This window comes from Gobius niger, assembly GCF_951799975.1.
Source record: "Gobius niger genome assembly, chromosome: 18".
NCBI classification, from domain to species: domain Eukaryota; kingdom Metazoa; phylum Chordata; class Actinopteri; order Gobiiformes; family Gobiidae; genus Gobius; species Gobius niger.
Window position 1 is genome coordinate 26,163,534 of NC_136869.1, and position 121,896 is coordinate 26,285,429.

The 121,896-nt window shown below is 44.3% G+C and overlaps 1 protein-coding gene across 1 annotated transcript; it reads right to left on the reverse strand.

The window, feature by feature from the left end:
* Positions 1 to 57,804: 57,804 nt before the first annotated feature.
* Positions 57,805 to 119,201, reverse strand: tgfbr1b (transforming growth factor, beta receptor 1 b). The gene is made up of 9 exons (XM_079575950.1): positions 119,105 to 119,201; positions 91,996 to 92,247; positions 91,007 to 91,255; positions 85,712 to 85,942; positions 83,254 to 83,421; positions 81,854 to 82,010; positions 65,556 to 65,680; positions 65,164 to 65,294; positions 57,805 to 58,368 (listed from the first exon to the last, which is right to left on the reverse strand). Exons 1-9 carry the CDS (start codon positions 119,166 to 119,168, stop codon positions 58,243 to 58,245), a joined length of 1,503 nt encoding a protein of 500 aa, XP_079432076.1. The 5' UTR covers positions 119,169 to 119,201; the 3' UTR covers positions 57,805 to 58,242.
* Between the last annotated feature and the right edge of the window lie 2,695 nt (positions 119,202 to 121,896).

Consider the following 121,896-nt stretch of genomic DNA (forward strand, 5'->3'; position numbering starts at 1 on the left):
GGCTGAATGTTATCGTGGCTTTGAGGCAGGAAGACCACAAGATATTTACTCAAGCTGTAAGTGATGCCAAATTTAACCTCGTCTGAACCTCAATTAGAACTTTACTTTCTTTTCACAGTTATCACGTACTTGAACTATAGTTTCCACAGACCTATATTCTATCAATTTGATCGTGCATCAAGTTTAAGATGGATTCACACACAATCAAACGCCGTTGAAGCGACCCAAACCCCAGCCTGAGCACGACAGCTGCACAGTGCGCATGACTTTATGGCTCTCTGTGAAATGTTCAACGTGTGTCTTGCTGATTGTTAACAAAATGTCTGGGTCCCCGTTCACACACCATGTGCAGTCTCTGGGGGCGTCTGCTCTCCGATGGTTCACATCCGACCTCACCGACAGAAAAACATCAAATCTTCCCCATCACCATTGCATCATGGGGTTCCCCAAGGCTCAGTTTTAGGTCCACTCTTGTTTTTAATTGATACTCTTCCCCTTGGATATATTTTTCGTTACTTTCAGTTTAATTGTTAACCAACTGTTTACAGGTCATTACTGCTTGGATGTCAGCAAGATAAGATAAGATGGTACTTTATTGATCTCACAGATGGAGAAATTGCATTCGATGAGAGAGCATCCGGCAGCAGCACCCATTCAGTGCGCACCACTCTTTTTCCACTCTTTTTTTTTCTTTGGTGAAAGATCGTTGTGTCTCTCTCATCTTCACTGTTTTGGTCACAGGAGGAGCACTGGTTGATGGGAAATCCGTAGACGATGACCACGGCGGTGGAGCTCTTGCGCTTGGCCACGATGTTCTTGGCCACACAGGTGTAGTTGGCCGTGTGGGACAGACGCGCCTGCTTGATGATCAGGTTGTGTCCACGGTGATGTAGAAGTTCCTGTCCTCGGCCGGGTCGATGATGTCGTTGTCCTTCAGCCACTCCACCCGCATGACCTTGGAGGATGGAGAAACTGTAGCTGCCCTCTGTCTCCTCTGATCATCTGAAACGGTGCACCGCCTCCTGGGCTTGTCCCCGTCTCAGAGCGTGGTGTCCTGCACTGGTCAGCTCCACCTCGTCCTTCCTCTTCCTCCTGCACAGACAAACAAACTCAACGGCAATAAAAGAGAATAATATTCATTGGTTCAAAACCCACTTCATCCAAATCCCCACCCTTTGCATTGACGGCTGCCTGGTTCCCATCTCTCCCCGACTTAAAAGCTTGGGTGTCATACTGGACTCCACGCTTTCATTATCCTCCCCACATAAACAATGCTATCCACACCGCCTTCTTCCACCTACGCAACATCTCCAGACTCCGCCTGTCTCTCTGGCACAACACTCCCCCCACATGCCCTTGTCACTTCACGCCAGGATTACTGCAACGCTCTCCTCTCCGGTCTCCCCCAAAAACTCATCCAACGACTTCAGAATGTCCAGAACGCTGCGGCGAGAATAATCACACGAAGCAAATCCATAGAGCACATCACACCGGTCCTCAGCCAACTCCACTGGCTCCCCGTGACCCACAGAATCCAGTACAAACTCCTCCTGCTCACGTTTAAGGCCCGCCATAATCTCGCTCCTCCATGCTTGTCTGACCTGCATCACCCTCACACTCCGTCCCGTTCCCTCTGCTGGTCTCCTCTCCATCCCCACAATGGTCACTATGGAGGCCAGAGACTTCAGCTACTCTGCCCCAAAGCCCTGGAACGCTTTACCTCGGCCCCTCCGTCAACTGGACTCTTTAGTTACTTTTAAATCCCAACTCAAGACCTTCCTTTTCAAATCTGCTCATGCACTGTGACTTTATTACTGATTTTATATTTGTATTTTTGTGTTCTTAATTGTGACATGAAAGGCAGCTTCAAATGATTATTATTATTGATTGTGTTCTCAGAGTCCCAATGATTGATTTTTTTTCTGTCACAAAGGAGTTTGTACGTTTTGGAAGGGACCGTGCATGTTAATGAACACTTTCCATCTGTCGTCCCCATGCGCACTCTCACACACTCTCTCATTCATCCTGGCCTATTGTACATGTTTTTAGTGGACACAGGGAGGGAATTTGCATGTTTCCCTCCCTGTGTCCGAATGGGTTTCCTCTCGGCACTTCGGTTTCCCCCATCAAACACAAACATGTACAACAGGTGATGCTGACCGTCAGCCTGGCGGGTCCCAGAGCGCGTTACTGCCGTCGCTCACTGCTCCTTACGGGTTGTCCCAGCAGCATTACAGGATGGGTCAAATGCAGAGGACAAACTTCCCTACACGGTGACAATAAAGTAAACCTTATCCTTAAAGGGGGGGTATTATGCAAAATCGACTTTTTCAAGCTTTCCATCATGTTATTATGTCATTCCCTCATTAAAAACATGCCTGAAGTGTTGCCTTGGCACATTCACGTATTTTTGAGTAATCTGTAAAAACTCTGATGATCCATTTTAGGGATAGGTTTGCCTGAGTCCTCCTAGGAACGCCCCCACCTCCTGGAGACGCCTCCGAGCTTTCGTCACCAGCCGAGTAACCAACCACTGCTCCTCAGCAGAACCCCCTCCCCACTGATGCCACAGACAGCGTGTGGAGGGGGCGTGTCGGAAAGGGTCAGAGGTTCTTAAAGAGACAGAGGCCTATTTCAAGACATTCACTACAGCCATTTTGAGAGAGACATTTTATACAAGGCAGTTATTCTAATTGACTGCATTTACAGACCAACAGAAGGTTTGGTCATCATTGTAGTGTGCTATAGACGGGTGCTATGTGATTGAAAAAAACATAATACCCCCTCTTTAATACAGCTGATTCGCAATCACAGCGCTCCTTGTGCAGCGACAGAGAGACACCGACTCATCGAAAACGATTGCCCAAACTAGCTTCCCTGACCTCCACAGACTGCCATCTACACCCCCCGCGGTGATGTTCACACCAAACTCTTGTGTCCCACCATTCACGAAAACCTGCTCAACCACTCACAGGATATGAGCCGTTAACCCCTTATGTTTGAAACAGAGCTGTGGGCTTTGACAAATACTCGTCTCCAGCTACAACACACAACAAACACAAAACAAATGTTGTTTCTTTCTTTTCCACCTCCAATGTCTAGTGAGAACTGTCTTCCTAAATCCTGTATTCGCTGCACACGCTTCTCTAAAGGGGATAAACTGGGTTCTTGAAGCACTACTTGGATCTTGGCAAATCGATGTGTTCATTACTATCGGATCAAAGCCTTAAGTTGAGTTGTCGAGAGCTGTTACTTCTGACAATTAAGATCCAATCCAGCTGCTTCGCTCAGCTTGACAAAGACAACTTTTCTCCTAAATTAGATCTGCCTTCTAAACTCGTTTCGACTTGAGTGCTCAGAAAATTGGTATCAAGGAGCAAAGCAAAATCCCAATTAGGCAAATTGCATACTATGTCTGAACTTAGGTATATTTGTTTGAGGATTACGTTACACTATTGTCAGGGCCTACATGTGCTACAAGTACAATCGGTCTGGGGCCTCATTACGTTGCCATTAAAATACACAACTGTCAGAGACTAAAGTTTTACTGATCTTCATGGCGACTGCCGTCTCGCATAGCTCGGGTAAGTCCACCTACGCACCTACATTTTTAAGTGTTTAATACATTGGATATTTCAAAAATCAATTAGTATAATCACTTCCACCTCTCCAAAGGCAGCTCTGATGAAGAACACACCAAAATAGCGTCCGTGTGAAATGTGGGAAACATTAGTTCCGCTGCATATAAACTTGAGCTGCTGAATAAACAGACCAAATCTGGTTCACAAGTGGACCAAACCGAACATGCTGAACCAAAATGGTTCAAAACATTACAAAACATTACGTACCGAGGTTCACCTGGACTTTTTTTGTGGGACACGTTGGCCAGCTGGGTCGTAAAATGTCAGCTATTCACAAGAATTACCGGCCATTAAAAAATACATAGTTAATGTGGCTTATCATGAATAACAATGCACCTACATTTAGACAGAGCTCCACGAGTGCTTTAGTGAGTCCAAAACACGGCTATTTCTAATAAAAGGATCATGTGAGAAAAATGCAACAACAGTGTGCGTGGAGACAAGTGCGAGCGGCAGGTGTCACACGGACGTACCCCACTCATCTGCACTTTCACTCTGACAGAGGGACTGTCCTTATGCAGATGTGACCATATCAGCTGCACAGCGAGGGCTGGGCTGTAGGATGCCCTTCCATGCTTTAACGTGGCTTCAGTGACGTCTCTCACTGCTGACATATTACAGAGGGACAAATCGACAATGCTGAAGTCATCAAAAGTCAGTCTCGAGCGATTCAACACAGATCCAGCTCTGCCGCACTCAGGAGCAGATCTGAACACCGCTAACTAAGCCGAGGCGGTCAGCACAGACAGGCTGAGAGAAGTAAATATTGTATTTAAAGCAGTACTAAGTAACTCTTCCCCCTAGAGGCCATAAGCGCAACTGCAGGTGTCGTTGCAAGTTACGATTTTTTAACTTATTAATTGTCTTGGAGAGTAAATACTACGCTGACAGGAAAGGTGAAGGGAGAGAGGGTTACTGTGCATCCAATTATACAATGGAAATATTTGTTTTCACACAAACCTGGCTGTAAATACTGTTTAAAGTGACGTTAGCCGCAGTTAGCTTTGCCCGTTAGCACGTTAGCTTCTTCTTCACGATTCTATTAGTGTGTATTGGTGGCTCCGGACCGGTGGCAGTCAAGTTGCAAACATGGTTTTCTGGTCAGAGACACCAGGGGGAGATGAAAGACCCTCCAATCCTCCCATAAATACTTGTATTACCCCCACAGGGACTACGGGAAGGATTTATTAAGGTAAACCCGTTACTTAGTACTGCTTTAATGTATTCTTCTTTCTTTCCATACTTTGGCCATACTGGCCATTTGCTTTTCAAACCGACCATAAGCCAGCTACAGCTGATAGTATGTACCAGTACCAGTACCCTAATCTTTCATAAAAAGTTTTAGTTTATGAGATAATATTTCATTGAACAACAAGATTCCCATAACTTTCTAAAAAAAAAAAGTCTAACTTCAAATGTGAAATGGTCTCAACTGAGACTACCTTCTACCTTCATCAGACCCAAAGCGCTTTGCAGCAAGGACCCACTCACATTCACCCACTGATGTACGCAGACACTGGAAGCACCAGGGGTGAAGTATCTTGCCCAAGGACACAACAACAGAGTGCATCTTCAGCAGCTGGGATTCGAACCCCCGACCTTCTGATCACGAGACGACCAGCTCTACAAACTGTGCCACCATTGCCCCTTCAAAATGCTTTTTGTAAAAATATATTCACATTGAAACATTGTCGTAATTTCGGTATAAACACATTCCCAAAAAGCCGCTAGAACTGCTGACCCTTCCCCGCGGCCCTGGTCCATGACCCTTCCCCGCAGCCCTGGTCCATGACCCTTCCCCGCGGCCCTGGTCCATGTCCAGACTGATGCACTACAGTATCTTCACTCGCCAAGTCAATGCAAACTTTACTACATTGAACCTTTCATGACCTTTCACTGCCTTTTGCAAACAAACTCAAATGAATCCACGCTGACCGTCTGACTGGGCCAAACTAAATATAGATACGGTTTTGTTACTTAAAAATTCTGTTTGTCTAATGTCACTGCACGGCTACATGGAAACATTGATTTTCTGCCAGCATTAAAGATAGAGATGAACTCCTCAGCTGAATCCAACCCAAGTAAACAAGTCCAAATGAAGCGGTCAACTCTGGGTCGACAAAAGATAGACATGCATTTTTTACCAGGCGAGAGTCTGAGAGGTCACACTAGTTTTTACCTTCAACTGGAGCTGGATTTGGATCTGGAAACTTTGCTGTTAGTCTCAGTGGGAATCTGAACAAAAGTGTAGGATGGGTTCTAGGAGGAGCATCAGGGGAACCTAGAAAACCTCGAAGACACTGTACATTATACAGTATTATGACAAGGTCGATCAGCTGGATTAGGGCGAACCTGATTTCAAATACAGGAAGCTGAACAAGGTTTAGAAATGACAATAACTGAGGCATCAGCTGGGGTAATAGATTGTTATGTATATACTGTATATGTATAATATACTGTGACACTGACACATACTGTGCATTGAAATATCACGATATTTTAGCGACATCATTCAAAGTACTGTGGACATATCCTGTATGGACAAAAACAGGCTTAACAACATGCTTTTGGGTGAGCATTAATTCTCTGCTTTAAAATCTGAAGGGATAAGCCAAAATACAGGTCCAGCTCCCCCTGTGGGCCGCAGAGGGAATGACAAACTTTCTCTTTCTGTGGCGCCGCAGTTAACACAGAACCGCTCAGATCAGGTCCAATGTTGGATTATGGGCTTGGAAAATGTTTTGTGTTCTTCCTCAAATAAAACAGGAAGTACTAAGTGTGACAGCAGTTAAAACAATCAAGGTGAACAGGAGTACTTAAAAAATATTACTACAAGTAGCATTACATCATGGTTTAAAGCAAAAGTGGGCGATACTAGGCCTACACCTAAGCTCTTTTCAAAATATTTCACTAAATCTTAGCTGAACAATATGACGTGTCCACCATGGCCTCATCAAACATGGCATGTGATGATCTTGCTATGACGGTAAAAACTTTGCTCCACAGTTTGAAAGATAAACATGCATAAAATTCACACAGGTGAGGAGTCAGGTTATGCAAATGAGAGTTTGTGAGAGCTAGAAAGGAGTTTGGGGCTGCGGCTTTAGTTTAAATCCATTCTGCCTGTCTCCGTCAGTAGCTTTAATATAAAACGTATGAAGATGTTAGCGATGCGCCGTTCCATTTTCTCATTCATATCGCTATATGAAAACTTAATAGCCTTTTAAATCTCCCCAATATAAATCAATTTCTTCTATTACATCCCATATCAAATCTGGAGATTATCTGCGGCAGGATATATATATGTATATATATATATATATATATATATATACACATCGACACTGCATTGCGCGCACGCGGGTGTGTGCGAGTATTAACGGCGTCGCAAAAAAATGTTCCAAATTGAAAATGGAACACAGATGGGTTTTTGCACAGTTCATTACTTGGCTGGCCTTTAGAGACACAAATACAACGTGCCGCGTACATTACTGCACGTCGGCCATAACAATTGCGGTGGGAGGAACTGTGGAGGGGCGTCTTGTGCCTAAAGTTAAAAACGGAAATAAATGCAAATTAAAGCCGCAAGCGGCATCGAACGGCCCTCGCGGGCCGTGCCTCCTTTAGCGCCTCTATTGCCATAACCGTACCAAGGGCGCCACACTGCATTTTTTTGCCCTGATGTGCCATTAATCTTTGTCAGTAAACGTCAAAACTAAATTTTTAGCCTCTCCATGTGAATAATGGCTCCAGCCTGCAGAGGGCGCTAGCGCGCCCTTAATCTTTTTAATTTCACAGTTAGCATCAGACGGCCCTAACGGGCCGTACTTCCATGTCCACTGTCCACAAGCTCCTGACAGGGGGCGCTAACGCGCTGCAATGTTGCATAATGTGAGATTCATGTGTCAGCCCCATTAGAATTACATGGGGGGCCCCGGGCTTCACCATGGCAATACCGTACAAAGTACGATATGGGTCTCATTGGCTTTTTGGATCGGGACGCCATCAACTATTTTCGTACCGAATTTCATCCATTTCCGACAAACTAATTTATTTCCCATAATGCATTTTTTCTTCTGCACCTGGAGGGGGCGCTATCGCGCCCAATGTTACTAATTAGCATTTGCTGCGTCCAGGGGTGAAAGGTCAATAAAATGTATATTTCCGATTTTTAATCGGAGTTTGTTTGTGCGAATGGGAGCGATTTTTAGTTTACGATGAATCGCAAATTTCTTCGGAAAGATTGCGGCTTCGCCGCAAACAAACCGTAAAACATAGGCAAAAAAATTGGATAACTTTTGATGCCCCGCATCTCGACATGAGCTGGAGCGATTTTGAGCTCATTTGGTGAAACGCCCAAGGAGGAGTTCGTTAAAATGCGATGTCAGCGAAAACCATGACTCAGCATTCTCCGGGCTTCCAGTCAAAATGGCGGACTTCCTGTTTGTCAGGGGGCGTGGCCACGATAATATTTTTTGTTTGTCTTCACATGACGAATATCTGTACCGAATCTCGTCACTCTGCGACAAAGTTGACGTTGGCCCCGCCTCCAGAGACGCAATGTATTTTGATTCACCATGGCAACACCGTACAAAATACGATATGGGTCTCATTGGCTTTTTGGATCGGGACGCCATCAACTATTTTTGTGCCGAATTTCATCCATTTCCGACAAACTAATTTTTTTCCCACAATGCATTTTTTCTTCTGTACCTGGAGGGGGCGCTATCGCGCCCAGTGTAATTTTTTCACATTTGTTGTGTCCAGGGGTGAAAGGTCAAAAAAATGTATATTTCCGATTTTTAATCGGAGTTTGTTTGTGCGAATGGGAGCAATTTTTAGTTTTTGATGAATCGCAAAATACTTCGTAAAGATTGCGGCTTCGCCGCAAACAAACCGTAAAACTTAGCCAAAAAATTTGGATAACTTTTGATGCCCCACATCTCGAGATGAACTGGAGCGATTTTGAGCTCATTTGGTGAAACGCCCTAGGAGGAGTTCGTTAAAATGCGACGTCAGCGAAAACGCTGACTCAGCAATCTCCGGGCTTCCTGTCAATATGGCGGACTTCCGGTTTGTCAGGGGGCGTGGCCACAATAATTTTTTTTTTTTTTCGTCACATGACGAATATCTGTACCGAATCTCGTCGCTCTACGACAAAGTTTACTTCGGCCCCTCCCCCATTGGCGCAATGTATTTTGATTTTTGTAGGTGGCGCTGTCGCGCCATTTTTTTTTTCCCCAATATGAAACACACATTTAAATTAATTTTTCGCCGGACCTGAATTTTGGGCAAAGTTTGGTGAGTTTTCGACAATGTTCAGGGGGTCAAATTCCTGCTCAAAGAGCAGAAGAAAGAAAGAAGAAGAAGAAAGAATAATAATATTTCCGAGAAAAACAATATAGTCGCTTTCGCGACAATGTTATATTATACATTTTTGGAAAGCTTTCAACGATCCGCACGCACCCGTGTGGTTCCTGGGTGGATGACGAGCGCTTCGCGCTCGTCATCCACTATATACCCCCATTCACACTATATACCCCCATTCATTTTAATGCAATAATAAGTATAAAGGGCCCACACCTCCGGTGTGGGCTTCACTGTTTTACACGGTGAGTTTACGGTTGACATGGGGACAGCGCTTCGCGCTGTTTTTGTGCGCTCCGCGCACTTAGGTTCAGTGCGCTGCGCGCACTGCGCTGTGATTGCGATTACAATAGGCCCTTGCGACGGCAGGCCGCTCGGGCCTAATAAGTAAAAGCCGATGCCGCTGTAAACGCGGGTTCCTCCTGACTATTACGACACCAGCTGTCTGTGAAGCTGCGCCGCTGATGGAAACAGATGGACACGGCCCAGGATAACTTAATTGGTGGACATAAAAATAACATAAAAATAAGTTTATATTTGTCCGGAAATCCAACAGACTGACACTAGTCGCTGTGAGCAGTTACTTTTGCACAAACAAAGCACATTTGTGACTCCAAAATGAGACCTCATGAGCGTCACTATGACCTGAGTGAAGTGTTTAGAACTTTAGTGGATTTCATCACACGTTCGGAGAGGTCCCAACACTCTGTCTGTGGTTGGTGTCTGTTTGTCAGGGCTCTTCCGTCTCCTCGCCCGGGTCTCCCTAAGATGGGCTGTACCATCTTCTTAAACGGGGGAAACACAGCACAGCTGCCCTTCTGTGATCAGGAGCGTCAGCGCTGCCGCTCGAGAGGCGGAGGAGGAATGAAGCGTGATTTGAAGTTGCTGAACATTAAAACTATATTTTCAGCACATGTTGGCTCAGTAGGGCAAATATCTATGAACAACACAAGAAACAATACTTAATATTGGGGAGAAAAAGAATCAGGTCTTGAGAAGGGCACTTAAAGGCACAGGGCAAAGGGGCAGGTGCTTGAGCACCACCTGGGCTCTACCTGTGCACGTGCCTGGCTAAAGTGGTGCTAGCCCGCAGCTAGCTTTGCCCGTTAGCCTGTTAGCTTCTTCTTCGTGTTTCTATTAGTGTGTATTGCGCTTCCGATCCGGTGCAGGGAAAGTTGCAAGGGTGGTTTTCTGAACAGATACACCAGGGGTAGATGAAAAAACCTCAATCATACCATTAACACTTGTGTTACCCCCAGAGGGACTACGGGAAATGATTTATTAAGGTAAATCTTTGTACTGCTTAAAGCAGAACTAAGTAACTCATGCCCCTAGAGGTCATAAGCAACACTGCAGGTGTTGTACCATGTTGCGTTTTTTTTTTCACTCATTAATTGTCCGTGAAAGTAAATACTATCCTGACAGAAACAAGTTCCTTAGTTCTGCTTGAACAGATTTGGTGATGGAGTTTGGAGCTTTGAAAAGATATTAACACAATACAAGAGGAACAGATCGGTGTTCTTCAATAGTAGAAGAAAGAACTAAAATAAATGTGACGGCTCAAACCTGAACGAATGAACTCCACATGTACGGGCGCTCAAAAGTTTGGAAACACTTTTTTATTTTATTTTGATATAGATTCTTTGAATCAGCCACCTTTTGCTTTGATTACTGCTTTGTACTTTTGACATTTTCTTCATGAGCTTCACAATGTCGTCACAGAAATGGTTTTGACTTCACACTGTTAAACCATTTCAGGTGACGACCTCATGAAACTCATTGAGAAAATGCCGACCATTTTGAAAGAATTTAAAATATAAAGCATGATTTGAATGACTTCACCCTGTCTTGTTTCCTGCACAGTTCTGTGTGCTCCTTCATAGGTTCATGTCTTCACTGAGAATCACAGGAAATAAAGAAAAGCCAATACATAAAAAGTGTTTCCAAACTTTTGACCAGTGCTGTATGTTGCTGCTGGGGAAATAACTTTGTGATTGGGCTGACAGCTATGTCCCAACATACAGTACATTATTATATGTCTATGAGGCTTCATCAACAGACAAATCAACAATCATTTACTTCATCAGACTCTACGGGCGTCCTCTCAAATCCCTTCTCGTGTCATTTCAAAGCAGGTCAACACAACCCCAGCTCTTGCTCGCACATTTTTCCCTGCGCCATTTCGTCTCACTGAAAATCCTTCCACTTAACACTTAATTCCGGCGGTGATCCGAGTCCTGCCGATAGTTTTCGGTCGCTAGCAGGTGGGATGAGTTGAATTTCACCTCCCATTTCACCTTCCCCTCTCCCTGTGTGGAACGCTTTAGCCCCACTCGCTCGCCGGCATCTCCCCTCGCCCTCGTTCCTCCCACGAACACGAACCCGCGCACGTATTTAACAACCCACCCACGTCCGCCCCTCGCCTTCGCCTCCACAGAACGGGTCTCGCCGCCCAAACCTCGCCTGCTCAGAAATGTGCTCACCTTGTCACTGCTCAGGCAGACATGCTGCCATCACAGCCTCAGGGGGACGGAAGACGAGCTATTTTTATTTGGAGGATTCAGGAATTGGTTGGAAAAGAGTCATATTGTCATTGAATATTAAGGTTGTACTTTATCGTCCCGTAGGGACATTTGTCCTCTGCATTTGACCCATCCTTCGATGCCGCTGGGGCGACGCACAGACCCATCTCCAGATGTGGAGCCAGACTCATGGTCAGGTTCACCTGCCTGTAGGATTCACCTATTATTAATGTTTTCTTGACAGTGGTTTAGAGGGGGCAGTCAGTCGAGCATTTATCCATCTACCACATGGTGACCGGTTAAAACCACGTCCAAGCCCAAACCAAAACTAGCCTGGACAGCCAGACCAGACGCTTTTCCTACTCTATGCAAAGTCATCCAGTTTAGGACTGATTATTAAACAGAGAGTCCGTCTGTATCAAAACAAACATGAAGTTATGAAGTTTGCTCTGAATGATATGTGAGTATTAAAGTATCTCACCTCTAAGCTTGTGGGAGAAATGACTGACCGAGCTAATCCAGTACTGTAGTTCCATAAGGGCAATGATGCTCATTCATTCATGACAGAACATTCACACCTCAACAAGATGGATTTGAACCACCGACCCTCCGGTCACAGGACGCCCTGCTCCATCTGCACCACTGTCGCACATAACGCATTAATGGCCTGAATTAGGGCTGTGACAATACATTGATTTTGCAAAATATCACGATATTTATGTGTGATTTGATACCGATACTTTTGATGTCGTCATGCATATTAGCAGAGTGATTTGTCAAAGACAGAAGTAGTAGTAGCTCAGTGCGTGTGTTCACGCGCACATGTCGTGCACGCTTTAGCAGGACTCAGTGCGGCCCTGACCATTGGTCTTGTCTGAACCGCTCTGGGATGGATCTGCCTTGTAACCAGGACTATCTGCAGCAGAACTTTGCAAACGATCGTGGCATTGTGGATTATGATTTTGCTTACTTATGCCTGTAAGTGCGCACAGCCCAATTCAGTGCGTAATGATCCAGCCTACAGTATCCGAGGCAGATATTTATATATGAGATGCATAGGCCGAGGTTACGTGTTCCTCTGTATAGTTTTGGATTACATTCAGCGAGGAGCAGTGAGGGAGACAGATGAGAGACTTCAGATGGCCTGTGCCATCCCGGGAGCGCTTCAGCTTTCAGGCATTCATTAAAAAAAAAAAACTTATTTGCAAAGTTCTGCAAAGATCCTGTTGCTGGAGACGAGACATGCGATCCATGAGTGTCTCTGGCTCCCCAGACCTTCTCTCTGTGCAGCAGGCATCTGCAGACTGACCCTGTGCGCAGCAAAGCCTGTTAAAGCAGAGATCACCTCGCCTGGCTAACACCAGTGCTGTGTGCGCAGTCTGGAGACCATGGCCGAAATGGGTTTGGGACCAATCACGGAATGAGGAGGGACGGCAAGATGATGACGAGCTATTCAACATACGGAAGCTTGTTTGTTTATGGATTTAAAAACAGTTTATTTACAGATCCAACAAGACAGCAGCAGACGCAACGGCATTTTTCAATCAAGCTTTAGGCCGTGTTCTAAATAGTTTAGCACAAAGGTTTACAACGGGTACGTCGTAGATTATCAGATACAATGATACGATTGGCTATGGCTAGTAGGTACAGACGCATAGACATTCGTAGCGCCCAATAAACGGCTATGAACGATCGTAAACCACACCTCCTCTACGAGAAAATGAATCGCTGGACCCCAGACTAAATATCACTCGTGATTTTAGGCGTAGCCAGACTAAAGATCACCCGCGTCTCATGTAAAATGAAATCCATTGGCCAGCAGGTGCACAGACCTTGAACACACAGCCACTTGTACAATTCTATCCCCCCTGCCTTTAATACAATAATACGGCAGAAGTAGGGATAGGGATAAAAGAACCAGAACGGGGGGAAATCCTAACCTGGGGGGCCTGGGATTGCAGAGGCTCAGAACTGTGTCTGGTCAAAGGGTCATGAGTAGAAATCATTAAATCATCAAATCTGGCTGAGAAAGGAGTTCGTTAGATTTTAGCATTCATTGTTTTATACATTTGTAGTCATTTGTGGCCATAGTAGTACATCTGTGGCCATAGTTTTTGACTACAGCATGTGCAGGGAGGGCTTCAGGTAAACAAAAAGGTTGGGAACCGCTGGTCTACTGTAGTGTGGGTCTATGGCTATGGTGAGTGACGGGTTATAGGACTTGGGTGGACATTTTTTGGTAATAATCTCAGAACATCAAATGTGGAGACCCAGCCGTGGGCTAATAATGATCAAGAATTTAGTCAGACCAGCAGAGAGCAGCACTGGAATGTCAGGCCCTTGGACCAAACACTGTCACACAGATATATTACTTTTAATGATTGATAATGAGTTTTTATGTAAATGAAGTGACGCCATTGACAGATCAATAGACCCATTTTCAGTAAGTCGGGATCATTTATTGACTTATTAAAGAAAGGGGGGCATAATGCACAGGGAGACACATGTCAATCATGAATAATACCTGTATGTAAAAGGTCAACAATCGCATGTCTCTCTGAAAACTGTGATGTATCGTAGGTTTTTTTGTTCAATATATCGATTAGTATCGGCATATCATAAGGGTTAACATTATCATATCGCATATCATTATTCATTCACTCCATGGATGGGGGTCTGGTGGCACAGTGGTTAGCACTCACTCTATAAAGCAACAAAGGTCCAGGTTCGATCCCAGAGCTGGATGGGGATTGGGGAGGTAAATGTCAACTTGTCCCATGTAAAGCTCTTTGTGACCATGTCTGTGAAAGGCACAATTCTCGAACTGTCAAAATCTTATAAGTTATTATTAGGTTCTAAGACGACCCTCTACCGTCTGAGGCACTGTCACCCCTGAAGGACACAGTGACTCAGATACTGCAACTTTCAATGACGTAAGATTCATTCTGAAACTGCTTTAGTGATATATATCATGTGTTGATACAGTTAGTTTTTTGTTCATCCAGTCCTCCAGAGGGCGTTTTGGGTAACTTAGTTTCAGCCCATAGGTGGCATCACAGATCCCCAGCACACAAGAGAAAACGGTAGGTGTGTTTGAGATGAGCCAGAGAGACGCAGTTTTACAGCCGACTGCAGACGCTCGGTGCCGGTTAGATTTCTGTCCGACCTGCTCCAGACGGGCTCTGATGTCACGGGCACGTGGGGCACGGAAAGATCGTGAGACCCCAACGAGAGCAGCCGACTGGATCAGCCGCTGCATCTCTCCAGAGGAACTGCAGCGGCTCCACGGCCCCGTGCATGATGGGAAAACACCCACCTGTCCTCACCATAGACTGTAGAAAATAATGGACGTCTTATGCTCACTCCTCCCCGTTTACCAGAATGACCACGGCCGTGGGGCAATTCATGGCGGATTTACAGGCTCCCCCTCCCCAGCTCTGACGAAGCATGTTCCTAAAAAGGACATACGGGCGGGATTTTCACCGTAGACTCGGCCCTTGCGTGACGTGTAGCTCGCGCTGCTCCAATGCTAACAGTCCGAGCCTCATTAAATACGAGATTTCAAAAAATCATATTACGAAAACCAGCCTGGTTTCATATATTGTTATTAACCCAGCGTTATCTCAGGAGGAATATCTAGCCTAGTCTAGTGTTGAAACAATTGAAACCAGGCTTTAAAGTAGTTTTTAACGTGTCTAAAGTCCAATGCTTTTCAATGGGGGCCTAGCGGCGATATGGAGGTACTGCAGCAACGGCGGAGCAATGGCGGCCCCCACGTTTGTGGTCAAAAAGCAGGGCAGCCAGCGGCCATTGGTCCTCACGCTCAGGTGATTGGATACGAGTCTGCTGTGATCAGGAACGTGCTCCGCCCCCTCCCCTCTCCTCTTTACATCTGAACAAATAAACTATGACTGAAACTATTAAAGTTATGCATCGCCCACTAAAATAGAGCTCATGTTTGATGCTTTTCAGAACAAACTCATGATTTAAAAGGACGTATTTTATCTCACAAACCTGAACAAACAAACGAATGGGAAAGTTTCCTCTGATGAAGAATGATGTCTCTGGAGTAAAGGAAACAGAGCAGGAGGCGAATGACTTTTATTTAGGATAAACTTTAAATAAACGCGATATCTGAACTAGACGCTGCGTGATCTGAGGCTCTCGTTGTTCTCTGCGTGTGGAGCGGTCGGATTGGCTTCAGACTTTTTTCTCCGCCCCCGTTGCATCGGCTACTCTCGCCGATCATCCAGGCGAGCCGCAACGGCATCTTAAACACACCCAATGTCAATGCTGTTGAGTCGTGCGCCATCTGAAGCCATCTACCCATTTTTAGCCCTTTGAGTGGCAATATTAGTAATAAGTGTTGTTGATTAATGTGATGTTTAGAACTGGTATAGTTCATTATTGGTTAAGTTTGTTTAATTGTATTGACCATTCTAGGAGATGTGTCCTATAAGTTCCTAGAACTACTCAGCTAACTCATATTTTTGAATACACTTTTGTGCATTTTATCTTTGTGTTTTAGTCACTCATACATGTGTGTATTTGTGTCTTATTCAGTTTCACACTTTTTTGCAAATTAAATCCTGTCCAAAACGACACGTACCTGCTCCTCGGAGGAGAAAATGCAGGAAAGAGTTTAGCTGGCTGCAAATCCCAATATAGGGCAGGAGTCACATTGGATGCAACAGTACAAATTAGTTGAATATTTGCTTTATTAATACTGATCTCCCCTCCTGGAACCATCACCTTAACGTGGTGGAGGGGTTTGAGCACCCAAATGATCCTAGGAGCTCTGTTGTCGGGGGCTTCGTGCCCCTGGTAGGGTCTCCCATGGCACACTGGTCCTAGGTGACGGGTCAGACAAAGAGTGGTTTAGAAGCCCCTATGAGAGACCAACAGGCCCGGTTAAAATCGTGAGGCCGTCCTTCTGTGGACCCACCACCTGCAGGAGGAGCCATAAGGGGCTGGTGCAATGTGATCTGGGCAGCTCCAACAGTGGCCCACACGACCCGGCAACGGACAAGTGGAAGAAAATGGATGGATGGATGGATAATACTGATCTAAGAATGTAATAAAACATATTAAAGAAAGAACAAATAAACAGTTACCGGGTCCTAAATGAAAAGGTGACTCTCGTCCACTGATCTGACAAACCATGTGCTATTACAGTTCAGTCTAAGATCAGTTCGCTCTACAATTCCTGAAAAAATCTTTCCCAAGTTTACAACAGGCTGACTTCTCCTCTCATTACAGGCGTATTAATAAACATGAGCTGGGTGCGTGATGACGCTGGTTCGTTTTGTGGCAAATAGCTCAATATCTGTCAGAGTAAGTGCATGGCGGAATCTGACACCTCCAGATCTCTGCAATTTCCACTTGTTTGTTTCCCGTCCATACGGCGGGCGGAGCGGTGCATCCACATCCAGAGCTCTATACATGGATGAAAAGACTTCCTAATGTGCTTCTCACAAATTCAACGCTATGGAAACATAAAGAGAGGCCGGGCCGACAACATTTCCATACGCTAAACACAAACAGAGGAAGATGCATGTTGGAGAATCCGGCAGGAACACAACTTTGAAATTCAAATGAACTTTCGCTTGGCTCCGTTTTGAACTGATGTTTGAATTTAAAAAGCTTGTCTCACTTCAAAACGTTTCACAATGTGTCCAATTATTTCGATGCCGTGATCCAATCCTGCACCGGAAAATACTCAGGGCCACTTTTAATATGTATGGATGATTATCACAGCGGTGTGCGGGCTGGAAAGTAAACTGCACAGGCCAAGGACAAACACAAGAATATCAGGCTTTTGCTCGGCCCTTGATTAGGAACAGCACTCTCAGTCATTTGAGCTTCATATTTTAAATAGATAGATGAAGATGTAATAGATGTGAAGGATTTTACTCCAAGTGGGTCACAAACATCACCTCCGTATTTGTGTCCCAAGACCAGGTTTAAACTGTATCATTTCAGTGCAGTGGTTAGAGCTCGTGCTTCACAGCTGGAAGGTGCGGGTTCGATTCCCACCTGGACGGGGCCTTTCTGTGTGGAGTTTGCATGTTCTCCCCGTGTATGCGTAGGTTTCCTCCGGGTACTCCAGTTTCCCCTACCACAAAAAACATGTACAATAGGCCAGGAGGAATGCAAGTGTGTTTGAGAGAGAAACTGGGGGACAACGTATGCAAATACAGCATGGCTTGTTTACATGCATGAGACCCATGTGTGCTCATTAACATGCACTGTCCTGACCAAATAAACACATAAATAAACAGTTGTCATTTTGACTGGGGCTGCAGGATTCGACCCGCTGGGTAACACTTTAAACTGCCCTTGAAACGTTGTACCTGCCAAATTTAGTGATGACTTGTACCTATGTTATACACAATGGAATAATATGCATTTGTTGTATTACAGAATGTCATGAGGCATAAACTCTAACCTTAAGCCCAGTGGGCAAGGATCGCACTTCTCTATGACCTTATGGTGGAGCTGACATTGCTGTAATACCGCCCCCTGGTGGCCAGGGGCGACTCCAAGAGACACTTGGGAGCATGTGTGTTGGGGTGGCACGGTAGTACAGTGGTTATCGCTCGTGCTTCACATTTAGAAGGTCCGGGTTCGATTCCCACCAGGAACGGGACCTTTCTGTGTGGAGTTTGCATGTTCTCCCTGTGTCTGTGTAGGTTTCCTCTGGGTACTACAGTTTCCCCTACCACTAAAAACATGTACAATAGGTGAATCCTCCAGCCAGGTTTGTCTGACCACCAGCCTGGCTGCACAACATGAAGATGGGTCCCTGAGCGCTGGCCCATGCTGGCAACTCACTGCTCCCACAGGTCGCCCCAGCTGCATTGAGGATGGGTCAAATGCAGAGAATTAATTTCCCTACGGGGATTAATAAAGCATACTGCTGTTCACATAAGGTGACCAGCGTGGTGAAATATAGGTGAAATATTTTTAACCACGCTGGTTTTTGTTTATCAGCCCGAAATTTGGAATCAAGCTCTGGAGCTCTGTGGAGGCTCCGCCCACCCCATGAGTGCAGGGCTTCCCGCCTTTTTGCCCTTTTAAGGAGGAGGCTGCGTTGGAGGAGTCTGAGCGGCAGGACTCAGGACCTTTTCTATGAATGGGGCTGAATAGGACCCACTCATCTTTATTATATCTATGCTTAAGCCCTAACCCTAACATAAAGCTCTTCTGACATGACTTTGTTGTTGTTGTCATGGCGATGTGAAAACAGGAGGCTCCCTCTCTCCTGGTGCAGCTTCATTGTTTACCTTCTTCTGTGAATTGCATTTGTGGTTTCTGTGTTCCATTGTTTTTCTGGATACTTTTGTACATCTTTGCTGTGTTTTTGTGGACGTTTGGTGGATTTGTATTATTTTGAGCTTTTCAGAGGTAAACAAAATGCTAACTTATCAGCTAAACCCATTTGTGACCTACAAATGTCTTCTTCTGAGACACTGAAGAGGCACCGAGAGCCCTTGGGCAAGACACTTCACCCACCTTGCCTCCTGTGTACATTGGTGTATGAATAAGAGAGTGAATGGGTGACTGGGTCCTTACTGTTACGCTTTGGGCCTCATAAAGGTAGAAAAGCGATATATACGTTGAGTCCATTTACCATTTGACCATTTTTAAACTCCGTATAGTCCCTTTAAGTTTGGCTGAGTAACTTTTACTTTTATTGGAGTAACATTTGACCTGAGCTTTACTCGGTGATTAAATGTAAAAAGATCACCACTGGATATCTTTTTGTTTGCCGAGGACATGGTGCTGCCTGAATTTTAGTCCTTGAGATTTCCTAATAACAACTATTCAAACAGATTCCATTGCAATCTAATTATGCAGCCCAGATTTTTTACCCTAATTACTAAAAAGTACTCATCAGTAACAAAAAACAAATAAACTCCACACTTTTGCCTGATTCTGGAGTTAAAAAACTGTCAAAAAAGACTCACCACCAAAATCTGAGCAATCAACTTGAGATCCAGGCTTGTGTGGGCCTCCAGAGAAAAGCTGCAGAAGAAGAGGCCGAGTTTAGTGCCTTTTTACGATACGATAAAATAAATATTTCTCTGCATTTCTCTGAAGCGTTGCGGTACCGAGGCTTGCACTTGCTAAACTTCCAAAATAACCACTGACCTGTAAAAAAAAGAATCAAAGTGGAGAAGCCTGTAAACCCCCTGCGTCAACACTGTACCTGGATCTCACCCAAACATCAAAACAAACAAACAAACAAGCCACGGCGCAATTTTCCATCTGCACCGAAGCATCCGACCGACAAGCGACCGCAAGCTGTTTGGCTCTCGGGGGCTGAAATAGGCTTTACAGTCCAGGGAGCACAGGGCGCCACACACAGCCGTCGCTTTAATGGTGCGGGCGGAGAGTGGACGGCGGCGCCACGGTCCCACCTGCAGAGGCGCAGAGGAGGGATAAGACGGGCTTAGGTCCGAGAGTCTGTCACTCCCCCTCCTGCTCCGTCACATGTCGCAGTCTTTCAAAAAAAACATCACACACTCTCGTTTCTGACACATTGCTTTTCACGCACAGAAGGGAAAAAGTTCATGTGTTTAAAATGTCGAGCAGGGAAGGAAGAATCCCTTGGAAATGCCTCTCGAATGTAAACTCGGAGATAATCAGAGCGCTCCGAGTTCAGGTACAGATGAAGACAGCAATGGCGGCCCCCCAGCGCAAAAAACAAAACCACTGCATCAGTGAAGTGAACATTACTTTTGGTCACACCCTTCGGTAAAACATTATATATTTGTTTTGCTTGAGGCTCCAAAGGTTCTCAATAGGGTTGAGGTCAGGGGAGGAGGGGGTCCACATCATGAGTTTCTCTCCTTTTCTGCCCATAGCAGCCAGTGATGCAGAGGTTTTCTTTACAGCAGGACATGGTGCGTTGTCATGCATGAAGAGGATCTTGTTCGGTAAAGCACGGCTCTTCATTTTGTTGCATAGAAGACAGTGGTCAGTCAGAAACTCCACATATTTTTCAAAGGTCATTTTCACACCTTCAAGGAGCCTAATGGGGCTGACTAGTTCTCTCCTCATGATTCTGGCCCAAAATATAACTCCGCCCCCTCCTTACTGACGTCACAGCCTTGTTGGGACATAGTGGTCATTCACCAACCATCTACTACTCCATCCATCTGACCATCCAGGGTTACACGGCCTCATCAGTGAACAAGACTGTTTGAAAATGAGTCTTCATGTATTTCTGAGCCACTGCAGCCGTTTCTGCTTCAGCTTCAATGAACAGTTTAGGGGAGGCCGGATAGAAGGTTTATGCACAACTGCAGCCTCTGGAGGGTCCTACACCTTGATGTTCGGGAGACTCCAGAGGCACCAGCAGCTTCAAATAGCTGTCTGCAGCTTTGTAGCATCTGTTCTCTTAATCTGATGTGTTTGTCTGGTTGAAACCGTCCTCATTGTGCCTTTATCTGCACAAACCCATGTGTGCTCTGAATCAGCCACAAATCTCTCATCAGTACGATGATTACGCTTTCATGAAATATCAAAGGTTTTCATACCTAGACCAAGACATTCAACTATTTCACGCTTTTCATCAGCAGAAAGATCCTTTTTCTTTCCCATATTGCTTGAAAATGATGATCTGCATAATAAAGTGGAACGTTATTTTTCAGTATTTTTTCCCTTAACTGGGCTTAACCTGAAAACTAATCATCCCAGGTCTCTGAGATGAATGTCAGCGATTCAAAGAGCCCTGAGACACAACACCATCCATGAGTTTCATTGAAAAACGTTTTTTTTTTTAACCTTTTTGACACTGAAATACACTTTGCATAATAATTTGGAATGCAGTGTATATAACATTAGCATATTTTGTTTACACACAAGCTGAATTAGCTGGAACTCTCTGAGGTTGTCAGTCGGAATTTTCAAGTCGGAAAAATCCCAGTTACCAGTCACCGGGACACAACTTTCCACACGTCAACATTCAAATGTCAGCCAGTGAATGTTTGCGTTGGGTTGGCCCTATTGAAAAATACTTCTGAACACCTTGCTCTTGGTATTTCACCTTATAAATAAATAAACGCTACGAGCACGAAAGGTCACAAATAGCATCTTGATGACTAAACTTGTGCCGCTTTGATTGCACTTTTCACTGATCGAAATTTACTTTGTCAGGCCTCTGGGTTCTTAGAATGTGTTGAAAGATTTTGTTAAAGTCAAGGTCAAGGGAAAAGGTTATTTCAATCAAAAATGATTTTTGTATAATTGAAACAATATCTACAGCCACAAAATATGAACCAGATTTGGCCTTCAGATAACATTGGTTTGATGAATATGAGTAAAGCGTGTAAAGTATAAATGCAAGAAAGGCTATGTGAGCACTAACATGATCAGGAGTTTGATGATGTCAGCAGGTGGAGCGCCAGCATTACTTCTGTCCTTTCCCTAAAACCTCTCTCAATGGAAGAGTCGCCATCTCAAATGCTATGATGATCCCCTGAGATGTTGTTTGTGAGAACAAAATGAAGGCCTGCTTTTTCTCCCTCATCTCCTTCAGAAGAGGTTCAAGTACTTGTTACAGTGTCTCATTCTGTGTACACACAATTCACCAAACCAATTTACACGCTGCTGTTTGAAGGCCAAACGCGGGTCACATTTTGTGGTTGTAAAAATGGTTACACTTTTACAAATGGATTTAATCTTTGATTGAAACAACCTTTCACCCTGACCCTGATTCTGACAAATATCTGATAAAGCAAAGTCCCATCATCAACACATTCTCAGAAATCGCAGAGACGTCACGAAATCCTTTATGTCAGTGAACATGAACAGCATGCAAGACACTTCATCAAGATGTTTAACCTGGACGGCGCCGAGTGGAGGTGAAGAGTTTAATGAAAGTACAGTGAGCAGAGAAGAGACAGTCGAGACGAGCGAGGGGACACTTTTTCATTCCCCACCGCACGTTGTGGGTATTGCTTTCATTGTTTTGTTTGGATGTACTCCGCCGGTTTAATCTCAGTTTGGAAAGTCCCGGATCCTCAATCATCAAACAGAGGCATCATCGCAGGCCCGGAGTGGAAGCAAGAAATATCACTACTTCAGCAATGTAAGTTTAGGCGCTGATGTAACTGTGAAAAGGTTTGCAATCGGTGAAACAAAAACACAAGAATGAAAAATCTTGACAATACAACAATTGAAAAAAGGGCCTTTAAAGGGGGGGTATTATGCAAAATCGACTTTTTCAAGCTTTGCATCATGTTATTATGTCATTCCCTCATTAAAAACATGCCTGAAGTGTTGCCTTGGCACATTCACGTATTTTTGAGTAATCTGTAAAAACTCTGATGGCGGCCATTTTAGGGATAGGTTTGTCCTCCTAGGAACGCCCCCACCTCCTGGAGACGCCTCCGAGCTTTCGTCACCAGCCGAGTAACCAACCACTGCTCCTCAGCAGAACCCCCTCCCCACTGATGCCACAGACAGAGTGTGGAGGGGGCGTGTCGGAAAGGGTCAGAGGTTCTTAAAGAGACAGAGGCCTATTTCAAGACATTCACTACAGCCATTTTGAGAGAGCAATTTTATACAAGGCAGTTATTCTAATTTACTGCATTTACAGACCATCAGAAGGTTTGCTCATCATTGTAGTGTGATATAGACTGGTGCTAAGTGATTGAAAAAAGCAGAATACCCCCTCTTTAAACTGGATATAGCCTGCATTATTAAGTATTTGAACATACTTTTGACGTAATATCTGTGACATAACATATTACGTCTTCTGACACTGAGAGACTGAGTATGAAACTTTTACTGTATTTGAGCAAATCCACAAACTCTTTGGGAGTCATTTATCAAGACAGGTGCTAAATAGTGAGTGCAAGCTGGAAAATATGTAAGATAAGATGAGATAAGATCAACTTTATTGTCTGTCCCCGAAGGCGACGGAAATTCGTCTCTGACAGGCTCAAAACAAGCACACACACTTCCATTAAAGCACAGGCACATTTAAATACAACATAACAATAATGAACAACAGGACTGTGGTTTGTGACCGTTCAGAGTGGAGATTGCCTGATGGGAGCAGCGTGAAGGAGCTGTGGATGGGAGGGGTCTTCAGTCATCTGGGTTTCCTTCCTCAGCACTGAGTGAATGTGAAGTTCAGACAGCGGTTTGAGCTGGACCGGTGAGTTTTGAGGCCTGAGTGATGATGCGTTTGGCTTTGGATTGAACAGTCAGAAAGTTGAACCGTGATGTGATGCTGAAGGTGATTATGGATTTCATGAGTGATTTATAAACCAGTGTTTAAATAGAGATTCCGTTGCAGATGGAGGCGCTGCTGATGTCGGCGTGATGATTAAAAGATTGGCCAACATCTACAGTATTTTAGTTCCCAGGTATTTGAAGGACTGCACCTGATCCACCGGCTGACCTTGGATGCAGAGCGGCTGGTTGAGGGCAGTGAGAGCTTTCCTCTAGGCCCCAGCACAGCTCTTTAGTCTCTGTGATGTTCAGCAAACACCTAGACTAAGGTGCTCACCTCCTGCTGATACTGGGACAGAGCTTCAGCGTCCAGTCTATTATTAGTAGTAGTAGTGGAATTATTATTAGGATTATAATTATCATTATTGTTTCATGTTGTATATCTTGTACTGGTTTTACGTATTAATTGCAGTTTATAATGTTTGCTGTACAGCACTTTGGGCAGATGTAGTGTTTTATATAAATAAAGTTGACATTGACATAAAGGCTGAAGTAGTTTTTCCTAAACATGGAAACCAATATAACACACTAAGCTTATCTGAAATACTTGCTCATTATTGTTTGTCACATCCAGACACTGAAACCTGTTTGAAAATGCCATTATCAAGTATCAACTAAATTATTTTTTATCAGCGACACATTTTAACAATGTACAAACTGAAGCATCATGTTAACTTTTTCCATTGTATTTATGTGTTGTTGAACTACTTTGCCCCTCTCTATGTCTTTGGGTCTTTATTGAGTAGAAAACTATTTTCATTATTTAGCATGTGTTAAAGCTGTACTAGGCTATGTCTTTTTGAATTTTTGAATTTTTTTGTCAGTAGGTGTCATTAGAGAACCCTGCTCTAGAAAAATCAAGCCCGACCCAAACCCGAGCCCGAGCAATTCACTTGAATTGTCGGCCCGAGCCCGCAAAAAACCAAGACGTAAGTAATTATTTCTGTAATGCCCGGTCAGAGCCCTGCACAGTGCATTCAGTAGGCAGCACCCAGGAGCATGTAGCTGCACCCAGGAGCATGCAGCTGCACCCAGGAGCATGCAGCTGCAGCACCCAGGAGCATGTAGCAGCACCCAGGAGCATGCAGCTGCACCCAGGAGCATGTAGCTGCACCCAGGAGCATGTAGGCTGCAGCACCCAGGAGCATGTAGCTGCACCCAGGAGCATGTAGGCTGCAGCACCCAGGAGAATGTAGCTGCACCCAGGAGCATGTAGCTGCACCCAGGAGAATGTAGCTGCACCCAGGAGCATGTAGCAGCACCCAGGAGCATGTAGGCAGCAGCACCCAGGAGCATGTAGGCAGCTGCATCCAGGAGCATGTAGCAGCACCCAGGAGCATGTAGCAGCACCCAGGAGCATGTAGCAGCACCCAGGAGCATGTAGCTGCAGCACCCAGGAGCATGTAGCAGCACCCAGGAGCATGTAGCAGCACCCAGGAGCATGTAGCTGCAGCACCCAGGAGCATGTAGCTGCACCCAGGAGCATGCAGCTGCACCCAGGAGCATGTAGCTGCACCCAGGAGCATGTAGCTGCACCCAGGAGCATGTAGGCTGCAGCACCCAGGAGCATGTAGCAGCACCCAGGAGCATGTAGCAGCACCCAGGAGAATGTAGCTGCACCCAGGAGCATGTAGCAGCACCCAGGAGCATGTAGGCAGCAGCACCCAGGAGCATGTAGGAGCACCCAGGAGCATGTAGGCAGCACCCAGGAGCATGTAGCAGCACCCAGGAGCATGTAGCTGCACCCAGGAGCATGTAGCAGCACCCAGGAGCATGTAGGCAGCACCCAGGAGCATGTAGCAGCACCCAGGAGCATGCAGCTGCACCCAGGAGCATGCAGCAGCACCCAGGAGCATGTAGCAGCACCCAGGAGCATGTAGGAGCACCCAGGAGCATGTAGGCAGCACCCAGGAGCATGTAGCAGCACCCAGGAGCATGTAGCTGCACCCAGGAGCATGTAGCAGCACCCAGGAGCATGTAGGCAGCACCCAGGAGCATGTAGCAGCACCCAGGAGCATGTAGCAGCACCCAGGAGCATGTAGGAGTCCCCAGGAGCATGTAGCAGCACCCAGGAGCATGTAGCTGCACCCAGGAGCATGTAGGCAGCACCCAGGAGCATGTAGCTGCAGCGTTGTGCACACAGCTGACCTCGGCAGGTGTGGGCCATGTTACGCTCAAGAGCACAGGCTGTCAGTGTGCCTCCTCTTCGCCGCCTCTCTCTCCTCCTCCTCCTCGTTGTTCATAAACATTGCGCTGCACTTGCAAAGGCCGACTTTTTAAGCAGGAACCAAGCTGCTTATTCATCCACTGTAAGTCAAACACTGTCCTGAGATAAAGACTGAATGGCGATGTTCTGTGTGTAGCGCAGGCATGCTTCTGCCACGTGACAACGATTAGCATGTGTGCCCGCCCCCTCACCCCCTCCCTCTCACTCCAGCACTGCAGGAACCACAATAATCAGATTTTGTATCCAATAGTCTAAGCTGTCTTAGATTTTTATTAGAGATTATAATGACATTAATAATATGAATTCATATTATATTAATGATAATTTTAAATTCTTGAGGCTCGACTGTCCTGCGTGACATCTCAGCCCAACCCTCTAAAATCAAAAGCGCGGCGCTGCTCTTCTTCTGCGGTACAAAGTGCCTCGCTGTTTGGAACAGTGGCGCATCTAGCAATGCAATGTGGGAATGCAACCTTACCGGTCCGGCAAAACGAGATCACCTAGAATAGCTTTAGAGAAGTTTTGGAATAAGTATAGAAAGTTCCCCTCTGACTGCGTCAACCATGACCATATATGGCAGATTCCAGGGATGCCGCCTGTATCTATGTCACTTTTGCCTTGGCAACGGTTGGAATGTCCAGATTTTTAAGCTGTTCCGTCGGACCCAGAAGTAGGATGAACCCTTAAGAACCGTGTTTTCGCCATAGCAACAGGACGCTGACATCACTCAGATGACGTCACTGCAGGAGTGTGTTTCTGCATCACACACACTTCACTCATTCACCCATTGGACTCGGGAGAAAACAGCTCGTCCTGCACAGAAGTCCCATCAAACAGCAGCTCCTAAAAAGCAGGCGTTTGGTGTGGTTTTGTCTTTTCCATTTATAAAGTAACTAAGTAATCAGCTTAGATAAGCCAAGATGGAGAGGGGCAGTGGAAATATCACCATCAATGACTCCAAAACCCCAAACAGACCAGACGAGGGCTCGAAAGAGTTTCTTGATTGGAAAATTCAGAGATGGGAACAAATGCAAAAGGAACAGATCGATGAACTGTCTGCTGTTGTTCTGGAGCAAAGGAAAGAAATGGATGACCAGAGCCAAAAGATTAAAGCTCAGAATTCGCAGCTGGCCACGCTTCAGGCAGAGCTGAAAGACCGCAAAGACAAGTGTGAAACATTGGAGAAGAAGTACGAAAACGCTGAGGATCTCCACAACAAGTACAAGGACAAGTGTGCGGCTCTGAAGGACAAGCTTTACGAAGTTGAGGAAATGTCCGACAGTCAGATCGCGATGCTTAAAGAGCAGCACGACAAGGATCTGGCCGGACAGAAATGTGTTTACGTTGCTAAAATGACGAAGGCGGAGGACCAACATTCGAGAGAGGCCGCGGAATGGAAAAGCCAACTCAACAAAATGACACAGAAATGGCAGGACACACAGGAGTCCGCCAACAGGACCATACAAGAAAAAGATGACCGAATCAACGAGCTTTTGAAAGCGAACCAAGAGCGGCATACTCCAGAAGTACAGACCAGTAGGGAAGAGAACAAAGACACAAAAATAACTATGTTGAGTGCACAGCAAAACAGTCGGGCGCAAATGTTCAGGCTCCAGGACATGGTCGACGAATGCCGCGGGAAAATGAGTGAACACGTCATCGAGATCACCACCAAAACACGAGAGATCGCGAAACTCCAGAAGCAAAACGAAGCGCAGGCCAAGACCATTTCCAACAGAGACCAAGACATCGTCATCCATGTGAAAGACAAGAAGCGACTGCAGAAGCAGCTGCAGGACGAGGAGACCAAGAGCGCCATGATGGAGGTCAAACTCCGGTACGCAGACGAGGCCATCGGGGAGCTGGAGGAGGAGCTCGGCGCGTTGAAGGCGCTCCAGGGCAAGACGACGATGCAGCTGAAGATGGCAGAGGTCAAACGCGAGGAGGGGCAAGAAAAGATACAACTCCTGCAACACCAGCTGGAGGTGTTCCAGCCGATGCTCAGAGCGGAGGAGAAAAGGTACCGAGCCTTAGAGCACCAGAACCGAGACTTTCTGGCCGGCCTCGAAGGCTGTCGGAATGTCCTAGAAGACCCGGGCGCGCTCAGAAAGAAAGTCGCCGCCCTGATCTCGCACTATTTACAGGGAAACACCAAAGTGAGAGTGGACAAGGATGCAAAAAACACAAACACGCAGCTGGTGGGGCTGATAAAAGATCAGAGTGAGCGCACTGACAGGATCGTGTCTCACCACAAAAGGGAGAAGGAGCAGTTCACAGATGCCATGATCAACGCCAGAGTACGCGTGGATAATGAAAACATGATGTGTGTCGCTTATATAAACGACCAGAGGATGAAAAACGCAAAGAAAGATCAACGTTTGCACGATTCGTCTGCGTGATTCCTCTCCGCCCTGTTGGTGTGGTCAAAGCTTCAGGCTTCATTCACATCTGACATACAAGCAAATACCGAAAATGAAATAAAAATGATGCATTAGAACTTTCTTCTTTCATTATCTCTTTCTTGTTGCTTGTGTGCTACTAATCAATATTCTATTGTTGCTCGCACCACTAAAGTGGTGAAGGGCTGATCTGACGGCCGAAATGTCGCTTTAGAGGTGCAAGAAAAAAAAGATCCACACATGAGGCGGACGCAGAGGGCCAGGTCTGGGTGGGCGGTTAGGGGGGGTCATGTCCTCAGTCCTTATCAGCTCTCTCCCGTAAGTAACGAGTAATGTTGTGAAGACTAATTGGGCAGTGTGCATTAATGTTGTTATTCTCTCCAAGGACTCTCACACAGAGGTGCCTGGTGGGACGAGGCACTGGAAGGCTTAAAGGCGGCATCCACCGTTTATTCCATCCATCCATCCATTTTCTTTCACTTTTCCGTTTCCAGGTTGTGGGGGCGGCTGTTGGAGCTGCCTAAATCACACTGCACCAGCCCCTTATGGCTCCTCCTGCAGGTGGTGGGTCCACAGAAGGACGGCCTCATGGTTCTAACCGGGCCTGTTGGTCTCTCATAAGGGGCTTCTGAACCGCTCTTTGTCTGACCCGTCACCTCAGACCTGTTTGCCCTGGGAGACCCTACCAGGGGCTGCCAGGATCATTCAGGTGCTCAAACCCTCCACCATGTTAAGGTGGCGCTTCCAGGAGGGGTATTTACAATATATGTACAAGGGTAATGAAATGAGCGAAAGTCCAGCGGGGTGTTGCGTCGGAGACGGAGTGGCGCAGAGCGGACAGGCCCACACAGGTGTTTCCATTCCCACTAAACGGCCAGCCCGACGAGACACCAGTCAGAGGCGGAGCAACCAGCAACAAGTAGGTAACCTCCAGGAAGAAAGACAATGTGCTCTGTTCGAAATCTGCGCAGTAATCTTCACTTTACTGTGCGGATGCCAAACTACTCCTGGTATTATTACGCCTTACAATATAGTTCCCCCTTTTATCCGCTTAGAAAATCCACATTGTTTAATTTTGTGTAATTATACTTTGTAGTGGAACACTTCACGTAACCATATTTAAATAGGGAAAACGTGGAAGAGCTTGGTAGCTTCTATCTTGACCTGTTTTGGAGCTATAGAGGAGAGAGGGAGAGGCTAAATGCTAACGCCGTCTGCGCTGTGTTTACGTGACTGAAGGCACGGGGGAAGATCAGACAGGTCCTAAAGAACTCGTCAAAGCTAAGGTAAGAACATATCTCAGTATGTAAAAACGGTGGCCTATTCCTTTAAAGGGGCTAAATGCAAGTTTGTGATCTTATGAGCTCATTCTACACATTAGGACATGGCTGGAACATGTAGGGGGAGGAAAATACTTAATTTTAATATTTTTAAACTCCGTATTGTCCCTTTAATCAAAAAGCTCAAGCTTTTGTTATGTTAATTTAATTAAGAGCAGGTGACTTGATATTGTAATGAAAAACACTATATCAGATATAAAATAGTACCCCTGCATAATGCTTATATATTACTTAATTGGAGTATTTGATCATAATTTGAATAATTCTGACTGAAGTAAAGAAAAAAAAGACATATCTGACATTAGAACTGCCCGATGCTGAGGCTATATTTTCACACAGAGACCGGAATCAGCCTCCCGTCTCAAAATCGGATGTTTTTGTTGATATTGGGCTGACTGCTGTGATCTGGAATGACTGTGATGGCAAATCTACATATACAAACCCAAACACACACTCTTCTCCCCCCACACAGCTCCGCCCGATCCACTCGCACACTCACACCCACACGCCGTGCCTCTCCCAAAAACCCACGGCCCGTTCTTATTTGTGTCACAGCCGGGAGTGCAAGGAGCTGTAGCCTTTTCTGTCGGGAGAGAAAACACAAGCTGCGCCGGGGGAACGCACACGGCAAATTGGCCTTCCAAATCATTATGCTTGGTTTTTCAGAGAGCGTTCGGAATATGTGGTCCTGTGGTGTGTGATAGAGATAGTTAATGGTGATTTTTGGACAAATACTAGACCTCTGTGCTTTCTGGTTCAGCTTCAGTTTGGATATATATAGTCACTGCGATATACAGGTTCCGGCCTCCCTTTTGAGAGACGGGCATCAGCACGTTCTGGGAATCGGAAAACAACCGATTGGCATTCAGTCAGCCCCTCGCTCCTCTTTCCCTGTGTCCCCAGTTCGCACCATTCCACTTCCCCGTGTGCATATTGAGAAGTCTATCGGGAGTGCCATCTTGTGGACACATGGAGAGCTTAAGCTGAATTTCTAAAGTCTTCTGGAAACTAAAAAGCCTTTTGTAATTGGAGCACTGAGGGGCTTCCAAAATGTATTACCGTGCTAAGGTAAGGATGAGAATAAACATCTAGGCATGGGATTCTGTTTACTCCCATCTTAGAGGTTTTATCTTCGCAAGTACATTTTTTGGATATGTGAGCACACAGGGTTATGAGAAAATTGTCAATTGCCCAAATTATCGCTATCGTAATAATATTAGGTGACTCAATATCCACACGGCAAACAGCCACAGTATTTTCACATATCACTAGGTTATTCATTTCCAGATTTTTGTGCAAATACAGCCTCCGACAACAACAAAAGCTGTTGAGTGAGGGTTGGGAGCGCAGGGAAGGCAGGGAGTTCAGCTTCCTGATAGCCTGAAGTATGAAACTGTATGAAACTGTTCTTCAATTGACTGGAGCTGGCCTGTGGATGCTCTCTATAGTCCCTCTGTAGGAGAACCTCACAGTGATGGAGCTGGTCAGGATGCTCTCTATAGTCCCTCTGTAGAAGAACCTCACAGTGATGGAGCTGGTCAGGATGCTCTCTATAGTCCCTCTGTAGAAGAACCTCACAGTGATGGAGCTGGTCAGGATGTTCTCTATAGTCCCTCTGTAGAAGCTGCACATAACAGAGGCTGGGACGAAACTGTTCTTCAGTCGACTGGACCTGGCCCGTGGATTCCACAGTCTCCTCCCTGAAGGCATTACCTTGAAGAGACTGTGTGATGGGTGTGTAGGGTCTCTGGTGATTCTGATGGTTTTGTGGGTGAGACGGGTGGAGTTCATGTCCTAAATAGAGGGCAGAGGGGCTCTGTATGTCCTTAATAGTCCTTAATAATCAGGATGCGCTGGAGGCTCCTTCAGCAGGAGGCAGTGCTGGAGCCGTGCCACACAGTGATAGAAGTTGCACATAACAGAGGCTGGGACTCTGGCTCTTCTCAACTTGCGGAGAAAGCAGAGACGCTGATGACTTTTCTCGACTCGTGATGTAGTGTGCATATCGAGTGCATATCGAGTGTGAACCCGTGTACGAAAACAAAGGCCAATGTGCCTACTGCTGTCCCTGAAGGAGAACTCTTGATCTCGTTTTCTTTTAAATGGTCTGCACAATGCAAAATCAAATAGTTTAGGCTTTAATGCTGTTACAACCTCATCAAGAGCATACCTGGAGTGGAGTTCAGAAATCTTGCATTCTCTGTCAGTCTCCCTCTTGGGTCCTCAAAATGCCAGCCCACACTCTGATACATGTCACATGAACTTGTTCTGATCAAAGCCACTTCTTTGCACAGACAATCGAGTTAACTTGGGATATTTTTATCACTATACATATACCACGGCCATGGTGTGTAAAGTAGTTGACCAGTGACCAGTGCAGGACATCACGCTCTGAGATGGGGACAAGCCCAGGAGGCGGTGCACCGTTTCAGATGATCAGAGGAGACAGAGGGCAGCTACAGTTTCTCCATCCTCCAAGGTCATGCGGGTGGAGTGGCTGAAGGACAACGGGATCATCGACCAGGCCGAGGACAGGAACTTCTACATCACCGTGGACACAACCTGATCATCAAGCAGGCGCGTCTGTCTGACACGGCCAACTACACCTGTGTGGCCAAGAACATCGTGGCCAAGCGCAAGAGCTCCACCGCCGTGGTCATCGTCTACGGATTTCCCATCAACCAGTGCTCCTCCTGTGACCAAAACAGTGAAGATGGCGGCCGCGACACAACGATCTTTCACCAAAGAAAAAAAAGAGTGGTGCTGCTGCCAGATGCTCTCTCATCGAATGCAATTTCTCCATCTGTGAGATCAATAAAGTATCATCTTATCTTATCTTATCTTATCTTAAAGCCCAAATAAAGCCCAAATAAAGCCCTAAAACAACACATCGTTTGGATATCTGCAAAGAGTAGCTACAACTGTGAGCTGGATCCCAGTGGAAAACTTTTTCAGCAAAACTTTCTCCCCCCTCCATGAGACAGTTATTGGCTTTGACAAATGCAGGCCACGCTTGCTCCTCATTCCACCAGTGACTGCGTGTGCCTGTCTGTGCTGGCGTGGTGGTCCCTGTCTCCCCCGGGTGCTGCTGTGCCAGTGTGCACCCATCTGGATCACAGCGGGAGGCACCTGCGCTCAGCCTGACATCTTTACGCTGCATCTGCTCCGCTCGGCGTGCCAATACATCCCCACAGACAACACACACACACCACATGTACACACACACACACATGTACACACACACACACACACACACACACACACTCACGTACACAAAGGGACGTTTACAGCCCAGAGCTTTTGGACAACTGCTTTTCACAACATTTCCTATCGTATTTCAACCAGGTGCTTTAATGTTCCCTCATGTTTGAACCAGAAGACGGAAATATCTTCTGCTAAACTGCAGGACACAAGAACGGTCAAATATTACTTTAAGAGTATTATTATTTTTGCAGGTATTTGGTGATGCTTTGGTAGTATTTGGTAATTGCAACATTAAACATCTAACACGGCTCAAACCAAATATCCAGCAGTTTGGCTTTGCAATGAGAGCTGCTGCCGTGCTGCTAAAAATACCTAACGATCCAAAGATTACTGAAAGATGCGCCAGTGGGCCGAAACACCGCTCCAGGTCTGTTTGTGATGAGAGAAGGACATTGCAATATGGCAAAAAAGCTCTAAATAAGGCATTTTCCTACAATACCCCACCTCAATTTCACTCAATTAGAATAATGATAATAATACCGTATTTTCCGGTCTTTAAAGGAACTATACGTTAAAAAATGTTAAAATTATGTATTTTCCTCCCCATACATGTTCCAACAATGTCCTAGAATGAGCTCAGACCTCTGCACCACAACTGCCTCTAAAATCCTGCACTGTCACTCAAAACGGTGCTACTTCGGGTCCGAAGCGCCGTCATGCACGAGCTTAATATAGAAGGTGCAGTTACACGTATGACCTGAGGTGGCAGTAGTGAGTATAAAATGGCGAACTTGCATCTAGCCCCTTTCAGTCACTCCGGAGTATAAGTCGCACCAGCCTTGGGAACTACCTGGGCGTGGAGGCGCAACTGCACCGTTTACAAGCCTCTCCCGGCATCACGTTATTCAAGCTCTCATTTGCAAACAGGTTCCTCCAGCTGTGGCCGTCGAGCCTTTGTTGTTTTCTTCATTGCAATAAGAGTTTTCGTCAAGTTTCTCGCTCACTCCAAACTTTCTTTCGGCTGCTCGATTACCGTTTTTTCAATCTTCAGTGGTACAGCAGTAGCAGATGCTGGTACACAAGCCTGGAGCGCCCTCTATCCCTCTGTCTGTGTGAAAATAACATGTGAAATTATGTATTTTGATATATAAGTCACACCTGGGTATAAGTCGCACCCCCAGCCACACTATGACAAAAAAGTGTGATTACAGTCCGGAAAATACGGTCATGTATTTTATTTGTTTGCCGCTCTTCCAAGCACTCAAGGTCGCCTTACATCAAGGAAACATATTAAGTAAAGTAGAAGTAAAAAGTAGTGACCAAAATGGTAAAGTATTTGTGAGTACTGACTAACTGTGAGCCTGAATTCTGTTTGGGGTTCAAATAATAGGACTAAATAATGTGAATAAACATGAAATGCTATTATTTACAAAAGATACACCATTTTTTGGAGTTTAAAGCTGCCTTAAGCAATGTCTTTTTGGAATATTTTCATCAGTAGGTGGAGGGGGGCTCTGCTCCAGCCCCCCTCCCCTCACCTGGCTTCTCCCCCCCCCCCCCCCCCCCCCCCCGATTGCATTCAATGAGCTACGGAAATCTCATTAATCTTGTCTTATTAATCTCATTCAAGATATGTACAAAGTAAATATTCTGAGATTCATATTTATTTGCTAGACTGCAACTTACATGAAAGTCTGTCACTTTTTTGTTTTGGGACATTTGGAACATTCACCACCTTGGAAGCAGCGAGGTAACGCTGTCCCGCAGAAGCAAAGACAAGCTCAAGGGTTCAAGGGTTGCGGGAAATAAAGGTTCTGCGCTATAAATATAGTCCTAAATGGAACATTAATGTTCTTAATGTCAAAAAACAACGACTTACATGAAAGTAGGAATGTTGGGACGACAGTGGCGCAGGTGGCAGAGCGGGTCGCCCCATGATCGGAAGGTTCGGGGGTTTCAGTCCCAGCTCCTGCAGGTGCACACTGCGGTTGTGTGAATGGTTCAATACTGAGCATGGCCTGTGCACTTCATGTCATAAAGGGAAAATACCACGGCAAATGCATCCTGAAGTATTCCAAAAGCCTGGAAATATTCAAACAGGACCTTTGAGGAGTTCCTTCACATTGCTTTGACATTGTCGTGACAATAACTCAAGCTCCACTTCTTCATAGCCGCTTTCAAGTATTCGGCGGCCAATTTCACCCTCCTTCCCGTTGCTGGGGTTTTTTTGACCGGTTATATATTTGTGGAGACGGGCAGACAGCTGGGCACGGCTCCATCCCTGACCTCACCTGTCAAAAGAGTCTCTGCGCGGGACACAGGCGCCGCATACTGATAAGGCCATCTCCAGCCGGCAGACGCGAACCTCCCAAAATCCATACTCCATCTCCAGCCCGGCTCCTGGTATGAGCAGGTGACAGCGGTGAGCCTGGGGAGAGAGATATTTCACTTAAGTGTAGAGTGCGTTTTCTGCCGACCCCGGAATACTTCTGCAGTGCGGCTTTAAGTACGTCTACTGCTGTACACAGATTCTATTCCGTGGCAGCTTAAGGGTTCTCTTCTGTAACTATTTGCAAAGTCCCACACCTCCTGCTGTTCACGCGCGACATCAAAGGCGCCGCTGAACTAAATAAATGAATAAAGAGGAACAGCTGGCTCCTCCCGCCTCTGCGCTCACACTTCAAACTGCTGCTCTCCATAATAGGGGATCATAAAAAAACAAACTGTGCATTTGTAAATAAATGTTTACCTATAGCATAAAAGTGATGATCAAACCGTGGCGCTAACGATGCTATACCAGGATAACGACCTGACGTGTTCAAACTGAAGGACGTAGAGGTGTGGTTACTCTACCTCGCAGCAGGAGCGTATGATCTTCCTACGTGGACTTTTCATGCTCTCCTGGGCGGGGAGTGCAGGGGGGGCCCAGAGCCTTGGCTGGTCAGAGGGTCAGGTAAATACATGATATTATTTAAGCAAAATAAATGGTCTAAAATCATCAAATATGACTGAGGAAAGGATGTGCATTAAACACTCCAATGGCAGTTTATTTGAAATAAATACTTAGCTATACTATTTGCAATTATTGTCATGTTTTGACACATTTGTGCAGTAACAGTAAAAACACTCCTGTTGTTCTCCCACCACAAAAGCAGCGATTAGGAAGATTCACTGACATGTGGTCATACCGCCTATGCTCTGCCCAATCCCGTCAGACCTTGGAAGCTCAGCAGGCAAGGGCCTGGCAGGACCTGGATGGGAGACTGTTTGGGAAGACCAGGAAGCCTAGGGAATGTAGTGCGTGAGTGAGTGTGTGGTGGTGGTCGGAGGCTGGAGACTGGTTGCCTCGCTTCCGTCAGTCTACCCCAGGGCAGCTGTGGCTACAATAGTAGCTTACCACCACCGAGTATGGAGTGAATGAATAGTGCAATGTAAAGCGTCTTTGAGTGTCCAGAAAAGCGCTTTATAAAACCAATGCATTATTATATTATTATGTATATTAGTTTTGGTGATCAGACCCCGGCCGTAGACATCCATGTATGAAAGTCAGTGTGGATGAACAGAGTTAGGGATGTCTCCTCCCAGAGCCTGGACACTGGTGATGGTATGGAAGACCCGTGAAGCTGCAGCAGGGAGAAGAGGCGGAGATGGGGTCGAGGTGAGTCGCAGCACAGCTGGGAAGCGAACGAACCATGATTGCAGGGGTTTAAAAGCAGGACCGAGGGCAATGATTGGAGCTACAGAGGTGCGGCTCTTACACTGATGATGAGGTGGAGGTGTGGCCCTCACGGAGGCGGTCATTGGCTGGAGTAGGTGATGATGAAGTTAGTCTATCAGGCTGAATTAACGCCTAGGCTTCATGTTTAGGATTTGCATCAAATCTTCAGGGGGTTAGTAGAATGCTGAATGACTGGATGGGTCACATCGAGCCCCTGGGCCTGAGTTTGCCACTGCTGCCCTAGAGGTAAACATAGTCTTGATTTGACCACAAACAATTGCCATCCTCTATAATAATTAGTTTGGACCTGAGATCAGGGACCGACTCAACTCCAATAGACCAATAGACTTGGACACATTGTGGGCACAAAAAGGCTCGTATGTCTTCATTTCAATTTATATGTGATTTATTATTAGAATATTTTTCAGATAAAAGCTATGTTTGTATTCATTTTAGAACTACAGAACCTTTTTTTCTCACAATGTCCTTCTAAATTGAAATATCAGCTGTTTTTGGTTCTGATTCCAATGATGGTTCAACATTTTGGACAAAGTTGCTTTACTGGTCATTTCAATATGGAGCGGTTACTGTTTCATTTAGCCAGGAATCAAAATCAATCAATCAATCAATCAATCAATCAATCAATCAATCAATCAATCAATCAATCAATCAATCAATCAATCAATCAATCAATCAATCAATCAATCAATCAATCAATCAATCACTGGTTTTGTATAGCCCAATATCACAACAGGCATTGCCTCACAGAGCTGCACTAAACATAAGACAATAAAACAGAGCAATAAATATAAAAATGTAAAGTTCAGGCGTATGAAGTGTCCAGGCAAACATAATCAGCAGCAGGTGGTGACGAGCGGCGTGGGCGTCCCCCGTCCTTAGACTCTCCAGCACGGCGAGGAAAAACTCAAAAACCCAGGGGGAAAACGGAGAAACCTCGGGGAGAACCACAGAAGGAGAGATCCACTCCCATGGACGGACAGGCTGTAAACCCAGGGTCGATGGGAGTCCCTCAGCAGACGGGCCAAGATCGCAGACCGTCCAGTCCTCAAAATAGATCCTGTGAAGGTTAAAAAAAATCTGTTTTCATGATGTAAAAGTTGTTGAATCTTGGAATATCCAATAATAAAGCTGAGTGTCAACATTCAGTTCATTTGTGTGTCATTCTGCCGCTTCTTTGTACCTTTTTGTTTCCACCAGAAAGAGTGCAGGCAGTGACAATTTCGTCGACTAAAATATTGAGTCTTAATTTTAGTCAAAGTGATATTTTTCCCGACTAAGATTGGACTAAAACTAAATTAAATGTTTTTCATGAGACTAAAACTGTGACTAAAATGTCCAGATATTTTAGTCGACTAAAATAAGACTAAATAAAAATGAAAAGGAGAGACTAAAATCATCCAAACTTCTATTGAGCGTCTGAAAGAGCCTCAGATCATGTAAATTCTCTGCCAAAGGATCAGCTCAGAGCTTTGTTCATGTGGAGCAGCTCCATGAAGCAGAGGAACCAGATTAAATATGATTATAATGAATATTATCAATGCAAAGTCCACTAAATTCGTCTTAAATTTAGTCGACTAAATTTACTTGCAATTTTAGTTGACGAAAACCAGACTAAAATTGAAAAAAGAAATGTTTTGACTAAATCTTGACTAAAATCAAAACATCCTTCCATTGCTTGTGGGCAGCCTCCCTGGAGCAGGTGACCACAGAGCTTCTCCTGATGTGCGCAGAAGACGCCTAAGCCTCCTCTAATGCTTCACACCTCTCATCCCCCATGTTTGGGCCATAAACTTGTTTTCATCTCTGCACAAAGCTCCTCCAGAATGATGAGTTTCGCTCACTCCACAGCCCCATCATTGATCTCCCGCTCATTATGCAACTTCTCCCATAACTCTGCACATTTTTAAACCTTTCAGCCCCAGCTTCCTTTACCGGGACAGCAAATATATTCAGACGGGGGGGGGGGGGGGGGGGGGAGTCATTGTGGATTCCGCCCCTGAACGAGGCCAAACAAAGCAGGCGAGGTGTTTTATAAAGCGCGGTCCCCTCTTCATAGTCTGGCGCGCCGCCGCCAACTGCGCCGTAAACAAAACCCTTTTACTGTCGATCCCTCAGGTGATAAACTCCAGTTCTTCAAGGGCAGCGCGGAAACAAACATTAAAAACACCAAACTTCCAGCAGACGAGACGACGGCGCCGAGCTGCTCCCCGTCCTGTCGCGTTCGTGTCGGGCCCCGGGGCCTCGCGGGAGCGGGACGGGGCTGGTCTGTGTGAGGAAATGCAAAAAACGCGAAGGCTGAGCGCGGCTTCAAACGCGCCCAAATTCCACGGATTTCTGCTGACTTTTCCCATAACCTTTAAAACACTTTTTCTTTTTTTTCAACAAGTTCGGCTGCCGTTTGAAAGTGAGCCTCGCTGAGAGCGGAGCACGGCGGTGGCACAGGCTGCAGAGAGGCTTTCAAAGGAGTGAAGGGGTTGTTAGGATGGGTATTTTTGACAGAATCTCCCTGATCTCTTGTTTTGTAATTCACTAAAGTGTCAAGTCAAATTGTCACGTGTCCATCTGCAAACCAACACAGGAGCTGCTTCACTCATTGGTCCAAAAGAGGTCAGCGTTTCACAGCTTTTCACAAACATGGAGAAATATCTGTTAGTAAAATATCTGTGAGCAGAGCCGGTACTGGCCCTTCTGGGGAACCAAAGCAAAAAAACACACGGGGGGCCCTACAGTACACGTCCCACGGTTATTCGACGAAGAGCGAATCCATTTATGGTCAAAAAATGTTCCACTGTGCAGTAGTGCAGGGCAGAAGTGGAAAATAATTACCTCAATTCAGGCCCTGCCCCTCAGTGTGAGAACCACTAACCACTAAGCTACTGTGAGACTGGGATTTAGGACTACTCGTCTCTTTCCCAACTTTTTAAAATGGTAAATGGCAAATGGTCACATTCTCTCACCTCTGGGCTCTGACCCACAGTTTGGGAACCACTGACTTAAAACTAACACCTGCACCTAACAGTAATTTCTGTCTGACCACTGAGAATTAGCCTGTGAGCAGCCCAATTCTTTTTAGACTCAGAGAACCAGAGTTACTGTAAGTAACTTCGTGCATGAGAACCGTGTGGATTCAAGTCATGTTTGAGACAAAATAGGCCTTGATTAATCAGTGAAACAACAGCGTAGTTTGACTGTGATGGGGCCCTTGCGGCAGCGGGGGCCCTATGCAACTTGCATAGTTTGCCTATAGGAAAAACCGGCTCTGTCTGTGTGAGTATCTGTTATCTTTTTAATGTTCAAATACACAATGGGCAACTTCTTAGCAAACAAATGTTGCCAAAGCTTTTACTTCAGGGGTGTCCAAACCTTTTTTCATGGGGGGCCGCATACTGAAGCGCACACAGGGTGAAGGGCCGTAGATCGGTGGTTAGTGCCGCAAAACCTTTGACTAGCAGAGGTTTAAATTGCGCCCCACACCTTTATTTCTGCTCAAAACCTTCATGCCAGCTCTGATGATGTGTCCCGATTCAGCAAAAAGGCAGAGGGCCACCAAACATTGGTCTGAGGGCCACATTTGGCCCCCGGGCCTCACTTTGGACACCCCTGTTTTACTTTGATCGATTGTTCATTTTATTGAGTGAGTTTAGGCTTGTGTCGTCAAAAGCGCAAAGATTTCTGGGATTCCGGGCATAATAATAAACCAATGTCGATTTTCTGTTTTATTATTATTATTGTAAAACACTGCAGGTATTGTTCGCCTGATGAAATGTGCTAAACTAAGCAACGAAACATCTCTTCATATGTGGCTCATAAGTGTAAGTCTGAATAATAGTGTGAGCTCATAAGGGTGTTCTTTATGTTCTTTAGCAGCTAGTTCTTAGAATGAGGGCTCCATCTAGTGGACATAAAAGAGAGAAAAGCCTCATCCACACATTATGTTTGCCCAACTGCACTCCTCTTCCAATGTTTTCTTTTTTTATTTCCCCCAAAATATTTAGATTACAATGAGAAAACAAAAGAAAAACAAAAAAAAATCCTTACAATGCAAAATCACAAATAACCTCCACCGCGTTCCACATTATTATGCAAATTGTATTTCGGTGCCATAAAGGTAAAGAAAAAAAAAAAAGTTTTTCAATGAAACTCATGGATGGTATCGTGTCTCAGGGCTCTTCGAATCATTGACATCAATCTCAGAGACCTGGGATGATTAGTTTTCAGGTTTAGCCCAGTTAAAGGAAAAATTACTGAACGGCTGCAGTGGCTCAGAAATACATGAGGGCTCATTTTCAAACAGTCTTGTTCACTGATGAGGCCGTGTAACCCTGGATGGTCAGATGGATGGAGTAGTGGATGGTTGGTGAATGACCACAACGTCCCAACAAGGCTGTGACGTCAGTAAGGAGGGGGCGGAGTCATGTTTTGGGCCAAAATCATGGTGAGAGAGCTGGTCGGCCCCTTTAGGCTCCCTGAAGGTGTGAAAATGACCTTTGAAAAATATGTGGAGTTTCTGACTGACAACTGTCTTCTATGCTACAAAAAGAAGAGCTGTGCTTTCCCGAACAAAATCATCTTCATGCAGGACAACGCACCATGTCCTGCTGTAAAGAATACCTCTGCATCACTGGCTGCTATGGGCATAAAAGGAGAGAAACTCATGATGTGGACCCCCTCCTCCCCTGACTTCAACCCTATTGAGAACCTTTGGAGCCTCAACAAGAAAAAACATCTATGAGGGTGGGAGGCAGTTTTCATCCAAACAGCAGCTCTGGGAGGATATTCTAACATCCTGCAAAGAAATCCAAGAAGAAACTCTCCAAAAACTCACAAGTTGAATGGATTTAAGCTTTTTGAAGCTGCTCTCACACAAGGGCTCCTATGGTCAAATATAACTTGACCTGTTAAGATGTTTTTGATTGAAATGTCTTTTGATTTAATTACAAGCTTTAAATATAGTAAAAACAGCTCTCACTGGGAGATTTTTGGGAGATTTTTTTCAACCACATTTAAATGATCCTCTACCAGTTAAAGACTTGAAAATGATGCTGACTCTCATTTGAATTGATAATTTAGAAAATCTCAGAAAAATGTCATTTGCATAATGTTATGACAAAATTTGGTTAAAGTTAAGCCAGGTAAACTAAGTTAACGCCATGCGGGCCTGGCCCCCTGCTGGGTGACCAGACTGGTTTCTTCCTGTGCCCCAGACGAGCACCTCACACTTCTAGACAATAGGGCCCACATGGCCCATCTCCCCAACATGACAAAGATCTCCTCCTGCCTCCAAACGCCACCATGATGCATTACCATGTAAAGCACATTCTTGGTTGCCTGCAGTGACATCCCCAACTGTATTACCATTTCTATGTGCTTCTGTGCTTCCCTTTGTTGTGTATGACCCCTGTCCTGCTGCTCTGTCTTTGGTGCTCACCTTTATAAGGCGATGCCAAAGCTAACTTGGGCAGAGCTTACCAAAAACTTGCGTTATGTGTAACCCTCTCCGTATGCGTAATAAATTTCACATGTTGACTAGACAAACTTCTCTTAAGCTTTATTAAGCAAGAAAATCCACAACAATAATCATTTGGAACGTGATGTACATGTGGGCAACTTGTTTTCAACTTTTTACATTTGTGTCTTAAGAAATATTTAGCAGATCTGATGTTTTGTTAGATGAGGGTTTGTCTCTATAGTGTTTGTCTCATTGTCCTGATGGGTCACTGCTGCTTCAGTCAGTTTAATTTAAAGCAACATGATCTGAGTCAAAGTGTCATCGACACATCTGTGCAGAGCAGGTTCCTCAGGACACGTGACAAAGACGTGACAAAGACCTTCTCAGACGCTGCTGAGGAACAGCTGCACTTCTGACCATCAGAGGCCTCCTGCAGGGCGGGGCCATGGATCTCTGTCCAGGAGACGTGCTCAGCCCGACAAAGCCGTCAGTCCAGCGGTTTAAGCCGTGTGGCGATGGTACATTTACCCATGATGCAATAGAACAGATATGTATAATCATATGTCAGTGTGACCAGGCCCTGCATGAGGTCACTGTAAACTTTACTTTACTTTGGTCTCGTGATACAACCTCCATATTGAAGTAACTTGTTACTGCGTTACTGCGTTACTGCGTTGCTGCGTTACAGCGGTGCAATGTCACCATCACCATATTATTGTGATATTTACCAAACCATTTCAACGCCATAGGTTTTATTTATATACATGGCAACATTAACTTTGAGTTTCTTACAGAGTCAATATGCCCTTGGGCAAGACACTTCCTCTCTCTTGCCTCTGTGAATACACACGCAACAAAGACAGATATCTGCGAGATATTAACCATACCATGAACAAGTATTAGGTCTTTGATTTTATTTTCTGTTAGCAAACTGAAACAAACAAAAGAAAAACCTGATTTGTTTTGAAATGGATGAAAATAAATAAATAAATAAAAATGTCTTGGCCCAAAAGCGTCACAGTTATATTAGACTTCTTTAGGGATAATGACAAAGTTCAGTATTGCTGCGCTGAGATCATGGCCTGCACTAGCACTGCTTGATTGGGGACCGGGTCCCTTTATGTTTACTTCTGAGCTGATTTTAGCTCTCTGCTTTCTAACTGACTCTGTGCATCACGTTAGAATCATACCGGGAGCTCCACAGCCCACACACTGACTTGTGGTTTTGATCCAGGACGGCAGAATAAAAGCATCGTGTCATTCAGTGGGTCATGAGTTTCTTCATGAAAACTCTTATCAGACAACACACCTTTAATCTCTCAGCGGAAAGAAAACGATTTTGGCTCATCCTCTCTTTGCAGCCTGCTCTCCTCCCTCACTCTCCTCCCTCGCTCTCCTCCCTCGCTCTCCTCCCTCACTCTCCTCCCTCACTCTCCTCCCTCACTCTCCTCCCTCACTCTCCTCTCTCACTCTTCCTCCCTCACTCTCCTCCCTCACTCTCCTCTCTCACTCTTCCTCCCTCACTCTCCTCCCTCACTCTCCTCCCTCACTCTCCTCTCTCTCTCTTCCTCCCTCACTCTCCTCTCTCTCTCTTCCTCCCTCACTCTCCTCTCTCACTCTTCCTCCCTCACTCTCCTCTCTCACTCTTCCTCCCTCACTCTCCTCTCTCACTCTTCCTCCCTCACTCTTCCTCCCTCACCTTTAATCTTTTTTTAACCCCGTAAATGAGACCAGTGTTTCCCAAAGTGGGGGCGAGGCCTGAGAAAATGCTCCTGTTTTTAGAATGTTTTTTGTGTAAACCAGCCTAGAATTAGTGAAATCCATTCAGTTATTCAAATAAAACGAGACATATTAACTTGATTATAACATGTTTCTCTTCCCTACAGTAGCATAAGAGTCTATAGCTTTATACAATGGGGGTCCCGAGTTGTTTACGTGTCAATTTTGGGGGCCCAACTAAAAAAGTTTGGTAACCTCTGAGTGAGACTAAGGCCTAACGAAAACAACTCAGAGCTGCATGTTGAGGAGTCACACGTTCCACAAACAGCTTTTCAGGTTAGTTAGTACATTATGAACCTATTTACTAGCAAAACCTGGAAAAATATGCTGTTTCACTTTCAAATTCTGTTAACTTCATTTTCTCCATGTTCAACTTTACCCAAATCTAAACGCCTCATTTGTAAGCAAAGACCGGGTTGTCCCATTGTGTTATGTTTTTGCCATGTTTTGTTGCATTTTTGTTACTTTTTTGTTGCTTTTTCGTCCCCGTTCACGTCTTGTTTTCATCTCTATTCTGGTGCGTATTTTGAAAATACGAGCGAGGGAGGAAGAGTGAGAGAGGAAGAGTGAGAGGAGAGTGAGGGAGGAAGAGTGAGAGAGGAGAGTGAGGGAGGAGAGTGAGGGAGGAAGAGTGAAATAGGAGAGTGAGGAAGCAGAGCAAGGGAGGGGAGTGATGGAGGAGAGTGAGGGAGGAAGAGTGAAGGCGGAAGAGTGAGAGGAGTAAGGGAGGAGAGTGAGGGTGGAGAGTGAGGGTGGAGTGAGGGTGGAGAGTGAGGGTGGAGAGTGAGGGAGGAAGAGTAAGGGAGCTTTGAGAAGAAGCTGAACTGGAGAAAATGAGGTTCAGGTGGAGGTTAAGAGGTTCAATCATTTCCATGTAATTTAGAGGGGGTGGGGTTTGCTGCAGCCGGGGATAAATATGATCACATTTATACATGAGTGACAAGATTAAAGGGGCAAGGTGGTCACTGTTATACTCACTACTGCCACCTCAGGTCATACGTGTAACTGCAGGTTCTATATTAAGCTCGTGCATGAGGCAGGATTTCAGAGGCAGTTGGTGAACAGGTCTGAGCTCTTTGTAAAGGTTCATACTGTCTTATTCCTATTTTAGTTTTGTTCTTTTAATAAGACAGAAGGTTGAGTTTTCCTGCTTTACAAGTTTCGATCACTTCCTGTGATCTTCCTCAGAAGCGCCACCTGGTGGTGGAGGTGACGTGTCATAGGCAGCTGACATGTAGGGAGAGCTTACGCCCCCTACTGACTGGTGCCTTCTCCAGGACGGCCTCCCAGGTGTGGGATAAGGTGCACGCTCCGTCGTCCCGTCGCAGCCTGGCTCCACATCATGGAGATGGTCCCTGAGCGCCGGCCCACACGTGCAGCTCACTGCTCCTACAGGTCGCCCGGTGACATTGAGGACGGGTCAAAGGCAGAGAACACATTTCTCTACAGAGATTAAGAAAGTTTCACTGAACTTACAAGAGGGCCCTTAGGTGCTTATGGGCATAAATGGGTGACCCTGGTCTACTGCCTGATTAGAACCTGGTCTCCTGGTACAGGCCACCGTTTTTGCATCCTGAGATATGTTCTTACCTTAGCTTAGACGAGTTGATGTGTACCTGTCTGCGCAGTAATATCTCCAGTGCTTCATTTGATTTGGGGGAACATTCTAACACAGGCATTCCCCAAATCTCACTTATTCAGGGAAAAGGATCCGGGAAATATTTAGGAGGATCCGGCAAAAAATGTGTCTGATATAATAGTGTTTAAAGAGATTGTTCCAGAAAATGTTTTGGCCTGTTCCCCCAATCCATCCCATCAGACAGAAAGTGTTCCTGGAACTTCAAATGTACAAATTAAGCCCTGAATATCTCCACTTGACTGCACGGACGTGGACGTGTTAAAACTCCCGACAATGTAGGTCCTTTTATCCACTTACACAATCCACATGTTTAATTTTGAACGACTGAACTTGGATTGTGTAACGACTCACGTAACTGTAAAAAAACAAACAAAAACTTCACCCCAGTTTGGTCTATTTGCACACAAAGCCCAGACATCCTGCTCAGGTAAACATTACCTCAGTCTGTAAAACGGTTCCTTTAAGTCTGCTGTGAATACGACACATTCTTGTGCGTCTGTGCTCTTCACCCTCACTCACTTCACTATTCTGTCAAATAAATATCAATGATAAAAAAAATCCTGTAACAAAAACAACACTGAGCACTTGACCCCGTCTGCGTTTTCACAGAGAAGGAAGAAAAGACTGTGTTTTTACCATTCACATTTCAAGGCAAGTTTGAGAAGAGGCCGTGTTTGGTCGTTCGTTAAAAAGGCACGGAACATTTCCAAAAGCGGATGGTAAAACTGATTTGAAAAAGATTTTCGTCAGCCTGTTCACTGACACGGAGTAATATTATGAATGATAAAGAGAGAAGTACTGAACATGTGCTGGGGTTTTTCAGCTGCTGAGGCAGAACTAGCAGAACCTCATCCACGTTCACGTCCAGGTTTGTGTCTGACATTTTGCAGCTGGGCCATTTTATATATGAAAACACTTACAATGAAGATTAAAGGGAAGAGAATTGTATTTGACACAATTGACCCAGAGCTCTCCACAAGGGACATGTTCAGCCACCGTGTGCTCTGCTGCTGTGAGCTGCATTATTATGGATTTAGTCACATTTTAATGGGTTAAATTAAAAACACTTTGGAATTGTCAGAGATGACTTACAGAATGTCTTCGTTGGACAATGACACCTAAAGGTGCAGCAGCACGTGTACAGTCGAACGCATTGACAAGGTGGAATCAGTTCATTATTTACACCGTTTTCTTTTTTTTCTCTCCATCTCAACAGGAAGAAAAACAACCAACAGGAGCGGCCTCTCCTGCAGAACAACTGCACCAGCTCCACACCAGCACAGTGCTCCTGTCTGTGTTTGACCTCTAGGTGGCACTGTTGCTCTTCCACTGCAGGCAGGTGTGGGTAGATGGAAAAGGGGAAGCTGGAAATGTGTCCAATCCTCACGGTTTCATTTGGTCGTCCTTAGTGGTATATATATGTTATTTATATGCGGTGTATATATTTGTTTCTGTTGTAACTTAAGGCACTTTCAGTTGTTATTATATATAAAATAGCTCACACTCGTATTGTGCATTACCAGCCTGTGTTAGCAAGTTTCTGTCTCCAAAGGGATGGTTCAAACCTGACTCCTCAGGGGTCACAAATAAACCAAAGAAGATCAAGTCTCTAACCCCTTCCTGTGCAGAGTGATCAATTTTTAAAGAAATAACCAGAACGCTCACTCCAGCCACTAGGGGGCAGCTTAAAGAAAGAAAGAACTCCATGCCTGTCCAGCAGAGGGCACTGACATAATTAGAGATCACGATACAAACAACACATTATAACCATGTGGTAAATGGACAGTCTGCCCTAGGGCGGCTGTGGCGACAACAGTAGCTTAACCACCAGTGTGGAGTGAATGAATAATGACCTCAGTGGAGCAGAAACCTGTGACACAGGCTTGTAAAGTGCTATACAAGTGTAAGCAGTGCGGCTCGTTGTTATTCATTTATTGAAAAATGTTTCCTCAATACGAGCGATCGCGATGTCGTCACATCCGTTGGCCGTGGTAGGCATTTTACATTTTCATATTTGATCAACATTTGATTAAAATCCTATAATCAGCAAAAACAATGTCCATAAACAGGGCATTGCTTCTCTTGCGCTGTAACAGATCTATCATTTTATAAAACCGAGTTAGAGGCCTGTCTGCATCAGCTGCCTACCAAATATCCGGCGAAAATTGCGGAAGTAAACATTAACAGCGATCGCTCGTATAGTAGTTTCCCAACATTTTATTGGAGCCTTTTATTATGGACCCCGGCAGTACACTCAGATACATTTTGGCCCCCAGGAAAATTTACTTGGAGACCCCTGACCTAGAACATGCAAACTCAGCACAGGAGATTGAACTTGGGAATAAACTGCCTGCCAGCACTGACAGTTATATATATATATATATATACATATATATATATATATATATATATATATATATATGTCAGCGTTTGCAATATCAGGTTATCTACAGATGGCAGCCAGTCATATTTGATACTTTTTAAGGCCATTTTAATGCTTGTGATGCTGTTTTAATGCCACAAAAGAAAAAAGATCTTGCCGTATCTCATTTTGTCCGATTTTTGAACATTGGAATGAGGGGAAATTTTGACACAAGAAACTTTGGAGGAAAACTTTGTGCAAAATTTTTGTCACAACTGCAGCTGAATTTGGTTTTGTCCACAGTCGTGTTTTTGATGAATGTGTGCAGTAAAAAGAGCTGCTACTAGACAAAAGCCGGTATAGGGCCTTTAAAGTGATAGTCTGTAAGTTTAAATGTTTTACAAATGTGATAGATCGGGTCTGAAATTTGACACAAAACAAAAGTAATATCAAATAATATTTTTCGAAAGTCCCTCCTTTAGCTGATCACAGAAATCAGAATCTCCGGGCTAGCACTTTGACCAATGAGACGAGCGCTCCTGTGAACCGGCCTGTCACGTCCAATCAGACGACAGCTTTAACCTCTTCTTCTTCTTCCCAAAGCGTGCGTGTGCACAAAGAGCAGACGGAGGCGGGGCTGTAGTGAAAGCTTGCGTCTTTTATTCACACGTCTACACAGCTATGTTAGAGTCAACATACGTGTCGGTCCTCTACTTCCTATGCTCTTCCGTCATCTGTACACTATAGAAAAAAGAATACGCTTTCCTAAGACGGGAGCGGGGAGGCGAGGGGCCGGAGCTTGTGGGGGGTTTACGTGTCCAGTCCGTGCCCCCGGGGAGCCGCCTCGGCCTCTCTCGCTCTTCTTTAAATCAAACGGATTTCGGAAAACGAAGACATATTTACCGGAACAAGGCATTGGTACCGAAGCTGGAGAGAGGGGGAGAGTGAGGGCTGTACAAAGCTGAGCAGACAAGAGAGAGCGGCACGGGACGAACACGATGCCAGCGGGACCACAAAGTACCGAGAAATCACCTGTTCTCTTTGAAGCATTTCATAGAAACCAAACAAAAAGAGAGAGAGAAGTAAACAGTTATATACAGTGAGGTAAAACACATTGGTCTTTTAAAACAGGAGGTATTCTCTTTTTGATTAAGTGACCTGTTTTTTTTTTTCTTCCTTTAATTAAAACGTTTTTTATTTTCCGCCGCGGTCCACACTTTTGGGTATGTGCGGACGCGGACACAATCACATGCAGTCTTGGCATTCAGGAGGGTCGAACCGAGGCACCAACCGAAGATGATAAAGCTTTTTGTTGTTGTTGTTGTTGTTGTTTTGCTACCTCTGAGCTCCCGACAGCCGCAGCAGCAGTAGCAGCCCTCCGCGTGCGGGACACAGCCCCCGTTTGGGACGCCGGCTCGGGGTCACAGTGAGCGGGCGACAGCATAGATAGGTCCGTAGACTTGCGGCCCAGAGCTTTGCATAAGGTTGAGTGGGGCTTTGGGCTCCGGCTCGGGGGGCCTCCCCCCGCGACTGCCCGGGGGGGAGGGGCTCATACATTCACTAGAGTGGGGGAGCTGGCATAGTCTGAGGTGGCTCGGCGTGCGCTGCTCCGGAGCCGGCGGCGAGGGGGCTGTGACCGCGCCTGCGACCGATCCACCCTGGGTCGGAAATTTGGTTTGGTCGTTGCCTTGGGTTTTCGTGAGTGTTTGGGCAAGAGAACAAAACTTATAGTTTAAAGTAGAGATGCACCGATCCAGGGTTTTTGCTTCTGATACCGATACTGGGGGTTTGAGTATCTTCCGATATTAACCAATACCAAGAGACTTTCTTAAACTCTTAACTCCCACCTGAACCGAGCACATTTTCTCCAGCTTTACCCCCATCCAAAAGCTTCTAGAATAAAGGTGTGAAAATAGCAACAAAACTGAGACGAAAACAAAGATGAAAATGTGAAAAAAGTGAGAAAAAATTGGCGAAAAAGTGACAAAAAATGCACAAAAAAATGACAAAATTTGACAAAAAATTGAGAAAACTTTGACGAAAAATTGAGAAAAAATTGACAAAAAAGTGATAAGAATTTGACAAAAAAAAATGTGAATAATTTGACGAATAAGCGACAAAAAATTGACAACAAAAATCAAAAAAAGTGACGAAAAAGAGACAAAAAAGTCACGAAAATTTGACAAAAATGAGATGACTGCCCAACAAAAAAAGTGATGAAAAAAAAGCTGAACTGGAGAAAATGCTCACGGTTCAGGCGGGAGTTAAGAGGTTAAAGGTGGCTTTTTCCAGCGTCGGATCAATCAAAGGAACAGGCCACCGTTTTTCCAGACTGAGATATGTTCTTACCTGAGGTTAGACGAGTTGATGTGTACCTGTCTGGTCTTTGTGCGTGGGCTCAGTCGCGGAAAAAGACCAAAGATGTTGTTAGCATTTGGCCTCTCCCAGTATATTCCTATGGCTCCAAACAGGGGGTGAAGTTAGAAGCGACCACGCTCATCCACGGGCACAAAGACCAGACAGGTACACATCAACTCGTCTAAGCTCAGGCATAATTTCTCGCAAACAGATCAATGATATCTTTTATCTACTAATAAACTCTACTGGAAAAACATTAAACAAGGATCACTGGACTTTTCTACACTAAAGATCCTTGTGGAAAAGACTTATCGGATACACTAATAGCTTTAGCATGCTGTTGCTAGCCGCAGCGTTTTGCGCATTGATCGAAAGTCTGTTTTTGCGGAGGATAAAACCAACTCAGCGACTAAACTTTCCAGGTTCTGTGCTTCAAAATTATGCATGTCCATATTCACTTATAGTCTGTGAAAGTTGTGTTTTTAAAGTGGCGAGAATCAAAACCGGTATCGATTTGGTTTTGGATATTTGGAGCCCAATAACTATCTATTTCTTCCCAGTATCGGTTCCAATATCAGACGCCAGAGTCGGTGCATCCCTAGTTAAAAGTCCTTTGTTAAAAGTTTCTCAAGTCGCCATCTGCACTGGCTTGTTTTGAGATGTTCAACAGGAACTGAGGAAGCCTGAGGAAGAGGCAAAACGTGGTCAATTCAAAACAACCAAGTGCGGACGGCAGCAACGTGACAAGAGGGAGTGACAGATTCCCCCTCAGCAGAAATTAACTCCATTTTGGCCGAAAAAGCTCTTCACGCGGAGAGTCTTTAGCCTCTTTATTAAAGCGATCTGTCAGAAGAATGGCTCCGTCTTTGTGTTTAGTGGCAATTGAGAAAAGGCTTGCGAGCCACGTTTTGCCCTTGGGCTGACGTTTACTTTGGACATCCTCAAATGAAAAGGCTCGTGGTAAAAAAGTGAGGGTTTTATGAAGCGGTCCCGCGGTGTGACGGAGAGGCTGCTGCGGGCTGTGGGGCCAGCTGATAGTTTTTAAAGGAGGGGGAGGGGGGGAATGACGAGAGAAGGCAGGGACTCAGAGAGCACGGGCGGTCTCTGGGCTCAGTAAAGTAAAGGCTGCTGGTGCTTTAAGACAGAATGAAGCTTGTCCTGGTTCTGGGCAGACAGATGCTGCTGAGTCGAGCGGTTTTTGTGTTCATGTCCCAGAGAGTGATGCCGCGATGAGTGCGCCTTCGGGTCGTGTTTACACTGAGCGGAGGACCGGGGAGAAGAGGGGGCACAGGGCTGGGGCCAGGGGGGACTAGGGAGCAGAGGGCCAGGGGGGACTAGAGAGCACAGGGCCAGGAGGGGAGAATAGAGAGCAGAGGGCCAGGGAGCAGGGAGACTAGAGAGCAGAGGGCCAGGGGAGACTAGAGAGAAGAGGGTCAGGGCCAGGGGAGACTAGAAAGCAGAGGGCCAGGGAGCAGGGAGACTAGAGAGCAGAGGACCAGGGGAGACTAGAGAGAAGAGGGTCAGGGCCAGGGGAGACTAGAAAGCAGAGGGCCAGGGAGCAGGGAGACTAGAGAGCAGAGGGCCAGGGGAGACTAGAGAGAAGAGGGCCAGGGCCAGGGGAGACTAGAGAGCAAAGGGCCAGTGCCAGGGGAGACTAGAGAGCAGAGGGCCAGGGGAGACTAAAGAGCAGAGGGCCAGGGCCAGGGGAGACTAGAGAGCAAAGGGCCAGTGCCAGGGGAGACTAGAGAGCAGAGGGCCAGGGGAGACTAAAGAGCAGAGGGCCAGGGCCAGGGGAGACTAGAGAGCAAAGGGCCAGGGCCAGGGGAGACTAGAGAGCAAAGGGCCAGGGGCAGGGGAGACTAGAGAGCAGAGGGCCAGGGCCAGGGGAGACTAGAGAGCAAAGGACCAGGGCCAGGGGAGACTAGAGAGCAAAGGACCAGGGGAGACTAAAGAGCAGAGGGCCAGGGCCAGGGGAGACTAGAGAGCAAAGGGCCAGGGCCAGGGGAGACTAGAGAGCAAAGGACCAGGGGCAGGGGAGACTAAAGAGCAGAGGGCCAGGGCCAGGGGAGACTAGAGAGCAAAGGGCCAGGGCCAGGGGAGACTAGAGAGCAAAGGGCCAGGGCCAGGGGAGACTAGAGAGCAAAGGACCAGGGGCAGGGGAGACTAGAGAGCAGAGGGCCAGGGCCAGGGGAGACTAGAGAGCAAAGGACCAGGGCCAGGGGAGACTAGAGAGCAAAGGACCAGGGCCAGGGGAGACTAGAGAGCAAAGGACCAGGGGCAGGGGAGACTGGAGAGCAGAGGGTCAGGGCCAGGGGAGACTAGAGAGCAAAGGGCCAGGGCCAGGGGAGACTAGAGAGCAGAGGGCCAGGGAGCAGGGAGAATAGAGAGCAGAGGGTCAGGGAGCAGGGAGACTAGAGAGCAGAGGGCCAGGGAGCAGGGAGAATAGAGAGCAGAGGGTCAGGGAGCAGGGAGACTAGAGAGCAGAGGGCCAGGGAGCAGGGAGAATAGAGAGCAGAGGGTCAGGGAGCAGGGAGACTAGAGAGCAGAGGGTCAGGGAGCAGGGAGACTAGAGAGCAGAGGGTCAGGGAGCAGGGAGAATAGAGAGCAGAGGGTCAGGGAGCAGGGAGAATAGAGAGCAGAGGGTCAGGGAGCAGGGAGACTAGAGAGCAGAGGGCCAGGGGAGACTAGGGAGTGACGTCGACTAATGTGTTGATTTTCAACCTATAGCTGACAAAACTCTGTGGATGTTCAAAGGCCAATATTTAGGGATTAAACTCAGTAACTTTCAAAAGTCGAATAAAGGAAAACCTTTGCAGAGGTTTTCTTTAGGCATCCACCCTTAAGTATCCAATACAAGTATCTCTGCTGGGGAGACGAGGGCGCAGGGTCTAGGGAAACCAGACGACAAGGGAGAAGATGGAGCAGAAAGAAGAAACTAGAGGACCAGGGCAAGATGAGGAGGGCTCCCCTCCACTGCTCAGTCCAGTGGAAACACAACTCCAGCAGGGGGCGCCGGGGCTCACCTCCAAGGCTGGGACAGGAAATCCACGGCCCTGTTCGGGTGAGCCCCAGTCCACCTCGCTGGGCCAACATCCATTCAGCAAAGTCCATCAACATTTTGTATATAGCAGCAAAAAAGAAAACCTTCTTCAAAACATCACAATTATTTTTGTTTACTTCAAAAAAAAAAAAAAAGAAAAAAACTATTTACAAGGATTTACAAAGTCCCACTTCATTAAGACTGCTTGATTACTCAAACAGGGGCAGAAGCCTGTTTTCAGTCCGTTTTTTGGGGGAGGGGGGTTAAAATGATGGGAGATGTTTAATGGGCAGTTTCTTGATACTCCGGCAAACTCCGAACCCTTTAAATCAGTCCATTAGAAACAGGCGCCTATAGAACAGCGGGCTCAGGAAGGCTTCACCACACCTTTTACTCCTGTTATTATGTCAAAGTCTGACAAAAAAGTCAGGTCTAGCTCCTTTAGGGTCATTAAACTCCAGCAGAGTCTTCTTTTTCTGAAAACTGTTAAATGTCTACACTTTATTGTTGTTGTTGAGGTGATTTCAGCATCAGACTGCCAACAAATAGCAATAGAAATAATAATAAAAGCTGCGTGAGAACTTCCTGAACCCACACCGTTTTCCGACACCCTCGAGAAATGATCTGGGAGACGACGTGGAATGTGACGTTTACTTTTTTTTTTTTAGAGCGGACCCGAACGTCGACTCGAAATCGATAGATACACAATCTGCTGCTACACGAGATTTGTCTTTTGTACAAAACTAGCACTTTTTTTTTTTTTTTTGCGTGTGTGTCTTTTTTTCTTCCTCTCCTCCTTTTCTTAAAAATTGAAATATTCCACTCGGTGAAAAAATAACAGCTCGTCTTAAGCGTTCCCTTTGCGGACGGGCCCCGGTGTGAGGCGTCCGGCAGGTCGGAGGGGGGAGTTGGCACAGAGTTTTTTGTTTTTTGGGGCACTGCCTTGCGCTTCGTGGCAGTGCTGTGAGGAGGAGGAGGAGGAGGAAGGGGTGGAGCTGACAGGGGACATCATGGCACACGGTTACTATGGACACAGGGCCACACAGGTAAGCCACCGGCAGCCTCGGGAGAAGGGCACTTATTGCTGAGCAGAAAGATATTCGCCGAATTAGCGGGTGGGCGATACGGTGACGAGATGTTTCGTTTTTTCGCGGAAGTCAACCTCTGAATACGGAAAACGAGGTCGAACAGCAATTTGGAGATGAGTCAAGGTTGGGTCTTAAATTATAAAAAAAACATGTTCCCGCTTTGGAAGTAAACATCCTTTTTTTTTGTACACCACATTCACTGCAAAAAGTCATTTTGAAATAAGTGAAATGTTCTCGAAATATGTCATTCATGTCTACAAATATTCAAACTTTTCGTCTGTAAAAATCACATGATAAACTCTTGAAATAAGTCAATTTAGTCGAGCTATATCGTTATTTTCCAAGAGATTTAGATTTAGTGCCAGTTTGAGTCCAATTGAATGCTTTTTTAATTACAATTAAAGGGGGGGTGTTCTGCAAAAATCGACTTTTTCAAGCTTTCCATCATGTTATTATGTCATTCCCTCATTAAAAACATGGCTGAAGTGTTGCCTTGGCTCATTCACGTATTTTTGAGTAATCTGTAAAAACTCTGATGGCGGCCATTTTAGGGATAGGTTTGCCTGAGTCCTCCTAGGAACGCCCCCACCTCCTGGAGACGCCTCCGAGCTTTCATCACCAGCCGAGTAACCAATCAGAACCCCCTCCCCACTGATGCCACAGACAGCGTGTGGAGGGGGCGTGTCGGAAAGGGTCAGAGGTTCTTAAAGAGACAGAGGCCTATTTCAAGACATTCACTACAGCCATTTTGAGAGAGACATTTTATACAAGGCAGTTATTCTAATTTACTGCATTTACAGACCAACAGAAGGTTTGGTCATCATTGTAGTGTGATATAGACTGGTGCTATGTGATTGAAAAAAAGCATAATACCCCCTTTTAAAGGTTTTCCTTTTGGCACAGTTCATTTACTGACTTCGAACTAACGGGACATGTCGATCAAAACCCAGACCTTGAAGTTTGATCCCATCTGCTTCTTTAATTGTGACTGGTCAAATCCACCTGTCAATCACCGGAACGCTGGCCAATAGGAGGAGTGCACGACATATCGCCCACCCATTTTCTGTTTCTGGATTTCAGCGGCGTGAAGGTGGGGCTGAACACTGCTGGCTCCGGGGGGGGGGTTTACATGTGCGGCGATACTGGCAACAGAACGACGAAGACGACGAAACCAACTCAAAAAAAAAAAAAAAAAAAAAAACTGATGCTACATACAAGTTCATATTTTTAAACACGATCATAGAAATCAACAATATATAATAATACTCATTCTTTTTTTGTTTTTGTTCATATAAAACAAAAATCAAAGACTCTGATGTGTTGGTCCCTTAAGGCTTGCTAAGCTGAAATGACGAAAAGTCCGTACATTCTAGTAGAAAAAAGCGGTAAAAAGAAAAAAATAGTACACACCTGGAAAAAACCTATGGCTTAGTAAATCTCCGTTTGCTATATATATTCTTTTTCTTTTCTTTTTTTTCTGTTTTGAAACGAATGTACCTCACACTGTCAGCCAAGAGAGCGGAACGAACACGGAACTCAATCCAAAAAAAGGAAACACTTGAAGGGCAACATCACGTAATGCTTTTTCACAAGTCCGTAAGTCTGTAAAAGTCCGAGGAGGAGGAGGAGCTGTCCGGCGAAGTTTGAGGTGGTCCGGTGTGGGGGCGGGGTTCCCAAGATGGCACCAGGTGCAGGGGCCCGCGGGCTTCTGCTGATCGCTGCATAGAGTGAGCCCGGGGCCTGAGCGGCGAGAGAGAGGAGGAGGAGGAGGAGGAGGAGGAGGAGGAGCGGCGAAGGGTAAAGCGCTGGCACTTTCCGGTACAGCTGAGTGAGCATGGTACGGTCGCAAAGGTTTTTTTTTTTTTTTTTTCTTTTTTTTTTTTTTTTTTACAAAAGAAAGAAACACGGTTCGCTGTAGCTGTAGCGCTATTGCATATGTGGCGGCATGAATGAGGTCATCGCGTCCCGGTTTTGCAAAAAGAGGTGATCCCCTGTCTCCGTAAAAAAAGAAAAAAAAACTGAATAAATACAAAGTGAGCGGTCACCACGGAGACCAGCGAGGATGAGGCCAGAGGGTTGAGGGTTGTAGGGGGATCCGGCGGTGGACTGATACCTGAGGGCCTGTCCAAGGAGGACACTCTCCGGGAGGGCGTCCCACGGCAGCGAAACGTGCCCGCGGGTTCGCCTCCGGGTTTTGATCGTTTGCTGGAAGCCTCTCCCTGCTCTGCGCCCCCCTTAAGACGCTGAACTCCCTTTTCACACTGTACATCAGGCTTCTCTGAGGTTCATTACTAACTGTAGGGCCTTGACCCATCATCGTGAGCTGTGCTCTCAGTCCAAGTGGGACGGGCTTCTTTGTCCCCCAAGAGCCAGGGTCATTAGTACACTTTCATTGATAAGGCCATGCTTGGTCTACTGCCCTCCTACATCTGTAGCTTAATCACACGGAGGAGCGTTGACTCTTACGGTTTGCGTTTAGACAATCATTTGCTGATCCCGAGCAGAACTGGAAATCATGGAGCATGTTGCAAAAAGACTGGAAAATAATGGAACTTAGTCCATTGAACGGTTTAAAGTCCTGACTGAGAGCACTTGAGACAACCTTTTTAACTGTTTTTTTTTTTTTCATAACGTGTATGGCATTTTATTTTGTAATTGAAATTGTAACTATCTTTTGCTGCCACTGCCAAGGCTACCTTGAAAAAGAGGTTTTAATCTCAATGGGACTTTCCTGGTTAAATAAAGGTGAAATTAAAAAATAGCTTTATAAATGAATATATTTCAGCAATGTCACTAATTTAAATTACAATTATAGTACATTTTACTACATGATTTAAAAGCTAATTAAATATGTATTTATTTTTACATTATGACTGTATATACTGACCATTTGTAAAAGAAATGACAAGAAATGTGTTTTGCAATATGTGCTCCATTTCTTGTGAAAGAAAGGAAGCACATATTGCAAAACATATTTCGCAATATGTTTCCGAAATGCGGGAAACACATTGCGTTTCCGACATTTCCTCTCTGGATCTCCTTTCACCGCGGAGCCATGCGGGAGTTTGGACTCTTATTGATCTGGCTCTTGTCTTGTTTGTTGGTTTGTTTTGGTGAGCGATAACCCGGTGACCTGCCAGTGGGCCGGTCAGCCGACACCACCCACTTTGTACTTCAGCCCCCATGCTCCGCCGATGTTTACACGGCCAGAAAAGTCGGATAATTCATCGGCAGTAATTGGATTTCGCTGCGCTCTCCGGAAATGTGATTACCCCCCCCCAAAAAAAAAAACACACAGGCCTCCATTATCTACTCTATTTTTGACCTTTTGAAGGTTTGCACACTTGCTTCATTGCACCACTGAGAGTATATAGCAGCGTATAGTTCAGTGGATTTCATATTGTATTTTAAAACTACTTCATAAATAAAACCTCGCCTTGCTTTCCCTAAAAATGTCAATATTAAGCGCCACAATGGCCTAGTGGATAAGGCTGCAGCACTTTTACGGCAAACCCCCTTTTGGCCCCAAAGATGCACAATCGACTCCTGGCTTTGACATTTTTCTGTCTGTCTTTGAACCCCTGTGTCTGGTGGTCATGTGATCAGACTGGGAGCCCTGCCGGAGAGTGCCCTGCAGATGGATGTAGCGGCGGCTCCAGGCCAGCAGGAGGCTCTTTCCCCTGCGGAGGCACAGTTGGAGCTTGGATATGGCAGATGAGATATGAAGGTTCTGAAGTTAATGCCCTGTGTGTTCCCTTCTTTTTTTGACAATGCAGCAGGCCGCACTCCCTCGTGATATGGGGGGTTGGATGGGGGGTGGCGGGGGCAGTAGGAGGAGTCTACATCTTGATGCCCTCCTGTTGGCTGAGCTGTGACAGGGTCTTCTTGATGCGCAGGGCGGTGAGCCGCGCTGCGCCGTTGGCGTACCAGCACTCCCGCATGATCTTCGCCATTACCCGCAGGGCCTGGGGGGACGGAAACAGAGACACGTTAGTGCGAGTCCAGGTCAAGTCAACGTTCATCTCATCCTGGTCACTCTCAAGTCCAGTAGACACTATTTTTGCTCAACACAATTATATTGAAGATTTTGCTAAAGATTGTTCCCAGCTTTCTTTAGCTTGGCCATTTTTGAGATGTTTATTCGTTTTTCTTCCTCATTGGACATTGACAGGAAGTGACATAGATGACGGACAACGATTTTAAACAGTTGCCGTGCCCACTATGTTAAGTCAGTACGTTTGTTAAGTGTGACGACATCACGCACAAAAACAAGCTACCGCCGGGTCCAAACTGTTCAGAGTTCCATAGATAAACACAGCAAAAAAAACACAACTTCATCTCAATCTGAATAAACAGATAAAAGGCCAAAAAACCTTTTACACCTAATTTGAACAATATGTCTCACCATTTATCCAGGTCAAATTAAGAGATTTTTAATATTTAAATGGGGCCTTCATTGCGTATGGAAAAAATAAAGATAATTAATGCCAGAAAAGCATTACTAAAGTAAATGTAATTCTTCTTTGTGATGAGATTTTTAAAAAGATTCTTGTAGTCGGCTCTACAACAGGTTAAAATCATCTTAATACCATCGTAGTGAACAGGGCAAAAGTTCCGTAGGACCCGGAAGTAAAGCAACTACATCATTACTTAACAAACGTATGGGAGTCAAACTGCTGTGGGTCTTTACCTTTATCTATGTCACTTCCTGTTAAAAATTCAAATAATAATAACTTTTCTGTTGCTTCACTGAAATAAATGATAATTATGCAACTGGTCTTATTCATCTAAATCTTTTGTAAGTGAGAAGCTCAGGAAGAAATGATGTCTGATGTCCATCTAATGTGGTAGTAGTACTGCATTTTGTTGTCACTGATGCAGTTTTGAAGCTATTAAACCGAATGTTGTTACTATATAATACTTATATTGGATACAGATACAAATGTAAATGTTTATCTCATTGATTACGGGGTGGGCGACATAAACTTTCTCACTTCCGCCGACCTCGTTTGTTACTTCTATAACTGGACAAATGGTAAAAGGTCACAAATTATACAGCACTTTTCTACCTTTATCAGGCCCAAAGCGCTTGACAAACGTGCATGTTGTAAAAAGGGAAAAATGTAAACTGCTCAAACAAACAAAATGAAACTAAACTAAAACGAAACAACTCAATTTTGTGCCTTACTGTGTTCACCCCAGTGTAAGAAAATAGACTAAGTAATAGCTTAGTAGGCTAGGTCAGCAACACATTTTAGATGAAACAAAATAATAAAACAAAGAGTGAATATAGAAGAGTAAAACTGTGGCTCCATATCATATCATACATAATACATGTTAATGAACTAAGATTCTAGATCCTGGGGAAACTATTTAATATCATTTCTCTTTTTAATCACAGAGCCCCAGAGTTTAAAACATTATATTTGATAAAATGCCAAAATGATCCATACTTTTGGATTAGCTAAATTGTATTACAGATTATGTTTGCGAGACAATTCATCAACAAGATAAAAAAAAGGAACACTCCGGTGCTTTAAACTAAAAACTCAAGGTTAAAGTCAATTTGGATTTCTCTGAATTGACTGCAGATATAGATACAGGCCGGGTCAAGGACCTGGGAGCTGGATCTAGTCAAGTCTGAGTCCACGTCGATCCCCAAGTCAAACCCCTGTATTGTTTGTTCAGTCTATCATGTTTTACGGCTGTCGGCGGAACATTCGGCGCAATACTTTAATTGAATGATCATTTGGATAAGTCTTTGAAATGGAAGCCCCCTCTGAAGCTCTTTGATTACGGAACAGCTCTGCCTTGATGAAATATTAAGGCGGCGTCGGGCTCCGCAGTGCGCTCACTTAAACTTTGATGAGAATGTAATGGTTGAGCCGTGTGTGTAATCACTCGGACAAAGAGCGGCACATGAGAGAAACCCACTGCTGCAGGAAGAGTTCGCTTAACGCTTTCCCCACTCGGGTTTGTCTGCAAATTAATTCGACACTCGCGCGGCCGAGGCGAGCAGTTTAGATTGGTCTTTCTCTCTGTTTGAGAACGGCAAGAATCGGGCCAAAGAACACAATTAACATGCACTGTCCCGACCAGATAGAAAATAAACAAACAATGGCAGCTGGCAAAGTTCAAGCCGGTGATCTTTTGGCTGTCCACATTTACTACACGCACATGATTCAATTCATTTATTCGATTTAAGCCTCCCGTTATGTTCGGAGAGTTAGAAACACGGATGTAAAATGTGACTAAAATGTGTGTTTGAAAACAACAGCACAATCCAAGCCAGTCTTTCTCCAACTGTAGTGATATTTGCTCTGATGTGCACACACTTGTTATTTTAGGAAAGTTAGAAAAGCTTGTTTTTAGCAGAGCGCTAACATAAAGCTAACAGCTACCGCCTGCTGCTGTATGACCCTAACCATAACGCACTTTATTATGATTTATTAGATCACATTTTTGGCTTCTTCTTAGTTCATTATTTCATCATTTATAATATATTTAGATTTCACAACAAACAAAGGTTGTGCCTGTGTTTAAAGGAATTTTAGAGCAGGTTTTAAAGCATTATTAAAGGGACTATACGGAGTTTAAAAATTAAAAACATATGCATTTTCCTCCCTCTACATGTTCCAGCCATGTCCCAGTGTATAGAATGACCCCAGACCTGTTCACCACAACTGCCTCTATAATCCTGCACTGTCACTCAGAAAGGTGTTACTTCAGGTCTGAAGTGCCGTCATGCAATAATATAGAAGCTGCAGTTACACATAAGACCTGAGGTGGCAGTAGTGAGTATAAAATGGCCAACTTGCATCTAGCCCCTTTAAACATCAGTGTAAGTTGCCGATATTACCAAATGATTTTTGCTTTCATTGTTTTATTGTTGTTTCTAATCATTATGGATCAGCTGTTTCACTATAAAGTTCGTTGCACTGGTGGTACTTCAAGAACCCAAAATCCTTTCAGTCTCTCCAGGATTTCACAGACCAAACTTTTTTTGGCATTTTACACCAGCTTAAACCAAAAAGACTCTGAGGAATAAGAAAAGAGGCATTATTTTAAATAGTATTATCTAAAAAGTAGAAGCAAAAACAAAAGTTCATATTTGTGTGTATTTGACCTTGTCGTGACCCAACAGCTGTATACATGGTGAGCATGGCGCCTTTACTTTCCATCACAGTGGTCTTCAGGACGCTCCAGGATCCCCAGAAAACCGACTAAACAAGCCTACTTTCCAAGCCACCGTGATGAAAAGTAAAGGCGCCATGCTGACCACTCATACAGCCACTGGGTCACGACATGGTCAAATATAACACATATTCACTTTTTTTTTCACATAAAAAAAGTTGCATAATGCACCTTTAAAGGGACTAGATGGTTGTAATTTTAATACTCACTACTGCCACCTCAGGTCTTAGACGTAACTACAGCTAAATCCCAAAAACAGTGCAGCACTCAATGTGTTAATATCGAAGCTGCAAAGTGCCAACAATCCAGACCATTGTTCATGACATTTGTAGCACCACAGTGTGTTCTATGTTATAGATATGGACACATGCTGTGGCTCGTTTGAAAGCTGAGACTCTCAACTCTCTGTAGGTGAAAACAGTCAGGCTGGTTTTGATCAAAATCACAGATTTCTTTTGAGAAACAGAAACTGAGGTTTTATGCAACTCTCTCCTTTCTGATAAACTTCCCGTTTCAAGTCAATTTTCAACAACAACATTGTTGACACGTTTTGAAACACCGAGTGTTTGGTTCTCGGATTGAAGACCTTGGACCGATTCTAACCATTTAGTTTTTAAACTCTCAGCCAACATTATTTCACTTCTGTTCATCACGGAGCTCACAAAATCACACATATGGTGTATTGGAGTGTCTAGTTTCGGAATAACAAAAACAAACAAAAAAACGCAATAACTAGTTTTTGTTTTTGACCCTCAATGTGTTAAGCTCGTGCATGACGCCACTTCAGCCCCGAATTAACTGTTTGAGCGACAGTGCAGGATTTTAGCAGCAGTGGTTGTGAATAGGTCGGGCTCATCCAACACATTACTCACATTGCTGGAACAAGCAGGGTGTAGAAAATACAGAATGGTAACATTTTTAAACTCCGTTTAGTCCCTTTAAGGAATAGTTGTGAAGGAAATTGTGGATTATTGGAATAGTTGCGAGCTTTTAGAAAAGTTGCAATGCTGTTAGCTGAAATTTCTATTTCTCTTTTAAACAAACATTTTTTTCTTTTGTTGCTTTGAGTTAATAACTTTCAAAACAATAGCACCTTTTTCCATGTTTATAAATACTTGAGTGATGTTAAAAGCAGCAGGTTAGCGTCTGCCTCCCCAGACTGAAGCGGTGACTCGACATGTCAGGGCTGGGGCCTGGCTGGCACATGCCTCTAGTGCGGTTTGTAAGCAGCATGTGGTTACGATGACTCAACGTTTATGTTCCGCTCCCAGACGCTCACAGCCACGCATTCCTACACCGCTCATTCATCGGCTGGAGGCCGGCCAGCCATCCAAACGCTTGGCAACAATCCGATCCCACGCTGTTACGGTAAAGGATTCGGGCTAATTGTTCCGTCTAATTCATTAAAAGGGACCGCCCCACGCCAAATCCAACATCTGAAAGAGCGGCATTATTGGGTTTTAAACACTTTCTGGTACATGTTGGTAATTCTACACTGATATTAAAAGGAGTATTCAAAGTTTCCTTGACTTGGTCTCCACGTTGTGTTGTTTCATTTCATTCCTGCGTGTTTGAGTTGCCCAGCATATTCAGCCAGACTCCCTCTCAAGTGCTCAGAACGCTCAAAATCGGACTATTTCAGCACTCAAACTGCCTCCACTAGATAGCCTTTCTTAAACCTGGAGTGTTATGAATACAGGATAAGAAAGTGGAAAATGTAGTGCACAACTCGAGGACAAACTTTACAACGTCTCTCAGCTGTAAGAGGGCGGCGGCGGCGGCTTGTTTCTGGATTTGTGAGAAGACGACGAGGCCGTTGCTCACTCTTCCATGTCATATTTATGAGTCATTTTGATGTTTTCATATTCAGGTAAGCCGCCGTGTAGGAAAGACAGACCGTGGGTTTCTTTTCAATAGTTAATCCGCCTGTCAATCACTTCCATCGGAGACGACACGCTGTCCCAGACTGCACATCATCGCAAAGAGGATGAAGAGGCCAAGCTAGCACTTCCTCACGCCTGCCAAAGAAATTACCTTTACCAGTCTCCCCTCCAGCCTACACATGCATTAGTGTGAATGATAAAACATGAAATGCCAAAGCCACGGAGTCACAGAGTTAATTAAAGAGCCTGCATGCAGTTGAATACGGGATCTTTAAATGCAGGATATATTTCAGGAATGCAGTTGAGCATTCTGCTCTCGTGAGGCCGGTGTTCGCTGTGGAGAATATGAATTCATGTCTGCTGCGGAGCCCTGGGGTCAGAGCATACGCCATGTGAATGCTGCGAGCCGGAGTGTGTGGGAGGAGCTGGCTGATGCTCAAACAGTCTGCTGCTACAGACTGAAGGAGGCCCGCCTGCTCCGAGCGCTGACTCAGCCGTGACCTGAGAGAGAGGGACGTATACAGGGCTTAGAGGCCCATATTGTGTTTTATTCAGGCTTTTTTTAAACTACCGCCGACACCTTAGCCTTGGATTTTTTTGTGGTATAAATTAAGTATCATGTGTGTCTAGAGAACATCTCCAGGACTAGGTTGTTATGAAATGTAGCTACAGAAAATGTTGTTATAGAGCTCAGGCAGTGGAACAGAGGTGGGCTAAATATGCAGGATTACACAGAGAGACTTTCATAAAACACCAATTGATGTGCGTTTTTGATCAGGATTAGCATAATTAACAGTTAAATGCTCATTCTATCACGCCAAGACCCGGGGAAGGCGACTCACGCGATTATCTGTTCTCAGTTGGACTAAACTCTGGCCTCCCACAGTCGTCACTACGCCGGTTACAATTGGTGCAGCATGGAGCACCAGTTCATCCAGACACAGACACATCACTCCGGTCCTCTCCTCCTGCACTGGCTCCCGGTCCGTTTCCGGATTGATTTTAAAATGTGAATGTTTGTTTTTAAATCCCTTCATAGTCTTGTTATATTTAACTGAGATGTTGACCATACATCACCCCAGCAGAGCCCTCCGGTCCTCCAAAAAAAAAAAATGGTTCTGGACGTGCCCAGGTCCCGGTACAAACAGCGTGGCAACGTGGAACAGCTGTCCCTTAGTCTATAGCCCCTTTTCCACATGGACACAGTATCCGGCCCAGTGCTTGGTCAGCCCGCTTTATTTTGTTTGACCTCTGGCTGTGGGGAAGTGGAAACACAAGCATGTACTGGGCAGAGTCGGTCCATGGAACAGTTTTTGTGTTCTTATGGATCCTTTTAACGTCCAGATTACAGACTTGTCTTTTCAAACTGGCCTTTAACACCTAGAACAAACTGAATTATGTCTAGGCTGTGATCATTTTGTGTTTTTAAACGGTTTATCTTTCTGTGAAGCACTTTAGTCTTTCTGTGTTGTTGCAAAGTGCAATAGAAATAAACTTTGACTGACTAATTGATTACATTCTTTTCCCTGAGCCATTTATAACATGATTTTCCCTTCATTGATCACAACTATGTAGAAATTGTGATCAGTGGTTGCTAAACCTGCCTGTTACAAGTAATAATGCCCCAGTTTGTTGGAAGCTCCGTGTGCACTTTACTTTAGTGTTAAAGCCCAAGGTTTGTACCTCACAGCTCTGCCAGCGGTTGGGAATGTTGGGCCGCAGCTTCTGCTCACACACCACCTTCCTCATCTCCTCCACAGACGGGTCCGACTGCACCAGGTCGTAGTAGGGCAGCTGGTAGTCCTCGTGGATACCTGGAGGGGAAATCGTTATTTGAGTTTGTGTCCCGGTGTTTTTTGATCACATTGGTTTTAATTGAGGTGTTCTGGAATGGGGTTCTGGTTTATTAATCAAATCATGCAGCCCTAACACTAAGATTTATCCTAGTTAGATTGTTGACTCCAGTAGTTATTAGTAGAGAAGTGGGAAGTCACAGTCCTAGTCATCACTGCTAACTCTTCACTTCTTGCCTGTAACAACGGACATGTACGGGGTGATGGTGGACTCGGCCTTACCTCCCATAGAGCAGCGGCTGGCGATCTCCCAGAACACCAGGCCCATGGCGTAGATATCAGCACGCTTAAACGACTCAAAGTGCTTCATGTTTATGGAGTCGTCCAGCACCTCCGGAGCCATGTACCTGACACACACAGAGAGAGAGAGGGGAGGTCATACACAGTTCTCAGAGTGCGGGAACAAAAACAGCATGTAGTATTCTCTTGTTTTTTTAGCCACATTGTAATTGACTCCAACTCGGATCTTGTGGTGGCGCACGGAGGGGCGCAGGCTCTTGGCGAATATACTTCCGAGTGGCGGAGCTATATGCGTTATTTTCCTCCGCCACTTGTGAGGGGGCGTCCCAAGAGGAGGTGACATTCATTTCCTCGTTTACATTGCGCTGCCTTGCGTTCTTTCTTAAGCCTTCGGGCCTCACAGGTCAAACAAAAAAACTGTTTGGCGCGGATCGGCCTGCGCTTGGTGTGAACGCGAAACAAAACAAACGCACATGTTCACTCCCCACTCCCCCACAACCCCTCCACCGGCCGCGGAGTCGATCTGGTTAGAGGAACAAGAGTGTCACCACCCACTTAAATGCGCCAAGTCTGGAGTGGCAAGATCACAAAGAGCCTACTCCTCCTACTGAGCACAAAATGTCACGCTATCATCTGCGTTTTGAGACACAAGATCGGGCCCCAGATGTCTCTCTTCAGCTTTAACATTGATACAGTAACAGTCCTGATCAAAAGTTTAATACCAGTTGAAAAATGGCAAAACTTCACATTCCACAAAGTTCCAAGTAGAACTTAAATATGCAACAAGAAGAAATGAGTGTGTGACAAAACAAAACAAAAACCTGAAATAGTCTGCTTTTTCAGCTGATCAAAAGTTTTGGACCACATGCCTTTAAAAAAAAAAAAAAATCTGTGCAAAAATGTGGATTCAGTGCACTTTCTGTCAGGTTTTCACACTGTCATGACGTGCTGATGACGAAGGTTTAGACCTTGTTTGTGTTGTTGAGCTGCATAAACAGAGCCTCTCGCAGGGCGTCGTGACTGCTGAGGCGGGACACAGTAAAACAGTCATTACGGATGTCTTAAAAGAGCCTGAGGGTTATGGAACTAAAAAGTCAAGTGGAAGACTCAAAAAAAAACGTCCCCAGCACTGAGCTGTAGAAACTGATTGGCTCGATCCTCGACTCAAATGAAGGCTGTTACTGGAGCAGAGGCTTCAGAAACAAAAACGCCTACAATAGTGTTGTTCCACTATCAAATTGTTCCATCCGTTCAGATTAGCTGATGCCGAGTACCAATAACGAATCCTGTAGAAATATGCCAAAGCCTACAGCACATGGATCATTGTGCAAATGAAACAAAGATTGTGCACTGTGACGTTTTGATCCCCAATTGTGATTACGGTATTTGAGGTTCTGCGTAGGCCGGGTATCGGATAGATTTGGGTTTAGGTACTCATCGATACCAGGAAATCTGTGTTATCGGCCTAAAATCCAATACTATTATCAGAATCGGAATAACCTCGCCATCAAAGGCCTCATCCGCCCCATAACTGTCCTTTTGGACTTTGGAAACAGCACCAAACATGGGACGTTGAAAGAACTCTGATGAGAAAAAAAGCATTGAAGCTCTACTTGGAGCCTCACAAAGATCGAACCATTTCCATCTTTCAGCTGGTCTTCCGCTTCTGTTTCGGGACTGTATGTATTCTAGTTGGCGTTCACATATTGTTTCGTGATTGTTATGCAAGTTTGAGTTCTTTTGCATGTGGGTTTTCATTAATCGATGTCAGCACTCCCTGTTCCTCGGTTCCATCTGTCCTGATTAAAAGCTCTGTTGATGCTTGGGTCTTTCAGTACAAGTCTTGAGTGCACAAACAGATGAATTATAATCAAAGAATTTCATGGGAACACACTGAAATTTAGAGTTATGTTGTTATTAAGCATCACTGTTTATGGGCGACTTTTCGATGGAAAATGGACTTGGGAGATACAGTAATTTTTCATTACTTATTTTGATGGTTTCCGCACCCATAGGCTTTATTAGATGCGAGCACATGATGACAGAGGGTGCACATCGGGAAGAGGCTTTCAGCAAATTGTCAGAGCCGCAACATTTAACAATGTCCTCGGTGGAAAACCTTTCACCCATTAGATATTTTTTTCTGTTTCTTCAAGGGACTTTATGTATAGAATCATGTAACAAACGTGTGTGCTGGAATACAAATTATTCTTCTAGAGGGTTTCTACAGGCAGCAAAAGTCAGATTCAGTGCTTTTTGATGCCAATTTAAAGCCCAAACACAAAACAATCTGCATATTTCATAACATTTGCAAAGATTCCATCAAACGGAGAAATGAAGGGAATTTCTGAACATTCTAAATTCAATTGGACACACGGGGGACTTTTGAGAGCGGGGATTTAAAACTCATGCAGCTGCAGTTTGAGCTGAAATTATTTAGACATATTTGCATTTTGCATTAGTTGAGCAATGTGATTATTAATCAAAGCAACGTAGTTTTCTTTTGCGAATATCTTCAAAACAAAAAGTGATCGAGTTTTCCTAGGTCTCCAGGAAGCTGTGCGAAATCAATTTGGTCACACGTGAGCCTAAAGATTATGCAGATGCAACTAAATATTTGTCCCTGTTTTGTAAGTTATAATCAAAAATTAAAATGTGTTGCCAGTTTTCTGATGTATGTTTTCATCTGTAACCTCCGTAATCTCCATTCTGCTTTGATTCATAAATAACCTGGCCTTGAGTATCCAGCAGAAGTGATACAAGCAGAGGTAGCCTACCCGACCCACATTGTAACTAATGGCCTCCATCAATCTCGATGGGAGCCTAATGACCCCGAGTGGCTGAGTCTCTTCCGCTGCTGCTCTCTGTGGTTAACCCATGGAACCGTCAGCTCAGCTCATTGAGGGCAGATCTTATTAGAGTCGACCGGAGAGCCGTGAGGCCAGCGGCGCTCCGACACCCACTTCACGTCTGCAGATACAACCTAATCAGACAACGGCGCGCTGCCAGTCTGAGCCGGCGGAATAACAAACACGGCCGGGGATGTGCGAGGAAGGAAACATCACCATTGATCAAAAACATTCATATCCAAGACGTGCATTTGCGTTTGACAAAGTGGTGAATAAAGTATGCATCTAAAAAAGCGATAGCGAAGACCGCGGATGATTTGGAACAGGTTTATTAGAACTTTAAAGAATATTTCCGACGTGTTACGGTTCACAGGGACATGCATAGATTGAGCCTGTGCATTTCTCAAGCTCTTTAAGTACCCATCTCGTGCACTTCCCCACCAAAAACAAGTATTATGTCTTTGATTTTTCTTTAACATTTGCCATACGAAGCCAAAATCTGCTGAGAATACAGTTTTGATGCTCAACAACTTCAAATGGCGCTTCCTTCCTTCCTCCTCTGCCTCTCGCTCGGCGGCCGCCCTGAATGTGCTCCGGATCAAAGGGTAAACAGCGCCGTCCCCATGTTTTCCCCGTTTGAGAAGGCGGTACAGCCCATCTCTGTAAGACGCGGGAGAACAGGGTAAACGGAGTACATTTGATAACTTATGCATGAACTAGCGCCGTCAGACTGGATTATTACAGTTTCACTTTCATTTATATTACGGGGTGTCACGGTATGAAAATCTAACCTCACGGTAAATGTGAGCAAAATGATGACGGTTTTCGCTTTTGTCACAGTATTTTTCTTTAAAGTATGTTGAATTATGTTAAGCAAGCATTAATAGTCCTACACAAACTGAAAAAATACAAGCAAAGACTTTTCACATCAAAGTAAAGGAACTATAAGAATGTGTTGTTGATCGTCTCGAGGGTATTACATGGACCGACTATAGCGCCTTTCGCAGACACTTTTTTCCTGCACGTTCTGCAAATGAATAACTGTCTTCTATCAACTGTCCCTCGGCATTCTTAAAATACCAAAAAGATGCCCAGACTTCAGACTTGGTCCTCTTTGAAGGCTGATCGATGTCCTGAGCGCTGTCATGTCCTCCTTCGGACAGGATTCCAGCTACGAAGCAGCTATGAAGTGTGCCGGTAACTGTGACGTCCCTAGTTTATACCAAGGCTTTGCACATAGTTCTTTTGGGACTCTTCCTTTGGCAATGTTATGCTACTATCATGCGAAAATGGATAGCATTAGCTCTCTGCACATTGGATTATTGAGCCTGCCATGGACAAGTGTTTTGGGCTGGATTGAACACTGTTTCTTTATCAGAGAGTGGGCACGGTTTGGCACAACCGTGGATCCTAAAATTCGTACGATTTACCTGGTGTGAGGAGGGCTGGGTACCAGTAAACGATACCAGTGTGGTATCGAAACAAAAGGTTAGGTACTACTGGCATCTAAAAAAATAAACGTATCAAAAGCAGGTGCATGCTGTTGGAGGAAGTGACCCCCCCTGAATGTTTGCTCCATTTTTATTTCTTTTTTTTTACATGTTATTTTTGCCCCAATTTTTTCCTAATCTTTTGCCATTTTTTTTTATTACTAATATTTTTCCTATTTTCTACCCATTTTCCTCCCAAACCTTTTTTTCGCACACATTTTTAGCAACATTCTCCCCAAATTATCCGAGGGCCAGAGCAGCGTGTGAGCTGAGGAGATGGAAGAGTGAGGTGAACAGCCCAGTGGATTATTATTGAAGCTATTTTTAAAACGGGCCGACCAATAACACTGGATAATATAGATGGATGTTTTAAGTGTATTACAATCATTGTACACTGTACATGTTATATTAAATATCAATGGTCCGTCAGAGTCAGTGTTAGTAATCAGTTGAAAGATAGGAGGAGGGGGTGCCCTTTTGGTCTTGGTTCAGCACCTGCCCCTCAAACTGCCTGTGCACGTCACTGCTGCTTTTTAGATAATACAGAAGATGGAATTTGCATAATACCTCTATTTAATCTTTTTAAGTGCATGCATGAGGAGAGTTGATTCAATATAGGCAGACAACTTTTTCTTTAGATCAACTCCGTAAGCATCACTGAAAGAAAAATGCTTTCTAAGACTCTTTCACACTTAAATAGATGGTAAAAGAGAATTTCTTTCTCTACAACCCTTTTCCACCTCTTAAAGTACTTTAAGAGTCAATGGACTATTCACACTCATTCTCATACAGCGGTGTGCACAAACCGGAGCGGCTAAGTCCAAGGACACGATGACAGCGTGCCCTGATGAGCGGGGATCAAACTACCCACCGTTCAGTTTCTGCACATCCACACCCCCCCCCCCCCCCCCCACCTGCTGAGGTCATGAGGCGGCGCTGATCAGTCATCTCCAGTCCAGACGGGCTTTATTGCCGCGCTCATGTTGCCTCCACTACAAATCATGTCTTGCTAACCGGCAGCAGCTGTTACTTTTATACATAAACAGCTTCCATCATTGAGTTCAGTCGACTCAATTGCCTTTACTTACATAACAATGCAATATTTCAAGTTCAAAAGCTTAAAATACCCGATGCCAAGGTGTCCATGAGCGTTTCAAAAAGCCACAGTGATGAATATTATGGGACAGTTGACCTCTTAACCCCCGCCTTAACCGAGCAGATTTTCTTCAGTTTGGAAATACTTCGACAGAAATGAGATGAAAACGAAGATGAAAACGCAACAAAAACTCAACAAAAAAGCCACAAAAAGTGACAACGTGGCAACAACGGAAAGGAAACAGATACATCATTTGTCTTAGTTTTCAAAGGAGGCACTGGCCTATAGGCTGTAAGAAGTTTTTAGATTTGGGTAAAGTTGAACTGGAGAAAATAAATGTGCTCAGTTAAGGCAGGGGGTTAAGACCTTAAAACATGACAATTGAAACACACTGCCTGACCCAAAAGTGGGTCATGTCTAGGTTCAGCACTGTGAGCCCTAACAATGAGATCAGCCAATGACCTGAACATCCTGAATGACCAGGTTATTCCATCATTCGCTTTCTTCTTCCCTGATGCACGGGCGTATTCCACCACGACAGTGACTCACCCCGCTCACGTCGTGAAAGAGTGAGGAGATGAATCAGCCGCCACAGAGTCCAGACCTTAACCCCATTGAGAATCTTGGGGATGTGCTGGAGAAGGCTTTCTGCAGAGGTCACACTCTCCCATCATCAATGCAAGATCTTGGTGAAAACTTAATGCGACACTGGATCTTTGGACCTCACAGGAGCTTACTGAAACAACGCCACAGTGAATGTGCTGTAATCAAAGCTAAAGGCGTATTGCAATGTTAGACCTTTTATTTGGTCACGCAGTGTATTTAAAGCAGTACTAAGCAACCTGTTTACCTTAATTAATCCTTTCCGTAGTCCCTCGGGGGGTAATATGAGTTTTAATGGGATAATTGGGGGGGGTCTTTCATCTCCCCCTGGTGTCTCTGGCCAGAAAATCACAATTGCAACTTCGCTGCCACCGGGTCGGAGTCACCAAGTCAACCAACACACTAATGTAATCACGAAGAAGAAGCTAACAGGCTAACGGGCAAAGCTAACAGCGGGCTAGCGTCACTTTAAACAGTATTTACAGCCATGTTTGAGTGAAAAAAATGATTTCCATTGTGTAACTGGATGTACAATATCCCTCTGTCCCTTTGTCTTTTCTGTCAGCGTAGTATTTACTCTCACGGACAATTAATGAGTAAAAAAACACAACATACCACGACACCTGCAGTGGAGCTTATGGCCTCTAGGGGCATGAGTTACTTAGTGCTGCTTTAACCTCTTAACCCCTGCCTTAACTGAGTGCATTCTCTACAGTTCAGCCGTACCCAGATCTAAAGGTTTACAGCCTATTGGTCAAAGTAACACCTCATTTGAAAGCTAAGACCTACAAAACTGATCAGAACGGATCTTTTTCCGCGCATTGTTGCAACCTTTTCACATTCCTTTGCGTTTTTCCAACTTTTTCATCACATTCATGTCACTTTTTAGTCACTTTTCTATTACTCTTTTGTGGCTTTTTTGGTGCGCATTCATAGCTTTTTTTGCTGCATTTTTGTCACTTTGTCGTCACATTTTTTAAAGAAACTGGAGAAAATGTGCTCGGTTCAGGTGGGGGTTACATGGTTAAAGAAACATTTAACACAGACGGCCGTGTCGACGTCTGCAGAACAAGTGCCACCCTCGTCCTAAAGTTCCCCTTTTTGTCTGGATCAGGGGTGAACTCGGCTAAAACAACATCTGACTGTCCCGCCGTCTGAATGCGTCAGTGGCTCAGCAGCAGAGGGAGGAGACCGGAGCGTCCCCAGCCCGAGGCGCTCCTCCCGTCTGCCCCGTTCAGCACACACAAAGGGGGAAGTGAAAAGGAGGAACCGATCTGCTTACAGTCAGCGATCAGCAGACGGAAGCACTTAACCAGAATAAAGCTCCCGCTGTCTCGCCTTACACCTTAGACTGTGCGCCGTAAGTGCACCCCGGGCCACGAGACTTCGCCCAGACCGACCGACCGCTCCACCGGCTCAACATCTACAAATACAGGGAGTGCGATGGTCACAATGAACAAAGACAGTAACATAATATCTCCATCAACACATTTTAAAATCATCCTTTTTAGCAGTTAAAATTTGGCACATTCACAGCTTGAAGGCTAAAGTTCACCCTTGTGTAAGCAATGAAACTGATTACACTCATTTTTTGAAAGCTGATTCTCATCTCTGATTTATTACTTCTTTTTTGTTGTTATTCAACTGGTGCCTCTCTTAATCACTTCTTAAAAAGGGGAAGTAACAGCTGAAAGAAGGCCGAGAGAACTTTTGGTGCAGCAGAGTTCCTTGGTTTTTTTCTGTTCTCTCATTAGGAGAGCGGTTATACTCTTAAGACTTCTCACAAATGTTGACGCTCCGGGATGTTTTTCAAAGTGTGCACTGTAAACTGAATATTGATTTTAAAAACATGCATTGCGAGTGTAATTACAATGCTAGTTGGGAAAAAAAGGGCCTTTGGATGTTCTGGTGAGATCTCGCCGTCCTGACATGAAGAGCTGCTTAAAGAGGGGGTATTATGCTTTTTTCAGCCACATAGCACCAGTCTATAGGACACTACAATGATGACGAAACCTTCTGTTGGTCTGTCAATGCAGTAAATTAGAATAACTGCCTTGTATAAAATTGCTCTTTCAAAATGGCGTTAGCAAATGACTTGAAATAGGCCCCTGTCTCTTTAAGAACCTCTGACCCTTTCCGACACGCCCCCTCCACACGCTGTCTGTGGCATCACAACAACACTCCGCTCGTTGTCTCAAGTATTGAAACTACGATCGGTGCATTTTAATTTTTATTGTTGGAAAGGACCTACTGTTTATCACTTTGTGAACAATGGCCACACAGGATATTATTTGGAAACAAACCTTCCACACCGGACGCTTGGAAGGGGCTCTTGCCTGAAAAATAACTGCTGTTTGGAGGCTATCTCTTTGCATCTGCCATGCCCTATGGATCTCTAACTATACCCCCATGGACGACACCAGGATCTGCAGGAGCCCATACCATTCAAAGACGGACATTATCTGTGCAAGTGGACAATGGTTTTTCGAGGTTACCCGTTAGCTTGTTATAATCGACTACAGCTCATTGTTGATGAAAAGTCTGTAATAAACCACAAATGTGTAAAGCCAGGCTCATTGTGTGATCATCGTAAAGGCTGCTTCGAGTAGTTGCCTGCTTTATTGACGTTATTTGTGCATAATATGCTGCCTGTTTTCAATGAATGTTGTGAAGGTGAAGGTTGTTAGCTTGTCGCGGCTAATAGTGCCTTAGCTCCGAGAGAAACCACTCGGCTACGACTCACTGTAGATGAAATGTGAGCAATAAACTACACAATCAACAAGCCAGGCTCCGTGTGTGATCATCATAAAGGCTGCTTCAAGCAGTTGCCTGTTTTAGTGACGTTTTCAATGCATAATATGCTTGTATTCAGTGAATTTTCCCGTTAGCTTGTCGCGGCTAGCTTGTTAGCTCCGGGAGAAAACCACTCGGCTATGACCCATTGTAGATGAAATGTGAGCAATAAACTTCCAAATCAACAAGCCTGGCTCCGTGTGTGATCATTGTTAAACGGTTCTTTATGTGTGTGGTGGTTTTATTGACTTTATTTGTGCATATTTCTCGTTTTCACGTGATGACTCGAGGTTTAGCTTAGCATTAGCTTTCTCCGGAGGCTCTGTGCATCATCAAGGCCCAGCGCAGAACCAGACACTGAAATAAGTGTTCTTGTCACCGGTTTTAATCCTGGGTGTTTCGGTAACAGAAACACTGATGTGTGTCTTTGTAAAAGTCTGCTGTGGCTCCGGTTCACAACACATGAAGCTAATCATCCATGATGACTCTGTTTACATCTTAGGGCTAGACACTGCGGGGAGGGGGTTCTGCTGAGGAGCAGTGGTTGGTTACTCGGCTGGTGACGAAAGGTCGGAGGCGTATCCTGGAGGTCGAGGGCGTTTCCTGAAGGAATCAGGCGTTTTATCCCTAAAATGGCTGCCATCAGAGTTTCTACAGATTACTCGAAAATACGTGAATGTGCCAAGGCAACACTTCAGGCATGGTTTTAATGAGGGAATGACTTAATAACATGATGTAAAGCTTGAAAAAGTCGGTTTTGCATAATAGGCCCCCTTTAAAAGGATCCTTGAAGTGAGTGTAACAGAGAACGCTGTATGTAATGATCGCACTGCCAGGACTCATAAATCATATATTAACGCTCATTTCAGCAGCCTCGGAGAGTCTCGGGTGGCATCAGAAAGGATCAACTAGGGACGATTTACGTAGGGCAAAAAACATGCACAATAGGCTAAACCCTTGTTGCTAACAGTTGACAGATCAAGTTTATTTATTTTCTTTGTGCATTCTATTTCCTTTTATGGATTAATGCAAGTTCATCAGGACCATTTCTAGGGAGGGAGAGGAAATACTGTGGCCATGATCATGTCTGCTACTTCACCGCTAAGCCCAAATGTTATCGCAGCTTTCGTTTTGTGTTTTGGACGGTTTCACTCAGAATGTTCTCAACAGTACAACCTAACTGTGACATGTGTCAGGGCCTTTTACACTCAGACAATAGTGGAGCCAGGGTCTGATTTGTGAGTGGGCAGCGAGTAAAGCGGATGGGCCGAGGACACGCAGAGCTCTCCCTGTCGTCCGCCGCCTGCTTTACGCTCATTACAAACATGCTTCGGCCATCAACGCTCCGGCCGAGGCCACTGTGGCCGAATGGCATTAGCCAGTATTTGTGTGGCTGTTTTATTAATGCAGTTGACAAAAACACAGCCTGTAGTTAATGACAGCGATGAGGAAGAGGAGTAAAAGAAACATGTGCCAACGCGGCCCAGCTATCAGGGCAGACTATACGCACAGGCATGAACTCTCTCATCAGGCAAAACATAAAACAAACATCAGCAAATCAAGGTTCAGATGCCCTAACAGAAAGTCAGCGGGCTGCTGTAGTAGTGTTCTGTGGAGCCGCCGTCACAGCGGAGAGAGAAGCCACAGAGAGACAGATTGATCTGCGTCTGGGTTAAAAGTATCTTTCAAACTATTGATCAATGATCACCAACTCAAATCTGCGAACATCACGAACATCGCTGTGGGGATGACAAGCCACGTTTCGGGGACAGGGGAAGGGAAGTGTTTTTTGGAGCAGAGCACACAATGCAACAGACATAATTTTGCGGCAAAAAAAGAAAAAAATCTGGCCTTCAAATTTGATCCGGGGCTACAGTAAAAACATCCAGGGCTGCAGCCCCAGGAAAAATAGACAAACCTTGATTATTTTATTACACATTTTGCAATGGGAAATGTAAGACCTTTAAAGACCTTTTTAAGACATAGAATTACAAAATGTAAGAAAACCGGCTCCAAAAGATGACTCACATTTTAAGTAAATATAAGTCAAATTCATGTTTGAAATACAAGCTCAAACAAAAACTATTTGATTTGTGTAAATAACATAACTGATAATCTCATTATTGACAAATAACAAATGGTTATGGAAAAAGGTATTAGGGCGAGATGGAGGTTTTCTTCACATATTGCTTTATTTCTTTTTACAGATTGTGGGTATTTTGATTCTAAATTGAAATAATTTACTGTTCCAAATGACCACACTATGAGTTCACACTACATGCAGTTCACCATGGAACTAAACAGCAGAACAAATCCAGAGCTTCAGACTCCAAATGAACTAAGACAATTGTCTTTAACGGCAGTTTGTCTCATCGCACATGAGTTCACCTATCTGTATCTACTGTATCTATCTATGTCTCTCTCCAGTTCACTCGAGTTAAAGCAACCGTGGTCAGAACGGTGTCACGCACAAGAGTCTGTGCCGCTGCATCTCCAAACACCACCACACTTCAGTCAGGTGCTCAGACGGGGAAAAGCGGGTACACAGACCATGCACATTTTACAAATTGTCAAAATAACTTTTGTAAGCTATCCGCAGCCGAGATGCTGTTGCCAACCCGATGCATGCTTGTGCTGTTGTGCACTGACCTCTTGAGCTTTGGAAGGTAGATCCTTCTGATATTCTGATTGTGAGACCTTTCTCCTTCTACTGTTGAAGTGCTCTGATCTGTGCCTTCTGGATTACATTCTAAACTGAAGTTTGATGCCCATGTCAGGAAAATGTCTAAGACCATCAAGACAAATTTAAATGGTTTCCGTATGATTAGCTCTTGTGTATCAACAAAAAAACATTTGACAACTTCATCAGTTTCTCCTTTATAAAAAACTATATTCAAGTGTCTTAATGGTCTTGCTCCGTCTGTAATGTGTCAATTAGTACAAAAATACACTAATCAAGGAGTGAGTACCAGAGCTGGAGTCAGCGGGAACTGCAGAGTGAAATGGTGCAAAACTGCTCTGGGTCAGTCTGCGTTCTCAGTGAAAGGGACTCAGTTATGGAACGCTTTGCCACTGGAGTTAAAGTCCCAATTGGACCTGAGACTATTCTCACAAAAGCTGAAGCTGTGGCTGAAGAACAAACAAAAATGTGAGCACTGAACTGTGAGGCTGAACTTAGGATGGGAAGTGATCAGATATGTCTTCTCTTCTTTCTTTTTATTGTTGTATTGTTTGATGCTTTTCATTGATTTTTCATTTTTCATTTCTTTTATAAACCCTTTCAAAAGCCTAACCAGGGACGGGGGCTGCAAATTAGCCGATGGCTAGACGCCTTATGTACAGAACATCGAGTTGGCAATGTTTCCTTGTACTGTCCCTGTCAAATAAACAAATAAATAGAATAAATTGCGTAAATGAAACACAAAACTGTCTTCTACATTTTGAAAGCCCATAACCAAACAGTCAAAATGATCATCACAGTCCCTAACCGCGCAGTTAGCAGAAAGTGAAGGCTTGTTTTCACTGAGTTGTTCCCACGGTCACCTGCAGGCAAAATCCTGATGAGCCTTGGCCCCAGTGTAGCACCGCTTTGTCCTAACGCAGTAATTACTTCAAATGTAAAATATAAACACTTTCAATCCTGAAATCTGCAAGATCACCTCAGCTTCCCCACGGTGAAAATAACCCTGCCTTTACGGGGACAGGAGGATGGAAGGGAAAGACAGAAAAAATTAGAGAAAGCGAGGGGCTGACACGTTAATGACACCATTCCTTTTCTTTACAGCGGCACTTCTCGGGTTCAGAGAGGAGACGTGCTGAGAGGAAGAGGGAGAGCTCTGTCCTGCTGCCAACTCCACCACTGCCTGCGCCGTTCTGCACTATCACAGGAGAAATGAGCGTCCACTGGTACCAACGCGGGCGCAGAACCCTTCATCCCACCACTTTAAAGAAACGCAAACCCAGGGCCCCCGCGGCGCATGAATAAAGATGAGCGTTCAGCCCAAATACTGTTCAAATGTGGTGAAATATTGAGTATATAATCTCCTCTTTAGTGCACGTCTGGATAGTACTCCGCCCTCCTGTGAGGCAGCACCGGGGCAGGGGCGAGATACTTTGTAATCGCTCATGTGTTTAAGGCACTTCACTTTCAGCATTCTGGCAAACTTGCTTTGTTTGCGCTTTTTTCTGGCCGTTTCCCCACACTTGTTGACATTTGGTGACACATTGTAAGTAAAAAATGAATTCAGATCCTTAGCTCTTCGGGGGTTGGGGCACAAAATAAGGCACAATTTGCACACAAGGCAATTCAAAGTGGTTCACATTTACATGAAATTACAGCAAGGCCAATAAACACAATCCATAAAGCATAAATATATTCATTACTGGCATTAGCATTAGACAGCTAATTTCTCATTTTTTAGTCACTGTTTAGCTATATTAACTTTTTTCTCCATTCATTCCCAGGATTCTGCACATTCACTGTATCAGCACAGAGCGGGACAAGACCAGACTGCACAAGCTGGTCAGGAGGGCCCACCCACCCACTGCACGGGACTGTAGAGGAGCTGAGCAGCTCTTTCAGTGGAAGAAGGAGCAGGTCCCTCCTCCTCACTGTGGTCAGACTGAACAACAAGACTGTAAAGTAACATGTGTTATAACCCCTTGCATCCTAATTTGGTCTCTGACACCGCTTCCCACATCCAGCCCTGTTCGTGAGCCAATGACAGGCCCTTGTTAAAAATCACTGCAAGGTGTAGCAGGGCCTTCCTCCCCACTGCTGTCAGCCTGTACAACAAGACTGTAAAGCAACATGTGCAATAAGCCCTTGCAGAATAATCCCTGTATTTACATCACTTTATCTGCGTCACTTCATCAACCACTTGCACTAAACCTGCACTGCTGACACTGACTATAACATTCTTGTTTATAGTCTGTTTATACTTTTTGTTCCCACAAAGTCCTTGGTAGTCATTGTATATAAGATATCACTATTTACTATTTAATTGTTTTTTCCTCACTTTTCCTGCCTATGTGCACACCCTGAGGGTTTCTAAGAGCTGAATGTAACAAGCAAATTTCTCCATTGTGAGATCAATGAAGGCTTATCTCATCTCATCTCATCTCATCTCATCTTCAATAAATACTGGTCATGTGGTATTTGATATAATGAAGTGAATGATTTGAAGTGTTTGACAGAGGAAAATCCACAAACAAATGGAGCTAAAGACCATAAAACTGATCTTACGTCAGATCTGAAATAATGTTTGTGCAGTTATTTCAGACACAATTATCAAACAGCCATAAAATAACTCAAAATAGATCAAAACCGTGTGAAGGAAATAAGTGGTGTTTCCCATTGGAATACACTGCAATGGGTTAGAAGGGCTTTGCTGTGCTTAGTTCTGACTCTGAGAACCAGCAGAGGGTCTGAAGTGGCCGATCAGCGCCACCCTGGCATCCCCTTAGACACCCCCCTGGGCAGCTCTCACATAACAGCTAAAAGTGAGTTCTCCACCAAAGCCAGAAGCACGGCGGCAGCAGCATGGCAGCATAGCACCGCGGCACGTGTCGAGAGTGCACACAGGATGTGGTGTGTCACAGCACTTCTTAAAGCTTCGCTCAAACCTTGAAAAGCTTTAAACAAGTGACGCATTCACTGATCACGACGAAAAAGACAGAGACAGACAGAACCTCTCTTCATTCTAGAGCAGGGATAGGCAAGTCTGCGTTACCCAAGGGTGACAAGCTCAACCCAAATAAAAATGTAAATTGTCAAATATCATCTAAAATAAACAGCCCATTAACATTCATTTTAACTGATTCCATGCAGTTTACAATGGAAAATTTAGATTTTTTCCTTTAGGCTCGTGACCCACAGAAAGTGGTTCCGCAATCCACTTTCTGGTCCCGACCCACAAGTTGAGAATCATGTTTTACATTATACAGTGCCTCTCGTGAGTATTCATACACCTTGAACTTTTGCACATTTTGTCATGTTTACAACCCTAAACGCTCTAAAACTTTTTTATTTTTTACTGAACGTTCACACACAAGTAACAGACAACTGTGAAGTGAAAGCTAAATGATACATGATTCTGTTAATTTTCAAAAAATAGAAAAGTGAAAGTGGGGCTTGCATAAGTATTCATACAGCATTTTCTGAGTGCATTAAATTGCCTTTAAAACATTTCTAATGACTCCAGAATGTTCACACCTCACCCTAACGGTTAAATAGAGGCCACCTGTGTGTAATCTACTCTCAGTTTAATTTCAGCTGTTCTTTCAGGCCCTCAGAGCTGTGGTCGGAGTGTATTGGTCACTAAACAACATCATGAAGGTCAAGGAGCACCAGAGAGGTCAGGGATAAAGCTGTGGAGAAGTTTAAAGCAGCCTTAAGTTATACAAAGATTTCCCAAGATTTGAACATCTCCCGGAGCAACTGTTCAATCCATTGTTCGGAAATGGAAAGAGTAAAGCTTACCAACTTACCAAGGCGTGGTCCTCCACCTAAAATATCAGAGCGAACAAGGAGAACACTGGTCAGAAAGGCAACCAAGTGCCCCAAGATAACTCTGGAGGAGCTGTGAAGTCCTGCCGCTGAGCTGGGGGAATCTGTACATTTTTCAGTAAAAAAATCAAAATAAAATCTTTATGTTTAGGGTTGTAAACATGACAAAATGTGCAAAAGTTCAAGGTGTATGAATACTCACGAGAGGCACTGTATATGGGTAACTGTGGTGCTCTGCCAGGAAAGTTTTTAATATACACTGACACTATTTCTTGCATTTTCAGAATTTGATCTCATATTTGCATAAAAATATTTCTCAAAATCATCTTGGGGGGGCCAGAGGTTCTGTGTGTAGGGCCGGATTTGGCCCCCGGGCCTGACGTTGCCTACCCCTGTTCTAGAGCATGACGTAACCTAAGCGCCTGTATTATGATGAGTCGACTTGTTTGAGCTTTTAAATGTGCTATGTCATATCTTCATCATTGAAGCCTTTGAAAACAGGCCTATTCTGGAGACGCACACACTATCTGTAAGTATAACATCACACTGGCATCCTAATTTGGTCTCTGACACCGCTTCCCAGATCCAGCCCTGTTCCTGAGCCAATTACAGGCCCTTGTTAAAAGTCACTGCAAGGTGTAGCAGAGCAGAATGTTTATTGAAGATCGGACTCCCTGATAATCTCACTTTAGACCTGATCAAAGCAGCGGCATTAGCCAAGGTCAGCCGGATTCAGACAAAGAGCGGCTTTAATCACGGCTCTATCAGATCTCGGCACCGACACAGACCACAGCAGAAGAAGGTACAGACATTATTTATATAAGCTTGAAAAGAGGTTGCCTAGAAGAACAGTGCGCTCGCATAACCGTGGCTGAAATAACCAGCGAGTAGAAGAAAGACGAGTCGGGGCGCTTTCACATGAGCGTGGAGGCAGACGGTACCTCTTGGTTCCCACGCGGTGGTTGGGGGCGATGTCGATGGTGTCCGTGGCAGAGTCGTGGCGCACGGCGAGCCCCAGGTCGGCGATGCAACACGTGCCGTTCTTCTTCACCAGGATGTTCTTGGACTTCAGGTCTCTGTGAGCGATGGCCGGTTTACCTGGACACACAAGAACATTAACGGCGTGTGTAGGGTCGGAAACAAGTGTGGGGGTTTGGTTTTCACGCTTTTAATTGTCAACGGTATTAATACAGACAAGTGCTGCTGCGGCGCCAACGCTGGCAGGACCTGCTTTAGACTTTCATAAAGTGCTGCGCAGTCAAACGCTCAATCATTCCCTTTGAATAAACAGTGCAGCAGCTTGAAGGATCCCTCTGACCTCCTTACGGCTTGTTGAGGAACATCCAGAGGTTCCTATGCTAAAGGAGCTCCTTTCCTAAACGCACTAAACGGATGGTCAATGATAAGGGGGAGGAGCTTCCTAGGCTTACTGGACCTTTTCAGATGCAGCCTATTACAGCGGACTCTTTACCGATTAGAAAATCCTACAAGGTCCTGCCAACAATGTACATTCATTTTATTCTAAGTAGAGCTGAGAGGTTTATCGATATCGAATCACAATTGAAGTTTTGATTACTGCAATACTCTAACCTCAAGACCTTCATCAGAATTGTGGAGTTTGTCTGAGTTTCCATAAAGCAGATTCTAAAGTGTTTCGATAGACGGGACTTATTCGAGTCACGTGGCTGTCCCCCAGAGGTACTCTCTGAATGTCAGGGAAACTCCTCCAAAAGAGGGCACTGTCCACATTAAACCAAATATTTAGGAGATTATTGTGCGTTGTTTTAATGTGGGGCAACACGAACATGCAACATGACTTCCTTCACTCATTTCAGCAGTTTATGCATTTAAATGGATCAAATATAAAAATCGCAAATCGAATTGTAATCGGAATCGTTATTAGGTTTATGTCAAAATCGGGCAGCCATCATTCAAAACACTGTTTTTTCTCTATCCATCTACAGTCATGCTCAAAGGTTTACATAACCCTGGAAGTTAGTGGTTGTGTGAAGCCATTTGAGGTGAGAATCAGAGTTTTTAAATCATAATAAAAAAAGAAAGTACCAAAACTGACCCTGATAAAAAATGTATGAAGAATGGGCCGTTTTACCATTAGATTAAACACAGAACCTTCTCCACAACGACCACAAGACTCCAAGCTGTTATTGATGCTAAAGGGGGAAATATACAGTATTAAGAACCGGGGTAAGTGAACTTTTGATCAGGATGTGTTGTGTTATTTTTCATATTCTCTGAAAAATTGAGCACAACTGTGTTCTGTGTGCTCTCATCTCGGTTGCCTCTTGTCCCCGTACTGTACATGCTGAGGATGTTGCCTGACCTTGAGTCCCCACGATCTCCATGTGCAGGTGGGCCAGTCCGCTGGCGGTGGACAGGGACAGTTTGATCATGCCCTCCACAGTCACCGTGTAGCGGTTCAGGTAGTCGAACAGGGAGCCGTGTTCATGGTAGTCGGACACCAGCCACAGCTGCGTCCACGTGCCGTTATCTGCGCACACATCACATTTATTGTTAGGGCACGGATCATTTTTACTGCTGTATTTACAGTCATTTAGTAGAAGTCATTTAGTTCCTTTCTGACAAAGCTGCACGGAACAGTTTGAAGCAATTCGCTTCAGAAAACACCTCTGTTTCAAGAAATAGTGTTAATTCTCTGAGAAAAATGCTAAACTGTCTTCAATCTTTAATGCTGCACGACTGTCTGTGAATACAAACTATGTTGCACGACCAGCAAAGACTCACACAAGCATTGATTAAACAGACAAAGCCAGGCAAGAAAAATCTCTCCTTACGAAAAGCAAAGAATTACATAGAGCTGACGCACTAACAGACTGAAGAGCACCAGACAAAAACAGATCCGTCAGACAAAGTCACCATCAGTACAACATTGTACTTGTGTTGTGTTTGTGAAGGCTCTCGTTCATCCAGAGAGTGAACATCGTAGAAAAGGTTAAATCATCGACTGGACTGGGTTTGGTAACGTTGAGGAGTCACAGAAGCTTCTTCAAGCTCTTCAGGTCATAAAGACACTATTACCCAAAATGGAGCGGACTAAACAGATCAGGCTCCCCTCAAGAGGAGGGAACCAGACTGCCAAAAATGTGCTGAGTGATAATGTGATTACATCTGGTGTGAAGAAACATCCATGTAACATTAGCTAACTGTGTGTAGCATTAGCCATTTTGTTTACATTGTCTTTATTCAGCTGGAACACTCAGAGGTCGGAAGTCGAAATTTTCAAGTGGAAAAAATCCCAGACACCAGTTGCCTGACAGCAGCATTAACATCTTGTCCTGATGCAGAGATCATTTGTGTCTTGAAAAATAGCTGATAGACTTTTTTTTTAGCCTGTACTTAAACTCACCCCGCCATCTGTGCCAGCAGAGGAGTCCAGGCCTTTTTGCTTTGAAATGTGTGCAGAAGTATCTATGAATTATTTTAAGCTATTTTATTTTAAGCAAATTTTTAAATAAATAACTCCAAACAATGCGATTGTTTAAGTTCTCCACTTAATGTCACAGAGCCACCTGGACAATGTGCTTTACAGCATTAAAGGTGGACCAGGTGGAGAAGAGCGAGCCGGCGTCGTCATGGTGATGGGTGTAGACATGGTGGACATGTTCGCTGCCCACACAGTGTCTGCAGCGCTCGGCCTGGCGCTTCACTCAAACTCAAACACCCTGTTACTGCTCCATTACGCGTCAGACGAGTAAATTAGCCTCTCTCCTACTTCACTTCTCCGCAGCAATTTACAGACTGCTCATTCCACTACATTTGAGGGGCCCTTAAAGTCCACCGAGGATGGACAGGCGGCAATTGTGTTGTGCTCTTTGCCATGATGGCAATTTTGCCATTGACACGTACACACGAACAATAAATAATTAAGATACGCTCTTCAAGCTCAGTTGTGTTAACATTCGAGAATTTCTTTTCAGAATCCAGGTTTAAGATTCACAGATTTTAAAGATCTGTCCAAATAGAAAATCCATAAATGAAGAACGATTATTTTTTTCTGTAAGGGACTAGATTCACAAACTTAAATTTGCAACGATCAGCAATCATATGTGGTCTAAAAACGCTGCCGCTTTTTGACAATATTGTGAGGAAGACGTTTGAGGCCGTCTTTGTTTCAGACGGATAGGTCCATTCATGAGGATATGTGCTCCTTCAGTCAAATGACTTTGGTTTTGGCCGCCATCTTGGGGACCTCTGGCTAGTGTCTCATCAAGCTATGCATCTCTACATTCAAAAACACAGCACCTCCAGCAGATGAGCAGAGCCGATGCCTAAACTTTACACTTTCATCCTTCCTACTTCTTCCACTTTGGACTGCATCAGGGTTTGTGCTACTCCTGGCCATACGTTGAAAGCCAAATATTTCATGCGATGGTATTGACTGTATCCTGCCCAAAGAACACAGTGAATTGTAAAGTGACTGAGCGTCTGGAAAGCGCTATAGAACACGGGTTCCCAAACTTTCCAGGCCGCGAAAATCACTCAACCAACAACTCAGGACCCCTACTGTAAAACGTAATTAGCATTTAGAATCATTTAAGGTGCAAAACATTTAAAATCTAGTTTAATGAGGTTAATTTAGAAACTGTATTTGGCTTAGTTTCACAAAAATATGCTGTTTTCAATCAAAAATACATCAACCTGAATGTAAACGTTATTGCCTCAAAATCATCTCGAGTGTCCCGCGACCCCCACTTTGGGGCCCACTGCTAATTGGTTATTATCATTATTCTAAAAGAGTAGAAGCATGGCATGGCGGTCACCCTTGTTGTCGGCGGCGATGAAGCCCAGGATGTTCTCGTGGCGCAGCATGACGGTCTGGTAGATCTCGGCCTCTCTGAACCAGGAGCGCTCCTCGCGGGACGAGAAGATTTTGACGGCCACCTCCTCGCCGCGCCACTTGCCCCTCCACACCTCCCCGAAGCGGCCCTTCCCGATGCTCTCCTGCAGGATGATGGTTCGGGCGATGGTCCTCTGCACCAGCAGCGGCAGGCCTGGGCAGAAACACAACGGAGAACTCAGAAACTGTACGAGCCTCTCAGCGGCACCGGCTTTAACCAGAAGCTGATGAAGGTGTTCGGTATCATTTCAAACACATCTTCATCACCATCTTTCCCTTTGTTGATAAGATAACCCAGCATTGATGAAAACGACTTCAAATTTTCCATAGCCTTTCTTCCTGATTCACCAAGCCCTAAGCCCGTTCCGATTAGTTTTACCATTTACATTTTAAAGAGAAGGTCTGATGCTTTTTGCAGGTATTTGGTGTTTAGCACAGCAGGGGAAGATCCAAAGATTACTCAATTGTGCTGAACAATTTGGCTCAAAACATTGCAATTGTTAGGCCAAAGCACGAATAGCACGAACGTCTCTACCTACTCTTCACCATGTTTCAACACTATTGTCTGTCCTAATAAAACCTATGAGTTAAAACAAGTTCTTAAGGCGAGACACTGCAGGTCAATGGGGGGGAAAAAAGCTAATTACGAGATATCAAATTGAAACTTTAGCTTTAAAGGGACTATAGGGAGTTTAAAAATGTTAAAACTAAGTATTTTCCTCCCCCGACATGTTCCAGCCATGTCCTAATGTGTAGAATGAGCTCAGACCTGTTCACCACAACTGCCTCTAAAATCCTGCACTGTCACTCAATAATGTGTCACTTCGGCCCGAATTGCCGTCATGCACGAGCTTAATATAGAAGCTGCAGTTACACATATGGCCTGAGGTGGCAGTAGTGAGTATAAAATGGCCAACTTGCATCTAGCCCCTTTAACATTACGGATACACAAGGGGATATTTCTGTCATTTATTGTTTTCATATAAAAATAAGCCATTTTATTTTTGCCAATATGGACAGACCCAGATTTAAATGTATGGTTTCATTTTGTGATAAATGACAAAAGGATTTTTCAGATCTTGAATAAACTAATCATAAGTGAAGTCTATAAAAACACAAATTATTGTTTATGCGTGTGTTCAACGCTGAATAGAATTCGATATTTAAAAATCCCTGTGATAAAACCTGGAAGGACAGGAAAGTGTGAAGTCTGTGGGAGCAACTAAAGAGGATCATTTGCGGCAAGACTGGAACGAAAGCTCATTTTGAGAAAACCAGCCCTAAGGTTTTGTAACGTGTGCACATGTGTGACACATTTCTACGCTCTTCGGTATTGGGTGTCCTGCAGAAAGAAAAACATAGATTTGGATTATAGCGTCATCTCGGGAACTCTTTGCAGGACACAACGCAAATATAAAATATGTAGATATAATATTTGTGAATGAATACTCGAAGGAACCTGGCTTTTGCGCCGTGATATTAAGAGTTACTTGCGGGTAATCACTGGCTCCTCGCGCCAAACGTCATAAAATTAGCATCGTACAGGGTCAGTTTGGTCTTTTCTATACTCCTACATGAAAACTAAGATAGTAAAGGGATATTTCAGGATGTTTGGCTTCATTTCCTAGTTATCCAGAGTGTTGCTGATTTCTGGAGATATTTTTTTGTAATTCATGCAGTTCTTATATTTGAAGAGCTACGTGGTGCTAGGCTAGTGCAAGGCTAGCGCATTTCTATGGTATCAGCTAGCCGGCATTAAAAACAGTCTGACCCGTCCACAGAGCACCCGGGGCAAATCACTTATAACACCAGACTAACCAAATAAATGTCTGAGTCCATAGAATAATTGTATCCATTTTGCATGTAAAAGAACTTATATTTGAGCAGCATCAGCTTCGTGGTTGTATAAGCTACGTAGCAGCGGAGTGATCTGCTAGAAAATAGTCCCTCAAAATGCGATCATTCATGTGATGCAAGGTCAGTTATATTCCAAACATTATTCTATGGACACAAACATTTATATGGTTAGTCTGGAGTTATAAGTGATTTGCCTCAGGTGCTCTGTGGAGCGGCTCACACTGTTTTTAATGCAGGCTAGCTGATACTATAGACATGCACTAGCCTAGCGCCACTAAGCTCTTCATATATAAGAACTGCATGAATTACAAAAAAAAAAATATCTCCAGAAATCAGCAACACTCTGGATAACTAGGAAATGAGGCCCTATGTCAAACATCCTGAAATATCCCTTTCAGAGAGAAAACTAGCATAAGATCTCCAAATCGTCCACTGTGTGAAAAATAAATACTTCACCTGCTGTGTCTTGCCTTAAAGGAACAGGCCACCGTTTTTCCATACTGAGATATGTTCTTACCCGAGCTTAGACGAGTTGATTGAGTGTACCTGTCTGGTCTTTGTGCATGCACTCAGGCGTGCAAAACGACCAAAGATGTTGTTAGCATTTGGCCTCTCTCATTATATTCGTATAGCTCCAAATGGGGTGAAGTTAGAAGCGACCAAGCTCTTTCACGGGCACAAAGACCAGACGGGTACGTGTCAACTCGTCTAAGCTCAGGTAAGAACATATCTCAGTATGGAAGAACTGTGGCCTGTTCCTTTAAGGTAAATAAAAACACAATGACACAATGAGATTAAATCAAATAACGTCAAATATAATAGGACTTATTACTATAATAGGAAAGCTCACAGCCTTTAAATTCAATCAATTTTGTGTTGACACCTTTTTTTATTATTATTATTATTATTTACACAGGACGTATCGCCGACAGATCTGGTGAGGATTCGCAAAAAAACCCAAACAAATGTGAGACTCTGAATGAGCGCTCCTCCCACACGCGCTCTCCAATATGCTGGCTTGCAACAGGAGAGGCCTAATCGGCGTGTGCTGGCAGCGTGCTGAAGGCGCCAGGCTCCACAGAGAGGTGCTAATTTATGGCAGGGCCTGGAACAGCTTGTGCCAACCCCGAGCGGAATATTCACACACTGACCGGGGAATCCAACGCCGCGGCCGAGTGCAGAGCTCACACCCCTCACACCCCTCTTCCTGGACCTTTATCACTGCTGTTGTATGCTGTGGACGCCGTGCACATGTTAAAGTGAGAAAAAGAAAGAAAAAGGCAACACTGCACTTCTCTGCAGACATAAAGGGATGTGTTATCTGTGTTGTGTTTGTGAAAGGGTCATAAAGGAGGAAACCGTGACCAACAAAGCACTTTGCGTTATGCAGACTGTGTATGAAATATGTAACATCTTTGACACTTCTTTAGAGTTTCTTCTTTCTGTTTGAGGCGAGTAGGAATGCCACTTTTTGCACAGAAACAGATTTGGCTGTTGAAAACACTACAATGAACGTTCCTTATCCGTTTTTGCTCATGAACTCAGCTACTTGACATACAAGCTTTGATTTAGCAGCTCTTTTTCAGCTAAAGGCCCTACACCTGATTTTTCTTTTTTTAATCTACAATGACAGACTAATGGATGAATGTGACTGAATGCTTCTGCTGAACCATGAAGTCAACACTATATTCTTAATGCCACAAACACACAAAACACCTGTGCATAGATTTATTTTCTCAACATTCCGTCAAAGGAATTATATATGGGGAAATTTTGAGATTCATAAGCGAAAGTGAGTAAATAATTGTGTACAATCTCAGCCAAAACTGCGGCTGAATGTGTTTTGAACCATCATTTCTGCAGAAAAAGTAGTCGAGCAATGTTGTGATTATCCAAGAAATTTTGATTTAATGCCACCTTGCCAGTTGAGTGATCTTTGAATCTTCCCCAGAGGCAGGTCTTAAAAGGCTCCTCCTGAGGTCCTACCTATCCAGGAGATGCTTTCCCACCTTTCAGTCCCTTGCAAAGTTTCATCCTTCAGCTTCACTACAGTCACACAGAACAAGCTGTTCTTTTCCTTCTTTATTGCAACAACAGCTGCACAGCGAAGGGGAGCAAATGGGGGTGGGATTAAACTCACGGGACGATCGCATGAAAATCAGGAACTACTGGATGTTTTGTTTCAGATCAATATGGCATTTTCTAATTTAAGCCAAATGTATAGGGATGATGATTGGCTGCGAGGAGCTGTCCAGACGGTTCTTCTTTTGAACAGAAAGGAGGAGTGTCTGGCAGACCAGGCAAGCCGCCCGGCCACAGCACATCTACAGCAGCAGATATACGCTCTCCCCGGCCGTTTTAGCTGAAAAATACCAAGAGTATTCCAGCGAAAACAACGCTGTGCAGGCGCTCTGCATGAAGGAATCCAAGTCACTTCAACATTTGCGCCGCAACAAAATGAGAAAACGACGAGAAAAGGCGAACTGCGGACCCGCTGGAACAGAGCAGGGCCTAAACTGATGTTATCTTCGCACAGTATTTCTGATAAAATAAGGACGATAGCCCCGTGATTGAAGCGGTATGAACGAGAGAAGTTTTACATTGATGAAATGAGCCACGCAGCTCGTGTTTTTTTTACCACTCGAGGCACAAATGCATTAATTAGCCCAATCCAGGAGAGAGTGTCTTGTTTTGGTGCTGCAGTATCGTATTATTAGTCAGACTTGAATCTGTCATAGGCACAGATTTGGCATCACTTCTCATGTCAGAGACGCCTCTAGACTCAGTGAAGTACTGTAACACTCCAGTATTGTATCTAAGGATTGGAATGAGTCAGTGTTTGGTGATCACCAAACACCACCGCACTCCACTGCGCACACCCCTCCCCTGTCCCCCCTACGCCGCTGGCCCCTGTTCAAAGCCACAGACTGCCCAGTACAAAACGGGGACGCAGACACACGGACCATGAAACTCTTGATATATTGCCGTAATAACTTCTATAAGCTGCTATAAGCTGCTAAGGATGTAGCCAGCCTGACCTGTCGTGCTTTCAAAGCTGCATCCGACTGAACCTCTGACTGAGAGACAAGTTCCTTCAAAAGCTAGAAAGGAGTAAACGGTTACGAGGTCATGCTAATCCAAGCTCACTATGTTCGCTGCTCTGACTCTCGCCTGTTCTAAACCAAACTTAAAACTCTTGCATCATTAATTATTACAAATAACATGTGAGAGGAGAACTTAAACACATATTTTCAGCCCATTTCAGACGTTACAATGTTAAATTTCCAAACTCAAATGTCAGACTTTCTAAGAGAACCCGGCTAACTTCCTTAAAGCATTTGTAAGATCCAGCGGCACTGACCTGACCCAGAGCCGGACGTGGTCATGTCGTAGATGAGGTCCTTCAGAGTGGTGCCCACGGTGATGAAGGGGTGGTCCATGGAGGGGTCTTCCTCGTTGGGGACCCTGTGGTGGTGGGCTGCTCCGGCCCCCCTTTGACTGTGGCACACGTAGAAGGCTACCACCAGCAGCAGGCACAGCACGCAGACGGGCCCCGCTATCACCGCCGCCAGGGCCACGGGGCCCAGCGGGGGCGTCTTCACCGTGGGGACTGCACACACAAGATACAAGTATTTCACCTGTGGGACTTCATGTAGAAGGTGTGACTCTTTATCAATGCTAATAACTGTCCATTTATGAACATGTCCGAGAGGCTGTCCCATTGGAGCCTCCAAAAACACAAGATCAACCTCTGCAGAGCATTAAGGAGTGACCTTTATCACAGTCATTTCTATTCACTTACTTCAAAATAAAATTGTGCCTCAATTATTCAAAGCACGAAGAATAAAATAGTTTCAGAATGTGTGCTCCAGTTCACTAAAGTCCTATTATCTGTGGACATACCACTTTCTGTCACTATAGCAACAACAAAAAGATTACAATAAAAAACAGTCTCAGCGTCTCGCTGTATGAAACGTGTTACATTTTTTAGCAGTCGAAAGAAAGCAAGAGTTTCACAAACTCTTGCCTTGACAAAGACACGCATGTGTGTTATGTCACAATAAAGGACTTTTAATTTTTTATACACCGGAGTGCCTCGGACGCCCGTCTTTTAACTGCTAAAAAATAAAACCAGCAAGTTGCTCTTCACTGTGTTTTATAGTAACTGAAAGTTGTTCATTTCTGAGGGAGTTACATCATGCTCAGATTGGGAGGCTCCTACACAGGACACTGCCTTTTGGGATGAGATCAGTGTGTTATTACGGATCACTGAAGTATTTAATATACCTTTAATGAACCTATAAACATGAGAGTAAGTAATGAAACATGCCCAGCGGCGCGAGTACTGACGGGGGAAGTTGGTGGGGTCGGGGTTCTTGTTGCAGTAGTCGGTCAGACAGCAGATGGGGAAGATGCCGGTCTCCTGTTTGTTGGACTGGGCGCAGATGAAGGGCCGGTCTCGTGGGAACAGCTCGCTCTCGTGCACGCACATGCTCCTCTCCGTGATCAGCTTGTTGCCCGAGCGCCGGATGGCCACGTAACAGAGCCCATCGGTGGTGCAGCTGGAGTTAGCGCTGCATCGCTCGCAGTAGCACTGCAGGGCTGGAAAAGGACAGAGACGTTAGCACAGTCATGAAAGCAACAACAGCGGCGTTAGCGACAGAGAGCTCATGGGTCCTTTGACAGGAGGAATGCCAGGTTTTGATTGCAACCCTATTCTGCGGGTTGAAGGTAAGAAATACGCCGCCCTTAAAGTCCCACGCTGTTTTCAGAACTTTACTTTTTTTCTCCAGAGCTGGGACCTGCAATTTTACAAATACGTTACTTGAATTAAATCTTCGGAGCCGTTTCTGTTCTTGACATTTCCAGAGTGGCAGTTTAATCAAGCCGGGCCCGTGCAGCTCTCGGCGGGTGCAGCTGAGGCGACCATACTCTCCATTCCACACCTACTGGGGGGTCTATAAATATGCAGAGGACGGAGGCTTTAGATACTTCACACAGATTCTACTTTGAGCCTCATCTCGAGTGCTAACCCCCATCAATCCTGCTTTTAATCACACAAACTCCGCTATTGCCATTTCCCCTCCCCCGGCAACATTTCCGCTCACTCGCAGGTGTTTGCGAGCGAAGCCTGAGAGTCCACCCTCGGGGAATATTAATGCCCGCACTTTCGCGCACTATGCAATCACACTCTGCCCTCGGCGGCTTCTGAAGTGACATTCAATTTCTCTTGGAGTGGTTCTTTCAAAGCGTGTCTGTGTACTCCGCACGGCTCGGCCCGGCTCGCCGCCCGTCGGCCCGGGCCCAGCCTCGCGTCGTCCCGTACGGCTGGGTGAGCTGAGGTAACAGACCGGCTCAACACAAACGCTCTCAATAATTTACACGGAATACACAGACTGCAGGCTGTGCAGCAGCTTCTATACCTGCCTCTGCACCGAGGCGAGCGCATTTTCAGAGCACAGTTCCTACACGAAGCAATTCAAAGAGCTTTACACCACATTTAATCACACTTTATCGCCACTTTGCATAGTTTCTCTTTTAGGAAACAAAAGCCATCTGCTGCTTCTGAAAGTATGTCCTTTCTGCCATTGAAGCGGCTCAGCGATTTTTATTCTCCAGCTTCTCTCAATGCCGTCTTTCTTTAAAGTAAAGTAAATACCTCGTCTGGGCTGAAACGGCCCTCGAGAAAGTTTTTCGACATTGATTTAATTAGTGAGATTAAGCACTAATTCAGAAAAGGAATGGAAGGCCACTCAACGCGTTTGGTGGAATCAAGAATCAAAAATCCGACACTAAACAAACTCGGAATACAAATAAAAGTGCCTTTTTTTCTTGCATAGACAGGTCTTCCCCTTAAAACTTGAAGGTTCCGTAACTTCCGTTTTTGTCAGTTGTGTTGAAATTTAGTTCAAATTCATTCCTATTCCTCTTTTGTACACTATCGCTGTATAGTTTGGTGATTGTTGGTGTTTTTTCATGATTTACAAGTGGTTAAGACTTTAGATCTACCCTGTTTTCTGGACTATAAGTCACCCTTTTTTTTTCATAGTTTGGCAGGGGGTAATATGTTGTTGTTTTTTTCCTTTAAAAAAAAAAATTGCTTCACATGCTGCTAGAAGGCACTGCAGGCTAATCGAGCAGCAGAAAGAAGGCTTGGAGTGAGCGAGAAGAGGTTGCTCTGAAGAAACAAAACAAAGCTAATCACCGGCTAAAAGCAAGATGGCCACAGCTGGAGGAACGAGTTCGCAAATGGAAAACTTGCTGCCGGGAGAGGCTTGTCAACGATGCAGTTACGCCTCCTCCGTGCCCGGGTAACAAATGTGATATAAACAAAAACAAGCACGTCTCGTCAAGCCACGGTAGAGTCTGTCGCGGACATGATGCTATTTTCACCGACGTCACAGCACAAGCTCATCGTATGTGCAGCAGTAACTCCATCGCTCTCCACCACCTGTTTCACTGAAGGAAGTTTCAAGGATCTGCCAGAGTTTCCCTGGCTTGTGTCTTCCAAGTCCTCTTTGTAGCCTTAGCTTAGCGATAGCCCGCGTTTCCACACAAATAACTTCAAATTAGCAAATGCCCATCGTCTAAAAACAGCGACTCATCTCTGTGTCCTCCACCCGAGCCTCTCACTCAGTTTAGGGAGTTTTGAATATCACACAAACATACAACAGATGATTTAAACTGCATTTATTTGCACTCTCTCGTCTTCGTACATGCTTCTGCGCTGTCAAAACAGACTACCGGGTCAAATTTATCCCGACTGACCTCCGAGCGATCCCATAATTCATTGCTCCAATTGAGATTACGACCTAGCTTATTTTTGACTGGTGCGTCTTATACTCCCTGAGCGAAATCCAGTAAAATAAGTTGGAAATACTCATAACGCAGTTAGAAGGGGGACGTATGTTTTTTATTTAGACAGGGACAGTGCACAATTTAACATTGACCAAAAGGAAAGATGCATTGTGCCAGGTTAAAGCAAAGATGCTAATTTCCACCTGTCATCCCTGGGCAGGTTGATGTTACAGTACAAAAACTGGTTTTAAATGTAGATGAATACTTGACCATGGATTTATACATTTTGACATCATTAAAAACATACATTTAATTTAAACAAGATTGGAACATTAGAACATCTTTTACCGGTCCTTTTTCTAGGTGAACGGTCACTCCCACATGACGTTACAGGTCATGAGCAAGTTTGTTTTTCTAGAAGCCATTTTTTAGTCAAATGCGCAAAACTTTTGAATGTCGTACTTGCAATAATCTGTGGGCAGTGTGTTCCACTGACCCATTGCGATCACAGAGAAGCAGATTTAGCAAAGGCAGTTTTACATTTTGGGACGCTGTATTCTCCTCTAGAAGTGGATCGAGTAGTTCGAGTCATTTTATCAGTACATAAAGTTATACACTTTCTCAGAGGGGGTGCAGTGACTCCATGGATAATTTTAAAAAGTAAGCAAACATTAGAGTTAGGGCTGTGCAATTAATCCAAATTCGATTACGATTACAACAGTAAACGATTACAAAATTAGCATAATCGCAAAAAATCTATTTTAATTTTTTTTTTCAATTTATTTATTTATTTATTTTTTAATTTTTCTTTTTTTTTCTAATTTTCTTCTAATTTTTGTCACTTTTTTGCTGGATTTTTGTCTTTTTTTGCTGGATTGTTGTCTTTTTTTTGATGGATTTTTGTCTTTTTTTTATGGATTTTTGTCACTTTTATTTGATGGATTTTTGTCTTTTTTGCTGGATTGTTGTCTTTTTTTTATGGATTTTTGTCTTTTTTTATGGATTTTTGTCACCTTTTTTTGCTGGATTTTTGTCACTTTTTTGCTGGATTTTTGTCACTTTTTTGCTGGATTTTTGTCACTTTTTTGCTGGATTGTTGTCTTTTTTTTTGATGGATTTTTGTGTTTTTTTTTGGATTTTTGTCACTTTTTCTTGATGGATTTTTGTCTTTTTTGCTGGATTGTTGTCTTTTTTTTTGCTGGATTTTTGTCTTTTTTTTTTGATGGATTTTTGTCACTTCTTTGCTGGATTTTTGTCACTTTTTTGCTGGATTTTTGTCACTTTTTTGCTGGATTTTTGTCACTTTTTTTGCTGGATTTTTGTCACTTTTTGCTGGATTTTTGTCACTTTTTTTGCTGGATTTTTGTCACTTTTTTTGCTGGATTGTTGTCTTTTTTTTGCTGGATTTTTGTCACTTTTTTGCTGGATTTTTGTCACTTTTTTGCTGGATTTTTGTCACTTTTTTTGCTGGATTGTTGTCTTTTTTTTGCTGGATTTTTGTCACTTTTTTGCTGGATTTTTGTCTTTTTTTGCTGGATTTTTGTCACTTTTTTTGATGGATTTTTGTCACTTTTTTGATGGATTTTTTTAAAGGCAACAAATAATCGTTTGAATAATCGTGATTTCAATTATGACAAAAATAATCGTGATTATTATTTTTTCAATAATCGAGCAGCCCTAATTAGAGTACAATACTAGGTTTGTAAAATTCAGAATTCCATACTTATTTAGTATCTGACAATGGTGATAACGCCTGGGTTTCTAGTAAAAGTAAAAGTAAAAGTATCCTATCCAGTAACTCTTGGTCTTATACCACATGGTTGACATCTTGTTGGCTGCACAGGTTAAAACAATGGATTTCTTAGAGCCTGGAGCGTCGTACGTGACAACACAAAGATAACGCAATATCGCTGACGATCAGGGCTCGACATGAACACCCGTCTGTTCTACTGCAGCGCAACTCTCCTGTCGCGCTCAAGTATTCTCTGCTCGAGGTTAGACGCTCCGGAAACGTCTCGCACAATGACGCTGCAGCGCACACACTTTCTATTCTCTTTTTCTCAGAACAAAGTTTTAGAGTTGTTTGATGAGCAAGTATGAGCAAGTTGGTTTGACGTTGGATTTTCACCTCTAAAACTCTTTGGTGCCGGTCTGAAGAAAGCTACAGCATGTTACGCACAGACTATAGCTGGTGAAATCACTTTGCGGCAAGTCACATTAGAAAACCATAAGCCACAAAGGTTTATGACAAGTCCTGCTGAAAATAGTTATGTTTCTTGACACAAGGCACCATGAAATATGCATCTTCAGAGTAAAAAAAACAAACATTGAAAAGATATTAACATAATTGTAATAATATTGTTCTAACGCGGCTGCTTAAAGATTAAAAAGAGCCAATAATCTCTTTCGCTGGCGGCACCACAGTATCGGAAGAACCATGCTGGGAACTCATTAATAATCATATAGAGTCTGGTTGATTTTGTTGGTGATGAACCAGCTCTGACCCTTCACTAGTCTGGTTGAATCAGAAACAAAGTCATTGTGAAAGAGTCCTTGCGGCTCATTCCTTTTTGTCTGGTTGTCTCGGCTGCTGTGGAGGGTAGACTTCCTGTTTGCGGTATGTGTGGAATTGTCTGAGATGTGTCTGTCACTGTGCTGCGGTCAGAGCTGGGGTTACTGGAAACCTTTGGGACTGGTGAAATATCCACATTGCACAATATTATATCATCTTGGATATTCGTCAGATACTTCAGAATCCCTGACCCCCCCGAAATCAAGAAAAGAGTGAATGCGCTCTCCCAAACAATACAACAATAATACAAATAAAAAATAGACCTATGCAACGACTATTATTCTTAATCAAAGTTGTGCCCAGTACTCACACACGCAGAAAGGTAAAGCCTCCTTATAAGCTTGCATATTTAATCAGGAATAAATAGATTAGCATAGAAATAAATAGGGCCAGAAATACTTCCTGAACCCACTATCTGTGTTGCGTGTGCGTGTCTGTGTGTGCACACATGAGCTGGAGCAGACAGCTCCAGTGAGTCAGAGTGTCTGAGCCACACTACACAGACTGACTGTAAACATGGTCAAAAAGAGCAGATCAAATCACATAACTGGGAGAGTTTTGTTTTATTGGATACACACTTGGATGCACTGCACACTCGCCCACTGGACTGTCTGCTGAACTTGTCTTAATCGTGTGTGACATCTACAAGGTTTTCTTGTTCTAAACTTTTCAAATGCAATTGTTGAAAGAAAAAATCCTTCTACTATACCCGAGAGAAGATCGCTCTAATGCCTTTACATCATTAAGACAATAAAAAAATGTTCAACAAATATTTCATTTCTTATTCACCTTTTTTTGGAAGTTTGCGTGGTGGGAGGGGCCATGAATTGTGCCCGCCCCTTCTCTCCTATTAGTTTACATAGGACTGGAGAAGTCAAGGTAAAATCAGTTACTACACCGACACAAAGCTGTTTTTAGGCCGCGCACAGAAACTGAAGTGTTGACATGTTGGTGCAAATGAACATTGGACATTTTACACAAGGTGGGTGGACACAGCGACAGTGGGCACCTTCAGGAGATTCAAACCCCCGACCTTCCGATCATGAGATGACCCTCTCTACCAACTGCGCCGCAGTCGCCCAAGGGGACGCTACAACTACAGCATGTAGAGGAGACAGAGGCTGCAGTGCGGGTGGCCTATAATGCGCTGCTAAACATATTTCTTTACTTTAAACAGATGGTTTTATATTTTGTTAAAATGCATTGTGAGCCCAGGGCCACATTTTATTATAAAGCAGCTTTGAAAAATAAGAAAGCACTGCCAATTTCGTCTGAGATTAGAAATACTGCCTAACGATGAACACATTATTTCAAACCGTATTAAAAAAATGTCTATTGTACTTGCACCTTGTGATGCATCGAATTGTGGGTCCTGCACTGTGAACCGAACCGAACCATGAGATAGGTGAACCGTGAGATAGGTGAACCGTGAGATAGGTGAACCGTGAGATAGGTGAACCGTTACGCCCCTAGGCTGCAGTGGCTCTATCTCCCCCACAGGGCTGTGGGTTATTCAGTGAGGTAACATATTAGTCATGAATCTCCAATTGCGACGCGCCGGCACTGCTGGCAGAACAAAACCACCGGAAACATCAAGGCTCTGCTCAGCTTTGCCGCACTTTAAACTAGGGCTGCTCAATTATAGAAAAAAATAATAATCACGATTATTTTAGTAATAATTGAAATCACGATTATTCAAATGATTATTTGTTGCCTAAAAAAAAAATCTTTACTTTGTTTATTAATTTTTATTATTATTTAAAAAACAACTATGCACAACATTTTCTTTGGACAATAAACTTTTTCTTTTTTTTAATATGCTCACGTTTCTAAACTAATACTAAAAGGGATGCCTGCCCCCTGCTGGCCAGCCCTCACACCTGTCCAACAGAGCCACGCAGCCTGATGACATCATCACACAGCGCCAATTTATGTTTTTAAATTAGTGCTTATGTCCACCGGCGGCGCCAGGGGGGGTCTTGGGGGGTCTCAAGACCCTCCCAAAAAACGCCTTGACCCCCCATTAGACCCCCCAACCCCTTCTTGATTAAATACATATAAATCCCTCCTCCTGAAAATGACGGGCCTGATCTCCGCTGCTGCGGGAGGCTGTATGCGCGCTACATGTGTCTGTTTTTTGGGCGCAGTGACTGTCACGTTTCTTTCCATGCGGTCAACGCCACGACTGGCGCATGTCTCGCTGTTTACACCATGCGCTGAGCGCGGGGCTGACAGAGGGAGGAAGCCAGTTTCAGCAACATTAATGAAAGTGCACCGGGCGGATGGAAGTCTGTAAACTCCACAGCGGAATCAGGATCTGGTCACGCACAAACCGCGTGTTCAATTTGGCGTATTACTGCCGCTCACGGACACAATGTCCACCTTTAGCTTTGATAGTGCACTGGCCTGCCTGCCCCGCGGTCAGCTGCTGCTTACAGGGGCAGTTCTGCGCTCTGACCGCACAGCTGCCGCTCACACGCACAGAGCGAGCGCCCTGTTCCCACCAAATGCAGTATGACCACATAATGTTAAAGAGCTTAAAGTTACAGTCGATCAATCATTAGTTGATGAAATGTAAATTCTTCTTTATGCTAATGATATTTTCTATACATAATGCAACAACATTGATGCTTTGTGCATCCTGATTGGGTGTAACAATAATGGTAACATTATTTAAAATAATATCTGTGGGTTTCAGATGTGTCCTCACTTTTGACCGCAAGAGTCCTGCTTTTCAGTGTGATAGAACTGGTGACCCTCGCTGAGGACCAGCACAGCAAGGGAAGGCTCACAGACTTAAGAGAAATGTTTTGGCCTTTTTCAAAGCCAAAGTAAATTCTAGTCAGGAGATTTTAGGCAGTTCATGAAGGCATTTATAATTAGATTTGCAATTCATTTGTAAACATTTTGTAAAAATCGATTCCCGGCCCTAATAACATTTATTCATTTATTTGACACATAAAAAATACAAACATAAGAATCCCTGCAACCCCCCATGACCTGCTGCACCCACTATTTTGTAAATATGTTTTGTGTCATGGGCGTGAATATGGCAATTAAAGTTTGAGCGTATTGTTTGCAAACTGCAATTGATTCATTAATTTAAAACAAAGTAGTTGATATGTGTTGTTTTTATGGTTTAGCAGCAGTAATATGCAGTTATTAGCCGTGTCCACTATATTTTTTGTTGGTTTTCATGAGACCCCCTTGAAATGACCAGGACCCCCCATTGCCCCCCCAATCAAAATTGTCTGGAGCCGCCACTGCTTATGTCAGACCAAAGCCTGAGCCTTTAGCTCCTGAAATACGAAGGGAACAGAAACAATCATCTCAGCAGCATGAAATAATAAGTGTTTGAGCTCCGTTGATCTGCTCCTGAAGAAGAGTTTTAGACTTTTCTACTAAACAAACCAGTGTCTGGGCAAAGTCATCGAGGCTTCTGTTCTCCTTTCAGCACAAGGTGAGCTCTTACCAGTGGCGTTTGTGATCGTCTAGTGCAATTATCGAAATCGTAATTGCATTTTGATTAATTGCACAGCCCTATTTTATACCATAAATGTACCAGATATTCTAGCGGGAATATCGACGACCAGACGGACGGTCAATGAGTCTTACCTTGGCTTACAAGCTAGCATACACTGTTTTCAGCTTGATTTTCGCCTATGAAAGGGAAAAAACGCACACTGCTCTGCTAGTTTCGGACAATGTCTGAATAATGAGTGTTTTGGGGCGGGGTTTTGTGAAAGGTCAAATGTAAGACAGAAAGTCGCGTTGATTTTGATGCTACAATTTGCCCTACATTTTGAATTTGAAAAGTATGCTACGTATGCTAGTCATAAGAAGTTAGAGCTGTGACTGAAGGCAAAAACATCAGCCAGGTTTACCGCTGAATAAGAGTAGGAGGATGTGTTTCAGACGGAATTCGCTGTGCTCTTCAGTTGCTCAAGAACTATGAAAACAAGGACAATCTGTCTGCTTTTCAAAACAAAGACGAAGAACACAGAGAAAAGACAATTGTAGCTAATTGCTTCCAAAGTGGAGACGGATAATAACGCCACCAGTGCAGAGACGTCACTTTCTAAACTTTTTGACGTTATTCGTTCTATTTGTGGCTTTTTTACTTTTTTCTAAAATCAAACCGTGGAAAAAATGATTCAGATTCTGCATTCAAATCATTTGCATATTATTTTCCTGACGGCAACACCACCCAGCGCTACGGCACACCAGCCCTTCACAGCAGAGACAGAAAGGATGGAAAATTAAACGGGTAATGCACAAACAAGAAAAGTGTGGGAAAGATAAAACTCCAGCTCATCCATTTGCTCTCAGACTCTGTGAAATAAATGCTACGATAGGATCAGCATTGGATCAATAGATGGAGTTCCTTGGATTTTTGTTCATTGTGGGGACAGCCACAAGTATACTTTCACATTTAACCCAAAGAACAAACCTCTATTTTAGATTTGTCCCCGTTGTGTTGCCGTACAGGGAGGTGATATTGCTTTTTAAAGAGGAAAAACGATTTCTCCCAAACTGATTTGTAGATCAACTTTTAGTAATATTCAAGTAATATTTATTTAAACATTTACCAAGCCGATACAGTCTTTAACTACGAGAATGTATTATACAGGTATAATATACTAATATTAGAGGTGGGGTCCTGCTCGACTGGAAGTGTGACAAAGCAAGAAGTGGCAAAAGTAGGCGGGACGGAATAAGGTGAATAGGAAATGGCGCTCTCTGTTTACACCAATTGTTAACCACTTAAAGGTGCTGTTTTATGGCCCTTTTGCTTTATTTATCTTTTATATAAATGTAGCATTATTATTACTGTATAATGAACTCTACAAGCTCCATGAGTGATCAGAGTTCCTAAAACACTTGAAAGCTTGAATAACTATACAGATTAACAACAATGAATACATTTGTTGTTGAACTCGTGTTTCTATCTAATTATTGAATCATTTAAGTGCGAAAAATGTCGTTTTTTTGGTTTTCGACTAACATGCAATTGATTAATTAATGACAGACCTGTAATTAACTCGATTAAACATTTTATATCAAGTCCCACCACTATTATAGTATATTCTTTGTAATAAGAATAATATATTGTAGAGCTATGCATATTACAACAGTTACACCAACTTGGCAGTCGATTACAGGCCTGAGCTGTTCCATAAACCTGCATCCTCAGTACATTTTAAACTAGAAGGCAATGTTGGGTAATATTAAGGCTAAATAGGCATTTTACATGAAAACTAAAATAGTCTATTCAAACAACTTGCACTCGCCGGATCTAACCTAGCGTGTCAGCTGGTGCTCTCCAGGATCCCGAGTGGGCAGAGAATAATCTAATAGAAACACAGAAATCCGAAGCACACAAAATCAGCTGTCTGACAGTATTTCATAATTATTATTTACTTATTAAATACCAGCAGCTGATTGTGTGTCTCAGATTTCTATTTTTCCATCGAAACTGTCTATAATCGCAGCCTATCAGCCCCTTGGCCCCATAGGCCATTCAGGTCTACTGTATTACAATAAGACATCAACACTAGGAGTACATGGCTAATTATTATGCATACACACGAACACCTACCAGAGCGCTCTCATCACCGCTGCTGGATTGGATTCTGGCTCCTGTGGAGGATCTTTTCCGCTCTCGGATAATCAGATACTCTCATAATGCCTGATCGGCCACCGATACTAATACCGAATATCGGATCGGGACATCCATAACCGGTGGTATTTGTACTGCTACACAAATAATGAAAGCAAGTCATTTGACCAGTGACCACCACTGGCGTTAAGTGATTTCACTAGACATACAAATCCAACTATTCAGAGTCTGGCAACATGGCAAAAAAAAAAAAAAAAGCAGATGATGATTTTCCGAGAGCCTAGATTGCCATTCTGATTCTAGCTTTCATTTAATCATGTTAAAAACCATCTGCTTCGACTCATAATTTGCTGTGATTGGATAAATCCGCCTCTCAGTCACTCGAACCATGGCCTACGAGAGAAGTGGGCGAGGAAAATGAACATCTCAGCATGAGACGAGCATTGATGTCTTCAAATTGGGAGATCACATTCGATTTCATATTGTCACATGGTGAATGAAAACTGCGCAGGAAAAACAAACCCTCCTGTTGCCGTCTGCCAGGACAGAATGTGCTGTGAAGTGCGTGGAGTCCATAAGCTGTGTAACAGAGTAGAGTAATAGCCCGACGCATTAGCGAGCGGCTGACCAGCGGGGCTGCTGTAATGTGCTCCAAGTGAGAGAGACACACTGTGGGAGAGTCCAGGGGAGCTCCATCCCGGCAGCGCGGCCCCAGGAGACCCCCCGCAAATGAAAAGACTGGATCAACATTAATCTAATACAATGCGAGAGCCGGGCAACACAAAGGCTCGAGCTACAATCCATACAAACGGGATTGTCCAGCCGCACACGGGCCAGAGAGCGGCGCCTACAACAGCGGAGCGCCATCTTACGCTCCACAGACCTCAACCGCCACGAGCGCCGCAGAACGAATGTCCAAATGCTGCAGGTATTCTTCAGTCAACACTCATTTCAAACATAATACTAAGTGGAATTCAAGAGATCGAACACATCTGACTGCTACTACGCACGCTTGGCTGCCACGATAATTACTATATCCACAAATCGTTCAAAAAAAAAAACTATGTACATTTGGCCCCCATATTCATTCGTCTGTAGATTTATTAGCATTTTCCCCCCCTATTTTTTCTTCGTAACACTACAGTGCAGTATTTGTTTATTGCAGATGTGATGTGGTACTTTAGAGTTGAAAGTATCTAGTATCTTTAAAGTCAACAATGCAGTTTATCACAATGTTTTGCTGCCAGATTTTGCTCTGATGGCCTTGAGTGTGTCAAGGAGTTAAACCAGTATTATTCTCATCTGCTTTATAAAAAAAAATCAGACTTGTCCGTTTGTTGATTGCCCTCACATGGAGCGGAGTCGTGAGGTGACTGCATTGTTTCAACCTCAACCAATGCATCCAGAAGCTCTGAAAACGTAACCTGCTCTGAATAACACCTGACTGCAAATACATCCCAGACGATAAACCCCTTCTTGTTCAAGTGAAGTCATGGTCATGTGTCTCCGGCTTCCTCAATTCAAACCGCTGTCAGCGACGACCCACATAAGCATGTGATGATAAAAACACAAAAGTGGAACCAGGTCCATGGATGCTGTGTGTTCCAGTATTTCATTTATTCATTCATTCGATTGGGACAGTGCATGTTAATGAACAAACATGGAATACATGCATGTAAATATGCCAGAGGCTAATTTCCATCCATAATCCCACGGGTCCAGGGTATTTGAGTTGCTCAGGACTTTAGACACTCAAACAGCAGCAGTTCGCATCATTTTAAAGTTAAGCGGGGCATGGGTTTGGATTGGTGAACTGATTTGAAGGCACGGATGGTTTTGGCCTGAAATCTGGTAAGAAGAGCGGAATCTGCTTCAAAACAACCATAGAAAACAGATGAACCACTCCAGCTTTTTTGCTTCTGATACCGACAGTGTTGGATAGTTATTGAATGTATTTAGAATGCTCATTACTCATTTGAGGGTATTTAGAACACGGTCACTTTCTTAAAGAGGGGGTATTCTGCTTGTTTCAGTCCCATAGCACCAGTCTATATCACACTACAATGATGACAAACCTTCTGTTGGTCTGTAAATGCAGTAAATTAGAATAACTGCCTTGTATAAAATGTCTCTCTCAAAATGTCTGTAGTGAATGTCTTGAAATAGGCCTCTGTCTCTTTAAGAACCTCTGAGCCTTTCCGACACGCCCCCTCCACACGCTGTCTGTGGCATCAGTGTGGAGGGGGTTCTGATTGGTTACTCGGCTGGTGACGAAAGCTCGGAGGCGTCTCCAGGAGGTGGGGGCGTTCCTAGGAGGACTCAGGCAAAGCTGTCCCTAAAATGGCCGCCATCAGAGTGTTTAAGGATTACTCAAAAAATACGTGAATGTGCCAAGGCAACACTTCAGCCATGTTTTTAATGAGGGAGTGACAGAATAACAGGATGCAAAGCTTGAAAAAGTCGATTTTGCATAATACCCCCCCCCCCCCTTTAAAATAAAAGGACTACATCACAGTAGCCTACTCGATTATTCAAGATCAGTTTCCTAATCATAACAATAAGAAACAAAACAGCCGGGAAAAGTTTATGTCTGTTCTTCTGGGCTGTAGGCGTTTGAAAAGTGCTTTGAAATAGGCGAGTAACAAGTGTGGCCAAAACATCTTCTTAATCATACGCTGCTTTTATGCATGAATATTAGGGATGCACCGATACTACTTTTACTACTATTTCTACCGATATGAGTACTTGGATGTAAGTACACGCCGATACCAAATACCGATACAAGTACAAGGCATTTTCTTCAACATTCTCACTTTTTTCACAGCAGATTGGTTTGTAATTAGTAAATTTACTCATTTACATTTCCTTAAGTAAAGTCGGCGACACATTTAAGAGCAGTTATATTAGAATTGTGCTGATGCCATTTATTTATTTATTTTATTTTCATTCAATATAGTTTTTAATTTTTATTGCTCTGTCCATCATAGACAGAAAAGCGCATGTCCTAAAGCTCCCAATGCCTGTGCTTTATATATTTATGTATTTTTATTTAACAATAGTATTGAGATGTTACTTAAATGGTCTCTTTTCGTCTTTACTTCAGCTCCTGTAGATTTTCTCGTGTGTTTTGTAGTAACTTAGCGAGTAGCTACAGCGTTTTCATTGTTCTGCTGCAGCTCATTCTCGCTCAATATAAACATGCTGTATGTCTTTAATCTGGATTTTCTGAGGACTTTTTAGTCGCAGTGGTTGGTTACCACTGGGTTAGTTTTTCAGATGAATAAACCCCTGGGCATAAAACGGCGTCAGAATGGTCAAAACTGTTAGCCGCGAGTTAGCAACGTTAGCCTGTATGTTGTAAACACTGCAGACTCTGCAGCACAAACAACATTAAGCTCTGGTTAAATCCAGCTCAGACTCTGGTTTAGAGAGCGCAGTCTGTAATAAAGTCAGCTCTATGTGGATTATTGTATTTACACTAAAGAATTCTCCAGTTTGTTGCTTCTTCTCTCCTCTGCTGAGAGCTGCGCCTCGTAGCTGCGCCTCATAGCTGCGCCTCGTAGCTGCGCCTCGTAGGTGCGCTGGCCGCACGTCAAATGGTATCGGCTTATGTTATCGGGACCTCATGAATGAGTACGAGTATGAGTACAAGCATGCGGTATCGGTGCATCCCTAATGAATATAATGCAAATCAACGTTACCCCCCCTGTACACGGGGTTATCAGTCCGGCCTCGTTGGCATCAGAAAATTCAAACAAGCCCACACCACTCACGCAGGTCCCTCACTACCAATCTATGAACGGCACACGAGACCAAGAGCGTGTCTTCAATCTGCGGTAAATGATAAAAAAACACATCCACAGTCGGCGAATTCCGTGATTCATAATCCTGCACGAATGTTAGCACAAAACCGCTAATAACGGCGCATCAACGGCACGCGCCCGCCCTTCGCTGATTGGTTTACTCCGCTTCCTGTTTGCTTGGGTATGTACCGCTGTGGGAAATGGAACTGACGCAGCAGAGAACAACACTCACTGCTACTGTGTTTTTTAAAATGGTGTGATCCCGCACTGTTTCTTTAGGAAAACAAATGTCTGAAAAGACGCCAAGTCACGATAGAGAATCAGAGTTTTGTGTCTGTCGAGCCCACGCTGTAGTTCGACAACACGACCAAGGCCACGAGATTCAAACTCTTTGTTGACTCTAAAACGATGTTGCCCTTTCTTTCAATCAGAGATGTTCTATTTTTAGTGATTCTGGAACGAGGCCGCGGTGATATGCCGAAGGACAACGGGCTCCTCGGGCAGGAATGAGACGGTTATGCGCGCTGGCAGAGTCTCGCAGAGCTCTACAGAGACGTCAACTCCAACAACTGCATGGACACCTGACGTCATAATCAAGTATAGAACTCCTTCTCTTTGTTATCTTTATGTGTGAGCACAAAGAGGACGCAATTCTCTCCACTTCACCACCGCGACACAACATGATCCTGCTGTATTTTCCCTTCGGCTTCGTTTTATTCCATAATAAAACACTACGAAGATAAATCCATTTTGCTGTGATTTGTGGTAAAAAAAACAAGCCAAAAACATGACGGTGAAGTGGAGAAAGTGAGGGGACAAAAGCAAATGCGCACAAAGCTGGTGGCTCTCGGAATCATCCAGGTCTCCGGCTTTGCTGTAAAAGTGAGGTCAACTGTAGAGTTTTAAAAGTGTCCCGGAGCGTCTCGTAGCTCCTTCTACATCATCGTTACTCAAGCAGTCGGGAGTAAAAGTGCAGGACCAGAGACGCTGCAATGAATTCCCCCTAAATCAGATTTCTAAATATTAATACAGGCGATTTTTGGATTGATACGGGACGTGCACATCGTAATATCACGATATACAACACGCCTACAGTCCAGGGTCTTATGAATAAAACAAGCTGTTCTGAAATCCTGGTGATTTGACTGTTTGATTGTAAGATCATACACATTTCAAATATTTAAGTCCCTGAATTAGGGCTGCAAGGTTTATCGACATCCAATGGCAATTGAGGTTTTGACTACAGCAATAACCTGACCTCAAGAGGCGGAGGGTTTGGTTTTCCCGTCTCTGGTATTTGAGTTATGTCACTGATCAGAATTGAGTCTGTGCATAACTTCAAATCATAACAACGCTGCCCAAGAAGTGACTTCCTGTTTCGATCCTGCACGCCAAAATAAAAGCACCGTCTGATTCACTAGTTCAACTTTCTTTCTGCCTAACTATTAACAGACTAAACACTTAAAATGTATTTAATTATATACTTGTAATGTTGCGAGTACCTGCTGAACTAATCAATGAGACGAGCTGTGTGCTTTTATTTTGGCGTGCTGGATCATGCAATCAGAGCAGTGTGTGGAGGGGAGTGAGTGAGAGGGGGGTAGACATAAAGATCGCTTAAAGCAGCTTTAAACATTTCCTAATTTTGTTAAATTTGAGCCTTGTTGTGGTGCTGACGTAGTGTTTTTTAAATCTCCTTTTGACACAATTTTCTGAAAAATTTGTTGCTTACGATTTGTGTTTAATTAGAACATTTTAAAATGGTTTAGTGAAATCGTTATCGCAATATTGGACATTGATAATACTAATGATTTCAGTATCGTGCAGCCTCAATCTGAACTAAATGTGGACAAATACAGCACTTACTAATGCCCGGGACGTAATGATCTGATCACTTTATGCCTGAGCACGAGAGCCCCCCCCCCCCCCTGGTGCCGGCCCGGTCTCTGAGCTCATTTCCTGTTATTCTCTTAACTCCAGAGAGCGTGACCTGGGGTGCCCCCTCCTCCAGCCGCCCTTTGTCCGGAGCAGATGTGCAGTGTGTCTTATAGGACCGGCGCAGACGAGTCCCCACCCCCCCGACATGCCGCCCCAGCCCAGGGGAGGCAGGCGGACCCCCACATGTGCCAGTCTGCACACAGCTCCAGACTCGTTTCATCGCTTTAACCTCGTAGACGACACACCACTCACGAGCAGAGCGTTTACCTAAACTACAGGGCGAGCAGGTTCTACACTCACTACGACCCCCACCAAGGAGAAGAATCAAGTGTTTGCAGAATGCTTTATAACAGCAGTGTTTGAGAAGTGAAAACACTGTGATTTGATCCTTCCATTTGACTCTGATCCAGCGTGTAGGTGGATGAGTATTTGGACACTGACCTACAGGAAAAGTGTGACCTCGCTCCTGTGGTTTCACTGAGAGAATCAAGTGTTGCGTTTGGCGACCGGTCAAACCATAATGCTGCATAACGTACGGCGGCCGCCTCCGCCACATTCACTTTCATTAGGTATTGTGCGAAACATGTCGATAGATTCTGAAGCTGGATGTTTATTGTCCTCGAATCAGGAGGAAAAAGCAGCAGTTCCGCTCCGAGCTGAATGTCAGCTGAGCCTCATGACTCACACATTCATTAGAACTCCTTTTAACTCACGGTCGCAGGAAATGCACACTTGTACGCGACACGCCACCGTTTCTTCACTTCTCGATATCAGGGTGAATGTATTGGGGAAAACGTCTCAAATAGGGCTGAAACAACTAATCGATTAATCGACAACCAATCGATTACTAAAATAGTTGTGCAACTATTTCAGTAATCGATTAATCGTTTTCTAGCAAACGCAGACTAAAATTGAGCAAAAAAGACATAACAATTATGTATTTTGGATGAAAACCTACTTTGTTTTTAAAGTTAGGGTCTGTAGTTTTTGTATATTATAAATTTCATAAATATCTGTCTTTGTCTCATCCAATCAGAAAGCAGAATTAGCACAAAGAGCCTCCTAAACCGTTTACTTCCATCAACATGTCCTCAAGCGGCGCCACTTTAGCTTATGTGATAAAAAAAAATGAAGAAATACAATTTCCATGCACCTTTCACAGCCAAGCAATTAATCGATTAATCGTAAAAATAATCGGTAGATTAATCGATTACCAAAATAATCGTTAGTTGCACCCCTAGTCTCAAATGGCCGACGGGGGAGCGTTGGGTCAAATGTTGGGGGGAGGGTTGGGCCGCACAGAAGGCATGGATGCCCCAAGCCTTTCATCCTTGACCCCTGGTATACATGTTTTGGTGAGGAGTGACTGAAGACATGGTGGATAGTCTGTGGATCCTCTGTTTGGTTTGCAAACCCAGACAAGGAAGACAAAGAACTTCTGAATCCAGAGTCTGTTCCACGTCGCCCTTGATCTGTAGGACAGGTCTGACCCATCTGCTCTGTTTACTGTGGGTCTGAGTGTTCATCGAGTTCAGTCATTCACGTTCAGTGACGGCCAACACTACAGTTCACTAGGGTTTTAGTGTCGTGCCAAAATGGCGCACCTTGGCAGGAGTGCTGGGCGATTTTGGAGAAAAATTAATCAAGATTTATTCCATTATATTTGTTCATCCATCCATCCATCCATTTTCTTCCGCTTTATCCGGGGCCGGGTCGCGGGGGCAGCAGTCTCAGCAGAGATGCCCAAACTTCCCGATCCACACACACCTCCTCCAGCTGTTCTGGGCTTTGCCCCCCGACTCAGCTCCCTCTTCACCACGACAGACCGATACAGCGACCGCATCACTGCTGACGCCGCACCGATCCGTCTGTCGATCTCACGCTCCATCCGTCCCTCACTCGTGAACAAGACCCCGAGATACTTGAACTCCTCCACTTGAGGCAAGGACTCCCCACCGACCTGAAGAGGGGAAGCCACCTTTTTCCGGTGGAGAACCATGGCCTCAGATTTGGAGGTGCTGATCCTCATCCCGGCCGCTACACACTCGGCTGCAAACCGGCCCAGTGCGTGCTGAAGGTCCTGGTTCGTTGGAGCCATCAGAACAACATCATCCGCAAACAGCAGAGATGTATATTTGTTCATAATAAATTAAATACACTTTGCTGATTCATAAAATTAGATCTTTTATTCAAAGCTCAGCTCAAACAAAAACAAATGCTTTCATCAAGTCTCATTGAAGTGTTGACCTGTTTGTGCCAAAGAAGTGGCTGTTAACCTGTTGATTATTAAGTCCTATGACGATTATTGAGATTGAACAAAGCAGAGATTGCGATTTCGATGACATTTTGATTCATTGCCCAGCCCGACTTGGCAGTAAAGAAACTGTACTACCAGGAACTTTGCTGTGTCGACTGAACATGTCTGTGAGGGACACTAGTGGAGACACTAGCATGACTGTCTTGTCTAGTCCTTGGACAATCTAAACGTTTACAGCCTATAGGCCAGTGTAATGTCTCATTTGAAAGCTGAGATCTACAAAACTCATCTAAACGTATATTTTACCTTGCGTTGTTGCCGTGTTGTCACAACCATTTTTGACATTTCTTTTCATTGCTGTTTTTGTTGCTCTTTTGTCACACATTTTTCTCACGTTTCTGTTTCTGTTTCTTTGATTGCTTTTTTTTGTCACGTCTTTGCCGCTCTTTTGCTGGGTTTCCATCCACGTTTTAGTCTCCATTTTGTTGCTATTTTCAAGAAGCTTTTTTGCCAAAACTGGAGAAGCAGGATGGCGGATATTTAGGATGGGCCGAGACACAAATCCCACGATTACATCATTTGCAATTGTAATATCAATCATATCTTTGTTTCCTTTGCATTGGGCGAGGTTTTGGATGGGAATTGATGAGATGAATGCCATTTAAAACAATTCCTCTAATTCCAAATACAAATGCTGTCGTGCACGCGTGTACTCGTTTAACAGCCCAAGTTAAAAAGAAAAAACGAGATTACGCCACTCACTGATGAGAAATCTGTTGGTGTTTTGATCTCAGCCCGTCCCTACACATATTTTATGTAAATTCACTCAAACCAATTTGTTGCCCATTATTAAAGTTTCGACTTAGAACTGCAGTCGGGCACGTACCAAAGTTACGTTCTAATTATTTTTGGTGAGCGCTGAACGGAGCTGCAGCCGTTTCATTTAACTTTGTTCCCTACGCTTTGATGAGGCGGCTTTTTCTGAGCCAAAAAAATGTGCCAAAGTGTTATCACAGAGCGGGCCAGGGAGGACACTTTAAACATACGCCGTGAGCCCTGCGTGAGATTTGTGGCTACTTCTGGGCCATACGTCGGGGGCTGGTTTTCAGCTGGCGGATCCTTCGCCATCTGGCCCGGGATAGATGGTTAGCGTAGTTTGGTTAGTCGCGTGGTACGGCGCTGGTTGTGGCGCTGGGACAAAGCCTGAATGGATGAGCGAGCGGCGCACAATGGGCCTGCATCTGTCCCGGCGCTCCACATGCTGCACTGAAGGTTAGGCGGGCTGACCTCAGCAGCTGCACCCACAGCATCGCAGCCCCGAAAACAAACTCGCACCAACCTGCCACGGGAGAGCCATTTCACATGACGGGTCAAGCATGTGCGCGGTACGGAGGAGCGGTATCCAAGTTCACGTGGTACCTGACCTTATGATGTGTGTACCGATGCAGCGGCTATTGTCCAAAAGGAGCCAGATTTCAGAAGATACTGCACAGTTGCTTCTTCGTCATGGCTGGACTGGATGTGTTTCAAAGGTTGTCTAACATGTCATGTGGCAAACACAGCAATGCATTTGAACCATATGTCAAGCACTCCATTAATGCGAGGAACAAATGATATTCCAATCACACAAAAGTCTTTTAACGCCTTAACTCCCACCTGAACAGAGCACATTTTCTCCAGTTTGGCTTTGCCCCAGTCCAAAAGCTCCTGGAAAAAAGCTGAGATGAAAACAATGATGGAAATGGGACAAAAAAGTGAGAAAACATTGACAAAAAAGTGATGAAAAATGGATGAAAAAGTGGCAAAAATGTCACACAAAAAATGACAAAAATGTGATCAAAAAAAGACAAAAATGTGACAAAAAAGACACAAAAAAATACAAAAATGTGATAAAAAAATACAAAAATGTGATAAAAAAAAATACAAAAATGTGACAAAAAAATGACAAAATAAATGACAAAAATGTGATAAAAATATGACAAAAATGTGACAAAAAAGACAATTTTATTTTTACAAAAATGTGATAAAAATGTGACCAAAAAAATGACAAAAATGTGACAAGACAAAAAAAATGACAAAAATGTGAAAAATGTGACAAAAAATGACAAAAATGTGACAAAAATGTGATTAAAAATGTGACAAAACAGACAAAAAAATGACAAAAATGTGAAAAATGTGACAAAAAATGACAAAAATGTGACAAAAATGTGATTAAAAAATGTGACAAAACAGACAAAAAAAATGACAAAAATGTGAAAAATGTGACAAAAAATGACAAAAATGTGACAAAAATGTGATTAAAAATGTGACAAAACAGACAAAAAAAATGACAAAAATGTGACAAAAAAGACAAAAAAAATGACAAAAATGTGAAAAATGTGACAAAAAATGACAAAAATGTGACAAAAATGTGATTAAAAATGTGACAAAACAGACAAAAAAAATGACAAAAATGTGACAAAAAAGACAAAAAAAATGACAAAAATGTGAAAAATGTGACAAAAAATGACAAAAATGTGACAAAAATGTGATTAAAAATGTGACAAAACAGACAAAAAAAAATGACAAAAATGTGACAAAAAAGACAAAAAAAATGACAAAAATGTGACAAAAAAGACAAAAAAAATGACAAAAATGTGACAAAAAATGACAAAAATGTGACAAAAAAGACAAAAAAAATGACAAAGATACAAAAATGAGTTGAATACCCAACAAAAAAATGTGATGACGTGAGGAAAAAGATCCTCAGGCGGGAGTTAAGAGGTTAAACAGAGGGTATAATGCTTTATTTAGCAGGTAACAATCTCAAACACATCTTTATCTTATACTTAAGTCTGAAAAAGCTTCATTGATCTGAAACAAAATCTCAAGGAGTTTAACTTCCCAATTCGCCAAGTGAGTGAGGGCCAAATCTCGTCCCCTGGAGTTTGAATCTGGCCCCCGAGACAGTTCTCCATTAATAAATAATCATTTCTGCCTCACACTCAGCCTGTGAACCAGTGGTTTCACTCGGAGTCATTTCTCTCCGTCATTTAGACAGGGGGTCATAAAAATTCTGCCATGAGCTATATTTATTTGTCATTAATTAATCTGTCATTATGCGGCTGCACGGCTGCTTCACAGCGAGAAGGTCCCGGGTTCGACTCTGGCCTTTCTGTGGAGTTTGTCTCCTTGTGTCACCGTAGGTTTCCTCTACCACTGAAAACATGTACAACAGGCCAGGATGAGTGAGTGTGCGAGTGAGTGGTTGGTGGTGGCAGGGGCCAATGGCGCAGATTGGCAGACAATGGTAGCTTAACCCCACTGTGTGAATGAATAACGACTACAGTGTGGCACTTTGAGAAACTTGGTAACACCGGCGTGTAAAGAGCAATACAAGTGTAAGCCAGTTCTCTTGTTTCGGTGTTTAGACCTACGATATTCTTCATGCTAGATTTACGTAAAACAATCTGAGACTGCAGAATAAATGGAGCTAAACAACATTATTTCTGAACAGAATCATGGAACATGGATTTTTGCATCACAAATGTGTTAAAACTCGTGTGTAAACGTGTCAAAGGAGGACGACTTATCCAGAGTGTGTGTTGCACCACTCCTCCTCCTCTCTCTTCATGTACAGTGTTTATCCATGTCAGGGCTCTCCGCTTCCATCTGAGCCTGTATCACGTTTAGTTGCAGAAATGCAAAGCAAAACCATGTGGCGTCCCACGGTCCGCCGCGGATGTCGCTGCTTTAGAGCCCAGAGGCCGCGCACTGAGCCTTTATTTTAATTACGGCACTGTAAATGACAAGTAAATGAAAGCCCTTCACTTTCCCTATAACACTATTGCCCATATTGTTACAAGACAGATATTGTGGAAACACTTGGTGGACAGCACAAAGATATCTCCATGAGACATCAGCTCAAAACTTTCTAAACAGACACGGCTCGGTCTGCAGCGTTCTGACGGACACCTGACCTGATCCAGTCAGAGAGTGACAAAACACTGAGTCCAGGAGGCGGAGGCTGGAGCAGAACTGTGGTGCAGCTTGTGTGTTTGGAAACCTCACCTCACGTCAGTGCTTTCGTATCAGCTCTGTGCTCTGTGGGAATGATTCCCTTTGGTCAAGAGCGGAGTGAACAGGCTTTCAGCGTTCAGGAGAAACAGGAGCGTCTCTGCTTCTTCACAGTCAGTCTAGAAAATCAATTAGATTTTATTTTACGGCCTCTTTTCTTAACAGCAAATAAATTCCCCCACTCTAGTCATATGGCTGAAGCTTTGAATAGCTCAGTGTGAACTATTGGCCTCCCATGTGAGTGCAGCCATAATATGATGATGCCAGAAGTAAGAGGCAGGCTCAAACTGTAGAGTCTCTGACTGAGACTGGGGGGGTCGGATCAAAGTGTTAGAGGAAGAACTCCAAGTATCTACATCTGTAGTACGTAGTCTTTAAAAGATGGAATCAAAACGATATCTTTGTTGTTTGGAAAGACTAGCAGTCCATCCCTGATAAGTTATTTTTATCCTAATGAATTCAAATTGTAATTTGCAAAATTTTGTTTCAAAGTCAAATCACGCAGTCCTACTTTCAATCACCAGTGTGATCAAGAGCTTACTTAGCTACATGGGACTCAGCACGTTTACAGACTTTAAACATTTAATACAAACTATCTGTAAAGACAGAGTCTCAAACGACAACGTGTGGGTCAGGGAGACTTAAAAACATCTACTGCTGCTCTGCTAGGGTTTTGTTAAGAGCCTCAAATGTTAAAGGATTATTCAAATAGAAAGATAACTCTAACTCCCAACTTGATTATAGGATGTGAAACTCTAACTGTCACTGCAATACACAATTCAAAATGTATTGAGACTAAAAGAGCAGGAAAAGATGGTAGTGGACTGACAAAAGAAATGAAGCAGTCCAGGTCTGCAGATGGACCGCACGCTCTGAGCTCAGACAGAGCTACAAAAGGAAGAGGTGAAACAGTACAGGTCTGAAGTACAGCTGTTATAATGAATATCGACTGAGATTGTTTTTAGGATTAAGTATATTTAGTATATTAAGTGTCATTTTGAAGCTTTAGACTTAGTTTCTATGGCATGATAAGGTCTTCAATAATATCGTTTATGGAGACAGTATCCTGCCTCGATCCTACAGCGCGACTTGGGTAAAGTTGATTCACATGATCCGTGTCCATGACATGTCAGGGATGTTGGACATTGTACTCAGTGATAATCCATCTGAGAAAGATGGATTGGAGGAATAGTAACATGGCAAATCCTGAATGAACTCATTTTAGATTTCCAACATATCTTCAACAACCCACGTCACCGCACAACACAGAACACTCTTAAAGGTAGCTCATGGCCTGACATCAGCAGTGTGCTGTAAACAGTGTGTCTAACAGTGCAGTGAAGTTCAGAAGGTCCCGCTTGTTCACACACCACTGCCCCTCAATCCTGCGCTCAATGGCAGCGCCACATCCTCTCACATTAGTCACGGCTCCACAGGTCTGGACAACAGGCAGACGGGTCACCTGCATGCATGGCATTCCTCCACTGACAGCACAGAGCCACAAACAAGCACTTCACACAGACAATGGGCCCCCGAACGGCCCCACGGAGGACAGGCTCCCAGGGGCCACTATCAGTGTGGAGCGGAACAACATGGTGCACACGGGGAAGCAGCCTGTGGCCTTGAGAGATCGCCCGGGCTCTGTTTCCAACTGCAGCACAAACACAAGCACATGGGACCTAAGCCGGAGTGCAGGGATGACAGGTTTGTGTAGAAATGTTTGACAAACCGCATTCACATTTTACACATGGTTATTCATGTATTGATTTATATACTAGAATAAGTGACAGAGTATATAAATCAGGGATCTCTAACCCTCTAACCAGTCGCTCTCCACCCTTTTCTCGGTCACTTGCCAAACACTTTCTACATTTCAACATACGCTTGATGGCTCACACTTTAGATGTGGAACAAAAACTACAAGTAAGTAAGTAAAGCCCAAGAAAAACCTCAAAACTCGAGTGATTTTCTTTGTGATTTTCATCTTGGCCACAAATTTTCCCAGTTTCCCCCCAATTTACTCAAGTGTCTTAGAAGACCCTGATCAATGAAATCAATAGATGATGTGCTATAACTTATAAACACGATTCCTTCCAGGCTACACTTCAGCTTCACCATCAACCTGTTGGGGCGACCGTGAACCCGTGAACCAGACCAGCCCATTGCGGCGAGGGCAGTTCACTGTACTGCAAGTCCATTGGCCAATAATCGGCTGATCGATCGTGACGCCTCCTTCCTTCCCTGAGCTGTTCACGACCAAAGGGCCACACGTGCACACACCCCAGGCGCCTGGTCTAAAGCGGCCCCCGCAGAGCCGTCTCCTCCGGTCTGCGCTGATGGACTCCCCCGTGACGGAGCGGCTCCTCCCGCTGCTGACACTACACTTGTCCTTTATAGCCGCGCTCTCCAGCTAAGTGCGATGTGTTTACTTACAACACCGGAGCTGGAGCCGGGGCTGGGCTGGGCGGGGGGGGCGCTGGCCTGGGAAGAATAGCGCACGGACAAATCAAAGTGAAGGGTGGGGGGGAGTGTTAGCCTATCAGGGGCTGGGGGCTGCCGGGGAACACAGTAGTAGTGACAGGACCTAATTTAGCCCGAGCAGCTCCTACACACACACAGCCACACGGGCCAGTGGCACGGCGGGATTCTCACGGTGCCGTAGGGTGTGCCCATGAGGTACTGGACTGCCTTTCGCTCGGACCCCTCCGTTTTAGACATTCAGTGCACATTCGAGCCCGGGAAATGACGCCTTTTCTGGGTGTAAATTGTGCCTTTACAGCCGCAGAGCCTCGCCGTGACAATCCCATTTCCTCACAAAGGAAAGCGGAATTCCCATCCTCCCCACGCGTCCCCCCCCCGTCCCCCTCCCCAACCACAGCCCCGACGTATCAATTTTTAGTGTGCAGGCAGGCAAGGCAGGCAGGGGGTATCCGAGGACACCGCGCCGCTTTTGGCACGCGGTGGCCCTGGTTAGCCTTTATGAAATGCTGTTTGAAGAAGCACGCTCTGCGCTCCTGCACGATGCGCTCAGCCTCTCCTCTCCTGCCTTTTTCCCCCACAACACACAAAGGAATGTCACACAAAGAAACGTGTTCGTCCGCAGGAAACAAAACACACGCGCGCGCACGCCAGGACATGCGTGCGCCTTCTGCGTCGCGTCACACACACTCTTTGTGCTGGTTTCGGACTGCCGTGAAGCCCAACCACACGGCCGAACCTCAGCATAAAGAAGGGGCTATAGGCGGCGCGGAGGAAACCCATCCTTCCTAATGAGCACCAGCCCTGCAAGCTTTCATTCCCCCCCCCCTCCCCTCCTCCTCCTCCAATCTGGCATTCTTCTGGTCGGTGATGAGGTCTTAACCAGTGCACATGCCACGGCACAGTCGGCATGAATGGAGGCAGCTCCAAATCAAGCCCTTTAGGCGCTGTCCATCCGCGCAACAATGCGTACTACGGGGGAAGCGTCGCAGCCAGGAGTGAGGAGACTGAAGAGGCGACTCCACGGCAGCTCTCGGAGTCCAAGGGGCTGACAGAGCACAGGACTGTCCGAATACAATGACAAAATCATAAAGAAAGAAAGATCATGCCACACGTGGGGGACCCTGTGCCACTGAGGACAGACAGTTTTGCACAACCCAGTTATTTCACAATCATTTTTTTAGGCAGACTTTGTCCCTCCAGATTTTGGTAAACACTGGGGGTAGGCCGATCGTGTCCTTAATGCTGGAGTGTCACAATCAGTAAAGTCACGCAAAGTGCCAGGACGTAAAGAAAAGAAACACTTTGATTGAATATTATCTGAGTTCTGAGCCCGGGTCGAACTCGTACGTGTGGGGTTTTTTACGCATGGCGAATAACGGAATTCGGTGTGGAGCGTTTTGAGAAGCAAAGCAGAAGCAATCGGGGATAAAAAACAAGGAATATTTGCCTCTCCCAAGTGATCGAAGTTAGAATATTAAAAAGCTGTCCCGAAAAGTCCAGTATCGAGTCAAGCTAAACTTATATCTGGAAGTCAGAAAGTAGTCCAGGATCTTTCAAGAGCAAAAAAAACACACACACACACAAGCAAACGGGAGGCTTTAACTGTTAATAAATAAATAATATAAATCAGGGGGAGGAAAGTGAGCCGCGGGCAACAATGGCCCTCTCGAGAGGCCAGTGTGTGACTTTTTGCTTTTTTTTTTTAACCTCCTCGCATTTTTTTAGCAGACAATAAACATTCCTCAGACAGGCAGCGGCAGGCAGCCCGCGGACCTGCGCCATCTTAGTTCCCCCTCTCTACTCGGGCTGCCTCTCTCTCCAACAAAGAAGCTTTTCCGACCCCGCGAAAACGGCAAACAAATCCGGGCGAAACTTCGAGAAGAAGGGGACACGGGCGCCGAGCGGGTCGCGGAGTTGCGTCGGGGGCCACTTACCGGAATTTTCGTGTATCCTCATCCCGAAGAGAAGGACGAGCAGAATGCATGGTGTAGCATCCATCGTGGCTTTGGGAGTGCAGACTGTGGCAGCGGCTCGGCTAACTTCTCCCTGCAGCGCGAGAGGCCGCCGCCGATTGGCCGGGACCCCGCGATGTCCCGCCCCGCCCGGGCTGCTCGGGCGGAAGAGCGGCGCCGATTGGTTACGGGGCCGAGGGAAGCCCCGCCCCCGCCATAGACTGCTGTAAACAAACACTGTTGCTACTCAGCGCCGTGGGGGGGAAAAAAGTGTAATAATTAAGTTATTAAAGTACGTACGACTTAATTCAAGATACATTTCTAATTGTTATGGTTTGGTTAACGTCTGCGTAAGTACTTTAGGGACATGTACATTGTTTATTTTAAATGTATTAACCTCTTAACCCCCCCCCTACTAATCTAAAGGTTTCTTGACTGGAGCTTGCAGCCTACAGGCCAGAGACACACCTAATTTGAAAGCTAAGAAACTTATCGTAATGGATTTATTTTCTCGCTTTGTTGCCTTTTTCCTCGTTCTTTTTCACTTTTTGTTGAGTTTCTGTCACTTCTTTATTGCGTTTTTGTCATATTTTTCCCCCACTTTTTGGCACTTCCTTGTTGCTTTTTAATTGCTTTTTGCTGCGTTTTGTTGCTCCTTCATCGGTCTATTTTGACGCTTTTTTGTTTTCATCCATTTCTAGTTTTTGTTGCCATTGTGACACCTTTTTTCCAGATGCTTTTAGATTTGGGTAAAGCGACACTAGAGGAAATGTACTTGGTTCAGGTGATGGGTTTAGAGGTTAAAGGCCCTATACATGATTTATTTTATATTTATTACAAAACAATGAAAGAGGAAGCTCCTAAATTCAAATGTTAGTTGTGGTCCAAACGTATTCCTAACTCTCCTAGCACATTTGTAACATCCCAATTCTTCACAGGGATGAATTTAAAGGCGCATTTCACAGCTTGCAGTGTCACTTTTCAGGGTCACTTTAACAGAAATGCTAGAACATTAGCCTGAGGGTTCATGAAATTGATATAGATACTTTATAATTACATGCACAGTGTTTTTACACACAAATCAATTAAATACTAAAAGAAAGACAAAAGAAAGTTGATTCCATAAGGTATAGTGCCTTTAAGTTATTGAGAACATACTTTTACTCCGCTACGCCTTTCTGACCAGAGCTTTTTCACTTAATCAATTGTTTCGTATACACAACATTAAAACAAGCAATGCAATGTCCAAGCAAATGTAGTGCCCAGGCAAATATAATGTCCAGACAAAGGATATTTTATAGGCTACTAATATACAATAATATCATCAGTATATTGTAATAATGCTGGCCAAATGAGGTATATAGGCCAAGTAACAAATCTGGTAGAGCTACTTATTTAAAGGAATAGGCCACCGTTTTTACATACTGAGATATGTTCTTACCTTAGCTTTGACGAGTTCTTTAGGACCTGTCTGATCTTCACCCGTGCCTTCAGTCACGTAAACACAGCGCAGACGGCGTTAGCATTTAGCCTCTCCCCCTCTCCTCTATAGCCCCAAAACTGGTCAAGATAGAAGCTGTCAAGCTCTTCGAAGAGCTTCGAAATCCGTGCAGTAATATTCACTTTACTGCACAGTAATCTTCACTTTACTGCGCGGATGCCAAACTACTCCTGGTATTATTACGCCTTACAATATAGTTCCCCCTTTTATCCGCTTAGAAAATCCACATTGTTTAATTTTGTGTAATTATACTTTGTAGTGGAACACTTCACGTAACCATATTTAAATAGGGAAAACGTGGAAGAGCTTGGTAGCTTCTATCTTCACCTGTCTTGGAGCTATAGAGGAGAGAGGGAGAGGCTAAATGCTAACGCCGTCTGCGCTGTGTTTACGTGACTGAAGGCACGGGTGAAGATCAGACAGGTCCTAAAGAACTCGTCAAAGCTAAGGTAAGAACATATCTCAGTATGTAAAAACGGTGGCCTATTCCTTTAATACATGGGCTACTTACTAACACTACATAAGAATTGCTTTTTCAATCAGATAAAAGGTGCTATGAAAATATTGTATGAATTTCTATCTAAATTCGACATCTCATTGCACTTAAATCCAAATTCTGATACTTTCCTATAGCTCTCCCACTTCCCATCTGTCTATATCCAAAACCTCACAAAAGAGCCCAGGCCCTTGTTTGAAAGCCTTTGTCTGTCCTCCACTCATTCTATAGGCTCCCAGTAAGTGCACACACACTTGACCATCACCCTCCCCTCCCGCCCCCATGGCCCTCCCCCTGCGCTCGGACAGCCCATAGCCCCGCCGCAGCAGCAGCACCGCACCCCCCGGTCTCCTGAGAGGGTGACAGTGATTGATGGTGGCCTATTATTCCATGTCCAACTGCGCCCGAGCTGCGGCAGTACATGTGTGGGTCTCTCCGCTCAGGCACGGGTGATGCACAGGAGGGTGGAAAGACAGTCTTACATAAGGACATGACAAAGACGTGTTTACTGAGGATTATCATGTAGGCCCTATAACCTGCAAATTGCCTTTTCTAGTTAAAAAGCCAGATAAAGGTAACACAAAGGCAGAGACGATGCCTCATTGGGAATCAATACTTACTATTGATCCACTTGGTCTGATCTCATTTGCATCAAAATTGACGTAAAGCTTTAATTCGCTAAAAGGGGGAGTCTAATGCTAAACTAGAAGGAACCAGGTGGTACAATTGTTCTGCTTATCCCTTATCCAGGAGCTATACATTGAAGAGAAGATCATA

What these genes read in the sequence shown, in the direction of transcription:
- tgfbr1b (XM_079575950.1), bottom strand. Translation starts at nt 119,168, where the DNA reads ATGGATGCTACACCATGCATTCTGCTCGTCCTTCTCTTCGGGATGAGG. An exon ending in CACGTCCGGCTCTGGGTCAG is followed by an intron (nt 85,943 to 91,006) that starts GTCAGTGCCGCT and finishes GTTTCTGCCCAG; the next exon opens with GCCTGCCGCTGCTGGTGCAG. An exon ending in CACCGCGTGGGAACCAAGAG is followed by an intron (nt 65,681 to 81,853) that starts GTACCGTCTGCC and finishes TGTGTGTGTCAG; the next exon opens with GTACATGGCTCCGGAGGTGC.